The 143,073-nt window shown below is 43.8% G+C and overlaps 4 protein-coding genes and 1 long non-coding RNA gene across 15 annotated transcripts in view; 3 read left to right on the forward strand and 2 right to left on the reverse strand.

Annotated features, from left to right (window-relative positions):
- Positions 1-12,093: 12,093 nt before the first annotated feature.
- On the reverse strand, positions 12,094-39,586 carry MRPS5 (mitochondrial ribosomal protein S5). 4 transcript variants are annotated; one of them, XM_072767167.1, is made up of 13 exons: positions 38,967-39,050; positions 36,680-36,760; positions 36,183-36,407; positions 34,786-34,923; positions 31,252-31,377; positions 29,403-29,636; positions 27,507-27,541; positions 24,874-24,964; positions 21,770-21,816; positions 21,045-21,102; positions 20,674-20,736; positions 17,476-17,612; positions 12,094-14,365 (listed from the first exon to the last, which is right to left on the reverse strand). In XM_072767167.1, the coding sequence occupies exons 3-13, from the start codon at positions 36,310-36,312 to the stop codon at positions 14,141-14,143; spliced, it is 1,284 nt and encodes a 427-aa protein (XP_072623268.1). In that variant the 5' UTR covers positions 36,313-36,407; positions 36,680-36,760; positions 38,967-39,050; the 3' UTR covers positions 12,094-14,140. The 4 variants fall into 4 exon arrangements, with proteins under 4 accessions (XP_072623268.1, XP_025850121.1, XP_025850120.1 ...); XM_025994336.2 differs by lacking the exon at positions 36,183-36,407 and having other exon boundaries at positions 38,967-39,586; XM_025994335.2 differs by lacking the exons at positions 36,183-36,407; positions 38,967-39,050 and adding an exon at positions 38,539-38,962.
- An 8,524-nt stretch (positions 39,587-48,110) lies between these two features.
- ZNF514 (zinc finger protein 514) lies at positions 48,111-60,400 on the reverse strand. 7 transcript variants are annotated; one of them, XM_025994332.2, is made up of 5 exons: positions 59,774-60,400; positions 58,237-58,311; positions 53,622-53,748; positions 53,199-53,282; positions 48,111-50,645 (listed from the first exon to the last, which is right to left on the reverse strand). In XM_025994332.2, the coding sequence occupies exons 3-5, from the start codon at positions 53,740-53,742 to the stop codon at positions 49,663-49,665; spliced, it is 1,188 nt and encodes a 395-aa protein (XP_025850117.2). In that variant the 5' UTR covers positions 53,743-53,748; positions 58,237-58,311; positions 59,774-60,400; the 3' UTR covers positions 48,111-49,662. The 7 variants fall into 7 exon arrangements, with proteins under 7 accessions (XP_025850117.2, XP_072623269.1, XP_072623270.1 ...); XM_072767168.1 differs by having other exon boundaries at positions 58,237-58,325; positions 59,774-60,392; XM_072767169.1 differs by having other exon boundaries at positions 58,237-58,292; positions 59,774-59,834.
- A 5,703-nt stretch (positions 60,401-66,103) lies between these two features.
- LOC112916849 (uncharacterized) lies at positions 66,104-112,087 on the forward strand. Its single transcript, XM_072718826.1, has 15 exons — positions 66,104-66,169; positions 76,066-76,137; positions 77,223-77,349; positions 79,248-79,361; positions 79,898-80,902; positions 81,351-81,396; positions 90,679-90,763; positions 91,928-92,054; positions 93,960-94,073; positions 95,323-96,378; positions 102,889-103,185; positions 103,978-104,066; positions 107,346-107,451; positions 107,949-108,035; positions 110,674-112,087. The coding sequence occupies exons 2-15, from the start codon at positions 76,105-76,107 to the stop codon at positions 111,942-111,944; spliced, it is 4,557 nt and encodes a 1,518-aa protein (XP_072574927.1). The 5' UTR covers positions 66,104-66,169; positions 76,066-76,104; the 3' UTR covers positions 111,945-112,087.
- Positions 86,330-90,012, forward strand: LOC140600001 (uncharacterized). Its single transcript, XR_012003142.1, has 2 exons — positions 86,330-86,497; positions 88,884-90,012. It is a non-coding gene; the product is annotated as an uncharacterized lncRNA (long non-coding RNA).
- A 25,248-nt stretch (positions 112,088-137,335) lies between the features above and the next one.
- The window catches only part of PROM2 (prominin 2), a 16,563-nt gene continuing 10,825 nt past the window's right edge, over positions 137,336-143,073 (forward strand). For both annotated transcript variants that reach the window (XM_072767173.1, XM_072767172.1), the window contains exons 1-11: positions 137,336-137,746; positions 138,376-138,425; positions 138,837-139,039; positions 139,135-139,255; positions 139,540-139,603; positions 139,889-139,978; positions 140,272-140,471; positions 140,827-140,901; positions 141,682-141,745; positions 141,976-142,135; positions 142,409-142,561. In XM_072767173.1, the coding sequence (XP_072623274.1) occupies positions 137,473-137,746; positions 138,376-138,425; positions 138,837-139,039; positions 139,135-139,255; positions 139,540-139,603; positions 139,889-139,978; positions 140,272-140,471; positions 140,827-140,901; positions 141,682-141,745; positions 141,976-142,135; positions 142,409-142,561 (1,454 nt within the window). In that variant the 5' untranslated portion in view covers positions 137,336-137,472. The remainder of the gene's footprint in view (positions 137,747-138,375; positions 138,426-138,836; positions 139,040-139,134; positions 139,256-139,539; positions 139,604-139,888; positions 139,979-140,271; positions 140,472-140,826; positions 140,902-141,681; positions 141,746-141,975; positions 142,136-142,408; positions 142,562-143,073) is intronic.

Here is a 143,073-nt window from a genome sequence, read left to right on the forward strand (position 1 = left end):
AGAAAGGCCATCTGGTTACAGTACAAGGGCTGAAACAAGAAGCAGAGCATCAGCTTGGCAACCTCAGCCAGAATGTGCACATCCAGAAACCCAAATTTTGTTGCCACAAGTATTGAATTCAGGGTTACAAATGAATTTTAGTGAGTAGATGAAGTTGTGGTACAGAATCCACACTTAATGAGAAGTAACTATGTATAGTCAGAGGAATACAGGACCCAAGTTGGATACAAGACCTATGTTAAATGTATGTAGTGTCAATATTTGCTCCCAGCCTAGAGCATGTCTTTTGAAAAGCAGATTTTAATTTTATGAAGATGGTTTATCAATGCTTCTTTTTATCATTTGTGCTTTTTGTGTTTCTCAGACACATCAGTCTTTGCCTAACCCAAGTTCTTGAGATGTTCTCCTACATTACCTTCTAGGAATTGTATTGAGCTAACTTTTATATTTCGGCTTTATGATCCATTTTGAGTTAATTCTTGTGTTTAGCCTAAAGTAAGGTCAAGATTTTTTCCCCCATATGAATACCTAAGGGTTCCATTGCTGCATTTTGAAAAGACTATCCTTTTCCTCATCAGGTTATATTGGAGGCTTTATCAAAAATTAGTTGACCCTATATGTATAGGTCTATTTCTGGATTCTTTTGATGTGCCTTTGATCCATGTGTCTATCCTTTTGGCAATACCACATTTTTTGTCATCGTACCTTTATAATAAGTCTTGAAGTCAGGTATTGTATGCTCCCTTTGGTATTCTTTTTCAAAATTGTTTGACTCTTCCAATATCTTTCATATTTTCATATAAATTCCTTGTCAAATTCAGCAAAAAAGCCTGATGGGTCTATTATTGGGATTTCATTGAAACTACAACTTAATTTGGGGAAAACTGACACCTTAAGAGTATTGAGTCTTCTAATCTTTAAATGCGGTCTATTTTTATTTATTTATTTATTTATGATAGTCACACAGAGAGAGAGAGGGGCAGAGACATAGGCAGAGGGAGAAGCAGGCTCCATGCACCGGGAGCCTGACGTGGGATTCGATCCTGGGTCTCCAGGATCGCGCCCTGGGCCAAAGGCCAGGCGCTAAACCGCTGGGCCACCCAGGGATCCCAATGCGGTCTATTTTTAAATTTATTTAATCTCTTTAATTTCTCCTAGCAACGCTTTGTTTTCTAGATACATATCTTGCACATAGTGTTATTCATTTTCTTCCTTTTTGATGCTATTGCAAATGATACTAGTTTTCATTTTAATCTTAAAATATTTGGTGCTATATACAAAAATATATTTGATTTTTATGTATTGATCTTGTATGATCCTACTAAACACATTAGATTTAGAAGTTTCTCATAGATTCCTTAGGATTTTATACCTATACAATCATATCATCTGCAAATAAAGACAGTTTTACTTTTTCCTTTTCAATCTAGATGCTTCTTATTTCTTTTACACTAGCCAGGACCTCTAGTACAATGTTGAATAAATGTGAGAAGAGTGGGCATCTTTGTTTTTTTTTCCCAACCTAAGAGAATATTCTGTGTTTCACTATTAAATATGTTTGTTGCAGGTTTTTCATAGATAGTCTTTATCAGATTGAAGACATTCCTTTTATTCCTAATTTTCTCAGAGATTTTATCATGAAAGTTGCTGAATTTAGCCAAATTTTGTCAAATACTTTTTCTGTGTCTGTTGAGATAATCATATAGATTTTTTTCATTCTGTTAATATGGTAGATTGCGTTACCTGGTTTTCAAATGTTAAACCCATTTTGCATTCCTAAGATGAACTCCACTTGGTTATAGTCTATTTTTAATGTTTTTATATAACAATAATATAACAATACATGTTATTGGATTCAACTTTGTAATATTTTACCAAATATTTTTGTGTCTTTGTTCATAAGGCTTATTGGTCTTTAGTTTTCTAGCATTGTAATGTATTTGTCTGATTTTCATATTAGGGCAATGCTGACCCATAGAATGAGTTGGGAAGTTGTCCCTCCTTTTCCATTTTCTGAGTTTGCATAGGATTGTCATTGTTTTATTCTTTAAATATTTGGTTGAATTAATCTGGAGTTTTCTTTGAGGTAGCGCATATTAAAATGAAATCTAAAAGCTACTTGGGAGTTCTGAGTGCAAGGGTGGGCTTTCCTAGAGTGTTGCTGCAGGGTGATCTGGATGGGCTGTTTAGTAAAGGAATTTCTAATACCACTATCTATTAGTCTTTCCTCTTGCCTAGTCAGATTCCGCCAGAGCAGGCTAGTCCGCTTTCTGACCCAAAGGGGATAGGCTGGGGGCCTGCCCTGTGGGACCCCAAAGGGGGAACATTCTTATTTTTAGACTCCTTCAGCCCAACCTCTAACAAGAGCTCTATGGCATGAACAGTTCCCAAGCCTGTTGAGGATTCAAATGATGTTATAGATTGGATTGGTTCTAGGCTTTCCCTACTGCCTCCTCAGGATTCAGGGGGTTTTTTAGTCTGAAAAGCTAGCTACAGTCTATCTGATTTCCAGCTTCTAATTTTTTTCTTTCATTTTTCTTCTAATTTTTTTCATTTTCTTCTAATTTTTTTTCAATTTTCTTTCATTTTCTTCTAATTGTTTTTCTTAGTCCTGTTGTTGTAGGCTTATGCCTTTCAAAAACCTGTACCATCATTTGAATAGTTTCAAGAAAGCATCAAAGTAGATACATATGTTTCATCTGCCATATTTACCTCCCAAAGAACTTGATTTTCTTTTCTTTATTTTTAAGATTTATTTATTCATTTGAGAGAGTATGTGTGCACGAGGGGGGGGAGGGGCAGAGGCTGAGGGGGAATAGACTCCCCACTTAGTGGGAAGCCCCACACAAGGCCTGATCTCACTATTGTTGATATAACCCTAGAGCCATTGTTCTGGCAGCCTTCTCAACACCTTAACCCCATCGGTGACGATTTCTACTTCTCAGGGGAGTGGACAGAGAGAAAAATCAGACCCCATGTTCTCAGGCAACTTTCACCAGTGTCTGTTAGGGCCCTTATAGGAAGATAGCCTCCAGTAGCAATATCATGTAGTTCTACACACTTTCCTTGTCTGAACAGTCTTTGGATATTGGGTTTATTGTTTAGTGAAGAGTTGCACATTTGAGGTCCTGAAAGAGTATGGAGCCAAGCCAGACTATGATCCAGATTTGTGATTTCTGCTTTAAGGGATATAAACAACCATTTAGAACACCCCCACACCCATCTGCTCCTGCCCTCAGTGCCTGGTTATGGACGGCAGCCAAACCCCTCTGTGTCCACCTGTAAAATAAGGGAGCCACCAGCTCCTGAGTCCAGGACATTCAGGCTCAGAAGAAATTGTACCCTTGATAGAAAGATGGCTGGGGTGAGCAACACATTCATTATTCTCCATTTCTTGGTGTCTTGAAAGTTTATCTCTCTGAGATCAAAGGAATCAAAGTAAAGATTCACCCAGAAAGAGGAATAACTGCCGATTTCAGCAGGGCCCAACACAGTAATGATGTGATGCTCTTTGTACATCATAATTTACTGGGGATTTTGTTTTGGGGATGCATATGTGGGATTTTCACAGTTTTCTTTTCATGTACTGCATGGACTAGGGGAGCTTTAAAAAAAATACAGTAAAGGATCCAAGCCCTGGAGTTTCTGACCCAGTTGCCCCAGGATGGAAACAGGGATCTGTTTTATTTATTTATTTATTTATTTATTTATTTATTTATTTATGAGAGAGAAAGAGTGAGAGAGAACGGGGGAAGGGGCAGAGGGAGAGGGAAAGGGAGAGAATCCCAAGCGGACATTGTGCTCAGCATGAAGCCCCACATGTGGCTCGATTTCACAACCACAAGATCATAACCTGAGCCAAAACCAAGTCACACTTAACCAACTGTGCCACCCAGGTGCCCCAGGAATCTGTATTTTTAAGAAGTTGCTTAGAGGATTCTTAAGGATAGCCGGGTTTGGGAACCACCAACCAGGAAAAGACTGGAAGTTCCTGGCCTCAGCCTCATCACCACCAAGACCTAGGGATTCCTGTAGGGTCATGGAGATCACATGGATACCACAGACCTTATAGCCTGATCTATCCAAAGTGAAGCAGGAGTGTATGTGTATATGTGTGTGCACACTGCTGAAGCCAGCTCTCTCTGGGAAAGGGGGAACTCTGATTTCATAAACCTGTGGTCCCTGCCCAGAAAATCCTGGCAGTTGTATCTGAGTGTCCATCTGTAGTGCAAACACTTATATACTTTTTAGTGCTGTTTTTTAATATATGTAGATGTGTTTGTGGTACCTTCAATATAACATTATTTAAAAACACTGCTGAACTCAGAGTCTCCTTTTATAGGTTTCATTTTTCTCTATCAACAGTTACTAGAAGTGTACCTACTATTATATGTGTCTTGGGTAAGAAGCCAATCTGTGTTTTTTATTTTTTGTTTTTAAAATTTTAGTTAGGATCCTTATCCATGGAAAGACTGGGAATCCTAGGGAGAGGCCCCCTGGAACCAACAGTGTCCTTTGAGTTAACTGCAGCTGGGATGTTGCTGCCATGTCCATTGGGCAGGCAGTCACCATCCCCCACCCCGCCCACTCGAGTGACCAGCTGGCCCGGGTGCTCTCCCGGCCTTGAGTCATCCCAGTCTGTGACAGCAAGGGCTCCGTTAGAAAGGAGACTCAGGACCCAGGGGTAGACTAGGTCATCTGACTATAGAATAGTAGGGAGTGAGTGGGGAAGGCACTATGGCTGCCATCCAAGTGGACTCCTTCCCCCTTCCCTCCCCTGTTTCGGGCTGACTCTTAGATCCTAGGGGATTTCTCAGCCCCCCTAACTTTGAGTGGAAGAGTCTATATATTAATGGCCTCAAAAGCTTCTCTAAGGGCCACAGAGTCATCATGTATAAGCTCTCATCACCTAATCAACTTCTTGGCCCTTCCCAAGGTACAAAAAGCTTATAAATTCAGTGACCTGGTAAGTATCTGATTCACCGGCTTAAATCAGATGGTCACTGACACTCCCCCATGGCTCCCTGCTGAGAGGACATCAGACTTTGTTCCCGTGACCTCAAGGGCACAAAAACCCTGACAATGCCACCATCTTGAGAACACCCAGGACATCTGAGGGGTGTGTGTGTGGTAAAAGACTGCTTTATCTCGAACTATCTTGAAACGCCCTGTCCTCACAACATTTTCCCCAAACTCCATTCGGCCCAGTTGGGAAATTCTATTTAGTCCTGAGTAAATGCAGTTTCTGAGAAAAAAGCACTCCTACCTTCTCAAGGAAACCTGAGGGGTCCATTTATCTTGCTCTTGCCAAGATAGACAGGTGTACCTGCTTTTTGAAAGTTTGCGTTAGACCACATTGCTTTTACGAAAGACCTACATCGGTACCTATTTGAGCCAACTGTGAGAAACCCGAAGATGATTTTCTCTTATGAAAAAAGGCAAAAGGCAAAAATAGCCATTCAATGTTTATTTTTCAGTGAGCCATCACAGAGGTTGCCAGTGCTCTGAGCAGGAGTGGCGCCGCCCAGCTCCTTCTCTGGGAACTACATTCAGCATCTCAGCCTCCAGCTGCTGAGCTTGGAATCTGGGCTTTATGCTGATTTATTTTGTACATACATTAGCAAGTTATGTCCTAAGGTATCAGAAAAGCCTAAGAGAGATTATTTTGGGGGCCTGGGAATGCTCAAAGTTCTTTCCATATAAATTAATGGTAATCACTTCTTCAAATTATGCCATTGTGGCTTACGAATTGTTTCATAGAAATGCTCTATTTTCCAATATCAGAGAAACCTGTCATCTTATTTTGCTAAAGCTTTTGTGACAGAATGCTTAGAACTTTGCTCTTGTTCCCATTCTTAGAAGTGTTGCCATTTGTTCTTAGTGCCTCCACGCCACCCCAGTCCCACCCTGGTAAAATCCTTTCCTGCTCTAGTGCTTTGAAGTAGTTTCTTTGCAAGCTGTCTTCCTCCAGCACAACAACATAACAAGGAACTCCTTCAGGTTTTATTTCAACAGAGGGAAAGAAGGGACCGAATGGGCCCAGTGGTGGGAATGGTTTCTTGATGCTGAAGGCTACCAGCTTTGGGGTAAGGGCTGCCAGTCTGAGGGCTTCCAGGATGGCTCTGGGTAGGAGAGAAGCCCTATCCAACCCGGGGAGCAGAGGGCAAGGGCCACTGGAGGCCTGGTCACAGCCGACAGGCTGGGGGTAAACAGGAATAAAGCCACCAGGGCAGCAGGTAAGGACAGCTGGTGGGTGGAGAGAAAGCCTTGCTCCCCAGGAGAAGGCCAGAACCCAAAGGGTATTGCCACCACAATCTGTGTGGCCTCTAGAAAGGGCAGGGCAGCATCCAGGCAGGAAGAGACTGCAGGTAGCAGGGTTGCTGCTCACCAAGGTGACATCGGGAAGGGGTAACAGCTGTGGGGTCTCCTCTGAAGACCGCTATGATCCCAACACTAACAAAGGGCCTAAGTGAGGTCAAACTGCCCTTTTAAAAGATAGAAGCACCTGGGTGGCTCAGTTGGTTAAGTGTCCGACTTGATCTTAGCTTGTTGATTTCAGGGTCCTGAGTTTAAGTCCCTCATTTGGCTCCATGCTGGGTGTGGAGCCTATATTATATTTAAAGAAAAGACAGAGGAGGCATCAAGAGGTTTCCTGAGAGCCATAAAGAACATGACTCATGGGTTTGTATTTGCCTTGGAAGAATGCCCTTAAGCCATGCTGATGGCAATCTCCCCTACTCTTGATGTGTCCTCTGGCATCTGCTCCAAGAGATTTCTCCTAGGTCCTGGCCTCAGGAGGCAGAGAAAACATATGCTGGGTCTCTGTCCTGGGCCCCAAGGATGACATTCTCTGAAGAGAGTTTAACATCAGTTTTGGTGAGTTGAATCCCTATGGAATTAGGGTTCACACTTGTGCATTTTTAAGATGAAATCTTATCCTGATTATTTAGTTATATTTGCAATGTCCTTAAAGAATCTTCTGGTCGGGGCAGCCCAGGTGGCTCAGCCGTTTAGCACTGCCTTCAGCCCAGGGCCTGGTCCTGGAGACCTGGGATCAAGTCCCACGTCAGGCTCCCTGCATGGAGCCTGCTTCTCCCTCTGCCTGTGTCTCTGCCTCTGTGTGTGTGTGTGTCTCTCATGAATAAATAAATTAAAAAAAAATTTTTTAAAGAATCTTCTGGTCGATGTTTAATAGACTGAATTGAGCTGATCTCCAGGGACATGATGAGACAAAAATAATACAGCCCTGCTGTGTGGGCCCTCTATGGACACTCAGGAAGCAGGGGCAGCTTTCTTCCCAAGGAGTCACCAACTGCCAAGGAGGAACCTTTTAAGCTAAGGGCTTATACCTAGCTAGTTGCTCAGGCAGATGCCATGATTGAGTGTCCTATGGATGTGTCCATCTCCTGTGCCAGGGGACTGTGACGTCACATTGTGCCCCAGTATCAGGGTCTGTCTCCAGTGAGCCTGAGGTCGTAGTTCTCAGCCCCAGCTAATGATTACTTGGTCCATCCCCTGTTTTATAGATGCGGACACTGAGGCCTGAGGAAGCTAGAGCAGCCCCAGGCCATATGGCTGTCTTTTTGTTATTCATTCATTGAACACATGACAGGGGTTGAAGAAGCCAGTTTCCCATGACTTGAACAAGAAAAGAATTTTCTCTTCTGCTCTTTAGTCTGTAGGGTCTCTCTTTGAGACACACATCAAAGAAAGACCCTTCTGAAGCTTTTCAATGCCACCCAATCTCTGTGTCCTGCTCTGCCTGAATGTGAAGCTCATGTGTTTTCTTCTGCTGAAAATGGCATAGAGGGGATCCCTGGGTGGTGCAGCGGTTTAGCGCCTGCCTTTGGCCCAGGGCGCGATCCTGGAGACCCGGGATCGAATCCCACGTCAGGCTCCCGGTGCATGGAGCCTGCTTCTCCCTCTGCCTCTGTCTCTCTCTCTCTCTCTCTCTCTCTCTCTCTGTGACTCTCATAAATAAATAAATGAATAAATAAATAAAAATTGAAGATGGCATAGAACAGCCACAGTCGGCAAGGTTCTGTGCCTCTCCCCAACACGCCACCCCCTTGGAAGTCACTGCCTCATGCAGCTCACCCTGGCAGGGGTGGGTGCCCCCAGCTTCAATCTTTCTTGAAATCCTGGTATCTAACCCGGTTCAGGCATGGGGCTGGTGTTCCCAAAGGAAACCGCGAGGCTTCCTGCCTCACTCCCCCGTTCAGAAGCGTGGTGCGCGGCGGGGGCGTGTAGACGGGCACAGAACAGTCCCTAAGCTACCAGGGCCGGGGGGGGGGGGGGGGGGGGGGGGGGCACGGGACGGGGGCCTTCCTGGAGAAAAGAACAAAGTCTCCTTCCTGCACGTAGAGTCCAGGGGCCCAGCCCGAGGGGAAGTAGCAGGCCCGCGCCTGCCTGCCGTAGGGGGTGGGGACACTGCCGAGGCTGGAGCTGGTGCCAGCGTGACCCGGAGCCGGCGCGCCCCGTCCTGCGCAGCTCCCAGGCCGCGGCCAGGCTTTCCCACGGCCCGCGGAGGCCGCAGCCCACGTCCTGGGGCGCCGCCCGCCCACGGCGGCCCGCCCAGAGCCGGGACCCCCCACCCCGCGGTCCGCCCACCCCCCACCGGCCCCCACTCCCGGCCCCCTGCGGGTGCTCCCCTGCAGTTCCTCAGTTTGGAGGCCCCCCCTCCCGACACCGAAATGTCTGAAGGTCTGGAAGCACCGATTTCATGCTAAGAAAAAGGCAGGGGCGCACCTGGTCTTTGCTCCCAAATATGCTCAGAGGGAGGCACTTTCTGCCCAGCGTCCAGCTCTCTCACTTGCCAGTAAGTGTTGCCTTTTTCTGGAAACAGGAGGCCTTAGAAGCAGCGGCGCTGGACTGGAGAGAGGAGCGGGTCTCACCTGGGTACCTTACCTGGGTGAGGTACCAGGAGTGTGCCAAATAGAGGGTTCCCCTCCCAGGGCTGCCACTTGTCTGTTGTAGCCCATCGGCCACCGCACTCCTCTGTGGACCTGGCTCACCTGTTCCCCTCCCTCTGATACGGGTCCTGGGCTGCACGGGCAGGCTGTGTAGATTTTATAAGCAGCATTCATGTCACTCCTCATTTTTAGAAAGCTGAGACTGGGAGCTGCAGGTGCATAAAGTGACTGAGCGACGAGACTGATGTCACACAGCAGGTTGGCGGACTGAGCTATAATCCCCAGATCCCACGTGCTTCCTGCAGCTGCCCACTCCCCCACCTTGACTTACGCTTTGGGTTTGTGGACCTTAGTTTGAATGCAGTGATCTTTAGCTGAAAGAAATTTGAATATCCTCATGAGAGGAAGAGGGGCAAATATGAGTCCCTCAGGATGGTATTTGTAGTACAAATCTGAAAGTTTAACCTGAATCTTGTTGCTAGTAGGTGTTTATATTCCCGCTCCCCTGGGGATCCCACCTGTATCATTGCAAATTGGAATGATTTATCTACGTAGTAAACAAGCATTTCTAACTACAAAATATTTCTTCGACAGAGCAGAGATGCATTTCTACTAGAATCATCAATTTCTACCTTGTAGTAGGTATTGCCTCACTGGGTAAACGGAACAGGGACTATTTGGGGGAGTTCTCTCTGCCCCCTGGTGGTTGTCAGTGTAACTCCCACCCTTCCCCGCCCTCTCCTATTGTTGGTTTTAATACTTAAAAATAGAAACTACCCAATCTGAACAACAAAGAGTAAACAAACAGACTACAAACAAACAGAGTCTCAAAGACTTGTGGGAATACAACAAAAGACCTAACGTTTATGTCATCAATGTCCCAGTAGTATGTGGGTGAAGTTGAAAAAATATCCAAAGAAATAAAATAATAATACAACTCACAGAACAGGAGAAAAATTTTGCAAGTCATATATCTGATAGGAGGCTTGTATCTAGACTCTGTAAAGAACTATTCCACTCAATAAAGACACAAATAACACAATCATTTTATTTTGTTTTATTTATTTTTAAACGATTTTATTTATTCATGAGAGACACAGAGAGAGAGAGAGGCAGAGGGACACAGGCAGAGGGACAAGCAGACTCCATGCAGGGAGCCCGATGCAGGACTCCATCCTGGTACTCCGGGATCACACCCTGAGCCAAAGGCAGACACACTCAACCGCTGAGCCACCCAGGCATCCCTAACCCAATTTTTTTTAATGCGCAAAGGATCTGAATAGACATTGCTCCAAAGAATATAAACAATGGCCAATAAGCTCATCAAAAGATGCTCAACATCCTTAACCATTAGGGAAATGCAAATCAAAACCATGACGGGATGCCTGGGTGGCTCAGCAGTTGAGCGCCTGCCTTTGGCCCAGGGCGTGATCCAGAGTCTCAGAATCGAGTCCCACATCCGGCTCCCTGAATAGAGCCTGCTTCTCTCTGTGTGTCTCTGCCTCTCTCTCTGTCTCTCATGAATAAATAAAATCTTAAAAAAAAACACACACACACAATGAGATACCACTTTATATCTACTAGTATAACTATCACCAAAGATAGAATGAATGTTGGCAAAGATGTAGAGAAACCCTTATACATCACTGGTGGGAATGTAAAGTGTGAAGCCATAGTGGAAAACAGTTTAGCAGTTCCTCAGAGTTAGGCATAGAATCATGATATGACCAGCAATTCCACTCTTAGGTATATACCCCAAAGAAAACATTGGCCTACACAAAATTCCTGTCCATTGTACAAGAATGTTCATAGCAGGGACACCTGGCTGGCCTCAGTCAGAAAAGCATGCAACTCTTGATCTTGGGGTTGTGGGTTCAAGCCCCATGTTGGGTATAGAGTTTACTTAAAAAGAAAATCTTTTTAAAAATGTTCATAGTAGCATTCACAATAGCTAAAAATTAGAAAGAACTCAAATGCCTATCGACTGCTGAATAGATAAATAAAAAAGTGGTATAGCTATACAAGGAAGTATTTTTTGGCGATAAAACGAAATGGGGTACTGGATGCGTGTACATGAATGAATCTTGAAAACATTATGTGGTTCAGAAACACCAGTTACGAAAGACCATATATTGTGTGATTGCACCTAGGTGAAATGTCCAGAATAGGCAAATCCATAGAGTAGATCAGTGGTTGCCCCAGGCTGGAGAGAGGGGGTATGGGAAGGTGCTGCTAATGGTTATAGAGCATCTTGTGGTGATTAAAAGTTCTTAAATTGATTGTGGCAATGATCGCACAACTGTGTGAATAAACTAGAAATTACTAAACTGTTAAGAGAAAATTTAAAAAGAAGAAATTATAGGAGAAAAATTTCCAAGTTTGGCAAAAGACAGATAAACCTATAGATTCAAGGTGAGCAATCTCCCCCCCCCCGCCCAAAAAAAAAAAAAAACTGAAAGAAATCTATACCAAGACATATCATAATCAGACTGCAGAAAACTAAAGACAAAGAAAAGTTCTTGAAAGCAGGGAGAGAAAAACACCTTGTCTGTAAGGGGAAACCATTCAAAGGAAAACAGATTGTCATCAGAAACCAGAGAGGCCAGAAGTGGCACATTAGTCAAGTGCTGAGAGAAAGAACTGTCAGACTGACACTAACACCTGGCCTCAGGACCTACTTTGAAAGCACAAGGAGAACTATAGTTGTTTTGGTTGCGTTATTAACTTAGCTCCACATTATTTTGTTCCATACCTAATTAATTCCCTAACCTAATTAATGGTAATGTTGGTCTTGACGTATCTGATCATACCAGGTCCCAAATAGTACCTCATTGTCCAGAATGCTCACTTCCAGATTGTTACAAACCCCCAACCCCCACACCAACTCAAGGTTTCTAGAAACTCCTTACCCTCCTCTCCTGCATGTAAGCTGTCCCTAGGCTCAACAGGGCAAGGCTGCTTTGGGAATGATCCCCTGCCTTTTCATCTGATAATAAAGCTTTCTTTGCTTCAAAACCAGTGTCTCAGACATTGGCTTACTGTGCATTGAAGATACAGACAAGTTTGAGTATGGCAACAAATCTGGCAAAATTATTCTTTAGGAATGAAAAATAAAGACATTCTCATTGAAGGAAAACGAAGAATTTGTTAGCTAAAGGAAATTCTTGAAGCAGGAAGGAAATGTGTGCGATAATAGATTTATTTACTTATTATAGAAAACACATATATAGAGAAAAGAAAATAAAAAGTGTAAAAATAAATAAAATGTGTTCCTGGCACAGAAATCCTAAGACTATTGTAATTTCTGAAGTGATAAGAGCACTGGCAGCATGTTTTATACTAACAGTTGGTCTTTGACTCCCGTTCCTGACAGTTCATTAAATCCCTTGGATTTTCCTAGGTGATACCAATGTCTTTTGTTCTAATGAGGTGACTCTTGATGGGCTCCTGGCTAGGGTCTGGTCACCAGAAAGACCAAGTCATGATCAGAAGCTTGGAATTTTCAGCCTCTCCCCCCATTTTCCAGAGAGGGGAGGGGGGCTGGAAATAGACCTAATGATCCATCATGCCTATGTGGTAAAGCCGCCATAAAAATCCCAATAGCACAGGGTTCTGGGAGCTTTCAGGCTGGTGAACACATGGAGGTGCTGAGACTGGCGCACCCTTTCCCACATACCTTGCCCTAGGCATCTCTTCCATCTGGATGTTCGTCTGGATCTTTTATCATATCCTTTTATGATAAACTGGTAAATACCAAGTAAACCGTTTTCCTGTGTTCTGTGACCTACCCTGGCAAATTAATCAACCTGGTGGAGGTGTTGTGGGAACCTCTGATTTATAGCTGATCACTCAGAAGCCCACCTGACAACCCATCTGCAACTGGCATCTAAAGCAGGGCAAGGGCAATCTTGTGAGACTGAGCCCTTGACTGGTAGGATCTGACCCTACCATCAGGTAAACAATGTCAGAGATGTGTTATACTGCAGGACACCCAGACTGCCTGTGGGAGGAAAACCCGCAAAGTCTGCGGTCAGAAGCATGGGGAGTATGGCAGTGAAGGGGACAGGCTGGAGAACTAGGTGTTTCCCTACTCCAAATGGTAACAGAAAGACTCCTGGAAGGTCAGGAAAGAAGAAAAAAACAACTGAAAGAACAAAAATACGGGTAGGGGTGCCTGGCTGGCTCAGTGGGTGGAGCGTGTGACTCGACCTCGGAGTCATGAGTTAGAGCCCTATATTGGGGGTAGAGTTTATTTAAAAAATAAATAAATAGAAGTGCCTGGGTGGCTCAGTCGGTTAAGTGTCCGACTATTAACCTCAGCTCAGGTCTTGATCTGAGGGTCATGAGTTCAGGCCCTGCTTTGGGTTCCACGTTGGGCGTAAAGCCAAGTCAAAAAAAGAAAAAAGAAGAAGAAGAAGAAAATAATGAAAAATGAATAAAAATTTAAAATATGGATAAACACAACTTTTTTTTTCTTCTTGAGTCTTCCATACATGTTTGATGGTTGAAGCAAAAAGTGAAATATCTAACATGGTTCTAAATGCAGATAGAGGAAATTCTGAAACAATTACAAAAACTGGGTTTAAAGGGAGGTAAGGTTTCTACACTTCAAACAGGTAAAATATCAACACTAGTAGACAAGTGAGTGACATATACATAATGTAATACCTAGACCAACCACTAAAACAGCCACACAGGTTTAAAAAGAGAATTTCTAGAGTCAAAAACAGGGTTTGCCTGTTTTCCTTTACTTTCTAGCTGTGTGACTGTAGTAAAGTACTTAATTGCTCTGTCAAATGAAGTTAATAACATTCATTATGGACAAATCAAAGTTAATATTTGTTAGTTACAATTATTATAGCAATTATTATTTTTCATATTATTTTTTATTGGGTCAGGCTATAAGCTCTGTCTTCCTAATTCATGGACTTTTGCTAGTTTAAATGAATATTTAAAGTAGTCTTGAAAAAAAATGAAAAAAAAATAAAAAAATAAAGTAGTCTTAAAAATATGTATGTACCGTTCCTATCACAGTTCCTGGTATATACCACATGCTCAATAAATTAAAGCTATAGTTATTTATTATTTGTAAATAAAGAAAGTTATTTGTAAATAAAGAAGGTTAGCCTTTCCTTTAGAGAGTGACACTCCAAAACGTGAGGGGCTGAGTCTCTCCAGGTGCTGGACAGCACCAGCTACTACTGCAGCAGTACAGGGCCAGGGGAAGCTCAGGTGGCAGCTCTCTTCAAATTTGACCACACTGAGCGCTTCATTCCCTGTGCGGCCCTCACTTCTTCCCAGTCCAGTTTGATGTCTGGAACCTCATCCTCTAGCTCTGGTTCCTTTCTCAAGGCTCCCTGGGGGGAGGCAACCACGATGGGCAGAGGGCCACATTCTTCCCGGAATTCTACGACATGCAGACTCTTCTTATCAGCCAGTTGTTGATGGGTTTCCTGGAAAGACCAAATCGATAATGCCAGGTTAGGTTATGAGACACAACTGTAAATTAAAGGACAGGCACTTCCATGTACCACTTGGGGGATCTAACATTTCAGTCAATTCTGGGTGATGTATTTTGCAGCTAAACCATGGTGACCTAGGGAGGCTGATATCAGCTCCCAACTCTCAACTGGAATGGAGGAAGGGCCTTGGGCTCTGGTCTCTTGCTTTCCAAACCCAATTGTGTGCCATGCTGTGCCCAAAACTGAACTTGAATCTCATCAAGCCCCTAGCTCTAGCTACTATTTTACAGTACAGTATAGGGAAAGAAGATGTTAAGGACCCATGGGTATTTAGCAGCAGACTGTGAATCTACAGGGCAGACACCCAGCTCCTTTAAAAAAAAAAAAAAAGAAGAAGAAGAAGAAAACAGAAAGAGGGAAACCTACAGATTAGAAGTGACCTAAAAGACGTGGCTAGAATTTATAATGTATTGACCTTTTCTGCAATCTAACTCAAAAGAATTATGTAAAAAAAAAAAAAAAAAACCTTAAAAAAAAAAAACCTAACGAATGCATTTCTATGAACACTACCTGGGTAACTGGTGATACTGCAGTGCTATTAATTTTTAGGTATAGGGGCACCTGGGTAGCCCAGTGGTTAACCATCTTGCCTTTGGCTCAGGTCATGATCCCAGGGTTCTGGGATCAAGTCCAGCATCAGGCTCCCCAAAGGGAGCCTGCTTCTCCCTCTGCCTATGTCTCTGCTTCTCTCTGTGTATCTCTCATGAATAAATAAATAAAATCTTAAAAAAAAATTTTTTTTTTTTAGGTATAATAGTACCAGGGGGGTATTTTTTAGTCCTTATCTTTTAGAAATACATACTGAAATATTTATGAGTGATATAAAGTAATGTCTGAGACCTGGTTCAAAATGACTGGACTTCATGGGGAAGGCACTGAGAGACAAAGGCCGGCCACAAGCTCCTAACTGCTGACACTGGGTGAGAGGGCCATGGGGACTGATTACAGACAGTAGCCACAGAAGTCTAGAAAAAGGCAAATAAATCTAGTAGATGGTTTATGGTACATTAAAATACTGGGTATGTCCAACCTGTTTCCAGACTTTATGGCCATCTTGTCCTAGTCTAATTCTATATAAGTTTGAAATTAGAAAAGAGATGAGTTATTTAAAAAACAAAATAAGATAATTTAAATTGGTGAGTCTTACAATCAATAGTTTGTTGCTTAAACTGGTGACATTCCTTTTCTTTTCGAGTGGCACATGAAATAATGCAACATTTTATTTATCTGATCTCTATGCTCAGTGTGGGGCAATGCGAGGCTCGACCTCATGACCCTGAGATCATGACCTGAGCTGAAATTGAGTCAGTCGCTTAATTGACTGAGCCACCCAGGTACCCCAAATAATGCAACATTTTATAGTTGATGGAAAATTTTAGAAGAGATAAAACATGGTAATCACAGAAAATTCAAAGTACTAACATAAAACAAAAATATTACAGGGGCGCCTGGGTGGCTCAGTCTATTAAGCATCGGCCTTCAGCTTAGGTTATGATCCCGAGGTCCTGGGATCAAGTGCCACATTGGGGTCCCTGCTCATCAGAAAGCCTGTATCTTCCTCTGCCCCTCCCACCTGTGTGTGTGTGTACTTTCTCTCTTAAATAAATAAAATCTTTAAAAAACAAATGAACAAATAAAAAACATTACATAAAAGAACAAGTCTACTTGATTTAAAGTGTTTTTGAAGCATATTTTAGATAGTACCAACACACATGCGCGTGCGCGCACAAACACACACAGTTTTCAAAAAGGATCTTTTAACCAAAGCTTTTCTTCTTTTTTTTTTTTTAAATTTTTTTTATTTATTTATGATAGTCACACACACACACACACACACACACACACACACACACACACACACACAGAGGGATAGAGAGAGAGGCAGAGACATAGGCAGAGGGAGAAGCAGGCTCCATGCACCGGGAGCCCGACGTGGGATTTGATCCCGGGTCTCCAGGATCGCGCCCTGGGCCAAAGGCAGGCGCTAAACCACTGCGCCACCCAGGGATCCCTAAAGCTTTTCTTCTAAATTAATTTTCCTACTTTACACAGAGACATGTATATTCCACGAACTACTTTATTCAAAACCAGCTTTCTTGGTGTCAGGAAGACTATCAAAATGGAGTCTCTTGAACCTGGCTGTCTTTTCTGCTCATCCAGCTAAGGTCTACCCATTCCTTCAAAGAACAGGCCATCCCTCGGAGCAGGTAAGAGGGCAGCCCAGGAGGAGGGGCTTCTTTGCTGTGGAATAGATCAATTGTGCACCTAGCCCAGGCTGAGGGGGGCAGGTTGGGTGACAGCCCAGGGCTCTCATCTCTGCAGAAAAATAACTTGGCATATGAATGTTCATAGTTCCTACTGGCTCAGATGTCCATCTGAATGACCTATGCAGGTAACGTGAAAACCACCTGTGCTTCTCCCAAAGACAGTGCTCTTGAGTAGAGGCTTTACTCTAGTCCCAACTAAAAGGACTAAATTAGGAAACAGCCTTTCTCTTTCTACTTTACATTTCTATATTGTTAGAGTTGTAGAACAAGCATAAATTCTTTTCATAATAAAACACAGATTATAATTACTGGGTTTTATAAATACTTAATTTCAAAACTTTAAAACACCCATGAAGATTTTTTTAAAAAAGATTTTATTTATTTTTTTGAGAGTCACAGAGAGAAAGAAAGAAAGAGAGAAAGAGAAAGAGCACGCAAGCAGGGAGAGGAGCAGAGGGAGGAGCAGAGGGAGAAGCAGACTCCCTGCTGAGTGAGAAGCCCTATAGGGGATTGTCACCTGAGTAGAAGGCAAACGCTTAACTGACTGAGCCACTCAGGTACCCCTCCATGAAGTATCTTTTAAGGGTAATTTTCATGAACTAACTCTCCAGTTGTATTAACTAAACAGATGCAGCCACAGGCAGCAAAGAATGACCAAGTCCTCAGGCAGCATCAGGACAGCAATTCCAAGAGGCTCCCAGGACATCACAGTCTAAATGCACACAATTGAAACACAAATAAGAACTTCTGTTTCAGAGCCCAGGGAAGGATTACCTGGTGGGAGAGCCCATGGAAGAGGCCCCGTGTGAGGTTGAGCATGTTGACAGACCCAGAGACCTTGGCATACATGTCTTTGATGCCAATGAGCCGGCAGATGGTGATGATGGCCCGATGGCAGCGGAGGCCGTAGCCTAGAAAAGGAAAAACACAGTCCCCCTGCTGTCTCTCATGCAGTTTTGGGCTCTGGGTTTAGGAGGCCTTGGTTCACATTCTGGCTTCATTGCTTCCCTGGACAACTTACTTCCATAATGACACTGATTTAACTGAGAGGTTATAAAGACTGAAGAAATAATGCACATAAATTTCTTAAGCATATGGGCAAAAAAAGAGATATTATAAAGATTAAAAGAAATGCTTTAGAACATGCCCAAGTTGGCTAAGATTAGAGGCACACACCTGTTTTCACCCTCCTCAATTGCTCAGTTGCACTTAGAAGAGATACCTACTACCTCTTCCTCTCTTGGCTTTGGTAACACACCCTCTCTCCCATTCCCCCCAAACACAGCATCTTAATTTTCAGGAACTTAATGGAATTTGCTTCTCTGATCTTTCCCTTCAGTAGAATGTGGGCTCTGTGAGGGCTATGATATTATTTGTTTCTATTGCATCCCCAGACCCTAGATCAGTGCCCAGCAAATGTAGGTAGCAATGAGAGAAAGGCACCCCAAGTTTAGACTCTTATCATTTTGATTAGCCATGGAACTCCGTACACAAGTCCCTGCTTTAAGGCAGAAGAGCTACTCTAGAAATCGAATGTTACTGGCTTTCTGATTTCCAATTTTTAATGGCAATTCAATACATGTATATAAAAACTATATCTGGATACAAGCACCTCACATAGAACTGTCCCTTCTACTTGAAAGAGCCAATTAAATGTGGACCCCATAGCTATGCCAGATTATGTGAAAACTAGGGACCACAGAGGATAGCTAAAACAGACAACAATAGGGTGGTTTTTCTGTGTGTGGAGGAGTTATATACACAGAACATGTATTCATGTGTGAACAAACATAGGCATGTATAAATGTGTATATATGCACACACACCTGGAAACTGGTGCCCATGCAAGGAGGTGAAAGGCAGATCCTTGGAAGGGTCTAGAAGACAGACTAACCTGCTACTGCTCAATGGATGATCCTAGGCAAGAGCCTCTCTTGCCCTCCACACCTACTTAGCAGAGCTGATGATGAGCATCCAAGGGAAGGCATACATTCCACACAGCCCCTGGACCATACTCTACACTCCCCAAATGGTATCCAGGTAACAGTGGTCACAGTCCTGTGGTAATTATTTGGATATACTTTGGTTGTGAAGACAATCAGGCAGGCACCATGCCCAAGCTCCCTGTTTGATGAAAGCTAAATTTGCGTGTGTGTGTGTGAGTGTGTGTGTGTGTGTGTGTGTGTGTGTATACGCGTGGTGTGATATGGGAAGTGCTTGGCAGTGCTGTGTGAAGCATTAAACACCATGCTGCAGCCAAGGAAGAAGCTTCCCATGGTTAAATAAGTTTGGGAATGCCACCTTCTCTATCCCCTTTGGGAGATTCAAATTGCGCAGTAGCGGATTAAAGACTTTGACGATCATGAAGAGGTATAACCATCTTTTTTAGTTTCCATAATTGCTTTCCCACATGGTACTCTTTTTTTGGAGTTCATACCTATTAAGATCTCCTCACAGAAATAGTGATGCACAGAAATGTAGTTTAGGAACTGCCATCTCTAATGTATCATACTGTTTTAGCTTCAAGATCAGAATATTTAACCTCAATGCGCAGGGAATGGGTTCAACTATAGAGAAACTTGAAATATATAGCTTCAGGAGACAGGGAAGATTTAAAAAAGGCAACTTTGGCAATTAATTAAAATCAAAGCCATGTTTCAAAAATCTTTCAGATATAAATGTGTCTATACCAACACTGTTCAACAGAAATATGACATGTTATAAATGTAAGCCATATACGGAATTTTAAACTTTCTCATTGATATGTTTTTAAAAAAAGAAGCAAAATTAATTTTAGTAAGATCTTTTGTTAACCTAATATCCCTAAAATACTATCATTCAACATGTAACAAATTTGAGATATTTTACTTTTTTTTTCATACTGAGCCTTTCAAATCTGGTGTGCACTTGACATTTGGCAGATCTCAGCAGCCGCATTTAAAGGGCTCGCAGCTACCATGGGAATAGTGCAAGTCAAAACCTTGATGTGTAACTGCCCAACTCAATACTTTTTCTAATAATCAAATAAAGGTTTTTATGAGGCATATGATGATTATTACTTTAAAGCAGAAGGCAAGTTTTCTTGGTGCACAATTAGTACTGAATTTGATGTTTTATCTTCCTGATTTATTTCCACAGACTAGAAACTTTGACGTGGAAAATTTAGATGTTTTATCGTTTTCTGATCCAAACTTTTAAAGATATACTTAGAGTATCACTGTTACTATAGAACACAGACTAAACACAAATCAAAGTACTCAAAAATTCTATACCCAGAGTCCCTGGGCATGACTGCCCTAGCTCTGTGACTTTGAACTCTGCCTGCCGGCCTGCTCTTCCACAGGACAGGAAGGTCCACCTCGGCATCCCCATAGCTTAGCATAGCACCCAGCTCACAGAAGGTGTTCAATTGATACTTGACAATGTAAGTAAATGACTGGAACTGAAGAGACTATAAGAGTCTACCATCTAATAGCATCAATAATTCTCGAGGACAGGCAGCCCGGGTGGCTCAATGGTTTAGCGCCGCCTTCGGCCCAGAGTGAGTCTAGAGACCCAGGATCGAGTACCACATTGGGCTCCCTGCATGGAGCCTGCTTCTTCCTCTGCCTGTGTCTCTGCCTCTGTGTGTCTCTCATGAATAAATAAATAAAATCTTAAAAAAAAAAAAAAAAAAAACTCAAGGAGGAACTAATGTTCCCACTCATCCAAACCCAACGACTCACTCAGTTGCTATTTCCTATTCTGAGTGTGCTCTTACCACCTAGAATTCCCCCCGGAACATGCCTGTGTTCATGGGAGTAGGTTGACTTTTTCTCTCTCTGAGAGCATCAGCCTTCTTAAATCTAATGTAGGCCTTTCCATTTCGGTGTTTCCAAAATGCGTTCGATACATGTGATCAAAAATAGAAGACAGGATGGGATTGTGAGAATTTCTCTGCTTTAACAAATTATTAGAGTATTTTTTGTTTACCTCTGGGTTGTTTCTTCATCTTGATATGCGTCCTTTTAAATCTTAAAGAAATATCGTGGAATACTGAAGAGTAAAAACATAAATATAAGAAGGAATTAGATGTGTAGCTTTAAATATCCTTGCAAATACCACAATGCAACTAATACTACCCTAAACAGGTAGCACACATTGGCCAAGGATAAGTGACAAAACTCTGATTTCACTCATTACTAACCTTCTCAGAGGAGAAAATCTGTTTCTGTATTTTATATAATTATTTATTCCAGAACATGGTAACCAGCAGAGAAACACAAAAGTTGCCATAGAGCTATACTGCCACATTTCATGTAACAAGTGTAATCCTGCAAATTTTACAAGAGATTAGCACTCACTTGTATGGTCTTCGTATCGTTCTATATAATGCAAATAGTGAACTGCTCTGTTCTTTGCCTGAAACAAAGGAGGAAAATATTTTTCTTAAATCTATTGTTGGAATTTACATTTTCTTGGAGATTAAAAAAAAATACCTTCCATGAAATATTGTATTACCGAAAATTTCACACTTAAACAAAAATTTCATTATCTACTTCTAAAAGCTAAGGATTTGAGCAGCCTGGTGGCTCAGCAGTTTAGCGCCACCTTCGGCTCAGGGCCTAATCCTGGAGACCTGGGATTGAGTCCCACATCAGGCTCCCGGCACAGAACCTGCTTCTCCCTCTGCCTGTGTCTCTGCCTCTCTTTCTCTCTGTGTGTCTCACCAATAAATAAATAAAATCTTTAAAAAAATAAATAAAAATAAAAGCTAAGGATTTAATTTTAAAAATTTATAACATCAGTCTCACATGTAAAAAATAAAAATAATTATTTAGTATCTTTTGAACATCCTGCCAGAGTGTTCAACCTTTTCAGCTGTCTCATGCTTTTGGTAAGCAATTACCAGTCTGCTAAAGATGATGCAAAAGAAAACAGGTGCTAAGCCTACTTTTGGGGAGAGCTAAGCAACTTCTGACAGGAACCCTCAGGATAGGATTCTTATTATTATTATTATTATTATTTTGTAGTCCTAATGGTGCCTAGCACACTGATCTTTTACTATCAAAAAAAGAAATGTACATACTTTTCTGAAAGCATCCATCCGGTCAGTGGCTTTCCCAACGGCAAAACCTTAAAAAAAAAAAAAAAGAGTAAAACTATAAAAAGGGGCATAAATTTGGCACAATGTCTTTAACCACAATCCAACTGTCAGTTCCTATAATATTTCACAGCATTTCATTTATCTTCTGCTCACAGAAAACCTGTTATCCAAACAAATGATAAAATAAGAGGCTACAGAGGGGTGCCAGGCTGGCTCAGTTGGAGAAGCATGCAACTCCTAATCTCAGGGTTGTGAGTTCAAGCCTCACACTGGGTTGTAGGGATTTCTTAAATAAATAAAACTTAAAACAAACAAAAGCATGAGGCTATACAGATTCGCTTATCTGTTTTGGGACATTTTGAAAAGATTACATTTGAAAGTATCTACGAAATCCAAGGTTAGGTTTGTAACACAACCTTTTATAAATCTCTAGATAAAACTAAATATATTCAAACAAAACTAATCATGCTCTAAATTAATAAAATAAACAGTTTTGAACATTTAAAAAATAGATTAAAATAACCAGAAAGGTTGGGAAAAAATATTCATTGCTATAGAGTAAAACCACGACTTCAATGGAACTTCCAAATGCAATTCAGATTTCAATTAACCAGGAAATAAAATCAATTCTTTTTTTTTTAAGATTTTATTTATTTGTTCATGAGAGACACACACAGAGACAGAGGCAGAGACACAGGCAGAGGGAGAAGCAGGTTCTATGCAGGGAGCCTGATGTGGGACTTGATCCTGGGACTCCAGGATCACACCCTAGGCCAAAGGCAGGTGCCAAACCGTTGACCCAGGGATCCCCAAAATCAACAATTCTTAAATTTGTGAATGCTTAATCCTGTGAAATGAGATTTATCACAATTTAACAGAAATGCTGCCATTATTTGCAATCACATTATTTACTTTGAAGAATGTATTTTATTTTTAAACTATACATAGGAAAGTAATATAAAGCAATACTGCTCCAAGAGATAGATATGCCAGACATCTGACAACCTGGGACAAAAAGGGCTGTGGATTTTAGTTCCTAGTTTAAGATTTTAAAAAAATATTCATTTCATTTATTTGACAGAGAGAGTGAGAGCGAGAGCATAAGCAGAGGGAAGGGCAGGCAGAAGGAGAAGCAGGCAGCCTAATGCAGGACTCGATCCCAGGATCCTGGGATCATGACATGAACCAAAGGCAGACTGGCAGACCCTTAATTGACTGAGCCACCCAGGCACCCCTAATTCCCTGTTTAAGGGAAACAAGTTAAGCCACATATGCCTTAGAGAAAAATACAAGTGGACTTATTTATCATCTTCAAATGAAAGCTTTCTAAATAAGACACAAAACTAGAAGTGATAAAAGACTGATAAAGTTGCTACATGTGGGCTCCTGGGTGGCTCAGTCAGTTAAGTATCCAACTCTTGATTTCAACTCAGGTCATGATCTCAGGGTAGTAAAATTAAGCCCTGTGTTGGACTTTACACTGGGCATGAAGCCTGCTTAAGATTCTCTCTCTCCCTTTCCCTTTGCCCCTCCCCCTCTTGTTCTCATTCTCTCTCTCTCTCACACACACACACAAGTTGCTATATAAAAGTTTAAAACTTCTGTGGATTTAAAACTTTTGTGTAGAAAAAAATTAAAATCTAAGTCAAATATAGGATAGACAAAGGGCTAATGTCCTTATCTTAGAAAGAGCTTATATACTATTAGTAAAGAGAAGAACCATCGCCTAATAGGAAAATGGGTAAAACATGTAAACTAACAGATCTCAAAAAGGAAATAATAATGGCCAAAAAACATGTAAAATAGTGCCCAAACTCTCATCATTAAAGAAATGCAAATCAAAACTAAGAGATATGCTTGACAATCAGTGTGGTTTGACAATACCCAGGGCTGGCAGGGATGTATTGGTAGGGAAGAACATAAACTAGCACAACCTTTAGAGAAGGCAATCTGGAAATACTTACTTAACTTAAATACATTTAAAATGCATATAACTTCGAGGTAGTAATTTCACTGCAAGAAGCTTCCCCCCCTCCCCCCCAAAAAAAAGAAGCTTCCCCCATTGGTATACTTGGAAAATTACCACAAATTACATACACAAGAAGCTGTTTTTATAAATGGGGAAAAAATGGGCATAACAAACATTCACCAACAGGGGAAAGATTACAACAATCATGTTTCTCCAAATAATCGAACACTATGCAGTCAGTACAAAGAATGAGGGGAAATCTGTCTGTGCTACTACAGGAAGATCTCTGGGTATAATACTAAGCAAGGAAAGCCAGGTACAAAATTATGGATACACTCTGCTCCCTTTGTGTAAATATTTTTAAAAGGTAAATGGTGATATATAAATATAGAATTTCTGAAAGATACAAAAGTAACTGTTAAGAGTGGTTTCTTTGGGCAACATCCTGTCATATAGATGACTTGTTCTGAAAGTGTCAGTTTGGATTTAAACAGGCAGTTTTCCAGTTTTCTTTCCCTTACACATCCATGTATATACTTCAAAACCAGACGTTCACTGGGGAAATGTTACAGAAAAGTATAAAAAGAAAATTTAAATGACTCAAAACCCTATGGATGAAACATTATTAATTTTTTCAGTGTATATCCTTCTAGTCTTTTCTTCGCATGGAAAAATACTTAGGTAAAAAAACAAAAATTGGGATTATATTATACAATCTTCTGTGAAGTTTTTTTGGTTATTTTTACTTAGCATTATTCTGTAATTTTCCATTATTCTTTAATGGCCATAGACTATTACAATGTGTGGCTATAACTATGTCCCTATTGTTGAACATCCAGTGGCTTTTCCCCCTTAATTTTGTACTATTATACATAATACAGCAGTGTTAAAATATCCATTGTTCTCAAAGGAAAAGACAGAGGAAAATCGGTTTCTTCTTTTTTGTCTAAGGGATTTTATGGATTTATCACAAGATTTGTAGACCCAAACCAACCAAAAGGCTTAATCTGTACAAAGAGTCTGGACAGCAGCAAGAAGCCACGGACTCCAGAGCCGAGCCCAGACCACACGTGCCCCTGCCTCCACCACCAGCACTATGCATATCACACCCACTCACCTGCAGCTCCTCTACCATTCCCCACAGCGACCAGGACACGGACTGATTTCTTTCTTCCCTCTTTTGCTGTCATATTGAATACATTTCTTACCTAAAAGACAAAATGTTTCATATATATTACACGTTAAGAAAATTCCGGGGGCATCTGGCTGGCTTAGTTACTAGAGCATGTGACTCTTGGGGTAAGTTCAAGCCCCACTTTGGGTGTGGAGATTACTTTAAAAATTAAAAAAAGAAAAAAAGGAAAAGAAAATTCTGAAGTAAGGAACAGGAGTGATCTATTTTCACACATATACCCCCATGGTGAGTAGCTACATCAACCTCCAAATTATGAGCACCAAGAACAAACTTTCTCAAGGAAATCTCTCTGCACTATTTCTCCAGTGATAAAATGAAAATAAGACATTCCCTGCCTATTTTATAAGGTAGTTAGAAGATTGGACTGAGATAACTTTTGAAGGGATTTGAAACTCAATATATACTATTTTAATGAATTTCACAGAGGAAGAGAGTTGCTGATTAAACTTTGAAAGAGGGGCACCTGGGTGGCTCTGGTTAAGTAGCTGTCTTTGGCTCAGATAATGATCTCAGGGTCCTGGGATCCAGCCCCATAGTGGGCACCCTGCTTATTAGCAGGGAGCCTGCATCTCCCTCTCCATAGGCCTGCCACTCCCTCTGTGTTCTCTCTGTGAAATAAATAAATAAAATCTTTTAAAAAATAAAAAAATAAACTTTGAAAGAAGTTAAAACTGATTGATAACATATCCCAATTATCAGAGATGTTAAAATATGAAAAAATGTGGATCTTACAAATGAATAAAAATGCAGTACATAAAAAGAATTAGGATAGGACTGGATCTCTTTGCCAAGGATTAGGCTCACCTGATAATATAAAATTTAGAAATCCCTGATTATGATCTATAGGAAAATCTGCTTTATCTTGTGTCCTTTTTCTGTTTTTTTTTTTTTTTTTTTGGTGTATTTAAAAGGCCAGGAATTATGAAACTGTTACCTTTAACTGCTTACATGGCAAGTCCTTTCCCATAAAGTAAGGTTAAAGGAAAGGGAGCTCGAGTCCACGCCCATGAATAACCTTACAGGAACTCATCCACGTACACAAGAATTCTTCAAAGGGATTAACTTCCAAAAGGTATAAACTGGGACCCAAAGACATAAAATACTCGTGAACCTTTTTTTTTTTTTTTTAAGATCTCATTCATTTATTCATGAGAGATACAGAGAGAGAAGCAGAGATATAGGCAGTGGGAGAAGAAGGCTCCTCGCAGGGAGCTCGATGTGGGACTCAATCCCTGACTGGGATCACGCCCTGAGCCAAAGGCAGACACTCAACCGCTGAGCTACCAGCGTCCCTCGCAAACATATTTTAAATTACTGATAATTATGAAACAATATACATACTGGATCACAAAATCAGTAAGTGGTTTTCCACATGGTATTTAACCCTGACCAAGCATGTGGTACTAGCCCAAAGGGAAGCTCTTTTAAGAAGTATCCTGGGAAGAATGATTGAAATTTATCTGATAACAGCTTTCAGTTAAAGGACCTACAAACAACCTAGCAGATTATTTCCTCATCAAAAGCTAGGCATTCAGAGCACCTCCAAGCTTTCTTTCCCTGGCACATGGTTCCTCCCCTTTGCTCCCTGAACCAAGTGCCAGGTATAGCTTGTTTAGAATTCAAGGACAGGGGTGCCTGGGTGGCTTAGAGGTTGAGAGTCTGCCTTTGGCTCAGGTCATGATCCCAGGATCCTGGGATCGAGTCCCACATCGATCTCCTCATGGGGAGCCTGCTTCTACCTCTGCCTATGTCTCTGTTCTGTCTCTCATGAATAAATAAAATATTAAAAAAAAAAAAAAAGAATTCAAGCATAGATTGCTAATTCTACTTTAGCTTTAGAGGGAGGATTTTAACAGTAATCTCCAAATTCTGTTCTTTTTTTTTTTTTTTAAGATTTTATTTATTTATTTATTCATAAGAGACACAGAGAGAGAGAGAGAGAGAGAGAGAAAGGCAGAGACACCGGCAGAGGGAGAAGCAGGCTCCATGCAGGGAGCCTGACGTGGGAATTGATCCCGGGGTCTCCATGATCAGGCCCTGGGCTGAAGGCTGCATTAAACCACTGAGCCACCCAGGCTGTCCCAAACTCTGTTCTTTATACCACTGAGATCGCCTTGTCAAGAGACTGTAACTGGTAGCCCCCCAAAAGGGCAGCAGTCAGGAGAGCCAAGATGAAGTAACTGAAATAAAAATTTCATTATTTCCTTATCCAAGTCAGCTCTGTGTCTCAGAAAAAGTCATGCATCAAAGGCTTTTTCTTGGGGGCGCCTGGAGGGCACAGTCAGTGAAGTCAGTTGATTTCGGCTCAAGTCATGATTTCAGGGTTGTGAGATTGAGCCCTGCACTGGGCTCTATGCTGGGTGTGGAGCCTGCTTGAGATTCTCTACCTCTCTTTCCCACCCCTGCCTGTACCCATGTACTGTCTCTCTCAATAAAAAAAAAAAAAAAAAAAAAAAAAAAAAGACTTTTTCTCATGGTTCCTCTTGTGCTATTCCCACTCTCCCCACCCCAACTTCTCCAAAGGCTCAACTGGGTATTTAATTCAGCATGCCTACCTCAAGTATCCTGGTATCAAAATCATCATATGTTTCTGGAGAGAGAAAAGAAGCAGGCATACAGATAAATGTGTCTACACAGTTAATGCATGAAAGCATTTTTCAACACCAGCACCATCACTGATTTTCAAGAGAGAATCTCAGATCTTTTAGTGCCACTCCCAAGACCATGCCCTGGTCCTCCATCACCACCTGAGACTGCTCCAGCATTAAATTAATAAACTCAGCCACCATCTCGACTGCAGCATCCTATCCCTCCAGGTCTCTCACTCAACAATTTGTGAATAGTGTTGGTTCCTGGAACTCCCCAGCACCTCCAGACTCTTGACCACTGTTTTCCCTTCCCTCTAACCTCCTCTGGTCTTCGAAGCCTCTGCCACTCAGCTAAGACATCACAAGCAATCAATCACTTCCACCTCAACTCCTTACCCTCTTCTCTCTCTACCATACTATCCAGTCCAGAATCAATGCAATTGTCTGGCCACACCTGGCCTGTTATAAGTGATGGAGAGAAGTCAAAGCATAGTACACATGTAGACCACTAACTATTCATGGTCTCCAACTCAATCAAGTCCTCCCTGCTGCCCATTGGCCTTTAATGTCCTTTTAGGTTTCTTTCCACTCACCACAGCAGCCATTTCAAACACTCTCTGTGTTCTTTTATTTTTATTAACTTTTTCCTATAGAAAATTTCAATCATAAAAAATGAGAAGAGGGATCCCTGGGTGGCGCAGCGGTTTGGCGCCTGCCTTTGGCCCAGGGCGCGATCCTGGAGACCCGGGATCGAATCCCACATCGGGCTCCTGGTGCATGGAGCCTGCTTCTCCCTCTGCCTGTGTCTCTGCCTCTCTCTCTCTCTGTGACTATCATAAAAAAAATAAATAAATAAATAAATAAATAAATAAAAAATGAGAAGAGCAAAATTAAATCTTACATACCCATTAGCCAGCTTCAACAATAATCAACTCATAGCCAATCTTCTTTTCTCTAAACTCTAATTCCTACTCCATTGGATGCTCATCAGTGCCCCATCCTACTTTCAGCAGATGGCCCACCTCTTCCTCATAGACTAACCGAAGCCACCAGACAGATACCACTCACATCACATCCCCAGCACACACACAACAACACAGGCTCCCCTGAATCCGTAGTCACAAGTTAATCCATTTATCCAAACTGGATCTGGGCCCTCTTTAGGGATTTAGTTTAGGGATTTTTTTCTCTCCAACACATACCTTCAACCTCTCAACTGAACCATTTTGCTCCATTCTAAACACGTTCACCTGAATCTCTCCATCTCAACTTCTCCTCTCCTCTTTAAGCCAAACCTAAGAAAGTAGCCAGATTCTTATTTCTTCATCTCCTACTCATTGACAAGAGTGGATTTTTCAGATTTTACTTCTTTACATATTAGGGGTGGGGCTCAGGTAGAGGACTTTGTTTTCTAATTTGGTCTAATAAGTACTATCAATTTTAATTTCATGTATGCTTTTATAAGGCTGAATGACAACTATCTGGTTTATCTTCTGTTATCAAAACAGCATTTCCAAGCTATGTTGCTCCATAGGTACCCAATGACACTGCGTTTGGGGAACTGTATCCTACAGGTGGCTTGCATAGATCCGAAATGCATACTAGCACATTCAAGGCTCTGAGAAGTAAGGATGCCAAAAACCAGTACTTTGTATCCTGTGTGTGAAATGCTTCTTGGTCATGGGCCTCTAATGTTCCATAAAATACAACTGAGTAATAATGTGAAGTTACCTCAATGATGTTCAAATCCTTTTTTGGAAAAAGGCAATCTAAACAGATAAGTAAATAAAATCCTCTTAAGGAATTCTAGAACTACAAGTACTCTCTCTGTTACAAAGGGAAGCCACACCAGGACTCTGCTACCTCCACTGGGACCAGGGTCAGGGGGGCCAAGACTGACGCCTCCCCATGTGTTTCCGCTCCATCCTCGCTCCCTTTTAATCTTCATCTTCCTCTTCCGGTCCCACTCTTCCCTCTGCTGGATCATATCAGCCTCCACCTTTTCCTGCTCTTCCTTGCTTCTTTGGGCAATGGTCTGCATAGCTCCCTCTTTCATAAGAGGGACATTCAGACCAGGCCATAGGAAGCCATGACGTCCTAAAGGTTTAAAAACATACATTAATAAGAATTTTTAAAAATCATCCATTTCTTAAATGTTAAAATGGCAGGCAATGGGGTACAGATAATGGCACTACTGGACGGAGCTTAAGCTAACGATCACTTGGCAGGCCACGTGGCACTGTCTATTAAAATTTTAAGTGTATCTACTCCATAACTAGTAATTCCACTTCATGATGTTACCTAGAGACAAACTCCTATACATGTATGAGGCCTCAGTGTGCTTAGACAAGGAGGTCCACTGAACTGTTATTTGTAAAGGCAAAGAATGGAAACAATCTACATATACAGCAATATTGGACTGGTTAAATGAACTCTGGCATCTTCAATCCATGAAATATTCTGCACTAAACTGAAAGAATAAGGTAACTATATAGATTCTGATGCGGAACAATTTCCAACACATTATTTAGTGCAAAAAAGCAAACTATAAAACAGTACATACCATATAATTTAATTTTTTTAAAGAAAAATATATTTAAGGTACTTATGTATATAAAAACATTAAAAAACATCAGCAGAAAACATATCAAAATGAGATCCACGCCTGCCTTGGGGGCAACAACTAGAATGGGAGGAGACAAAAGGGGCATCAAGGGGACTTTATTTTTTTTAATTTTTTAAATTTTTTTTAAGATTTTATTTATTTATTCATGAGACAGAGAGAAAGAGAGAGAGGCAGAGACACAGGCAGAGGGAGAAGCAGGCTCCATGCAGGGAGCCCGACGTGGGACCTGATCCCGGGTCTCCAGGATCAGGCCCTGGACTGAAGGCGGCGCTAAACCGCTGAGCCACCCGGGCTGCCCAAGGGGACTTTAGATTTCTCTATAATCTTTGAATTTTTTACTAAGAAGGTACATATATATGATTGTTATAACTTTTAAAAATGTTAAAAAATAAAATAGATACAAGGCAAGTCATTGGAGAAAAACATTTAAATAGACAAGCAAGTGCAGCGAAAGGTGTTTTCTTTATGCCGGGAAGCCTACTACTATCAGGGATAATTTGTCAGCAACCATAACACAAAATATCAATTCAAGTACATTGCACTATTTTCACTCTTTAAAAAACACAAGTATAAACAATCATGTGTTCCAGGGATTGGCAAATTAAGGGCCAGGGACCAAACCCTGCCCCCTACTTGTTTTATGAAGTTTTGCTGGAACACAGCTATCCTGGTTTGATCACGTATTATCCAGGACTATTTCTGTGCTCCCACAGCAGAGTTGAATAGTTGGAAGAGTCCATGTGTCTCATAAAAGCTAAAAATATTTACCATCTAACCCTTTACAGAGAAAGCTTGCCAACTCTCTCAGTGAATCATAAGCTCCCCAAGGGCTAAGAGACGAACACAGAAGATGTAACACGAGGACACTTAAGTCTTGTTGAATGAATAACTAAATGAATTCCTTTCTATGGGATTTCCTTCCTCCAGAATCATGACACATTAAGTGAGCCATGTGGTTGAACTCTAAAACTGCAGACCCTAATGCCCTTCATGAGAAATGTATGAGGTTTCTAGACCATAGAAATCTCTACAAAACTGGGAGGGAAACCTTAAAAAGCATATTAACTTTTTTATAAATAAGCTTACCTTCACCAATGATCTGACCCCTATTCAAATCCTTTTTTCTCTTTTTCTTAGATCTTTTGCCTCTTCCTTTTCTTGCTCCTGCTCCAGTCTCTGCTAAAGCGCCTTTCCAAAGCTCATCTGCCGTCACTGTAATGAAACAGGTTTTGGCTTTTTTAATTACCAAGCAATGATCCATGATCCCCTACTGAATAAAAAAGGCCAGAAGAAGCCAGCCTCACTTGTATCACTGTGGTGATGAAAGCAAAACTAAATCACTGTTTGTATATATATCACATGATTACAGGCAGACAGCCCAAGAGATGATTCTACTATTTTCAAAGCATGTGGGCTCCCTCTACAAAGGACGGCCAATATTTAAATCTAATTTACCAGTAGTCTATTTCCCAGACATGTTATCAACTATGTTACATGTCTATTCCCTGCTCTCCTGCCACCATTGTAACCACAAGATAATCATCAATACCTATCCTTCTTTAACACAAGTTTATTTGCCCAACCAATCAACATTTCAATCTGAACCCATAAATCTTAATATTTTGGGTTATTTGCTCTATTCTTCTATGAATCTAAATGCCTGTGTATTCTTCAAAATAAGATGCCCAAAGTCATCTTTAACCCTAAAATCTAATCAATAGGTCAGAAAGAATGAGTACATAGGGGTCTGATAATTAATACTTGCATGGAGTGTATATATTCTTAAATCACCCTTATCTTTTACTTTATGTATAGACCCTGACACTGCTGATTTATTTCCATTTGTGAATTTCTAGGATCCCTAAATCTTTTTCTACCATACATTTCAATCAGTATTTTCCCCTTTGTTTTTGTGGAATATTCAGATTCTTTACTTTTGACGCTACTGAATTTTACTGATCTAGCTACATCATTTATTAGATTTAAGTTCTATCTTCCCAAGGACTTCCAGTCTTTCACAATCAGTCTTTCACCAACTGATTTTACAATCATAGATTCCATCCCATTACCAACTTTAATGAAGAATGAGAGCCACACAAATGCTATAGTCATCAAAACTCTAAGATACAGTTATCTACATGCCTGAAAAACTAAATATATTCTGGAAGACATATGAGCATCTTCATTCCCTCATGCTTAGAGTTTAAAAGTTCTTGCCACCTAGGTGTCTCAGTTTGCTTTAGATAAAACTGAAATTATACTACACATACAATTTTGCGTCCTTTTGTTTTCAACATATTACACTGTGAGCCGTATCTCATATTCTTACTATTATTCATGAATGTAATTTTTTAAGTTGAATTAAGCTGTTTGACAGAGATTTTACTATTTTAACATCAGAACATACTGGTCTAAGATTCTAATTAACCTGGGATGCCTGGGTGGCTCAGTGGTTGAGCATCTGCCTTTGGCTCAGGGCATGATCCTGGAGTCCTGGGATCGAGTCCCTCATCAAGCTTCCTGCATGGAACCTGCTTCTCCCTTTGCCTATGTCTCTGCCTCTCTCTGTGTCTCTCATGAATAATTAAATAAAATTAAAAAAAAATATATTCTAATTAACCTAAAATGTTATTTAGAATAAATTTATTATTTCAATTCCTTCTGTTATTTCTGGAAGATCTTAGGTAGACTAATGCATATACCGGTTAACTATCATAGTTAGGTAAAATAAATTTCATGGTTTTATACACACACACACACACACACACACACACACGAAAAATCCACCATCACATCCAATTTGATACACGGAACTACTTCTATCTTAATCATGCCTAATAAACTGCTTGCTAAATTGGATCAAAGGGATTTAAATGAGATCCTCCATGGCAGAGGGATAGATTTACAAGTATAATGTTAAATACTCTTAAGAAATCTTAACGAGTTTTGATAAATTATGTTTATTTTTTGGAGGAGATTTACAAAATCAAAAACTTTCCTACTGAAACAGCATAAACTAGCTCAATGCTAATTTCAATTGAGTTCATTTTCTTAAAGTTAACCTTAGCATGACTTGGGAGCAATAAACTCATAAAGGTTCAGAGTCCTATAACTGGAGAAGAATGTAGGCTAAGAGAGTCACAGGCAGGTGTGAAACAACAGTGCAGGGAGAGGGGTTTCAGAGGACAAGGGGCACTTCTATAACAAGAAGAGTTAGAGAAAAGGACTTTTAGGGCAGGGAAAAAACTACAGACAGTCCCTGACTTATGACAGTTTGACAGGATTTTTTAACTTTACGATGGTGCAAAAGTGATATATATTCAGCAGAAACCATACTTCGAACTTTCATTTTTGATCTGTTCCTCTCTTTTCTCTTTGCACCAAAATCCACAGATACAACAGAGTCTGTGTTACTTGTAATCCCTCTACTGTCTGGTTCTCTTTTCTGCATTGCTACACAAATGATCTAGTTACTATGAGACTTCCAATTTGAAGTGATCTGTACCTACACAATGAAATACACTAGAGCATAATACTGCACTGGAGGCATCTATGTACTGACATGGGAAAATGTATAATGCACTGACAGCTACATTAAAAAAAGTAGCCAACCAGTGTTTCAGGGTAGTAGAATTACAGGTGATTTTCTGTATTTATGTAATAATCTAAAGTGAATTGGCTTTGTAATCCTAATTTCCTTCTTTTTTAAAAAACAGAAACTTTTAAGTAATCTCTATACCCAGTGTGGGGCTCAAACTCACAACCCCAAGATCAAAAATTACATGCTCCACGAATGAGCTAACCAGGCACCCTAATTCTAATTTCTTTTAATTTGCTTAATGCTGAGTTGTGAAATCAATCTCCATTTATTACAAGCTTATTTCAGTTGAGACTTAACTATTTCAAGTACAAGTAGTGTTAGCAAAACAATGTCTACATAAAATTAACACTTCCTGATCTGCACTATCTCAACTAAAGTGCACCTGAAAACAGACTTTGAAAATATATACATATATATATTTAAAAAATATATAAGATTTATGTATATATAAAATATATACATATATACAAGGTTTATGTAAGATACTATACACACACACACACACACACACATACACACACACATATATATTAAGATTTTATTTACTTATTCATGAGAGACACACAGAGAGAGGCAGAGACACAGGCAGAGGGAGAAGCAGGCTCCCTACAGGGAGCCTGATGTGGAACTCGATCCCAGGACCCTGAGATCATGCCCTGAGTCGAAGGCAGACGTTCAACCGCTGAGCGACCCAGGGATCCCAACTTTGAATATATTCTTGTTGTGGATCTCAATTAGCAAGGATTTGGGCCACAATTCAATTACTCTTTAGGTCTCAGGCGCCCCAAGTAAGGGAATTAAAATAAACCAGTGTTTCCCAAAGTACAGTACAAATATAGCTGGCAGTATATGAGATAATTCTAGGAGGTACACTAGGGTATTTTATTTTACTAGCACATCATAAACTAATTTCTAAAGTGTTAATTCATTAAAGGAAGAAGAAAAAGAAGAAAAATTAAGATAACAAAAGATTATTTTCCTGTTTCATGAAATGGCAAGTTTGTGGCCAGTCTACGTACATTTAGTGAAGAAACTATAGGATCTGTACTGTTGACCCATCAAATTACTGGGAGAAGAAATACAGCATTGTGTCTGTAGTGCACGGGTCAAGCTGATGAAATGATGGTTGTCTCTGGTTCCTGGATATGACAAAGGGCCTGTAGGTAGATGGAATAAAACTCTTTGAGTTAGATGCTCCAAGCCTGTGGAAAAAATATTGCCAGCAGCAAATAATTAACCATTACTGATGCAAGTAAGTCACTAAAATCCTGAATTTTTAAAAGTCGTATTTTGAGGATAGTCTTTCTTTAGAGACTAAAGCAAAACTTCAGACTACAGACATAACTGCCTATCCTAGTTAGAGAAGTGACAGTTCATCCACACAACAGATGTAGCTGTCTAAAGAAAGTAGTCTGTCCTGACATGGATCACCTTGACGCTATGCAGCTATGTTGCCCTTTTGACCCCAGGATCAGCACTGTCTACTCTGGACAAATGGCGACCTCTGCTGTGTGCAACAGGCAATGTACCTGTGTGGAAAGACCTAAATGGCCTGGTTAGAAGAGCAAGGTGTTGAACAGTAGAGCACCCTACCCTTCATGTTGACAAAAACAAGGAGGGAACATGAATATACTTTATAGACTAATTTCAGAAGCATATTCAAGAAATTGGTCACAGCAGTTGCCTCTGAGGAAGAAAACTGATATATCTGTGGTTTGTAGGAAAGATTTGCTTTTTTGGGTTTTTTAGAATTTTTCTAACCATATGCATGTGTCACACAAGAAAACGCTTTTAAACAGCCATGTCTTAGAGGCTGCCATTTGACCAATCCCATGGATGGAGGTGTCTTGCAAGGGAGACGGCAGGGATGACAGCAATCAGGGACTCCAGGAAATGGGATTATTGATCACAAAAACTGTACATACTCCAGCTTTGTATTTCAATGGAGGATTTAGTCACCATGGAAGTGTGGAGGAGGGTTAAAACAGCTCTCAAGAGAATAAAGTTTATTGAAGGGCACTGGGCTTGAACAGAGAGCCAAAGTTAAAGCAGCTATTTTCGCATCTCTGAGAAGTGAGGCCAGTCTCTGGCCTTCCTCACAGAAGCCTTCTGCAGGCCCTCCATCAGCTCAGGTTGGGGACACTACTCACAGTAGAGGGCAGAGTCAGGAGTTTATGAATGAAAGAATGAATGAATCCAACTAGTAAGTGAACAAATAACGGGAAGAGCTCGGGTCATCCCACTCTTCAGGACCCCCTCAAGCAAGGCATGAAGGCATCTCAACAAGTAGGGTTAACAAGACAAAAAAAGAAAGTTATAACTAAAAGTAAAGCCTCAGCACACAGAGTTCCAGAAGGTCAAGGACACAATGAGATTTCAATTCTGCCCTAACCATAGGAAAAGGCATTTCACTGACCACAAGCACAACATTGGCTCAGCAAAGTTTGGCTTCCTTCCCTTCTGGAGAGTGACTGAACAGAGGGCCCCGCACTCTGTCCGTGTAGGAACAAAGGCCTCTGCAAAGACACGGCATTACCAGAAGGCATCACAGTATCCAGACAGCTCTGGACCCAGCCCTGCCATTTACTAGATGTGCAGTCTTGAGGGAGTCACTTAGCCTCTCAGAGACTCACTCCATCATCTGCAAAATGGAAATAAATCTCATAAAAACTGGTGAGAATTAACCAATATAACATGTTACAAGCCTGACACACAGTAATTACTCCAAAAATCACAGCTATTATTTTTTTAAAGCCTTGTACTATAACTATAATCATAAATAATTTGAAAACTATTCTAGACCTTATGCGTTTCATTATATAGAATGTGCTTTGTATATTTACATTTACACATATATAAAGTACTCTGGCATTGGATCTTGTAAGTAAAGACAGTTGGATAAATGAATCTCACCATTGTTGAGAACAGTCTTCAATGCCAAAACGGAAGCTGTTGGATAGGTGTTTAGGTAAAGCTGCCTGGACCATATGTGACCTGTAAGTTTTAAAAAATTCTTTTAAGATAGATTTCTACATTAAAAGGAACATTTTTAACACCCAAAGAACATTAATACCTATAGAATAAAAGAACCAAGAGAAGCAAATGTGTAACTTCCAGGTCCTACAACCACTTGTAGTAGGTAACACCACATATTCTCCTTCGTGCTAACATCTAACCAGTTACCAGGTCCTAGAAACTGTCCCCAAAATCTATCAGCTGCACCCTGTCCCAGGGTCTAATTATCCCTTCTTCACTGAGGCACCATCCCTCAGTCACAAAACCCAAAAATGGATCAAAGACCTAAAGGTAATAGGAAAAACTATAAAACTCTTAGAAAAAATCCTAAGAGTAAATCATCATGACCTTGAATTTGGCTATGGTTTCTTAGATATACAAAAGCATAAGAAACAAAAATAGATAAATCAGACTTCACCAAAATTTAAAACTTCTGTGCCTCAGAGGACACTATATTCAGAGAGTGAAAAGACAACACACAGATTGAAAGAAAATTTTTGCAAATCATATAGAACGTGATTTGTATCTAGAATATATAAATAACTCTAACAATTCACTAATAAAAAGACAATCCAATGTAGAAACAGGTAAAGATTTGAATAGACATTTCTCCAAGGAGTATTTACAAGTGGACAAACCACCACCAAAAAAGATGTTCAGAAGCCATTAGGGAAATGCAAATCAAAACCACCAACTGAAATCACTTCACACCCATTAGGGTGACTATAATTAAAAAGACAGATAATAACAAACGTTGACAAGAATGTAAATAAGAACCCTCATGCTCTGCTGGTGGGGATGTAAAATGCTGCAGCTACATCAGGAAACAGTCCAGCCATTCCTCAAAAAGTTAAACATGGAATTACCATTTGATCCAGTAATTCCACTCCCAGGTCTACACACAAGGGAGGCAAAAACATTACACACAAATATTTATAGCAACATCAGGCCTAATAGCCAAAAGGCTGTTATAGTATGCCTCAAAGGCATATTATAGCATGCTCAAAAATATTTGAGCCAAATATTCATCAACTGATAAATGGATAAACATGATGAGTATGTACATGCAACAGAAATTCAGCCATAAGAAGAAATGAAGTACTGATACATGCTCCAACATGAACGAATCTTGACAACCTTATGCTAAGTGAAAGAAGCCAATCACAAAAGACTACATAGTATATGAATTATACAGAACATGTAAACCATAGAGTTTAGAGGGTGCCCAGAGCTGGGGGCAATGGGGAACAAAGGGCATATTTTTGGGGTGATGAAAATGTTCTAAAAATTGATTATATGGCTATGGTTGTATAGCTTTGCGAATATACTAAAAACTATTGAATTGTACACTTTAAAAGGATAACTGTGTGGTGTTTAAATTACATCCTAATAAAGTTGCTACCAAAAAAGTCAGTAATACACTAGAAAAGGGGAGAAAAACACGCTCTGGAGCCAGGTGATATGGATACAAAAAACCTGACCCTCTCCAAATTACAAAAAAAATATATATATATATATATATATATTCGGTTTTTAGAGGTTTTGGAATTACGAATGCTGGGTTGCGGATTTACAATGAAATAGAGCTAAGAAAAAAGGGCAAGTTGCTCATGAAGCAGAGGCGGTAGACCTTCTGCTACAGAATATAGCGGAGCGCATGCACCTCCGCGGGCTGCAAACCAACAAAGCGGGGAGAGGACAACTGAACAGCAAAAGCACGGCCACTGAAAACATTTCTTTACAATAATGACACTGACCAGCCTGGGATCTAATTTTACTCGACTCCGGCCGGAGGGCGGCCTCCACCGGCCCTGAACCCCACATCGACATCATCACCAAATGAACGGCCGTCGCGCCCGCGGGACGGCGATGCTTACTTCCCGGCTCCCCGCGCCTCTGAGCCGAAGCGCGCTCCAGCCGTTTGGTGAACGGGGAAGGAGCCCTGCACGGCGTCCAGTCCACCCTCACTTTACAGGCCGGGAACCCTGCGACTCCCGAGAAGTCACAGAGGCGCGCAAGGTCGCACAGCGGCTCTGCGACGGACGGGAGCCGCGCCGGATGGGCCCAGGGGCCGCGGCCTGGCGCTTCCCTCCGCCGGCGCACCTGCGGCCCGCGGACGATGCCCGGGGACGATGCCCGCGCCCGCGCCCGCTCAGAGCCCCTCTCCCGGCACCCCGGCTCTCACCCGCCGGCACGCCGCACAGCGCAGGGAGGCGGCCCGCAGCGCGCACCGCCGCCGCCATGCTGGAGCCCGGAGCGCGCCTCCGGCAGGGCCGCCTTCTCCACCGCCTGCCGCGACTGCAACTCCCGAACGGCTGGCCGCAGCCCGTGGCTGAATTCCCGGAGGGTCGCGCCGCTGCGCAGACTGCGGTGGGGGAGTCTCTCTACCGGCAACGGGATAGAATGAGTCCGGCGCAGCGGCGGACAGCCGCGCTGGGGTCCTTGCGTTAGGACCCGGGGGCGGGGCTGGCGGCGAGTGTCCTCGGCCGGGAGGCGGAGACCGGAAGCAAGAGGCGGCGGACGCGTGCGGGTCTCGGGTCCGCCTGTACCCGCGGGAGCTGGGGCCGCGGACCGTTCGCCGCAAGTGCGAGGTACAGACCAGCCCGAGAAGGGTCTGCGGGAACCTACGAGGGGAGGGGTGGTGTCTCGAGGAGGTTTGGAGTAGGCAGACACGGAGTATAAAGCTGTTCCTACCCAACTCCGGTAAAGCTCTGAAGTCTCTTAGATTGATTAAGGACGTCAGGTACTTGGCATTTCACACGCGCGCTTACGTATTCTTGTGATTCTCAGGTTTGGTCGCATTCCTATCCCAGACCCACGCTGTGGTGTTTGCGCCCGTCCTGCTCATCGTGGCTGCGTAGCGTCTGCTCTGGGGCTGCCCGGATGACCGGCGTATGTGGACCGAGAAAAGATGCCGACTTCTTGTAAGGAGCTGGTCTTCCTGCTCAGCCAGACCTCCGATTTTCAAATTTAGCATAAAAATATTTTAACACGCAGAAAAAAACAAAAAAATAGTGACACGTTAGATTCCAAAAATTAAGGTTGACACGGTCGCTTCATCTACTCTTTTCTTTTTCTTTGCTGAATTAGACAACCTGTTTCACTCCTGTTTTATAATGCATCCCATTTTTAGTAGACTTTTAACATACCAAGTTGGCTAAATTAAAAGAGGTTGTTCACACTCAGCACTGGCAGGTATTTGGGTAAGAGGCGCTTAAACTGGATTGAAGAGGGAGAATTACTGCTCATTTAAAAAAATTAAAAACTAAAAATTAAAAAAAAAAATAAAAAAAATCATAGATGGCAGGATTCCTGCAAAGATGGTCCCAACAATTCCTTCTCTGCCTCTAACTTACGTGTTATCACTCTGATCAAGAAGTGAAGTTTATGGGGAGCCTGGGTGGCACATTGGGTTAAACATCCAACTCTTGATTTCAGCTCAGGTCATGATCTCAGGGTCTTTGTTTGTTTTTAAGATTTTATTTTATTTTTTTTAATTCATGAGAGACACAGAGAGGCAGAGACACAGGCAGAGGGAGAAGCAGGCTCCCTGTGGCGAGCCTGATACAGAACTGGATCCCAGGACCCCGGGATCACAACCTGAGCCAAAAGCAAACACTCAACCGCTGAGCCACCCAGATGTCCCTGATCTCAGGGTCTTTAGATGGAGCCCTTTGTTGTGCTCTGCACTCAGGACGGAGTCTGCTTAAGACTCCCTGTCCCTCTGCCCCTCCCTGCCTCTAAACATAAGTAAATTAATCTTCAAGAAAAAAAAAGTGAAGTTTATTCCCCCTTCCTTGATTGTCCTTATTACTTGCTTTGATCAACAGAAAGTGGTGGAAGGCCTCATCAGACTTGAAGAGGCAGAAGAGAGCATCAGTGAACTAGAAGATAGAGCAATAAAAATTATACAGTCCAAAAAGAACAGAGAGAAAATGAGAAAAATGGAGCTTCATGAACATTCCAATACACATCTAATGGGAGTCTGAGAAGGCAGAAAAAAAATATATGAAGACTGCATTGGAAAGTTAGTAGTGTTTCTAGGACTTTCAGCAAGGCCCAAAGAGGACTGGCAGCTTCCATTTTCATCCCCTCTGCATCCAGCTACCATGTAAAGAGGTGTAGTTCAGCCTAGCCAAGTTGACTTTTTTTTTTTTTTTAAGATTTTATTTATTTATTCATGAGACAGAGAGAGGCAGAGACACAGGCAGAGGGAGAAGCAGGCTCCATGCAGGGAGCCCGATGTGGGACTTGATCCCAGGACTCCAGGATCATGCCCTGGGCCGAAGGCAGGCGCTAAACCGCTGAGCCACCCAGGTATCCCCCAAGTTGACGTTTTAAAGCCATCACAGTCCATCCCATGTCAACTTGACACACATTTTACAGGAACTATTATAAAAGAACTCTATATGGCATTATCCCTTATTCAAAAACTATGTTGTCCTTAACATACATAATATTCTGGAAAGGCTGTAAGAACTAATGGCATCTTTAACTTAAAATTAGCAAAACTTGGGGTGCGTGGGTGGCTCAGTCAGTTTAGCGCCTGCCTTCAGCTCAAGTCATGATCTTAGGGTCCTGGGGTCAAGTCCCACATTGGGCTCCCTGCTCAGTGTGGAGCCTGCTTCTCGTCTCTCCTTACCTCTTCCCCTCCCCCCCCACTCATGCTCCCTCTTGCTCTCTCTCAAATAAATAAATAAACTCAATAAAATAAATGCCTCAATTTAAAAAATAGCAAAACTTGTAGAAACCCTTTGGCAACCCAGCCAAACGTAGTCCTTATGGCCAGAAACCCTTATGATTATATGGATCACTCCCTTGGAGATAGAACAGTTATTTCCCTAAAAACTGATAACTGGAAAGCGCATTTATTTAGAGGTTCCACTTCCAACACTCTACCCTGCTGCATGCAGACATGGCAAAATATTGCAGGAGAATCTTATACCCAGTCTTAGCATCAGCAGGTTAAGGCCACCTTCCCACAGCATCTTCCTAAATAGCCTCTTTATGATCTTTAGCCATGAGATTTTATCTACAGGAAGAGACATCAGAGAAAACTGGTCTTGAGGGGATCCCTGGGTGGCTCAGCGGTTTAGCGCCTGCCTTTGGCCCAGGGCGGGATCCTGGAGTCCTGGGATCGAGTCCACAACAGGCTCCCGGCATTGAGCCTGCTTCTCTCTCCTCTTGTGTCTCTGCCTCTCTCTCTCTCTCTCTCTCTCTCTCTCTCTGTCTCTTTCTCTCTATCATAAATAAATAAGTAAATCTTTTTTAAAAAAATGCTCTTGAACCTCATTGTATGGGACTTTATCAGGTACTGTCAACAAAAATACAGCAGTGAAACTTCAGGGAGTTAATTCTTCAGTATATATTTCACAACTAAAAAAGGAATTATTCAGAAAGTAGATGTAATACAACTGGAAGCCTACTCCACTAGAGGACTTCAGACAGGATTCTCCAAGACACTCTAGAAGCACCTGATCTTCAGAAGTATATCTCTAACCAAAGACTTCTGGAATAAGTAGGTGACCACAGATAATAAGTAGCTTCTGCCCAAGATGTCAGACCAAGATTTCTGTCAGTCCTGTCTTGTTTTTTTTCTGCTTGCTCATATTTTTCTTATTCCTATAGATACATGGTTTTCTGCTTGCTCATATTTTTCTCATTCCTACAGATACGTGGTTGTTATCCACCCATAATGGTCCTTTTTTCTGTTTTCTGTCCTCTTTACTATAATTAGTTCAGAACATATTCATTCTGCCATTCTTAAATTATCCTAAATGGTAAGCACTACTCTGTCTTAGCTGCTGAATATGCCATCCATTGCTAGGTCACCAGTGTGTGTGTGTTTGTGTATGAAAGCAATTCTGGTCTCATCAAATGAGACTATAGGGAATTATAGTCAATGGTTTTTCCACTTGTACCTACAGGGACAAATGATCTTAAATCAACCTGTGACTACTAGAATCCCTGTCTCCCATAAAATACTAGTTATTACACTCTAATGATCAGACCACAAGTAACTATAAATTTGAATTTGACAGCCTTTCTGAATACCTTGACCTCAGCCAAAGACTCCTCTTTGAGAATGAATTCAAAACAAGCAGCTTGGGTAGCCGGGGTGGCTCAGCAGTTTGATGCCACCTTCAGCCCAGTGCGTGGTCCTGGAGACCTGGGATCAAGTCCTGCGTCAGGCTCCCTGCATGGAGCCTGCTTCTCCCTCTGCCTGTGTCTCTGCCTCTCTCTGTGTGTCTCTCATGAATAAATGAAGAAAATCTTTGAAAAACAAAACAAGCAGCTGACACCCCCACAGGTGTCTCTGCACTCCTGATGTGCTTTCCCAGACATACCCCGCTCCCTTCATTTAAAGAAGCCCCATTCTTCCAGTTGTTAGGGCCATCTAGATCCACCCTAGACTCCTCTAAAACCCTTCGTGTAAACAACCAAGAAATACTGTCATCTCCCAATTTAAAAAAAAAAAAAAAATTCTAGCATCTGACAGTGTCTTACCACCTGTTTCCACCCTCTGGCCCAAACCACCAGCATCCCTTACTAGACACCACAAATGACCTAACTGGTCGTCTTGCATTTGCCCTCGTCTGTTTTTGTTTTTGTTTTTGTTTTTGTTTTTGGCTACTCAGCGCAGAACCCGATAAATCAGTCCATGAAGCGTTATAGTATAATGGGTCAGTTACTTATCACTTATAGGAATCCAAATAGGTAACAGAGCTAATATAAAGCTTTGGTCCCAATCTCATGTCATGAACAACGTGTTTCCCCTTGACTTTTATGTGTCCCTACTAAATTCTACCTCCTTTGCAGCCAGGACAACTGCCTTGTGTTTCTCAGACTAAAACCTAATGCAGTTTAGGAATAGTATCCTGAGATCTGTACAGAAATCCCTTGTACAGATTTCCTAACTGTAAATCACCAATGCTGGAATTTCTAACTCAGGAGCTCCATAATGAGGAGCTTGATTATTCAGGCACTCTGGTGAATTGCTAACTCATTGTTTATGTGAACCATCAGAGCAGTATTTCCAATGGAAGGAAATAAAAAAACTTTAAGAGACTTATAACTGACTCTGGCAGATGTTATTAATAATATCACCTCTTTCCCCCCAAAAATAATAATATCACCTCTTCACTACGTAGAAGATCTGTTGATCTGCCTTATTTTTACTGGCACAAGTAGTTACAGGCAATTTCACTGCTCTAAACTTTTCATTGATTAATCATGATGGTATCTGTACCATGGCTGTAATTTCTTGCTATTCTTAGATGCATGAAACAGGCATGGTAGCACAGGCTGTAGAGTGCCTTAAAACATTATTTGACTCAATGCTTTTGCACAGCTGCTCTCTTATTACATGATTGCTGTGATGATACAACAACAAAAATATCTTAAGATACAGTTTATATGAAGACAACTGAACAATCCCCAAGTTGTGAAGATCTGAATGTCTAGTGTCTCTGAATTGGCTAACCTCTCTCAAGCAAGAGAATGACCAAAGAGGAGGAGCTGAGGGACTAAATATACCAATGGACAATGGACACACCGGATAAGACAACAGAACTCTGACACATACCTCTGCCAACCAGCCTGAAAGGCAAACCACAGCCTCTACAGCAGTCAGCTCAGAACAGCCAGAACTTGGTCAATGACTGCGAGTTCTATTTTGTTTGCCCCCCACTTTCAACTTAGGACCAACCGTAGAAAGCCAAATAAGTTTTCCAAACCAATCACATAAGATGTTCCGCTCCTAGTTAACTGACCTCCAGCTTTCCCATGCCAACAACCTCCAATCAGGGCGTACCTGAAGCTTTCTTCTCATTACAAAGCATTCTTACTTTCTGTATGCCTCTGGATCTCTGCCAAATGCAGGTGATAGTAGCTGGTCCTTTGCTATAACAAGCTCTGAATAAATAGCCTTTGTGTTCTCATTTGAGTGAGCTTCACTTATTTTCACAAGTACAGAGCTTTAAAGTACAGAGCTTCATCTTACAGAGAAGGCTGATACCGGAGAGTTATGGATGTGGCCTCACACCCAATTGGCTTTGCAATATTTGGGTCTCAAGAAACAGATTCCTGGTCATCTGTCAATATACATCATACTCTTTTTCCTTAATAACAGAATCCCCCAAATTTTAACTGGGCTCTTTGCTGCCCAAAGACCAACTTCTGGCCTCCCTTGCCATCAGCTGTGGTCCTAAGTCTAAGTTCTTGCCGGTGGTCGATAAGTAGAGGAATATCTAAAGTGTAGTCTTCATGTTTATGATTTATCTGAATACTAATTGAAGAATTGAGGCTATGGAGAAAAAGGAACCCTCTTGCACTGATATTGGGAATCCAAACAGGTACAGCTGATGGGAGAACAATGGGAAAAGAATGTAGATAAAATCAAGTCCCCTTACAACGTACAGCCCATTGACAAATACTTGGATGAAAAGAAAAAATAATTGAAGAAGCATTTTCACATTGTCTTAAGTGTGTGCTGTGTCATAAAGAACTTGGCTGGTCTTTGTCCTTAGTTCCTGGAGTTAACTAACTCCTAAACCCATGTTATTTCCTCAGTGATAAGAGTATCTTTATTATTCATAGTGGGTCTCTGGGACCACACCTGATAGTTCATGCTAATGAGAACTTTTGGTTGCCCCCAGTTTATGATAATTAGGTGATTGAGGATGGGGGCTGGCCAAGTCAGAACAATTTTGTGATTAGAGGGTTGGGATTTTGAGCCATGTGATAGCCTGACCTCCAGGGAGGGAAGGGGCCCTGAAGATTGTGTTCAACTTTGGTCAACCAGCCATGACGACAGAATGAAACCCCAGTGAAAACTTTGGGCTATGAAGCTCAGGTGAACCTCTCTAGATGTCAATACTCTGCAGTTACATATTGATATGCCAGCAGGTGATGTGTTCCTGGGAAAGATGAAAGCTTCACATTTGAGATGCTCCCAGACCTCAATCTATGTGCCTCTTCCTTAGGTTGATTTTGATTTCTATCTTTTTGCTATAATAAAATTATCATAATAAATACAGCCCTTTCCTGGTTCTGAGATTTGCTCTAGAGAACTATCAAACCTGAAGGGCTGGTGGGAACTCCCAAGTTTGTAGCCAGCTGGTCAGAAGAGTAGCCTAGGGACCCTCAAATTTGTGGTTGGTATCCGAAGTGAGAGCAATCTTGTAGGGTACTGTATCTTTAACCTGTGAAGCTTGGCCTAATTCTGAGTAGTTGATATAAGTAGTCATTCTAGTGCTACAAAATAAAATAGCAATGAGTTTTTATGTATACACATACCAACCCACCCCCAAAAGATGGAACAGTGCCAATCTATATTTGAATTTGAAAAATAATTATAAGAAGCAACACTATTTTTCTAAGAAAATATTTAATTGGTAGTTTTCTAGAAGGAAAGTTTTTCATCTAGTACAAAAGTATGAAGTCAGGAGCACCTGGCTGGCTCAGTCAGAAGAGCATGTGACTCTTGATCTTGGAGTCATGAATTCAAGCCCCATGTCGGGTGTAGAGATTACTTAAATAATATTTTTTAAATGTGATATATCTGTACAGTAAAATATTTTATTTTAAAGTGTGAATTCAGGGTACCCCAGGTGGCTCAGCGGTTTAGCACTGCCTTCAGCCCAGGGAGTGATCCTGGAGACCTGGGATCGAGTCCCATGTCGGGCTCCCTGCATGGAGCCTGCTTCTCCCTCTGCCTGTGTCTCTGCCTCTCTCTGTGTGTCTCTGGTGAATAAATAAATAAATCTTAAAGTGTGAATTCAGTCAGAAGCAGTGAGTAAATGTAGGCAATACAAATTTTTCAACTTAACACATGGTTAGTAAGCACCTATTGTGTGCTCATTTGAGAGGAAGTATGAGAAATTATCTGAAGCAGCTAATGTTTCAGGAGACAAGAAAGTGGCAAGCTGATGATTCAAATAGATCAAGACAGTAATAAAAACTATCCCAAGACATCTTTCATTTTTAAAAACTTTAAGCAAACACAAGTGCTTTTACAATTGCAAGTCAGTAAGATAATGACTTCACAGTAGTGTTCAAGAGAATTCTTCCCTGGGGCATCTGGGTGGTTCAGTCAGTTCAGCGTCTGCCCTCAGCTGAGGTCATGATCCCAGGGTCGTGGGATCAAGCCCCACATCTGCTTCTGTGCTCAGCACGGAGTCTGCTTGTCTCAAGTCTACTCGTCCCTCTCCCTCAGCCCCTCCCCTGACTCGCGTTCTCTCTTAGGTAAAGCAAATCTTTAAAGAAAAAAAAAAAAGAGAATTCTTCCCTGATGAGAGGGTATTTGAACAGGGTTCTGACTGCCTATTAGGCTTTAGAGAAGTGGAGAGGGCATTCCAGGCTGGTGGAACAGGCAGGGGACTGTGAAGGCATGTTTGAGGTATGGCAAGCAAGTTCGTCTGTAATAGAGGTTGTCAGGAGCAACAGGAGGTTAAGGCAGAGTGAAGAGGGCATTATATAAATACCAAAGTGAGGAGTGGGAACTTATCTTGTGGGCAGTACAAAGACTTTCAGATGGGGAAGTCAGTGCACACTGATAAGAATAGTTACCACCACAAAGATAACAAGAGGGGGGACACCTGGGTGGCTCAGCGGTTGAGTGTCTGCCTTTGGCTCGGGGCGTGATCCCAGAGTCCCGAGACCAAGTCCCGCATCAGGCTTCCTGCATGGAGCCTGCTTCGCCCTCTGCCTGTGTCTCTCATGAATAAATAAAATCTTAAAAAAAAAAAAAAAGATAACAAGAGGGACAGATGTTAAGCAAAGACCAGCTACAAAGTTTCAGGTATCCGGGTATATAAAGTGACTTAGGTTGGGATTAGAAAAGGGCACTGGGAGAAAAGGTAAGTCAACTAAGCTATTACTAATGTAATTACATTTGGTATTTCTCTCCTGTACACCTTGGTTTTCTGGGAAGAAATTCCCATGATTTCTAGGTTCCTAGACTGGCATTTTGATTTCAGCTGTCCAGATGCCTCTTGTTTATCCTATCTGCCTGCACCCCTCTGCATTAGCCAACTTGTGGGGCCCCTAGATTCTCCCTGTCTACATGGATCACTTTGAACCGATTCCCTGAAGTCTAGGCTCAGCTTCCTCGTATGGATTTAAAATGCTTGAGGGACTGTCTTTAGTATAAACTAATATTTTTAGTCAAGACTCTTCTGCTCTATGCTAGCTCCTACTCTTGGCTTCTCCTCACAAATTTCAGATGCAACATGATATGAACTTGAGACCCAGTAAGCTTAGGGTTAACTACTACAGAAAATAAAGACACACAGATGGCTTAAAGTAACAGACAAGATAGGAAAAGTAGTTTAGCAATAGTTGGTGTATCTGTGTATTTGATATTTTATGAAAACAATTTTACTGAGGTGTTATTTACATACCATAAATTTTACCCATTTTGTGTGCACAATTCAATGATTTTGTTCAATCATCACCATAAACCAGTTTTAGGACATTTGCATTACCCCAGTAAGATTCTCTGTAACAGCTGCATTTACTCCTAGTTGCTTCTTCCAGCACCAGGCAACCACTAATCTATTTTGCCTCTGAGGATTTTGCCATTTCAGGACATTTCCTATAAATGGAACTATGCAATACATGGTGTCTGGTATCTGGCTTTAACTAAGAATAATGTTTTTGAAGCTTTTTTTTTTTTTACACATATTTTAATGATTTTAATGTTTAAAAAGATTTCATTTTATTTCAAAAATTCCAAATCTCACAGCATAAAGATTTAATAAAAATTGTTTTTTGGTCAACTTTAAAAATACCACTCCGTTGCCTCTTAGAGGTAACATTTAGTGCATGGGGTTTTGTACAGAAGACCTTAAGTCTCTCAATCTCAAAACCACAGCTGTGAACCAGAAGGAAAGAGGCCCAGCCCAGTGCATGGTATTTTCAGATGTTTTCTTAACCCTAAACCATCAGTAACAGGATGGGGAGGTGAAGCACAGTGCAGTTATAGAGAGCCTCCACCAGGTAGAAAATCACCAAATTAGTTGATTTCTCAGATTCCTTTCAGCTCTTGTTTTATGAATCTCAAGTCTGAAAGGAACTTCCCCCACATTTATTAAGTTCCCAGGGTTTCTCTTTGGAGTAAAGTCTTAGTGTATGCTGAAGCCTGAACTATACTAGTGGGTTTTCCCAGTTTCACCAAATTCAGAAAGCCACTCTAGTGCACATTCTCTGATGTACAGAGTGAATGGAACATATGCCAAAGGCTTTTCCACATGCAATACATTCCCAGGGTTTCTAGTAGGGTGAGTTCACTGATATTTATAAAGGAAAGAGATTTGGCTGAAGTCTCTCCCACATTCATCATTTCCATAGTGTTTTTCTCAAGAATAAATTGTCTGATGTTTATTAAGAGATGAGCTCTACTAGAAGGCCTTCCCACACTTATTGCTTTCAAAGGCCTTCTCTTTTGTATGTGTTCTTGGTGCTTAAAGAAGTATCACAGATGGCTTTTGTCACACTTGCAGTCTCTCTCCAGTTTGAGTTACATGATATTTATTTATTTACTTACTTACTGAATAATATGTGACTGAAGGCTATGTCATACTCATTGCACTGATAAGGTTTCTCTTGCCAGTAGAAACTGATGTTGAGTAATGTGTCCCCTGACAAAAGCCTTTCCAGATCAGTCACATCTACTTGATTTCTCACCAATATGGCTTCTCTGAAAGCCCACCTTCTCTCTTGACATCAATAGAGCTTCTCTTTAGCATGTACTGTCTGATGTTGAATAAGACATGTTTTTCAACCAAAAGTCTTCCCACATACATCACACATACAAGATCTCCCTCCAGTGTGTGTCATGTGAGTAATGTGTGCACTCCAGCTTCCTACATTCACTGAATTTATATGGCTTTTTTTCCAGCATGACTTTTCTGATGTTTAATAAGAGATGCAGTATGAGCAAAGGCTCTCCCACATTCATTACATTTGTAGGGTTTCTCTCCAGTATGAAATCTATAATGTTGAGTGAGAGATGAACTCTGGCTGAAGGCTCTCCCACATTTATTACATTGGTAAGGTTTCTCTCCAGTATGAAATCTATAATGTACGATGAGAGATGAGCTCTGGCTGAACGTTCGCCCACATTCCCTGCATTCATAGGGCTTTTCTCCAGTATGAGTTCTCTGATGTTTAATAAGGGATGAAGTATGACCAAAGGCTCTCCCACACTCATTACATTTGTAAGGTTTCTCTCCAGTATGAAATCTATAATGTAGAACAAGAGATGAACTCTGGCTGAAGGCTCTCCCACATTCACTGCATTCATAGGGCTTTTCTCCAGTATGAGTTCTCTGATGTTTAATAAGGGATGAAATATGACCAAAGGCTCTTCCACATTCACTGCATTCATAGGGCTTTTCTCCAGTGTGACATCTCTGATGGCGCCTAAGTTCTGATTGGAAATGGAAAGACTTCCCACATTCATTACATTTACAAGGTTTCTTCCCTGGATGGGTTCTTGGGGAGTTATTTCTCCCTGAAGTCTGTCTGAATTCTGTATCACATGTATAGGATCCTTCTCCCATAAGAACACTGTGTTGATTAGCAAAGACTGATCTTAAGCCTAAACTTCTCCCAAGTTCACTCCATTCATGATCTGTCCTTAGGGTAGTATATTTGTGAGTAACTGATATTTCTTTCAGATGGGTCTCCTGGTCTTTTGGATGTATCTCTAATTGGTCTTCATGACCACGGGTTGCTTTCAGTTGGCAGAAGCAGAGTTCATCTCTGATATGTTTTTCCACTGGTGCTGTCTGGAGTAAATCTTCTTTGGAAATTCCCTGACTTAGTACTGATTCCTTGACTTTAGACTTTTTCTCCCAGTCTGAGGGGGGAAAAAAAACACAAAAAAACAAAAAAAACATTTTAGCATTACTTATTCCATGTGCCCAGAGGAAGTCCTATAATGGATGTAAGATAATAAAGTTTTAAAATAATATCTGAGACATACACAGTTTCTTTCAAGAATAGTATATGTCCAAAGAAGGTTTTGAAGTTATCAAGAAGTGATAAGCAAGTGAATGGAGATTAGGAAAATCTGAAAAAACAGTGTTTGGATTCCAGTACATAAGGTAAATCCAAAGATCATAAAGATGAGAAGATGGTAGGAAGATGTTCTCCACAAAGTCCCCTCAGCACCTCAGTAATATATTGTATTACTATATATAATTGAGATAGGAAGAATAATTCTCCCCCAAAGACATCCATGCCCTAATCCCAAGAACTTGTAAATATGTTACCTTACATGATATAAGGGACTTTGCAGATGTGATTAAGGGCCCACACCTTTAGATGGGGAGATTATCCTGGATTATTCAATGGGCTCAATATAATTACATAAATCCTTAAAATCAGAGAACATTTCCTGGCTGGGTCAGAGAGATGTGGTGTGAGAAGGATTCAGCCCACCACTTCTGGCTTTGAAGGTGGAGGAAGGGCATCATGAGCCAAGGAATGTAGCAGTCTCTAGAAGCTGGAAACATTCCTCAGTCTGCAGCCAACAAGAAAACAAGGATCTCAGTTTCATAACTGCAAGAAATTGCTTCTGCCAACAATTCAAATGAGCAGAAAACAGATTCTCCCCTAGCCACTCCAGAAAGGAAAACACCTCTTACTGACATCTTATGTGAGATCCATATGAGATCCATGTCAGACTTCTGACCTATGAACTGTTAATAGACTTGTGTTGTTTAAAGTCATTGTATTAGTTTGTTTCAGCAACAGTAGAAAACTAGTACAATAATAACACTGCTGGGAAGCCTGGGTGGCTCAGCAGTTTAGTGTCTGCATTCGGCCTAGGGCATGATCCTGGAGTCCCAGGATCGAGTCCTGTGTCAGGCTCCCTGCATGGGGCCTGCTTCTCCATCTGCTGTGTCTCTGCCTCTCTCTTTCTCTCTCTCATGAATAAATAAATCTTTTTTAAAAAATAACACTTCTGAAGAGGTAAATGACTAGTGATGCCAGATTCTAAGTCAGTAGGTCTTATGTGACCCCTGGAAATCTGTATGTTTAAGAAGCTCCCTGAGAGATTCTGAAACAGCCATGTTTGTAGAGCACTGTCAAAAGACATATTTATCTTAAGACTAGATCAATAGGTCATACCCTTTTTCCCATTCTGGATCAAAAAGATCAAGAAAATATTCATGAAGCAGGGATCAGCAAGTTCCCTCTCTGTCCTCTCTACTAGGCTCCTTTAAGAGGCCCAGCCTGGGGGCGCCTGGGTGGCTCAGATGGTTAAGTGTCTGCCTTGGGCTCAGGTCATGATCTCTAGGTCCAGGAATCAAGCTCCACATCGGGCTCCCAGCTCAATGGGGAGACTCCTCCTCCCCCCACCCTGCCCCCCTTGCCATTCCCCCTGATTGTGGTCTGTTTCTCTCTCTCTCTCTCTCTCTCTCTCTCTCTCTCTCTCTCTCAAATGAATAAATAAAATCTTAAAAAAAAATAAAAATAATTCTTAAAAAATGAGGCCCAGCCTGTGTTCTCAGGATTTGAGCACTGAGATTTACCTCTGATCCAGGGCTATGATTCTACCTCAGAGATAGACATTGGCACAGACTGTCACCTTCCTCCAGTGTGCTTGAACTACACATGGCAGGTGGGTCCAGAATTCTGCTCCAAGAGGTGAGACCTGTCAAGTACTCTCAAGTCACCTAGGAATGCATGGTCTCAAAGAAATGACAACAGACAGCAGGGAGTAATCTTTGTTCCTGGAACCAGCTCTGTTGAAGCTCAGCTTAATCAAACTTGAAGGTCTTCACCTTGATCTTGACATCCACCTGTCTGTCCTTGCCTATAAATATATTTATATATTTTATATTTATATATATTTATATTTTATATTTTGGATAGACTTTCGTGTTAATGTAAAATTTTACTTTGACTTATCCAATGGAATCAATGCCTAAATGGGATTTGATTTCTAAACATATTTTGGAAAAAGTAAATTTATACTGCCTTCATTTATAATATATATATATATTAATATATAGGCCACTCAGCTGCACTGTTTGGTCTTTCACTCTCTTAACCCTGCTGATAAAGGATAGCCTGGCCATTTACAACTGTCAGTCCTTAGATTCCATCCAACATTGCCCATGTGACATCTAGTGATGCTGAGTGGCTCCAAGAACCCAGAAGGGGTGGGCAGAGATAGGTATCAAAGAAAGCATAAATGCTAGAGAAGAAAATGAACATCTCTTCTTCTGACACCAGATATAATTACAAAAGCCAAAGAGTATTTAAAATACTGCAGTGGAGGGCTCCTAACAAGTGGCCTCACCTCAAAGGAGAGCCCCATGACCCCCAGGGGCTCAGGACAACTTCTCGCCCATGGCTGGTTCTTACTATGTGTGATGCTGCTTAGGTCTCACTCACTCACCTGTTGAGATTTCTCCCTCTAACACACAGGGCTCTTTCCCTTCCTCCAACTGGGAGATCACATATGGTTTAGACACTGGAAGCCCTGACGGTAGAAAAAGAAAAGGATCATGACTGCATATGTTAAAGGCCAAGGGTTTGGCCCTAGGTCTTTCTGGGGGAGAAATACTGTAGGTGTGGAGAGTCTCCAAAGAATAGGCATTGTAAAACATTAGGAGCAGAATCATGAAACTTATTACAATTTCATATGGAACAGGACCTTTCTTAGGCATGAGGACCCCAAAGACAGTGTAAATGTCTGATTCCATAACCCCAGGGCAAAACTCAGCCAAGAAGCCTAGAAACTCCAAGTTTTTAAACACCAATGAAATAAAGATGGCAGGCCTAATGGGCAGACTTTGGGCTTTGGAGGAGCCGAGCTCACCCAGAGAGGCCAGGTTCTTGAAGTTCTCCAGCATCACTTCACTGTACAGGTCCTTCTGAGCAGGGTCCAGCTGCCCCCATTCCCACTGGGTGAATTCCACAGCTACATCCTCAAATGTCATCAGATCCTGAAACATAGAAAACACCCTTGGACCCTTAGGGAGCGCACTAACAGCCCTGAGGAGAAGAGAGGGTGGTGTCTGAGTAGAACCTTAGGATGTACAAGGGATTCCAAGAGTTCCTAGCTATCCCAATGCCCCGTTTTGGGTTTTGTCATCTCAAAAATATTTTAAGCTGCTCTAGGAATTGTATTATCCTTACTATTTGGTATTCTATCCAATGCCCACTTTTGTCAATATCATGGTGCTTAGAAATATAATTAGGACCTCAAGGGAATCTGGCCTGTAGAAACATTCTGCTTAGGTAAGGGAAATAAATGCAATCCATTTTCAACAGGTTTTACTCTCAAATTAGTTGCATTTAATTAGAATCAACTAGAAGAAACAGACATATGTTTTTCATTCTTTAAAAAAAAAATTTATCTACTTATTTGTGAGAGCATGTGAGTGAGTTGTGGGAGGGGCAGAGGGAGAGGGACAGAGAAACTCCAGTAGGCTCCTCACTGAGCTTGGAGCCTGACATGAGGCTCAATCCCAAGACCCTGAGATCATGACCTGAGTCCAAACCAAGAGTCTGATACTTAACCAACTGGGCCACCTAGGGGCCCGTTTTGCATTCTCAAATGCACTAATATCAGCAGTCTCCTGTTTTTGAAACATGTGACCTATAATTTTAATGACAATTTTACTAAGTCCAAATCAAATAATTTGGGATTTATAATTTATCACCCCCTCCCACTAGCACCGGCACACAGTTCAGCAGAAGTATATCAAGTGGCCTTATAATAAATCAGTTAAGTCTTTTGTGAGTTGGATTACCATGAATCCTCTCCCCCAAAGCCTAATCACTTTTTAATTCCTACTCATTCAGTTCCGGAATGTGCAAAACTGACAGTAAGACCCTGGATCCCAGGTCCCCATAAGGTACAACTATTCTGGGGGTCCCAGCCAGAACTATCCTGTCATCGTCTAACAGCAATTAGAACACGTCCCAGTTGACTTACACTGTATAATAATCCACATATCTGAACTAAAATGCAGATAAATGAAGGCAGTATAAATTTACTTTTTCCAAAATATGTTTAGAAATCAAATCCCATTTAGGCATTGATTCCATTGGATAAGTCAAAGTAAAATTTTACATTAACACAAAAGTCTATCCAAAATATAAAATATGGAAAACTCACTACTATTTGTTCAAAACAGTCACTGGCTCTCCCTACAGGATTGAGTTCCCAGCCCCACTGCCCTAATGGTATTCAAATAATCTGCTTTCCCAAATTGAATGTGAAACATGTAATGCAGACAAGATATAAACCTTTGTTGGTATAAGTCTTTGAGGATTTGCTGTTGTTATTACAGCATAACTAGCCTAAAGTGACTCATTAAAAAACTGGTACTCAATATAGGGTTCCACCATAACAAAAAACCCTAGAACACGTGACTTTGGCTTCAGGGCCGGGTAGTAAAGAAACTTATTGGTGAGATGGCAGCCCATGTGATTTGGTGGCGAAATGTGTGCTAAAACTGTTGTCTGCAATAACTGGAAAGATGGACAACATAAGCATGAACTTGTGATGTTTAAGAAGAGGCTAGGTCATCAGTAGTGTGAGTTGCTTGTTATTGGCAGAATTTGACAAAATACTACAAGAAAAAGAAATGAGCTCAAGAGTTTACCAGTTTGACAAAAATAAAAAAGGAAAGCAAAAGAAAGTGTCCAGAAATTTCAAGACTTGCAGAGTTAGAGATTTAACCAATTATCGTTTCCAATTGGTCAAAGGCAACATAGATAAGGCTTTTGCATGACAAAAGATTATTAAAATTCAGGGATCCCTGGGTGGCGCAGCGGTTTGGCGCCTGCCTTTGGCCCAGGGCGCGATCCTGGAGACCCAGGATCGAATCCCACGTCAGGCTCCCGGTGCATGGAGCCTGCTTCTCCCTCTGCCTGTGTCTCTGCCTCTCTCTCGCTCTCTGTGTGACTACCATAAATAAATAAAAATTAAAAAAAAAAAAAAAAAAGAAATAAAATTCAACCTAAGGGAAGAACCAAATCATGAGTGTGGTAGTCAAACCTTTTGTTTAAATCTCTGAATAATTTCAGATAGCTCCCAAGAAATCCCTTTCAGGGCAACTAAATTGCTTAGTGACTAAAAGAATGGTTGTCCCGAGATAACACCCAAGCTCCGTAATTAAGCCTAAAGAAAGGAGCATATTAAAAAAAGATCTCTGGGTTAAACTGTTGACATATAGAAATGATAGAAAACAAATAGATTAAAAGCTGATTACAGTTCAAGAGTTACACTGAAAGTCCGTGACTTGAGAAAATTCTTGGGCCATCAACCTACTCAGGCAAGATGAAAAACCTGCTTAGCCCTCAAGTGACATTATTCTCCAAAATCATTTCATTGACCAAGGAGGATACTGCAAAAGGAACTTGGAAGCAGAGCCAAGAGCTAAGGAGAACACTGGACTGAGGAGCTCCACCTAGGAAGCAGAACCAGGACTTAACCAAAAGACTTCCCAATCCTGAGATCAGTGGGGCTCACCAAGTCTACCAAGTGGAATTTCATAGTTATAAAGGACCTGAGACTGCTGGGCTCCCCCCATGCTTCCCCATTCTGAATAGGGATGCTTATTATGATTATCCCATCTCCATTGTTCCACTGTACATTGAATATATGGATTGAGGCAATTTGTCCTTTAAGCTCATTGTCTCCAGATCCAAAGGAGAAACATCCAGACCTGAAGGTGAGGCCATCACACCATCCAGGACTTTGATCTTGATGCTCCTACTAGTTAACTAGTTTTGGGTTATCTTGAGAATTTGTGTGGAGTAAGGGAAGTGAGTATTTGTAAGAAAACAGACCGTATTAGACTAATTATGTGTTCAAAATATTCACTGCCCCTCCTCTGGCACCTCTTACTATGGGAGGCTTATACTTCCCACTTCAATGATGTTAGTTAGGCTTGCCACATGACTTGCTTCAGCCAAAGGGTTGTGGGCAGAAGCAACACCTGCCCTTTCTGGGCAGAAGCCAGAACCACTTCCTGGTTCTGACATTGCACTTTTCCCTGCCACATAACATGTCCCAGCACAGGGTTGATCTTTCAGCCTTAATCCCAGAGCAAAGAGGGTTGGAGCAATCACAGCTCATCCACTACTGATATGTAACATAAAGAAGAAATACACCTTTGTTACTATGAGCCATTGAGATCTACAGGCCATTGTTATTACCACATAACTAAATTAAGCTGATAAAACTCTGAATCTCTACATTGAGGCCAAAGAGGTTTAAACTCTATTTATTACTCTACTAGTTATTTGTAAGAATTCCCTATTGGTGGGGGTTCCCCTACTGGCTAGAAGATTAAACTCAAGTGTCTATCCTTAAGCTAGAATACATGAAACTACCATATTGTGTGCTAGGAAACAACACAGGCTGGCATCCACAGCCCTCCACTTGGTTCTCCAGCCTACTACAGCCAAATTTGAATCCACTTCGGAATCAGTCACCATTACCTCCTCTACCTCCATCACAGCTGAAGCTGACAAGGACTAAGCAGTTACTATTTGCCGGAAGACTCCAGCAACAATATGAGGTAATTGCATTATTGAGTGGTTAAGATCTTAGAGCCAGACAACCTGGATCTGAAACTTGGATGCCTTTCTTATGAGTTAGATAACCATGAACAAGTTACTTTATCTCTCTGTGCCTTGATTTTCTTGGTTACCTCTCTGTGCCTAAGTTGCCACTCTTCAAAATGAGAATGTTTGAAAGATGAAATGAGGCAGTATAAGTAAGTTGTGTAGAGTAGTTCCTGATACATATTTGGTTCTGAGTACATAATGGCTATTGCTGTTTTTATCACTATCATTAATGTGATTACCATCCTCATTTTACAGTTGGCAAAAACAATGCATGGAGAAGTTAGGTGAGTCTCCCAGCCAGGAAGTAGTGAGTTAAGTCTATTTCCTCACTAATCCAGGAAGATAACATTCGAACAAGGACACAGCCTCCCCACCTATCCATACCTTCAGACCTCCTTGTCCCCTCTTCTCCATATCAAGCCTCTCCAACCTCTCCAACACAGGGTTATTCTCCTTTCACTAAACCTTGAAGGAAAGGCCTATCTGTGCCACTCCTCTCCGTCATTAACCACGGATATCCTTACTGTGACTGGGGCTGCATCCTGAGCACCAGAGTCCTCCCCTTTCTGTGGTAGTGACACATTTTCAAGGCCAAGGATCTCTCACATTACTTGGTACTCACTGCAGTGCTCATGACAGAAATAAACCACAGGATCTGACTGCATACTGAGCAGAGGGGAGAGGGTTCTGGAAAGGGACAGGGAGGCCAGCATCCACCTTGATGAGCTCAGCCTCCTGCAGAGCAGGAATTGGGGTCAGTCTGGCGAACAAAGAGGCCCCAGAGAAAAGGAGGCAAAGACATCCATAGTTCAGTAATTTGAGGTAAAATGAAGAGAACCCCAACTCACCTGGGGCCTGGCTTTCAGGAATAAACTGGTTGTTCCCTTTTCTCCTGGGTATCTCTCTGGAGGAAGAGCAGGGTCCTGAGAAGGGAGAACTAGGAAGGCGAAAGGAGCATAAGGAAGGCTAACCCTATGGCCTTTGCAGCTCCCAGACTCCCCAAGCTGGAGATCCCTGAAGAGTCCATGTGTCACCTCCGTGGCTCTGGGGACAGAGCTGGGTCAAAGGGAGCTGAGGGGCAGCCTCTAGCTATCCCACACAAGGGAGAAGTACACAACACTCCACTCCCCTGTCCAAAGGCCACAGCAGGCTGCAGGTAACTGAAGTATCACTATAGTCTGGCCGCTCCATTAGACAGTTGTTTACTGGGCATCCAACATATAGGTCCTCTACTAGGCCTTTTAAAAACATAAACATGGAGAAGACTTTCAAGGAACTTTAAATCTAGCCTGCCGTGTAAGGCAGGTTGAGAATACAAGACAAGGCCCAAGGCACAGCCAGAGAGGGATATAGACTTTAAGGAAAAGAAGTTACACCTTTCCCCTTATCCTTGGGAGCCCAGGTCAAAGGTCAATTCTTCCTGAGTTCCCAAGCACCAGTAGGTCTCTGCAAGCACACTTTGCAAGTCCCTCTATGATAGAGTTTTGTTTCATACTATTTTTAAAGCCTGAATACAAACAACTAACCCCAGCCATACCAGAGTAGTGATTATAGCTAACAAAAACAGAAGCATGGAAGTGGCAGGCAACATAGTATAATATAGGTCAGCACTTCTCAAACTTTAATGTGTGTACGGATTCCTGAGGATCTCGTTAAACAGACACTCATTCCGTGGATGTAGGGTATGGCCTGCAAGTCCGCATCTTTAAAGAGTTTCGAGATGATTCCTGTGCTGATGGTCTACAGAACACAGAGCATAAAGGAATACATGAGGGGTGGTAGTCTCTAAGATGTGGCCCAGTTCTTTTGGCCAGTCTTGCGAACTTGACACTGTGTGAAGAATGAAAAATCAAATTAAAATGCCCATTTGATGAAGGACAGGAGATTCTAAATTTACAAAGGAATGGCTTTAAACCTCCTGGGTCACCTGGTTTGCCCGGTCCCTAATACTAATGAAAGGGTGGCTAGAGGAGGTACCCCGCATGTACACTGCTAATCTCCTACGCAGCTGGGCTAGCAGAACTAGAGGAATCTCACTACTTATTGAAGCAATAAAGGAAATGATGGTGAGGCTCTAAATGGCCCCGCTGCTATCTGATCTCTGGCCAAGGGCCACTCCCTCACAGCCTCCTCTCCCACCCTCCCTGCTCTCTGGCCTTTGGAAAGTCTTCCGTGGCCATGGAAGACTGGCCTCTACCACAGTGTCTGAACACTGGGACTTCATACTCCTGGCCCTGAAAAATCAGGAAATACCACAGGGAAGGCGGCTGCAGCCTCTGCCCCATCAGTGGATTCCCCGGCCTCTCCCTAGGGTCGTCCTGCGCCTCGGCCCGCTACTAACTCCCCAGAAGGGCTTCTGGCCCTCTGCACCCTCGAGAGCCAAACCTGATGCAGTGGAGTCCATAGCTGGGGCTAAGGGGCGACGTCCTTTCATTAGGTCCAAATCTCTGTCCTGTGGCCTCAGCCCTTCGGTTCAGGGAGCAGAGAGCGAGCTGGGTGACGCCGGGCATTCCCACTGCGCGCGGAGACGGCCAGCCCACCCGCGGGGACCGGGACCAGAGCAGGGCAGCCAAAGCCGGACGCCCGGGCGGGCGGTTCCCCGCTTTCGGGCGCGCTCTCAGACCCCTCACGAGCCGGGCCCCGGCCCGCTGGCTCCGCTCCGCCGCCCGGCTCCTCGGGACCAGGCTCTGGGACCCAGTTCCCACGCGGACCCACACCCACAGTGACGACCACACCACCAGCGACCTCGGTGCCCAGTGCTCCTCCGCGGCCCTAAGACAACCGGGATTCAGGGGAGAGCCTCCCTGGGGCAAGGACCGGCCCTGCAGCTCTGTCCCGCAGCTCCAGGCCTCCACAGCCCCTGCAGGCGGGCGGGCGGAGGGGCTCTCCCAACGCCGTCACGGACTGGGGCGCCGTGCCCAGCACAGGCCTGCCCGCCCCGAGTCGCGGAGCCCACAAAGAGCAGAGCCCACGGCGGCTGGGGTACCGACCCAACACCCGTCCCGCGCCTGCGCAGACGCGCCGCGGCGCAGAGGTCAGAGAAGGGAGGGCCCGCGGGGCGGGGCGGGGCGGGGCGGGGCGAGCGCGCCTGCGCCCTGGAGCCCGAGCGACGGGTTTCGGGCGCTGGGTCCCGGTGTCCCTGGGAGCTGCTGTGCTCCCACCCCCCTCTAGGAATTGGGAGCAGCCCCTATCGTAGGCTCCATAGCGGGGTTTGGGGCTGTCCAGCCAGAAGCCACTGGAAATTTTTAAAAAGAAGCCTGGGCCCTACCCTGATTTCCAGGAGGCTCCCTGGGCATAATTCTTACCGGCTGCGCAAGAGATACTGACGGCTCATTGCTAGCTACGAAGTGCTGTTATACAGGCTGTCCCGTGCCTCTCCGCCTTTTTCCCACCGCCCCAAGTTCTCGAATAAAGGACCATGGACTCCTTCCTGCTCCAGAAATGAGTATCGTTTAGGACTTGAAAGAAATGTAGAGACGGTCTGAATATTAAAACAACGGCTCCCCGGTGGCAGTCCTCGGCCAGAGAAGGGACCTGTGGGGACTGAGAGTGGTTTATTGTAGACCCTATCTAGGGGTTCAGGGACAACCCATTAAGTCAGGGCAAAACCTCCCATCTTCCCATCTTGCTTTCAATCTCTGTGTCACTTTTTGCCGGCACTATAGTGGTACACATGGCCAGGATGGCACAGCAAGTGGCACAGCAAGCCCTCTTCCTCTGGGGTGGGGAGGGAGCTCCTGAACCTGGCGGGGGGGGGGGGGGGGGGGGGGACGGGGAGGTGGGGGAGGGGCGTCTGCCAGGAAACCATGGCTGGCCCAGGAATTTCTGTTCTCCTTTGGACTCTGGAATTAAAAAGGTGAAGAGATGGACAAATGAGAGAAAAAAAAAATTCATCTCATTGGTAGCTTAGCAGGACTAGATAGAAATAGAACTGCTTCAGATTAACTTGAGGGGTGCCACCTGTCCCTGACAGGCCTTTTGGCATTGGGCTGCTACAGAATCTGAAATTTTGGTCCTCTTAAATTTAGGACAGAGCTTGAACCAAGGCCTGTGTCACGATACACATTTGTTACCCAGGGGAGTTAATCAATAGCTTAACAGGGATGTCCCTTCTTCCATAGTGCTCTGGTGTGCCACTTGATGTCAACTACTTTCAGAGTAGGGATCCCTGGGTGGCGCAGGGGTTTGGCGCCTGCCTTTGGCCCAGGGCACGATCCTGGAGACCCGGGATCGAATCCCACGTCGGGCTACTGGTGCATGGAGCCTGCTTCTCCCTCTGCCTGTGTCTGTGCCTCTCTCTCTCTCTATCATAAATAAATTCATTCATTAATTAAAAAAACTACTTTCAGAGTAGCTCTGGTTCCCAGCAACCTGGTAAGTTTGTGCATTACCCCAACATTTCCTTTTGCTGCTCCTTTGCAATCAAACATTCCTCCCATTCCAACCTTTGTGACCACTGCTCTGTTCTGTCCCTAGAGTTTTGCCTTTTCCGGAATGTCATATAAATAGGATTATACAGTATGTAACCTTTTGAGAGTGGCTTTTATCCCTCAGCATTAAGACCTTGAGATCTGTGTTTTTATGGGGATCAAGAGTTCATCCCTTTGTACTCGAGTCCAGCTGTCCTGTAAGGAAGGCTGTCCTAAGGAACTATAGAGCACATCTATTTACATGCTATCTACCAGAACACTTGCCCACATGTAGCTGCAGAGAAACGTACTTTAAACATGAGCCCAGCTAAAATTCTATTACCATGGAAGATAGAAAAAATGGGAAACAACAAAGTTTAGGAATAATATTGATAAACTGTAGTTTACCCAGAGGAAGAACAGGTAGCAAGAACATCTCTAAATCAAATTAGCCTAAAGGAGATGGCTTACCCAATTTTAAGAACTAATTATAAAAAACAAAAATGTGAAAGGTCCTTTTGGTTTTTTTTTAAGCTTTTTATTTATTTACTCATGGGGGACACACAGAGAGAAGCAGAGACATAGGCAGAGGGAGAAGCAGGCTCCTCTAGGGGAGCCTGATGTGGGGACTTGATCCTAGAACTCCCAGACCACGCCCAGAACCACTCAGGCATTCCTGAAAGGTCCTTTTGTAAGACAGAACTGAAGCACAGATTTTTCTACAGGTCCTCTGTGTGCTCAGACATCCCTCATCACACCTCCAACTTTTCTGGGTTGGGAGCCCCATGGTAAAAACAGAAACGTGTTCACAATTAAGCCTCAGGTATATGCAGTCATTGAGGGTGGACTAAAGATGCCCAGTCGTGCCCATTTTGAAAAAAAGTATTACAAAAACAAAAACGTAGACATAGAAAGCCATTCCAATCTGGAATCAGACTTGGGTATGAAAAGAAGCAGTGTTTTTCAGGTATAGTGTGAAATTGTGCCTATTTCTCTCCCACCCTATCACCCAGCTTCTGATGATACACAGGCACTCCAGGAAAGAAAGCTAGTAGTAGTAAATAAACAATATTACTACTAAGTAGCCAAACCTCTTTGCTAGAAGAGTAACCATCTCCTCCCCCCTTAGAATGAGTGACAAAAATTACCACTAAGGGCCATGCTATTCTTCTAAGGTAGCCCCTCTAAAAAGGCCCCATGACATAAAGGGGTGATGCTTTCTTCTGTGAGAGAGAGGTAGGTAGGTGGACAGATATTGGAAGGATGTAGATCTGAACAAAGAATACCAGTTAGCAGCAGCTATGAAGAGATGCTTAGAGAAATAAGACCAAAAGGTGTCCAAGAAGAGTCTTACAACTGCAAGAGGTGGCCCTAGGAAGAGCAAAGATTGCTGGTAGAAGCAACTTAGGAGGCAATACAGGCAAGCAGAACTATGAGGCAGAGGAGTATTGGTTGAAATAGGGACACTGCAAAGCTACTAGCCAGAGTCCCTAATTACAAGCAATCCATCATTCTTTTTACATTCCACTCCATCCCTACATCTCATAGAGAAACATCCATAAAAGAGGGAAGGCTGAAATCCTATGTGGCAAGTTTGTTTTAATGGTTACAGATTCTTTGACACACAGTCATGGGTATATGGTGCCTCCCTTTGAATCTGGTCAAGCTTGTGACTGCTTCAACCAATAGTGTACAACCAATAGTGTACAAGTGACGCTACTGATTTTCAAGGCTAGGTCATAAAAGGTCAAGGGGCTTCTATTTTGCTCACTGAGGTACTCTTGGAGCACTGAGCAGCGATACACCCTGCCTGATTACCCTGAAACCATCTACTCCTGTGAGGTAGTCCAAGAACAAAGAGAAACTACAAGTAGAAACTCTGGCCCATGGTCCCAACTGAGTCCAGCCGCGGCTGCCAATTCAGGTACCAGACACAAATGGAGAAGCCTATTTGAGTCCTCCTAACTGAGGACCCAGAAATCACAAAATGGTGAAGCAGAAGCAAGCCATTGCTCCTGAGCCCTGTCCAAATTCCTGACCCACAGAATCTATTAGCATGATACACAAGTTTTAAGCTACTAAGTTTGGAGTAGTTTGTTACATAGCAGCAGATAGCCGCAACATCCTGAAGTTTGTCAGAGCTCACAGCTGGTGGGCCTAGCAGAATCTGTCTTACTCTAGACTTGGTGGGTAAATGTTGTTTCTTGGTTAGTTGGTATCCATATGTCCTTCCTCTTTTACACCAATCAGTTGAAATTCTTGGAGTACCTTGGTGATTCAGTCAGGGTCCTAGGACTGAGCCCCGTATCAGGCTCCCTTTCCCTCTGCTGCTCCCCCTGCTTATGCTCTATCAAATAAATAAATAATTTAAAAAAATAAATTCTCTTAAACTGACAGCAACATGACAGATTGGATACCTTGAATAACTCTCCTAATTGAAAACACTAAATATGCTGAAAAGTTCTAGAACACCTTTATAAACACACTGGTGATCAGGCACAGAAGTGAGGAATTTGCAGATTTAAAAAAAAAAAAATTGAGAGCTAGAACTCTGAGACGTGATCAGGGAAGCAAATCTTTTACATTGCTAAACCCTGGAGAACTTAAGTTTCCACGCTGACAGCTACTTGGGTGAGCAAAGGTTAAGAGATAAAGCCTACGGCTTCACCAAGGGTGGGGAATTCTAGAGGGAACTCATCGAGGACCCCCAAATTTCCATTCGTGGTATCAGGCTAAATAAATTAATAACAACAAAACACCACACAGGATGAACAGCAAGAAAAATATATCAGTCTCAGACATCTTACCTTTAATCAAGTCCTAATTCTGGAAGGTCCAAACCCTTACTACAGTATAAGACTGTCCCTAATCCAGCCCCCAGTTATCGTTATCAGCCCCTAAATATCCACTGGCAACTCATCTTGCTATTAATTCTCCCCACTTTTATCCTCTAGTCTTTATCATTGCAGTACTATTCTCTCTGCATTGATTGAACTTCTCTTTCTTCTTCTTTTTCAAATTTTGTTTATTTATTTGGAGGGGGACAGAGAGGCAGAGGCACAGAGAATCCCAACTTGGGCCTCCACCTCAGAACCCTGAGATCATTACCTGAACCCAAATCAGGAGTCGGAAGCTTAACCACTTGAGCCACCCAGGTACCCCTTATTTCTTCTTAATAAAGTACATATCCTTTTTTAAGTGTGCCAGTAGCGTCCTATAATTGGTCTTTTTCAAGTGTAGGAGTTATAGGCCTTTTTCAATTTTCTCAGCCATAGTTGATTGCTTCCTGGTTGTTCTTGCATGGTGTCTTAGAGGTGACATATAGAACACACTGCATTGTGCTGTAATACTTTTACATTCTGTTTTTTCCTTTGGACCATGAGTTCATTGGGGGCAGTAACTCTGTCTTACTGGTATTTGTAACAATGCTAGGCATTTTAGGTTTTTTGTGTTTTTTTTTTTTTTTTCAGTGAAAATGTGGACTTTCACTACTAGATCCGAAGTAGGATTTTATCATATTCGTGTAATCTCCAGTGTTTTCTGAAGCGCTAGCTCAGGGGTTCTTAGCTTCAGCTGCACTTTAGAATCACTTGAAGATCTTTGTAAACTCTGGTTCCTCAGACTGGACTCCAGGTATCAACATGCCCAAAGCTCTTCGGGTGATTCCGACATGCAGCCAAGGATGAGAATCCCTACGATGTCTCCGACTAGGGCCCTTCCAGCAGTACCAGGAAGACAGGCTGGTGTGCGCTCACACTGTCCGGAGTCTGTCCAGTTGAACACACGTGTATCCTGGGCGCTCCTCTTCCCGCACAAAAATGTGCGCATACCGTGCCTCAGGCCCAGCCTCGTCCTCAAAACCAAAATCTGTGTGTCTCCAGCCCAAATTTCAGAACCAAGTCCCCGAAAGTGTACAAGCTGAAGCAGAAACAAGCCTCTTTGAAGCGCCAGGGGACTCGTCCTCGGTCTTCCGGGCGGTGAAAACCAAGGCTAGGGACCGGCCCCATAGGTCAGACACATTTCCTTCCGACGGCCCTTCCATCGGAGGCCTGGAGGGGACGTGACATCACACGTAGGCGGTACACCCAGGGTCCCATAAATCTCCCAGGCATCAAACGTTCCCTCGCCCAGCTACAGCAACTGGGACACCACGAACCACCAGGTCTAAAGCGGACTCTTTCCCAGGAGCGTGCGCTTGCGCAGAACTTCATACGTCATATTGGAGCGCCCCCGCTTAGACTTCTGGGGAATGGAGTCCCTGTGAGAAGGCCAAACGTTGGGAGCGCGGACGTCAGAGCCTTTGCGCAGGCGCATTGCTTTCCCGACCTGAAGAGGCGCCGTCTTCCTGGGTCCCGAGCACTCTGTGCCGGAGGTGAGGGCTGCTGGCGTTTGTCTTCGAGATGCGGAGTGAGCGCAGCGGCCGAGAGAAGGGGACACTGAGAACTTGGGGGAGGTGCTGTAGAATGGGGGACGCGAGCGGAGGCAGCCTGCAGGAGAGAGAGAGTGTGTGTGTGTGTGTGTGTGTGTGTACACGTCCCAGCTCCGAGAAGTGCAGACAGAAAGTTGCCGCTCGCCCGCTGTGTGTGCGTGTGTTCCGTGGAGTGTGGGCACTGTTACGAGTGGTCTTTCAGTATACACTCACTATATGCTAGATCCCAACTTTCAGATTGGAAGTTTAGATTCTTCCTCCGCTCCTCTCGTCCTCGTCCCCATAATGGGTGTTTAATAAATATGAGTGGAATTGACACTAAATCTGTGGGGCAGCCCACTGCGTCTCCCTCCCTCTTTCTCAGCGTCTCAGAGTGTCTCGCTTAGCTCCCTCCCTTGGGCGTCCTTACGAGGCCCTCATTTAAGGGTAGATAACATTTTTTAGACCTCCTCGTTGAACATTTTATTTAATTTTAACCATGGCAGTTCAACTTTAAAGCTGGTTGGAATCCATTGTTGACACCGAGGGTTGTTACTTAGTTTTAGCTTTTTTTTTTTTTAATTTTTATTTATTTATGTATGATAGTCACAGAGAGAGAGAGAGAGAGGCAGAGACACAGGCAGAGGGAGAAGCAGGCTCCATGCACCGGGAGCCCGATGTGGGATTCGATCCCAGGTCTCCAGGATCGCGCCCTGGGCCAAAGGCAGGCGCTAAACCGCTGCGCCACCCAGGGATCCCCAGTTTTAGCTTATTGACAAGTTTAATTCTAGAAGTAACTACGTCTCTAAAGATATCCGTGGTTTTAAAAAAAGGGGGCGTGGGGGGATATTCCTGAATTGAGTCTGAGATGCAATCCTTTTAAGATCTTGATTTGACATATTTGGTTATTCATTAAACCAATAATTAAAGCTACCTTAATGCCTAATGTGTCTGTTTCAGCTGTCAACATCATGCACAATCTTTTCTTAGCTCAGAGGAACAAGTGGTAAAACGAATGCTTTAATATCACTCTTTAGTTGCATCCTCTTGATGAGGTTGGGCCTTTCATGTAGGAGGCAGGATTTTTTTTAAAAAGATTTTATATATTTATTCATGAGAGACAGAGGCAGAGATAAGCAGAGGGAGAAGCAGGCTCCTTCTGGGGAGGCTGATGTGGGATTTTCTGTCCTAGGACCCTGGGATCACAACCTGAGCCAAAGGCAGATGCTCAACCACTGAGCCACCCAGGTGCCCCGAGGAGGCAGGATTTGAGGAAAACAAAAACAAAACAGGAAATAAGTAGCAAAGCATTGGCAGATTTTAGAGGGAGCTGATTTTAACTGAAGTGTCAAGAAGTAGTGGGCAACAAGGGTGGAGAAAAGTACACCGGCATGAGGACACAGGATCAGGACAAAATACAATAAGCAGCATGGATTGTATAGTTCCAATCTGGAGACTGACAGGAATAAAACTATTTGGGGACAGTAATTCTAGAGGTCACATCCAGGACTAGAGAAAAGAAGGGACTAACTAGTGGCAGAGAGGCAGCTGGGAATGTAAAGTTAGTCCTTCATACCTGAAGTATGGTGTCAGTGGTAGGGAAGGATAAAAATGATAATGCAGAGTAAGGTCGGAAGGACCTGGTAACTAACTAGATTTGGAAGGAAAGAGAGTAAGGTAAAAGTTTGAGTTGGGGCATCTGGGAAGATAATAGAACATCTCACAGAAATGTACAACTAGGGAGAGGGGTTAATTGGGATTGGGGGATTTGCATAGGGGAAGATGTTTTGAGGTGCTAGCAGAATGCCTAAATCAAAATTTGCAGTCACTTGGAAATGCAAGCTGAGTTTGGAACAGGTATTGGGACTAGACTGGGAAGCATTTCTGTAGAGGTAGAAAATGGAGCACCAGGTGGATGGACTGTCTGAAGAAAAGCAAGAAGAACATTGTTATAAAGACTGAGCATTGGACAGCATCCGAGTTTCCAGGACAAGACCGGGGAAAAGAGGCACAGGGATGTGGTTTTATTGGTAGGAAGAAAGTCAGGCTGGTGCAGTATCATAGCAGCTACAGGAACCACTTAGAGAAGCAGGAACTTGTCAGAACCATCAAAAGCTGCAGAGAAATAAACAAAGAGAAAAGGACTATTGTAATTAGAGATAGAAATGCATTGGTAATTTTTGAGGATGCAGTTTTGGGGTGGCAAAAGCAGAATAATGGAGTCAGAAAGAGGAGGTGGAATTGATAGGTATGTGTTACCAAGAAGTTTGATCATGAAAAGGAGAAGCTAAAATGAAAACTTGCTAGAGACAGGCCATGGGATGCAGTGAAGATAGTTTCAGATAGATGAGGGTCATGTATGTTGGAAGATGTGGGAAAAGAAGCTACTGGCGAGGTGGAAGATGGTGGAGAAAGAAAGTATTATGCAAGGGGCAGATTCTGAGAGGCAACAGTAGTGGAAAAGGAAGTAGGACACAGAGGACACTCAGGGAAAGACCTGGAGACAGACAGTTCTGTTTCTTTGTGCTCACACTCCATGCTAACCTTGCACATAGCGGGTACTTAGAGATATTTGTTGAATAACACGATGAATGAGTGGATGCATGTGGGTTGGTGTTGGGCAGTAGAAAGGAAAGCAATTTTCATTTATTAAACAGACCATAAGATAAATCCTTTACATTAACTGCCTCATTTACTATTTATAACTACTCTGTGAAGTATGTATTAAACAACTGGAGGTCCACTTTAAGCTTAAGTAATCTGCCCACACCTTCACAGTTAATAATTAAATGCCTGTGGAATGCTTTTTTTACCACACAGACCTGTCTCCTTTGGAACTCACTCTTGTGAGTGCTCTGCCCAAATTGGAGGGTAGCCATGGAGGTTTGGAACAGCTACAGAACAAGGATGGGAACAGTAAAAGCTTTCTAGGCAAGGACTCATTTGAAGATCTAGAATAAGATTTGAAGACTTTTTTCCTCCAGAAATACTCTTGAGAGCTAGGACTAGGACAAGATAAAACATAAGTGATTCCATTTGAATTTGGTGGATTTGGGGAGCCTTGGGTATCACTCAGAGCCTCCTGAAGTGACTGCCAGGGGAGGGAAGTCAGCCTGGCAGGGAGCCCATGGATAATGAGCACCTTGGGAATATCCACTGGTTACTTAATGGTTGGGGAGCTTTTATGCTCACCACTGTTTGTAATTTGTCCAATGCTCACTTTATGAAGTCATAAACTAATAAAGCTTTGAAAATTGTCTAAGGATTTAAACATTGAGCAATTTCAACTACAATTTCAGATGTAATTCAACTGATTTGTTTGAAAAGCTCAGATGCTTTAGACAACATATTCAAATACTTTGATTCCAAAGTTATTACTACACTTACACCTACTCTAAAACAGCAACAACACATTGTAATTAATATTTTCATTATTTCTACCTTCCTAAGATTATAACATTATTTTAAGCTAATGCTAACCGGTAGCATATTACTTTATAAGCTTTATTTGTCTTCTATTTAAGAATCACAGTAACTGTATGAGATGGGTACTTTCATTATTCTAATTTTACAGATAAACTGAGAAAAGGTGAGAAACTTGCTTAAGATCATGCAGGTAGTAAGAGGCAGAGCTGGAATTCTATTTCAGGCAGTCTGCCAGAGTCTGTATATCTAATGATTATACTCTCCTGTATCTCTAAATTCTAATTTTGACATCTAACTGGGGCCCAAGAGTAATGTTTTAAGGCCCTCCTGGAAATGGAGGAATCTTGACAAGCAAAGGAAAGAATACTGTCTTAACACAGCTTGCATGCTACTGATGATATCTATTTGTTTCTATTTGTGTATATATCACCCTGCCTCTTCCTAAAAGGATTCAAATCTCAATTTCTCCTCAGGTCAAAATTTTTATTTTATAGTTATACTAAACATGTTTTTCCAGTAAGTTTTTTTTTTTTTAAGGCTTTTACCTTTTGCATAGGTTTTAAACATTTTTGCAACCTGATATTCACCCTCAAGGTAGTATTCTTTTAAAGTTCTGCTTGGCCAGTGTTCAATAACCCATTGTCCCATAAATATGTATTGATCTGGTCTTTTGGTGTTTTTGAAAACTTAACTGCACCTTATTAGTATAACTAATAAGATGAGATAGTGGGCTCCTATCTCCTAAGGGAGGAAGAATTAAGTCTGCATGGTTACTTTGCCTCTTTAGAATCTGAGGTTGATTCAGTATTGGGGCACATGCTCTTTTTTCTTCCTCACCCCAGTACTGATGTGTCTGTTTGGGGTTGTAGTTCCTGATTCTAGGATTACATGGTTTATCCCCATTCTCTAGGTTTCTTTTTTCATGTGTAGGTGAATTTATACGAGTACATATCCTAAGGATACTTTGTGAATAGTCATACAATTAAGAGGAAAAAAACCAAAGTACTTATTTATATTACTAAAGGCAGTAAACCTTGCTCTCTTTGTACTACCACTTTTAAATATATTAATTTTTCTACTTTGAGTATGGAACTCATGGTCTTTCAGAATTCAAACTATTTCATTTAGCAGTAATACTTTTTACAACTTGGCCAGTGGAAACCACAGTCATTTGATTTTCTCCTATCCAAAGATGAGGGAACAGCTCAAATTCTAAATATTCCAAACTGTATTCATTAGCTTTCCTTCCAAACCTTCTTCTTCTCTCTTTCTCATCTCCATGAATGGTACCATTGTGCACACTGTTGTTCAGTTGAGTGACCTGGAAGTCTTCCTTGCCTTTCTCATTACCTTCATCCTCCACTTGCAGCCAGTCTGTTGTCTCTTCTTCTGTCTTGACACTAGTTCCCCTTGTGTCCATTTCTGCTGGCACTACTTGTGTTCAGTTTTGCATCATTTTTCTTTTTTTAATTATGAGATTCCTCATTGGTCTGCCCCACTTCCATTCTTGCCCTCCTGTAGTCCCATTCTGCTACAGCTACCCAGAGTGGCATGGCTGCCTGTGTTGGAGGGCCCCAAGATCACCCCATGTTAAGGGAAGGACATGGAGCTCAGCCTATAGTTGCACTCATGGCTGAGATTATGACCATGATCTTGCAAGGATGCACAGCTAGGTCATAAGGGGAAGAGACAGGTAGAGTCTAGAGGAATCCTTATGGAGGCTTTCTTGTTCTCTCTTCCAGCCATGAGGGGTCATACTGAACCATCTTCTCCAGCAGTGCAACAACATGCATGTGATATTCCAGCTCACAAAAGCTCATTAGAGACTCAGAGACCAATTTTTTTTTTTTTTTAATTGAGGGCTGGTCAGGTAGGCTGCCTCTGCATAACATACCAAAATTCCAGATCCTCTAGCAGGAAAGCAAGTGTTCAGCATAAAGCACATTGTTTGCTCAAATAGTTCAGGCATAGTGGACCATCCCTCTCTCTCTTAGATAACCCTCCCAAAACTGAAGTTCCCAGACCTTAGCCAAGGGTCAATCTCACAAGTAGATCCTTCTAAGAATACCAGTCTTGGGTCTGCTATAACTTTTCTATATCCCCTTTCCTTCCTGTTATTTTTCCTGTAAAGTAAATACATACTTATAGAAACAAAAATCAGGATATAAAGAATTGTAAGAAATAAAATAAAACCACTTAATGCCACCACTCAAATTCCACTTATATTTTAGTATATATTCTTTCAGTCTTTTTTCTATATATATGTGTATACATAAATAAGTGATTTTAAGTGTGCATTCTTCACTTAATATTTGTGAATTTGTTTAGAAAAAAATTTTTTTTAAGATTTTATTTATTTATTCATGAGAGACACAGAGAGAGAGAGGCAGAGACACAGGGCAGAGGGAGAAACAGGCTCCATGCAGGGAGCCCGACATGGGACTCGATCCTGGGTCTCCAGGATCACACCCTGGGCTGAAGGCAGCGCTAAACCACTGAGCCACCCAGGCTGCCCTAGAAAAAATATTTTTAACAAACAAAACATCACAGACAAAGTTGAACTCTCCTGGTTATCTGTCCCAATCCCGTATTGGGATAACTCACAATTTAGCGCTTATTGTCCCATACAGATTTTTGTAGATACTATTTACCTATTTTTAAGGTTTTTTTAAAAAGATTTTATTTATTTATTCATAAGAGACAAAGAGAGAGAGGGAGAGAGAGAGAGAGAGAGAGAGGCAGAGACATAGAGTGAGAAGCAGGCTCCATGCAGGAAGCCCAATGTGGTGGGACTTGATCCTGGGGCTCCCGGATCACACCCTGAGCTGAAGGCAAACACTCAACTGCTGAGCCACCCAGGCATCCCAGGTTGTTGTTGTTGTTGTGGTTTTTTTTTTAATTAAAGATTTATTTATCTGAAAGAGAGAGGGGTGTGAGCTTGGTTGGGAGGGGCAGAGGAAGAGAAAGAATCTCAAGGAGACTCCCCACTGAGCACAGAGCCTGACTTGGGGCTCGATCTCACAACCCTGAGATCATGACCTGAGCTGAAATCAAGAGTCAGGAGCTTAATCAGTTGAGCCATACAGGTACCCTGATCTGTTTCTAAGTTTTATATAGATATTACACAGTAATTCTAAAACTTTCTTATTTTTGCTCAGTAATTATATTTTTGCGATTTATTATTAACATAAGGCTCTACTTCATTCATCTTATTTTTTTAATTTTTTTTTTTTTATTATCTATTTATGTAGTCATACAGAGAGAGAGAGAGAGAGAGAGGCAGAGACATAGGCAGAGGGAGAAGCAGGCTCCATGCACCGGGAGCCTGACGTGGGATTCGATCCCGGTCTCCAGGATCGTGCCCTGGGCCAAAGGCAGGCGCCAAACCGCTGCGCCACCCAGGGATCCCTACTTCATTCATCTTAATGTATAATATTCCAATACACATATTCACACACATGAAATAAAAATTTATCCTTCTGATGAACATTTAAGTCATTTGCAGTTTATCACTAGTGATTGTTTACTCAGTGATTCATAATGCCAGCTCAGTTGTATATCAGGTTTCCCTACATGCTTGGATATGTTTGGGGATTTTTTTAGTCTAGTCTATTGGTCTGTTATCTGTGTGGCTATTTTCTTTTTTTTTTTTTTTTTTTTTTTTAAAGAAATTGTCTTTTTTTTTTTTAAATTTATTTATGACAGTCACAGAGAGAGAGAGGCAGAGACACAGGCAGAGGGAGAAGCAGGCTCCATGCACCGGGAGCCCGACGTGGGAATCGATCCCGGGTCTCCAGAATCGTGCCCTGGGCCAAAGGCAGGCGCCAAACCGCTGCGCCACCCAGGGATCCCTGTGTGGCTATTTTCTTATGAAAATAAAAATCACATTATAGCATAGAGGTTAAAAACTGATTGACAGACCTGGGTTCAAATTCTACCTCAACTTCTTAAAAAGCCTTAATTTTCCTAATCTGTAAGATAGTACCTACCTTATTAATTTATGAAGGTGGAATTAAATTATCCTTTAAAAGAGTGCTTAGTTCGTGTGTCTGGGTGGCTTAGTTGATTAAGCATTTCACTCTTGATTTTGGCTCAGGTCATGATCTGAGTCGTGGGATCGAGCCCCAAGTAGGGCTCCCTGCTCAGCGGGGAGTCTGCTTGTCCCTCTTCTTCTGCCCCTCCCCCTGCTTGTGTGCTCTCTTTCTTAAATAAATAATTTTTTTTTTAAAAAGTGCTTAGCGCAGTGCCTGGTAAATAGCAAATGCTCAATAAATGCTAGTTATCATTAACATGATGTTAAACGGTATTACAGTGCATGTATGGGCTAGGCCATAAATTATTTACTCATATCTCCTGTTCTAGAAACTTAGGATATTTCAAATTTTTCCTGTACTGTAAGGATTAGTAAGATAATAAATGTAAATGTAGCACTCAATAAAGGTTAGTGTTAATGATGACTAAGGATGGATATATATATATCCTCACTTATTTCCTTAGGACAAATTCCTAGTAGAAATTTACTGAGCCAAAGAATATGTGTATTCCAAGCCCCTTTATACAGATTGCAATGATCTTTCTAAAACACAAATCTGATGATAACACTTCCATATTTAAATCCCTCAGTGATCTCCATGCCTGTGGTCCCTCTTCCGTGTATGGGACCATACAAAGCTGTCTTTGATCTAGCTGGTCTCTGTCTACTTCCCCACAGCACTGCTCACAGTCTAGACCTCTGCCATTCTAAACTAGTTACAGTTGTTAATCTTTTCCATGTAACGACCTGCCTCCTCGTTTTTGAAAAACTTGGTGTATTTTTCCTGCCTAGTATGTTCCACCTCCTCCCCCAAATCAAAACTTACCTTACAGGGACAACTAGGTAGCTCAGCCGTTGAGCATCTGCCTTTGGCTCAGGTCATGACCCCGGAGTCCTGGGATTGAGTCCCGCTCTGCAGAGAGCCTGCTTCTCCCTCTCCCTATGTCTCTGCCTCTCTCTGTGTGTCTCTCATAAATAAATAAATAAATAAATAAATAAATAAATAAATAAATAAATAAATAAAATCTTTAAAAAAATTAAAAACTTAGCTTACATCCCACTTCCTCCAAGAAACATACAACCTCCTATCTGGGTGAGCAAGCCTCTGATGGGCTCTCATAGTCTGTTGCGGGTATCTCTTTATAGTACGTATCATGTGACATGTTATTTGGGTTACTTGTTTTTCCTCTGTTCTAAGCTATAAGCTTTTGGAGGGCAAGGACAGTGTCCTATGGTTTTTGTGTTTGTTATAAATCATTGGTGCTAAAAACATGTTGGTTGGATAGTTGAATAAATATATCCCCCTTGACTGCAGGAGAGTAATCAGTGAGCCACCTCTTTTCCTTATTCTTCCTGGAACCACATTTCCCTTCCCATTCATGAATCCCAGAAATGCTTGATTTAACTGTGTTTAATTAGACTCTTGACTGTGAGAAACTGAGACCTACTCAGCTAACTCAGTTGAGTAAAGGAGGTTTAATAATAGGATTCACACAAAGCCTAAGAGCGTTAGAGTGTTAATGGAAATCAAAGAAAAATAAGGCTAGTCTAAATGCAGATTGGAGCCCAGGGTGGTACTGCATGAATTAAAGGACTCAATGCCACTAAAAACTCTCAGGGCTTTGCTCTAGTGCTTCACTACTAATGTGACCAGGCTCTTCTTCCCCCTGCCTGTGACTAGTCTGTGTCATGCCTCCCACATGTTGTTCATGGGTTTTGTTTCCTTTGGCTCCCCTGATCCTCATAGAGGATCCTCCATCATAATATCTTTTCCACTCATCACCCACCTGTTGTACCGACATTTCTTAGTTCACATTCACCTTCTCAAGCTAGATCACATTTCAGTCTACTGGCCAGCCTGTGCATTGCCTTCCTGTGGCCTAAGTTAGTGTGGCTCCGGGAGGAGACACAGCATCATGTGGAAAAAAACGTAGCTTCTCTGTTAGTACAGGGTTGCAAATGGGGTATTTTTTCTTTAAAGAGGCTATGGGTATTTACTTGACATGTCTTATCCATATAGTCATTTGTAAAATTTCTTAGGTTTTTCATCTGGTAACCATCAGGGCAATATTGAATGTGAGTTCATAAATCAGAATAAGCTTAATATGTTCTTGATTCCCAGGAACAGAACTTTTCCTCTGGGATCATGGTAAAACATGCTATTCAGGATCCTGCTGTGTCCTGAATAGCAATATCTGTGGCCTTTCACTCCAGTTGTGGGTTGGGTTGGGGTTGCTCCCGTGCTTGCTTTGCTTTGCCTTCCCTTTTTGTAGGGTATTAAGAAAGAATGAGTATATAACTCACATATTTGGAGAGTTCTTGTTTTATGGTTCAGAAAACTACAAACCAAGGCTGGTCTTTCTCATACCGTCATTCTCATCCCACACCTCTTCCTCATTAGGACTCTGCCCTTTTCTACAAGGAGAGCACATAGGAGGGAATGGCTGCTGTGTCTCCGACTGCCAGATGCCAGGTGAGGTAGACTTTGTGTTTCTGAAATATTCTGTTAGTCTCCAGAATATAACCACTTTTCTCTCTTTATGCTGGAGTTTCTTCAATCAAACCTAACCAGGTGAATGAAGGACTCCATAGAGAATGTGTCTTTCCCATTTGATTTGTGGAATCCTTCAGTGACCTTTTCTTGCCTTGAATGTGTGCCCATCACCTTGTCACCAGGCACACAGCTACTGTGGCCTTTGCTCTGAGAGATTTTGCCTAAAAAATGGTGGTACAGGTGGGCTCGGATGGCTTAGGGAACAGTTCTAGTCCTGACTTCCCTTCAGTGCATCCATCTGAGAGCAGACCCCAAGTATTCCAGGAACTGTTGGGTTAGGCTGGAGAATATGACACTTGCTATAGAGCACCTCAGTGAAATAGTAGAGTCCTGAAGAGAAATGAATGTGGGTGGAGACATGTGGCTTGCCTCATTCTTGCCCAGGGACACAGAGTCTTGAATTCTATGCTCTGGCTTAGAACTTCAGCAAGCACACTGGAGATTCATCTGGAGTTTTAGGATTGGGAAAAGATGCAATCTTATACAGTCACAAAGCATTAGCATGAAATGAGGGGATCATAACAATCTCATCAATACCATCATTTTAAGGATTTGTAAAAAAAAAAAAAAAAAAAACCAGATAATTGGTGGAATTTGAATAAGGTTATAGATTACAGTATAATATCAGTGCTATTTTCTTGACTTTTATAATTATACTGTGATTATACAAGAGAATATCCTTGTTCAGATAGAAGCAAATGTGGAAAACGTTAACATTTGGGGAAGCTGAATGAAGGGTACATAGGCATTCTTTGTTCCATTCTTGCAAATTTTCTGTAAGTATGAAAAAGAGCCCCTAAAACTCACAGGCTCAGCTGTGACTAGAAGAGTTAACGCCAAGAACTTCATGCCTCAGAGAATTATGCCACTTTCCCCCAGTGCTTCAAAGCTCTATTTCAAAACCCTCTCTCCACAACCTCAGGGCTGTCATCTTTAGGACTGTTTTATCTGGTCCATGTAAAGAGAAGGGCTGTGAGTAAGGGGCATTGTGATTGTGTTTCCAGGAATCAGTGACATTCGAGGATGTGGCCGTGATTTTTACAGATGAAGAGTGGAGGCATCTGGTCCCTATTCAGAGGGACCTCTACAAGGAGGTGATGCTGGAAAACTATAGGAGCATTGTCTCATTGGGTAAGGAGAGCTTTCCATAAGAAGTTAAATTCTGTACTGTGTTAAGGGGGGGGGGGGTGAGGAGCCAATAAAGGATACCTCTTTTCCCACCTGAGTTCTGAAGCACTGGAAGACAAGATAGAAGAGTAGAGGAGGGATGCCTGGGTGGCTCAGTGATTGAGCTTCTGCCTTTGGCTCAGGGCATGATCCCAGGGTCCTGGTCCTATATCAGGACTTGATCCCAGGGATACACAGGGAACCTGCTTCTCCCTCTGCCTATGTCTCTGACTCTCTCTCTGTGTCTCTCATGAATAAATAATTTTTTTTTAAAGGAAGAATAGAAGGATATGGCTTAGGTGTACAACAACTGTGGGCTTCTCAATCCTGAACCCCAGCATTGGACAGACTTGCTTCCTGAGCCATAGGCCCGTGGAGCCATATTGTACAACCGTGGCCTTTCTTGCTCAGCAGCCTGTCCCTACAATACAGTTTGTCCTTCCTCCAGAGTGGGAGAGGGGAGGGCAAACATTAGAAACTGAGTTACATATGCCCAGTTCCTCCCCTAGCTCATCAGTCAGGTAACTTACTCAGCAGCAGCCAGAGGACTAAGGGTACCATCTTGTTAGAGAAAATTTCTCCTCAGAGAAGCAGGGAGGGAGAAATATTTCCCTTTAAAAAGAGGGCTGTACGGGTATAGAAATGCAGGGCTATAACTGAGAGTAGGTCACTAGAAATGTGTTTGATTTTGAATATTTGGGAAAGAGAAATATTTTCTAGTTGGGCCCAAGGATCACCTGTTTGTACGCTGATTATCTGCTGACAAATCAGCCACATGCATTGCCTCCCTGTGGCTTCTTGTTTCTGATTCTAGGAATTCTATTTTCCCCAATATTTCATCCCACCAAAGCCTGTGACAAAGGCTCAGCAATCTCCCTTAATGCTCCCTGAACATTCTATACTGTTTTTCCAATTTGGCCTATTTAAATTCTTGACCTGCTTGGTATAAAATCTATAGTGTGATTCCTTTGACTGTCAGCTGCTGCTTCTTTTACACTACTTCTAGGATGGGTTCTATTTCTTTAAACAATCAAATATGGATAGATTCACTGTAGAAATTTGTCTCAAGGAAATCATAGGATTAGCAGCCCCTGATATACAAAAGTGTTCATCACATGATTGTTTGTTAATAGCAAAAACAAGTAAAAACAGTCTGAATGTCTGTCAGCAGGAGATTAAGATTATTCCATACAATTAATATCATGTAGCCATTAAAGTGGTGAGGTAGATCTGTACTAATTGAAATAAAAAATATTTTCCGTTTATTATTATGTGAAAAAAATCAAGTTTACACATCAGCATTATTTTATAGCCCAGATTTTAACAGAATGTATGTATAGATATTTTTCAGTTTCAAAATTAATAGAAAAAATGCATACAAAGTACAAAAGGTGATTTTTCTTTTTATTTCTACTTACCTTTAATTTTCCTACAATGAACATGACCTACTTGTTTAAATAAAAGCTTAACATTGAAGGGTAAACCAACAAATAAAATTATACATTTTTATTCAAGATGATCTGTTTTCACTCTTACTTCCCTGAGCCAAGGATTCTTTCCCCCCATTCCACCAGTGCAAAAGCCAGGACATCCCATTCTCTTCAGTGGGGAGGATAAACACATTAATTCATATGATTTTATCAATGTTCTGACCAAGTGCTACTTGTTCCTTTTTAGAGCCTCAGTCTTGATCTCCATTCTGAGCTCCCTGCATTCTTTTGCATTACTTTGTACTCTGCACTCCTGGTGTGTGCCCCCTGCCTTTCCATTTTCTCTCAGAAAAATGTAGAGGCTGGGTTTAAACTTTGGGATAATTGAGTATTTTCATCCCATACCTGGCTTGTTTCTTTCTCCCTGAGCAGGACTTCCAGTTCCTCGTCCTGAAGTCATTTTTCAGTTGAAGAGAGGGGATGAGCCTTGGATAGTTGATCTTCATGGATCCGAGGAGAGAGAATGTCCAGAGAATATCTCTCTAGGTAATTTTGTGTGAACAGGGCAGGGCAGAATTTTGTTTTGTGGTTGTCATTTGGGTGTGTGGGAGGGAAGATTGGGTACCATGTTTTTCTCACACTCACATCTTCTGCTCTAGAGTTTATTCTCTGTCACCCACCAGCTTTCCTTTTTTTTCTCCATACCTGAAAGTGTTACTCATCTTTATCCACCAAATGTTTATTATTCTCTCTGATATGTCATGTTGCAAAAAAAGAAAAAAAAAGATCTCTCATGTTGCCCATTCACACTTTGATATTCCTCTTCCCCACTATCACCCCCCAACACTTAGCATATGCTTCTAATTATCCTGGCCATACTTTCAATGGAAAGTCTTCTCTCTTCTGAGCTGTCCACTATCAGCTCTGTTCTAGACTGTTCCCAGCATGTATAACCACCTGTGGGAGCAAGCGGGTCAGTCACCATGCACTACTTTTCAGATTTATTGTAACATGTCTTCTTTCTGCTGTAGTATTTTCTAGCCCAGGAGAGAAACTACATCTATATTTTCTGTCCGTTCCAGACTGGGAGACTAAGCCTGAGATTCACGGTACTTCAGATAAAGAAAAATCAGAAGGCACAGTGAGGGGGAAGCTTGAAGGAGAAGTTCCTGTGTGCCCTAAATTTGAAGTTCATGCACTAGAGAGTGAGTTGGAAGCAGGGAAGGAGAGCTCTGCAGTGCAGACTTGCAAGAAGTCCCTTTCCCAGAAGGAAAACTTGCAACAAGAGTCCACCCCTCTCAAGAAAAGTCTTACTAAAGGGAGAGACCAGGAATGCAGCAACTGTGGGAAGACCTTTTTTGACCACTCATCCCTTATCCGCCACCAGAGGACTCACACAGGTGAGAAGCCCTATGACTGTCATGAGTGTGGGAAAGCCTTCAGTCACAGGAGCAGTCTCAGTAGACATCTGATGTCACACACTGGGGAGAGCCCCTATGAATGCAACGCATGTGGGAAGGCTTTTTTCGACCGGTCGTCCCTAACTGTCCATCAGCGAATTCATACTGGAGAGAAGCCCTTTAAATGCAGTGAATGTGGAAAAGCCTTCTTTGACCGTTCGTCCCTTACTCGACACCAGAGAATCCACACTGGGGAAAGCCCTTACGAATGTAATCAATGTGGGAAAGCCTTTAGCCAGAAAAGTATTCTTACTCGCCATCAGCTCATCCACACTGGCAGGAAGCCTTATGAATGTAATGAGTGTGGGAAAGCCTTCTATGGTGTCTCATCACTGAATAGGCATCAGAAAGCTCACACTGGAGAGCCTCGCTATCAGTGCAGTGAGTGTGGGAAAGCTTTCTTTGACCGCTCATCCCTTACACAGCATCAGAAGATTCACACTGGAGACAAGCCATATGAGTGCACCGAATGTGGAAAAGCCTTTAGCCAGAGATGCCGGCTTACACGACATCAGAGAGTGCATACGGGAGAGAAACCCTTTGAATGCAGCGTGTGTGGGAAAGTGTTCAGTTCTAAATCGTCCGTTATTCAACATCAACGGCGTTATGCCAAACAAGGAATAGACTGAGTGGGGCGAAACCTTTAGTCAAAGGACCTCCCTAGAAACTCAAGATAGGTCTTCCCCATCATAAGCAAATCCATCATGTGAGCATTCTTCCTATTCTGGCTTCTACTCTCCTTTTGCATCTCTGCTACCACAATGTGAATAAACGTTCTCCACCTACCATGTTATAGAACTGATGTGGGATGCCAGAAATTAGGATGTGACTCTGAGGGGTCGACACTTTGCAGAAGTTTGTCAGACAACAAGATAAACATTAGGAGGTGATCCTCAGACATGCCTCTTGTCTGAGGCCCGAGGTACCATTGCACTTTAATGACTGGAGGCTCGAAGAGGAGGGAAGGCAAAATTAGAGCAGCACTATTGTTTCCAGAAAAGTTCTTTTTATAGCTGCATCCCTTTTTCCAGGGGCTCTTTTGGGCACCACTTGTTCTTTGTGTCCCACCTTTTAGGTCCCTACTACTACTACTACTACTACTACTACTACTACTACTGCTAGCTAACTAGCACCTATTGAGCGCTTATTATGGGGTAAGCACTCAGCAGAGAGTTTGGCAAAGAATAGATTGTTTGGTTCTCTCACCAACCCTATGAAGTAGAAGTACGTACTGTTACCATCCTTGTTTTACAGACGAGCAAACTGAAGTTTAGATGTGTTAAATAATTTGCCCAAAGTGACACAGCTAGTAAAAGGTGAAGCCAGTCCTTGAATACAAGTCTACCTTCAAAGTCTTTTCTCTTAACCTTTATGCTGTATGATTTGTTTAATAATTTATGTACATGTATGATCTCCTCAACTAGATTGTAAGAACTCAGAGGCATGACTTATGTGTCTTTGTAGCTCACACAGTGCCTTGCACATAATAGGTGCTCAATAAATATTTATCTGCATTCATGACTTTTCTACTTAACAAGCTCTCTTTAAATAAAACACCTCTTAGATGTATATCCTTTCTCTGAATTTGCAGTCTAGCCTACACCTTTATCCTCTCAGGCTCCCATTACTGTGACAGTCATTTCCTTTTTTTTTTTCTTTTTTCTTTTTTTTTTTTAAGATTTTATTTATTCATGAGAGACACAGAGAGAGAGTCAGAGACACAGGCAGAGGGAGGAGCAGGCTCCATGCAGGGAGCCAGATGTAGGACTCGATCCCAGGTCTCCAGGATCAGGCCCTGGGCTGAAGGCGGTGCTAAACCACTGAGCCACCGGGCTGCCCGTGACAGTCATTTCCTAATTGGAATTCTTCCCTCTTCATTATTGAACAGGGGTATGCTAAGCTACGGTGCCATAATAAGTAACCCCCCAACTGAAGATTCATGTCTCCCATAAAATCTGATGTGAGTCAATCTATCGTACTCCATCCTTATCATTTAGAACATGTTGCCTCTAAGGTTATCATGAAAGAGAAAGCTAGAAGATATTTTAGGATATTTTTAAGGGCCATCATGTCTGTCCACATCTCACAAACCAGAACCCAGCACCAGAGGCTAGGAAAGCAAACAAGCAATATTTGGTTAACATCAACAACTCTGTCACAAATTACATTTTGCACATTACTAACATTTTGCACATTACTGTTAGACCAGTCTTTCTAAATAATCCCTTCCTGCTCATCATTGCCTTACCCAAGACCTAAAATAGCTCCCTATTTAATGAAAGCTTCTCTGAATATTTCAGGTCTGCCTTGCTGTGATTCCACCTCATTGAACTTTTAAGTTCTGACCTTCAAACCTCTTCTATACCCTGGGCTCAGCCCTATGTTTTTATTTTATTAAAGGTCAAGCACTAGGCAGCTTTGACTCTAGGCATCTGCATTCCCTACCCAGTTGCTTGAGGTGAAGCCTGGAAGAGGACTTGATTCTGAAAGGCTGTCTGGAACTTAGCTCACCCTGCATAAATCCCAGTGGACCAAGATGCATTTCTCCTGGGAGTTAAGAGTCAGATTCAAGGAGCTGGATTGCCAAACAGACCTCTCCCCAGCCTACTAACGACTTTTCTTAAAGCAGATGAGTGGCAGGGAAGACTTTTCACATGTGGACTCTTGAAGCAACTTGAGGAAAAACACTTCAGAAAGTGCAGAATCTATCAGAGTGGATAATATCTGGTCTTATTTAATAAGTTAAGTAGGAAATAAAAGGGACTATGACAAACTTTTGACTGGTGATTCTGAGAGTTCTGAATCTTTAATTTATTCCCTTTTTAAAGGTAAATTGAGGATCAAGTATTGCCCTAAGCTATTTTGCCATTGTCAGCACGAGGAGACTAGAACAAATTCAGAATACTGATGGACTTTGGAGCATGGTGATAAATGAAACAGAATGGGGACATAAATTCTATAGTTTCCCTTTGTTCCCTTTTTAAATTTGGTGATCTACAAAGCACTTTTTAAAAAAATTTAAAAAAATTTTTTAACTGTTTATTTATGATAGTCACAGAGAGAGAGAGAGAGAGAGAGAGGCAGAGACATAGGCAGAGGGAGAAGCAGGCTCCATGCACCGGGAGCCTGACGTGGGATTCGATCCCGGGTCTCCAGGATCGCGCCCTGGGCCAAAGGCAGGCGCTAAACCCCTGCGCCACCCAGGGATCCCCAAAGCACTTTTTTAAAATGTGAAGTACTGTTCCACCTCTTACTAAAAATTCTAAGGGAAGGGCCATTTTACATTTTAACTGGTATCTTTCAATAGGGCATATAGTACCAGAGAACTTCAATTTTGAGATTTTAGCTTCACCAAATGATCATTAGTAGTAGTATCAAATCTTGGAATCAGGAATTGGTCAAACTGGAAGTATGCCATATTTTTAAAATTGAAAATGAAACTGGTGGAATTAGTTTTAATATTTCATCCAATAAATGTTTGAATTTAATTCAAATATTTAAAATTTTCACTCCATGTTATTTAAACATGTAATCAATATTTAAATTATTGAAACATCCTTTTTAATTTTTTTAAATTTTATTTATTCATGAGAAACACACAGAGGCAGAGACATAGAGCAAGAAGCAGGCTCCCCGTGGGGAGCCCAATGTGGGACTCAATCCAGGACCCCAGGATCGAGACCAGCCAAAGGCAGATGCTCAACCACTGAGCCATCCAGGCACCCCCCTACATCCTTTTTAAAAAAACTAAATCTTCAACCACTTTGTATTTAGAGCACATCTCAAATTCAGACTAGCCACATTTCAAGTGCTCACCTGTGACCAGAGGCTACTGTATCAAACACAGATTTGGATAGCCATCAGGAGATTAGATACTAGAAGTTAACTATCTCTGATATTACAGAAAATCTAATGAAGTGAAGTCACTGTGGCTAGTTCTGTGCTTTGCCTTGTTTCTATTTTGGAAGATAGCTATAAAGTGCTCTTTGATATGTAGCCACTGATCTAGTTAACACATTCTTTTCTATACCCATTAAGTTGATCCACCAATAGCAGTGTAAATTTAACTTCACTGAACATACTAGCAATTTACTTTTATTGGTCTGCCACTGAGATATTTATTTTGTTTGCATTATACCATAATTTGATAAAGCAAGATTTAAATAATTAAAATACTGAAGTTACTCATTACACTAATGACAGTATCTGTTAAAAAGAGAAGGAGTAAAAGCCAAGATACAATATGTAATCAAGTTGGTCACTGCCTTGGGCAACTGAGGCTCAATCCCACTGGGACCTGGGGAGTCTTGTTGAATAAGCCTCAGAATTGTCTGCTTTGAAGTGGGGAGCATTTGTCTACTGGCTCCCATCCCCCATTGGTTAAGTGTTGCTGCATGAACACCAAGGGTTTCTGTAGTCATTCCCTGTGGCATAATCAAACACTAACACTAGGGAGGAAAGTGACAAGTATGGGGTACAACTGAAGCAAGGGCTTATCTGATTACGTTTGTGCAAAAGATGGCTGAGGTAAAATTTAGGCCAAGAGAATATAAGGTAGTGCACCCAAGGTGTTTGGTATGAGGGTAGAGAGTGAGTTCATTTGAAATTGAGCTTGAAATGCTTGTGAAATATCCAGACATACATATCTGAAATATCCAGAATGTTCTGTGGGCAGACTGAAGCTGAAGAGTGATCTCAGATATATGGATGGTATCTGAGACCATAGGAGTGGTGGGAAATAGCTTATGAAGGTGTGTGTAGGAAGAGACTAGGATATAGGATAGGTCCTTTTTTTTTTAAATTTTTTAAAATTTATTTATGATAGTCACAGAGAGAGAGAGAGAGAGAGAGGCAGAGACACAGGCGGAGGGAGAAGCAGGCTCCATGCACCCAGGGATCCCCTAGGATAGGTCCTTGAAGAACACTGAGATTTAACAGGAATGAAGAGAGGAAGAGCCCATAAAAGGAGAATGAATAGAAGACAGGGAGGTAAGAGAAACATTAGGTGAGAACAGGGTCAAAGGAAAGACTTTGAAGAAATAGAATAGGGATCCCTGGGTGGTGCAGCGGTTTGGCGCCTGCCTTTGGCCCGGGGCGTGATCCTGGAAACCCGGGATCGAATCCCACGTCGGGCTCCCGGTGCATGGAGCCTGCTTCTCCCTCTGCCTGTGCCTGTGTCTCTGCCTCTCTCTCTCTCTGCCCACAGTCACACACACACACACACACAAAAAGATGGCATCTACATTCTGATGGCCCAAGAACTGCCTCTCGCAAGGTGGTCCAAATATCCAACAAAAAAGCTCCCCCAGGAGAAACAGGTTGACCTCTATGCCGTCATCAAATTCCCCGTGACTATGGTGTCAGGCATGAAGAAATATTAACTGATATAATTGCAAAACCCAAGTGTAGCCCTTGTTTATTGTTATAATTGGAAAGGGCAGTAGAATGGACATTTTTTTTAAAAAGGCAAATTTGTATACCTAATCACGGGCAAATATGGTAAGTGAGGGAGAAGATGAGGTAGCAGATGCCTGAGGAGCACAGGCTGAACCAGATAGAAAGCTGCCTAAGAAGAGAGGGACCCGCAGTAGGGAGTCGGCCTAGGGCAGGTGAACAGGCCCAGGAGACAGCTTTGGTTCTTCACTCCTCTGCTTCCCTTCATTTAAAAAAATGAAAAAAAATTTCTTAATCAACTTATTCACGAGAGACACAGAGAGAGTAGCAGAGACACAGGCACAGGCAGAGGGAGAAGCAGGCTCCACGCAGGGACCCCGACGTGGGACTCAATCCCGGGTCTCCAGGATCACCCCCTGGGCCAAAGGCGGCGCTAAACCTCTGGGCCACCCGGGCTGCCCTCCCTTCATTTTCACTACAAATGTCTCCTAGCCCTTTTGCACTTGATCTTAGCCGAAAGGCCGAGAAGCGATCCCTACCACCTTTTGAGTGACGCATTCAAGAGCCGGATTGGTACCTCAGGGGGCGGGACCTCCGAGAAGGGGCTGGGCCTCAGGGTTTCCGCTGCGCCCGCGGCCTTCTGGGAGTCGTAGTTTCCGAGGGCACTTCGCGCAGGCGCTCTGTGGTCCTTGCGCCTTGTGGGGCCGCTGCGAGCCGGCTGGCACCCACGGTGAGGACCACGGGTCGGGCGTGGTGAGAGCGGCGGCCGAGGGAGGGAGGTGTTGAAGGCAGGGCAGACAAGGAAGGAGGGATGCGAGGCGCAGTGAGGTGAGGGTGGAATCGAAGTGGGGGTGTTTCGAACTATCCCTGGCTCCGCCCCGAACTATCCTTGACCTTGATCCGACCTCCTGCGGGGCAGGGATGGAGGCGCCCGCTGCATTCCCTGCGGGACTCCGGGTGATGACGTGGCTGCGAGGTGAAGTGAGATGTCGGTAGCCTGGTCCCGGAGCGTGAAATGACGTGCTCTGGGGTGCGCAGGGCCGCGCTCCGCAGGGCGTGTTCCCCGGCAGAATGGCGCATCTCCTCCCCTCTCCGTCCTTCCGAAGCCGTGCGGTCCTCCCCCTGCCTCCCCGGGCTAGGGGTTCAGTACACCAGGATTGAACTGACTCCGCTGAAACCTGCTGGTCCATCTTTCCCGGAAAGCACTCAGTGGCTCATTTCTCTGTTCCCTGGGCCAGGTCCAGGGGTTTCAACCTCTTCCACCAGGCTTGTTGGAGCCGCCCAGCGGCGCTCCCTCTTCTGAGTGCTGCTTTCCAACACCAACCAGACTTCGTGCAAAACTTGGTATTTCAATTAATCAGATATTTCTTGAGTACTATATGGAAGTAGCTTTCTTAGTTTGAAGAAAGCAAGATTTGATTCCCAAGATTTACCGCCTACTTGGAAGGATAAAGATACAAAGATACTTATATACTGGGTGATTGAATCAGAAATCTGAGAGTTCAAAGAAGATAAAGTCCCCGACTCTTTGTTTCATGATGTGGGTCCATTTGGTTGTAGATTGGAAAAGAGTTTCTAGGCTTGGCTGGAAACATCCTTAGCTTATTTTAATGACACTGGTGGGCATCTTAAGGTTAATATCCCCTTTTGGTTCTGAGTCATATAGGATGCCCTGTCTGCTCTATACTCCCAGGACTCCAAAGAGCACTTAAGAGGTGAGGTCTGGTAGCAGAACATGAACAATGAAACCTCAGGTGAGGAAGATGGAAGCTTGCCTTTGCTAACTGTCTTAGGTCTTCTTGGGTTGCAAATTACCAAAGCCCTGCACAAACTAGTAGGGGGATTCATTTTGAGGATACTTGGTTAGGTCACAGAGCCCCAAAGAAAAGACTACAGGTGTGTAAACTGGAACTGGGGACGGAACAAATTCAAGACTCTCTCTTAATCCCTTGCTTCTGCTTCTGTATGTATTTAAGTTTTATATTTCCCTGTCACTGGTGACTGGCCTTTTTGGCTCTCAGATTGTATGACAAAATGTGACTCTCGAGGTCTCCCAAGTTTTCATGCCCTCAGGTGGAGCCTCATGAGAAGAGGTGGACTTCTTTTTCTTGGTTCCACTTCTAAAATTTCATGGGAAGGACTAGTTGGTTCAGATGCCCATCAGTTTAGGCCAGGAAATAGAGTCAGTTATTATTGTATGGATGTGGGTAAAGCAATTTCCTTGAAAAGTGTGAAGTGTTGGCAGAGTTCAAGAGACAGAACAATAGCTGCAGCTTGTTGCCTGTCACTCACCTTGAAATATGACTACATATTCCTTCTCTAAGAACTACTCTCCTTTGTGCTCCTTGGAAATGGCTGAGTGGGCAAGAGGTGGAAACATGATCTAAGGTCATTGATCTCTCAATGGCTAGCAACCAATATGGTCTTGAGAATTCTAAGCAGGAGACACAGAAGCATTGGCCAGTTAATTGTGGGTGTGAGATCCATAAGCCCTGGAGGGCTGGGAGTTAAAGACCTCATTGAACCTTCTCTGTATAGAGGAGAATGTTCTAAAAACATTCTCTTGGGGGATGAAGAGATATAAGACCCATCTAGCCCTTGATGGCTTTAGAGAGCACTCTTTGTTCTAGCACCATTCTCCTTTGTGGTCACCTCCTAGCACATGTCAGATGGCCTGCATACATAGAAATTATAAGCATAATCTTGCTCTTGGCCATTCTAAATGTCCACTGTGGCACATCCAGGTTCTCTATGTAGAGATCTTAAGAGCAAGAGAGAAAGATGTGCAGGACCATCATTATCCTTCAGTATCCAGCAGAGTATACAAGTCTATTAATGAAAATAATAAAATCTAATTGGTAGTGGATCACAACCATAATTAGAATCCAGAAGATGGTGCCAAATGTGACTTATCCTACTGGATTGTGTGGATTGTATTACATAGATCAGCCTCAGACGAGCGCTGATAGGTCCCTTTACCCTCTTTCTTTTTCTACTCTTCTGCCCTCCCTAGTGGTACTGACTCCATCTTGCAACAGCCTTTGTAATAAAACCCTGACAGGATGCTGTTCTAGCATTCTCCGTTGGCAACCTTGGGGAGACCATTGTTCCTGGCTCCTCTCCTGGAAGGGTTTTTCAGACTTCTCTGAATAAAATTTCTGTTAGATGAAGGGATCTTTCTCATGAGAATATTATTACCTCTTATGTCTTCCAGGTACTGTTATATCACAGATTGTCTCCCTATCAGGCCCAGAGATGAGTACGACTAGAGACTCTTCATCCTATTCCAGATGTATAGTTACTCTGTGGAGTCTGCCTTCACTTTCTGATATTTGAGTGCTGACAGCTTTTTCCCCTTGTGTCCCACACCTGGACAAGCTGATAAGGAAGCCTGAATGCTCTCTTCCTGGGCATTGGCAAGAGATTCACATCACACAGACCCCTTCCTGTGGGCATGTGGGAATGCTCATTCTGGCCCTAACCACAATAAAAACCCAGTCTCCTTTCCTCACTCAAGCCATTTGGGACCTGCTTAAGGGGGCTTGCCCTGATCTCTCCAAGAGACCTCAGTTATGTAAGTAATAAACCCTTTCATACACTTGGTCTGTGTTTGTGTGTATGGCATCATCATTCTCAGTATTGGAACCAAAATTTGGGTGGGGCCTGTCTGCCTCTGCCGGTGACAATACCCTCTTGGACACCCTAGCTCTCTAGCTAATCCTTTATTTCCCATGGTCTTCTGTGATGCCAGCCAGTGCTGTAGGGGCAGTGGTCAATCAGGCCATCCTGGTTGATCCTGCTGCCCTTCTTCTCTTGCTAGAGAAGCAAATGTATTCAGACATGGACTCACCATTGAATAGCTAGGTGTCGTTCTGTGCATAGCCTCCTAGTTCTGTAGAAACAAAAAATGACTGACAGGGGTGCTTGGCTCAGTTGGAAGAATGTACAACTCTTGAGTGTAGGGTTGTGAGTTCAGGCCCCATATTGATGTGGAAATAAATAAATAAACTAAAAAATGGCTCTAACAACAACAACAACAACAAAATGAACCTAAATAAACTGGCTGGAATTTCTAGCATCTGGTGTCTGACTCCGTTTTTGGGTTGAATGAGATTCAGTCACTTTATTGAACCTGTACTTGGGACCTTTGGCAATCAGGAAGGAGTTAGGACAGGAAGCCAGTGTTCTTTAGATCCTGGTAGGGGCCACAAATGTCATGAGTCCTAGATGCTGTTTAATTATAGTATCCTTATAATGCCCCTTGTACCCTAAAAATAACACCTGAGCTGTCTTGAAAGTATTTCTCATCCTTAGAACTAAATAAAACTTGACTAATACAGTAATACAGTAACTTGCTTTTATTTTTTTATTCCTGCTCGTATAGTAGCCTCATAGTAGCCTTACAAAAAAAAGTTAGTATAAACAATCTCCTGGTTATCTTGAATTTGAAAGTCAAATTGAGTTATTTATTAAGTGGCTTATTTATGTCAAAATACTACGGAACACAATCCTTATAGATTTATTAAATGGGGTAAAAATCAACTTCATTGTAAACTATTTGATTTTTTATTAGGTTTCTGATGTGGGTTCTGTTCCCAGGAAGCTGCTAACTCAGGAACAGAGTTGTGGCAATATCCATAATTTCCATCCCCTGGGAAAGGGTGAATTTACTTCTAGACTTGCTTTGCTCTTTGTAGAGTATTGAGAGTGAGGGCTGTTTCATACCTAATTGATATGTAGAGATTTTTTTTAAAAGATTTTATTTATTTATTCATGAGAGACACACACACACAGAGAGAGAGAGGCAGAGACACAGGCAGAGGGAGAAACAGGCTCCATGCAGGGAGCCCAATGTGGGACTCGATCCCGGGACTCCAGGATCACGCCCTGGGCCAAAGGCAGGCACCAAACCGCAGAGCCACCCAGGGATCCCCCAATATGTAGAGATTTTTAGTCTGGGTCAGACAACTACAAAATGGGATTGGTCTCTTTTATGTTTCCTTCTCTAGCTTAGCCAACTCTGGCCTGGGCCTTTTCCAAGAGAACATAGAAGAGGAGAGAATGGCAGCTGTGCCCCTAACAGCCAGATGGCAGGTGAGTTGGCCTTCTCTTCAGTCCAGAGCTTCTTTGCCATCCTTGGAGATTGGTCCTGTTATGGTAGAAGTTGGGCTCTGTAGAGATGACTAGTACTTTTTCTATCTTCAGATTCTCTTCTTTCTCACCATACAACACAACTGTAGGGATCTTCTGAATGGCCCTTCATAAAGCCTTGGTGACCGGCCCCATCATGTGTTTTGTAATGATTGGGGAGCAGAGGATTGGGGCATCTATGCCCTTAGCAATGAGCTCAGGGAGTGCTTAGAGAACTTTCATGAGAATATAAAAATTCTGAATCATCTAGTCTGGTATATTCTATTCTTTTCAAAGAGATACCATATTTTTTATCTTTTTTCTCCAGTTTTAGTTCTTAAATGTATCTTCTGCTCCTCATATACTTATCAGAGATCTTTCCTTGACTTAAGGATCAGTTGTTCAGGCTGAGATCTCATGGATCTATGAATATTAGAGCAGGAAGGGAATTTAAAGATCATCTAATTATTTAATTTTATAATTAAAAAAAATTGAGGCTAATAACAGTATCCCTGAAGTTTAGAGGCTCTGCCATGGATACGATGACATGAGGTCATCACCAAGAGTTTCATGCCTCAGGTCACAGACCTATAGTTCTTTTTATTTTTATTTTTTTAAGATTTTGTTTATTTGAGAGAGAGAGGGAAAAAAAATTAATCACAAGCCGTGGGGAGGGCAGAGGGAGAGAAAGAAGCAGGCTCCAAGGTCTCCAGTCTCCAGTCTCCAGAGGGAGAGAAAGAAGCCTGACTTGGGCTCTAATCCCAGGACCCAGAGATCATGACCTGAGCCTAAGGCAGACTAACTGACTGAGCCACCCAGGTACCTCATCTTTTTTTTTTTTTTTTTTTAAATTAGTCTGCACACCCAGTGTGCAGCCCAACATGGGGCTTGAACTCATAATCCTGAGATCAAGACCTGAGATGAGATGAAGAGCCAGACACCTAACTGACTGAGCCACTCAGGTGCCCCTAGGACCTGTACCTCTTATGTAAAATATCCAGTGCCCTTACATCATTAAAACCATTTCTTTTCTATTCCATGTGTCTTCCGGTGCTGTATTCTTTTGTCTTCCTTGGTGAGACATAAAATAAGACATATAGATGAGTAAGAACATGTTTGTCTTTTCAGAAGTCTCTTAAATTTAAGGATGTGGCTGTGAAGTTTTCAAAGGATGAGTGGAAGCAACTGGTCCCTGCTCAGAGGGCTCTTTACAGGGAAGTGATGCTGGAGAACTATCAGGATTTTGTTTCTTTGGGTAAGCATGACTTTCTGCAGTTACTCAGAATCTGCCATTGTGTGTGTGTGTGTGTGTGTGTGTGTGTGTGTGTGTGTGTAAAGAAGATGGCCCTTCTTTTCTTATGGGGGCAGACTTGTACACCTTTGGATAGATCCCCAGGAAGGGTATGAATCGTTTGTGAGTTCATTTGCCTTTTATTGTTTGTATTTAACTAATGACTGTCAACACTCAGTAAATGGCCATTTTGATCTGGATAGAGTCTGTAGGATAAGTGAAGTTTGGTCTGAGACCCTAGCTTTAAGCAAAAATTTTTATTATATAAAATGGAAAATGCCCCTTTCCTGGGAATTGCCATAAGACAAAATTAGATAAATGTTTCTCTGTTTTTATCTAAAATTGTGAAACAAAAAAAAATAAATAAATAAAAATAAAAATAAAATTGTGAAACAATGGAAACAACACAGGCACTTGGTAATAGTTATCTAGGTAAATGAATCATTATATATCCATAATGGACTACAGTATAGTATGGGCCTTGACCATGAATGATATTTATAGAGTTAGAAAGATACTAATGATATATTATTAAATAATAAAAGCAGGATATGAAATGATTGGAACCTGAGTACATTTACAACGTATATCTGTATGCATAGAAAAAGTCTGGAAAACTACAAAGGAGACATTTTTTTTTTTAATTTTTTTTTTAATTTTTATTTATTTATGATAGTCACAGAGAGAGAGAGAGGCAGAGACACAGGCAGAGGGAGAAGCAGGCTCCATGCACCGGGAGCCCGACATGGGACTCGATCCTGGGTCTCCAGGATCGTGCCCTGGGCCAAAGGCAGGTGCCAAACCACTGCACCACCCAGGGATCCCCAAAGGAGACATTTTTAAAGACACAGTGATGAACATCAAATTTAGTATAATGGTTACCTCATGGGGGGGAAAGGGAGGGGATTAGGGAGGGGCTTCAATTTACTGTTAATGTTTATTTTTTAAGTCAGATGGTGGTTTGTAGATATTTGAGTCTTTATGCCTTTTGTATGTCTTAAACATTTAATAATGCATTTAAAAACTAAACATAGAAAATTTATGTTATTATATAAATTTATTTATATATGACATTTATAAATGACACTACTTTAGGGATGCCTGGGTAGCTCAGTGGTTGAGCACCTGCCTTTGGCTCAGGGTGTGAGGCCGGGGTTCTGGGATCAAGTACCACATTGGGCTCCCCATAGGAAGCCTTCTCCCTCTGCCTATGTCTCCGCCCCTTTCTCTGTGTCTCTCATGAATAAATAAATAAATATTTTTTAAAAATAAAAATAAATATCACTACTTTAAATCATTAAAAGTCAAAGGTATTATAATTTATCTTTTTAAAGATTTCTAAAAAATTATTAATGTTTTCAGTTTTAAATGTTTAATATTAACTGCATCTAAATTGAATAATATTTCTTAAACTGTTCCAGTTTGATTTATAGTTGCATCAAATTCAGTATAATTGCACAGAAGTATAATTAAGGGATACAAATCTATTATTATTTTTAAAAACCACAAAAGAAAATGGGGTAGCTTCTTTACCTTCGTCCCTTGAGATGCAGAACCTTCTCCATATTTCACTTCTCTAAGCTAAGAATTTTCCTTCAACTTACAAGAACACTAGTTCCATTTGAGGAGGTTCCTAGATCAGAGAAGAATTCATGAACTACTTCAATAGATCTAATTTGGATTTTCTAGAAAGTCAGTATTGACTTCCCTTCAGAGAAGGAGAATTAGCATCTTATGTTAGAAATGAGCATATGTTTTTTGGATACTTCCATCTTCCTCCCTAGAGAGAAAGGGGATTTTATTACACCCTGGGAGGGTTGTGAATTTCTATCCCAAACAGCCATTTCTCATTTTGTCCTTTGGGAGCAGGACTTCTAGTTCCTAAACCTGATGTGATTTTCCAGTTGAAGAGAGGTGAAGAGCCATGGAATTTTGATTTTCAGGAAGATGAAGAAAGAGAAGTCCCAGCAAACACTTTTCTAGGTATGTGTGAACTGGGCAGATGGGATTTTGCTGGACAGTTCACTTAGAGACCACACCTTGGGATGGTCATAGGCCTGTGGAGATGGTCACTGCCGTACTGGGCCTTGGTCTGGAGAACTTATGCCCAGATAGCCACGTGGCTTTCTTGTCACCTTTTTCAGGTTTTTGCTCAAATATGCTGTCTTCTCAGTCAGGCCTGCCCTGACAACCCTGTCTGTAAATTGAACTCTCTCCACCTCTTTCCTCCTCCCCAGCCCTGTGCTACCTAGCTCTCTTCTCAGGGCTGTCTTCCTAACATACTATATTTTTACTTCTTTATTTTGTTTAGTGTTTGTCCATACCTACCCTGATTAAAATGTAAACTCCATCAGAGGTTTTATGTTGTTTACTACTGGATCCCCAATGTTTAGAACAGTACCTGGTACATGGCACATTCTCAGGTATTTGTCAGATGAATGAACAGGTAGCAAGATCCTACCTGTTGGAGGTTTTCGTTGGGGGAAGTAAGACAGAGGGTTGAGAACCTTATTTGTATTTAACTCTGATAACACTTTTTAATCTTTCCTAGTTACCTTTTACCATATATCTCTTTCCTCTTCCTTTAAAAACCATTGTCATTTACAGTTTACTTTCTCAGGTCCTGGCAGGTCTTCCTATTTAAACTCTCTGCTGTTTAAACTCATTGACATGTAATAAACTGCCTAATCATTTCTTTGTGTATCTCCTGTTTTTCTGCATGTCTCCTTCCCTGAAATGCTCTTCTTTTGGCTGTTTGCATGGTTAACATATCTCTCAGAGCTCAGCTTAAATGACACTTCTAGATGGCCATTCTTGAGTTTTCACTCTAAAGAAGACCCCACTGCAACTTCCATTCACTGGACTTACCACCATCTATTATATTTTGTTTGTTTACTCTTTGTCTTCTGTCGTGTAGAATATAAGCATCAAGGGGGCAGGGACCATGTCTCTCTTGTTCAGTAGCGTCCCAGAGACTTCTACTGTGCCTAGCACTTTGTAGGCACCTAATAAACATCTAATAATGAATAACGAAAACTTGTTTAGTGGCCTAAGTGTGCACCTTCCACTTCTCTTCTCTGTTACTCTGCCATTTTTCTGTGATGTTTTTCTTTCGAGGGGTTACCAATAAACCAGGCAGGATCTTGTATTCATTCTATTCTTAACACAGATAATGTTCTCTTTTTTATTCACATTAAGACCCAGTTATATCTGTAATTTCTATTTGTTTTAGACCAGAATGCTAGACTTGAGAGCCAGAACTCAACTCAAAGGCAGGATGTTTCTAAAAAAGCAAAGTCACAAAAGACATTAACGGAAAAACTCAGAAAAGGTGGTCCTCTGGGTCCTGTACTTGGCCCAGAAAACCTCGAGGGCACCAGGAAAGAACATCTTTCAGGGAAGACTTTGAAGAAATCCTCCCCCAAGGAGAAGGACTCGCAAAGATCCACTCCTGCCAAGAAAACCAACAAGAAGGGGAAAAACTTTGAATGTACTGTATGTGGGAAGACCTTATATAACCACTTATCCCTCACTCGTCATCAAAGGACACACACTGGCGAGAAGCCCTATAACTGTCAAGAATGTGGGAAAGCCTTCAGCTATAGGAGTAGCCTTAAGAAACACCTGATGTCTCACACTGGGAAGAGTCCCTTTGAGTGCAATGAATGTGAGAAAACTTTCTATGATCGGCTGACCCTTACTGAACACCAGCGAACTCATACCGGAGAGAAGCCCTTTAAATGTCACGAATGTGGCAAGGCTTTCTTTGTCCGCTCATCTTTTACTCGCCATCAGAGAATTCATACTGGAGAAAGTCCTTACAAGTGTACAGAATGTGGGAAATCCTTTACCCAGAAAAGCATCCTCGCTCGTCACAAGCTCACTCACACTGGAGAGCGGCCTTATGAATGCAAGGGGTGTGGCAAAGCCCTGTTTGACCGCTCCTCCCTCATTCGCCACCGGAGAGCCCACACAGGAGAGACTCCTTTTGAATGTAATGAATGTGGGAAGGTTTTCTTTGACCGCTCATCCCTTAATCAGCATCAGAAAATTCATAATGGAGACAAGCCCTATAAATGCAATGAATGTGGGAAAGCTTTCCTTCAGAAGAGACCACTTACACAGCATCAGAGAGTACACACTGGGGAGAAGCCCTATGAATGCAGTGTGTGTGGGAAGGTGTTCAGTTGCAAGTCCTCTATCGTCCAACATCAGCGACGTTATGCCAGGCAGGCTTCAGAGTATCATAGAGGTGCTTCAGGCCAGCAAGGGACTCCCATAGAGACTTAAGATGCTTTTGCTCAAGATAATGAAGATTTTTGTTTGAGTACCTTCTAACTACTGCTTATTCTCATGCCTCCATTTGGTATTAGAGTCTCAATAAATAGTCTCAATGGACCATGCCATAGACTTCCCCTGGGATGCCTCATACTTAATATAATACTCTGAGGATCCCCAGATTGGTCAGAAGCTCTCCAATCAATATGTTTTGTAAGTGTTTGAAGGGGACCCTAAGATAAGCATCATGTATTTGTATTTATTTATTTATTTATTTATTTATTTATTTACTTATAATTATTTTTTTATTTCTAGATTGCACAATAAGAACAGGAACTATTTCGTATCTGTCCACTGTTGTGTCCCCCGTGTGGTGCCTGCCACTTATTACATATTTTCTCAATGAATGAATACCTGTCTAGTCATAAGAACTTGAGTCCCCAATCAAAAGCACTTTCTAGAACTAGAAACTTGAATAAGAAAATTAACATTAAGCTAATATGTATGTAGGACTCTAAATACCTTCACTATAATTGTGCTATTAGCTCTTAATCCACTCTTCTTGGACGTTTCTAGAGCCCTAGTTTGGGTATGCTCTGTTCTTCACTCAGGATCCTTAGTTTCCCTGAGCTTTGTCTCTTCTGCCCTCTAACCTGAACTTTGACCTCTAGTAGACTAACCTATTACCCTTGTTTTGAGGTTAGTGGTTGCGTTTTTGTGTTATATTTGTTGAATCTCATTAATAACTAAAATTCCTTATCCTGGCTCTGCCATTCCATCTATACCGTGAACACAACACCTTCCCTTTCTCATGTTTTCACATAAAACTGTTGAAGGGAAAAATATTCACACTGAAAGTTCAAAGTCCAAATGCAAGCCAGCTGTAGCCACGACAGCTGGGTAGGGTTCCAGGCTGAAGAAGTCAGCCACAGCGAAACCAGGAGATGGGGCTATATCTCAAAGAATATCTCAAAGCCAAAGTTAATACCATAGCTCATCCTTCGGTGCAAAAGCAGCAGACATGAGGATGTAACTGAGAGCCAGGCCACCACATCCTATTAGACATGATATCCTCCTTGCCAGAGCATCAGTATCTGTGAAACCAAAATGCATACTGTCCTATCTACAACTACACAGAGGAGATATAGATTGGCTTCCTCACACCTACATCTTGAGAATTCCTTCAGTAATAAAGCAGTAATTCCACAAAGCAGCCTAAAGAACATGAGTACCTAGATGAGGAGGAAGAAAGGTTCCTCACTTCTAGGTGTTTTTTTTTTTTTTTTTAAAGCACAGTTATTTTAATTTCTTGTACCATATTGGTATTATAATGGATGAAGGTAGAGAATTAGCGTGGCATACTCTTCTTTTATCTTGTTAATGGACAGGGATCTGGAACCTTGGGCAGGAAAAATGGAGTTAGAGTACAGACCTGTAGCAGAGACCACAAAAAAAATCAGTCCCTGTGATAATCAAAGATCTGACCCCTTGTATGATGCCCAGCCTATCGAACATGCCATAGGTATCATGTAAAGATGTAGCTTCCTTTCCATCACACATGCGTATAAAACCCGTGCAAAGTCTGCAGAAGAGGCAATTGACTATCCCAGGATCAGTAGTTCAACTTATTAAGCCAATTTAAAGAACCTCATGATTAAGTAACTTGCAAAAGCCAGTGTTGAGACTAAGCATTGACTAATGCTTACTGTGGCAGAAGCTATTAGTTGCCTAACTTGTAGTCATACTTCTTTTCTTTCTTAGTAAGAAATCCAAGTCTCTGAGTAACAGAGTACTCAACTATATTGCGCAGCCTCTCTTATAGTGAGGTATGGCTAGTCAGGCTAATGAAATACCGATATATCAAATGTCAAGCCAATAGTATGTTGATATATCAAATAGTAGGCAAATGATATGTTGGTACAATTGGAATTTGTTCAATAGGACTTTTGGAAAGTTGCCTTAAAAGGGAGGGCCAGGGCAGATCTGGTGGCTCAGCAGTTTAGCACCACCTTCAGTGCAGGGCGTGATCCTGGAGACCCGGGATCAAGTCCCACATCAGGCTCCCTGCATGGAGCCTGCTTCTCCCTCTCTCTACCTGTCTCTGCCTCTGTCTTTCACTTTCTCTCTCTGTGTCTCTCATGAATAAATAAAAAATCTTAAAAAGGGGGGGGGGCAGCTAAGAAACCTCCTTTTGCCTTTGCCCTTCCCTTTTCTACCTGGGATGTGGATTTAGTGGCTGGAATTCCAGCAGCCATTTTGTGACTTTGAGGATTTTTTTTTTTTTTTTTTTTTGTGGTGACTTTGAGGATCTAAGCCATGCCTGAAGAATAGGAAAGGAGAAAAATAGAAGACCTCTGATTCCTTGATGATCTTATGGAGATTCCACACCAGCTCTGGACTGCCTATTTCTGATCTTGCATGAGAGAATAAACCCTTATATATTTAATCACTGTATTCACAGCCAAATGAAATTCCTATTAGAGTTGATGGACAAAGAGAAGCAGAAGGAATTTATCTAATCAAGTTCCTCCTGTTTCAGGTTGCTTCATCCAGCCATTTAGGGAGGCCAAATCCCATAGCCCATTGTGTGACACTTCAGCAAGCCTGGAAGTGGTGCAAGGAACCAGAAACTTGAGCTGTGCAGTTGTTTGGCCTGTGGCAAGCAAGGGGGAGAGACTGCCCCTCCCAGGCAGTTAACTGCTCAGCTTTGATTGAAGATGGTGCAGTCAAATGTGAATGGGTTCATAGGTTCAGGCAGCTGAGGTGGAACAAAGCACTAAGGGTATGTGCAGAGGCCCAAAGGTAAAACATGACTTGACTAGGCATATACTCATGCCCAATTTATTGCCTTTGCTGTTTATTTCACTCCAAGTTTGATTGCCTGTCTCAAGTATGCCTTCCTTTCTCCCTATTTGAGACCTGTAGCACCTCTCTCTTCTGTTGAATCTCATGTCCTTGAGACCTCCATGTGTTTGCCATCCAAATCCTACCTTCACATTTTCAGTTTTGCTTTCTTCCATGATGACTAACAGATTCCTTGTTTATCTCTCCACCTATCAACTTCAGCCTCAAAGTAAATGGCCTTTCAAGGCACTGTAGCTTCTTTAGGAATGCAAAGACACTTTCCTTTTTTTTTTTTTTTTTTTAAGATTTTATTTATTTATTCATGAGAGACACACAGAGAGAGGGGCAGAGACACAGGCAGAGGGAGAAGCAGGTTCCATGCAGGGAGCCCAATGTGGGACTTGATTCTGGGACTCCTGGATCACGTCCTGGGCAGAAGGCAGGTGCTATACCGCTGAGTGACCCAGGCGTCCCTAAAGATGCTTTCTTGGTGGGATGTTGTGGCAAACACGAAGACAGACTAGAAGAAAACAGAAACCCTCACTAAATTTAGGAAAACCCTTAAGAGACAATGGGGACTCATTGGGGACCAGTGGATTTTTATCTTAAAGGGCTCCAACTCCACTCTACTGTGGAACACCAATTTATGTGCTGGTAGTGTTCAGGGCTACATTATTTCTAAAATAGAGCCTCTGTAAATAAACGTAGGGTTATGAAGGAAGTCCAAGTTTTCCAAAAGCACACAAATGAAAACCGAGAAAAGCAATTAGAGCAATATTAGTTTTAGGCGTTTACATCTTCTCTACAAGTATAGAGAAGAGTATACTCAATTATTGATCATCTAAGTAGCAGTAAATACTCTAGGATACTCCTCCCATAGAGCTTAATCTGTGATGTACATGTGTTGGAGACACCCAATAAGCAAAATTAATGATATGTTAGAGATAAGTGCTATGGAAAAAAATTAAGTGGTCAGCAAAGGCTTCACAAAGAAAGGCTTCGAGGAAGTCCAAGAGCAAGCCATGTGGATACCTGGAGGGTATCTACCCAGGATGTCTGGGTAGCCAGAGGAACAAGCACAGAGGCTCCATTTTGGAAGCATGCTTCTTTCTATTGAAAAATGACAGGCCAGTGTGGCTGCAGTAGAACAAATGAAGGGAAAGTGGTAGAAGATGAGATCAGAGAGTTTGTGTGTGTGTGGATAGTGTGAATAGGATGTACAGGGCAAGAGTAGGAGTGAGACCCATTAGCAGGCATTTGCAGTGATCCGGAAAGAGAGGTTGGGTGCTTAGACCAGGGAGGCAGCAGTAGAGGTGGTGAGACGTGGTCAGATTTTGCATATATTTTGAAAGTACAGCCAGCAGGATTTGTAGAGGAACTAGATGTGAGTTGCAAGATAAAGAGAAGAATGATGACTCCAAGGTGTTTGAGCAACCAGAAGGATGATCTGCCATTTACTGAAGTAGGGAAAACTGCAGGATAAAGAATTATGGCATTGGGGAAGGAAGGGCATCAAAATTTCAGTTTTAAACATCCAATATAGGAGATACTTATTAAACATCCAAGTAAAGAGGTTGAGGAGAGAGCTCAAGTTCAGAGAAGAAGCCCATGTTAGAGATACATATTTGGAGTTGATCACATTTGGATGCTATTTAGAACATCTAGACTGAACAATATTTTAAGAAGTGTTCACAGAAAAAGAAGAGTGGCCCAAGGATTGAAGCACAGGACATTCCAACATTTAGTTGATTCCCAATTGAACAGCTTCAGTATCCCTTGGGAACTTGTTAGAGATGGAAATTCTCAGGTCCCACCGCAGAATCCTAAATAAGGGTAGAATTCAACACTGTGTTTTAAGAAGCCTTCCAGGTGATTCTGATCATTGGTAGTTTGAGAATCACTAGGTTAGAAGCTGGGGAGAAGAGAGTAGAGGCTGGGAATGACCAGGAGGAAAAACAGTTTTTCCAGGAGGAGGGAGTAGTCAGTTTTATTAACTGCTGGTGATAGGTAAAGTGAGAGCAAGACAGAACTGACCATTGGTTTGATAACAAAAGAAGGAGGATTTCTGTGATGGGGTTGGTTAACAAAAGGAAGGTATTCCCACGTGTTCAGACAAGTCAACTAGTGGTGCCTTTGTTTTAAATTTATTTGAGAGAGAGACAGAGCATGAACAGGGGGAGGAGGCAGAGGGAGAAGAAGAAGCAGACTCCCTTCTGAGTGGGGAGCTTGATGTGGGGCTGGATCCCAGGAACTTGAAATCATGACCTGAGCCAAAGGCAGACTCTTAACCCACTGAGCCACCAGGCACACCTGGTGGTGCCTTTCATATGCAAGTTTTTCAAATAAACTACCTACTCCGTGGCTCTTGCTAATGGAGGGGAGGAGGTGGGGGGGGGGGAGGCTCCTCCCACCTGTCCTTTGAGCTGGTATGGCTGTGTTCTCTATTACATGCCCTCTCTCCTCTCAGCCCTAGCTAATCGGACCAAAAGCAGCCAACCTTATAAACCAGTTAGGAAATAAGTGTAACTATCTGTATAGCAGAAACCCAGTGTAATAGTAACTTATATAAAATAGAAGTTTACATCTCTCACATTAAAGTTCAAGCTCTGTTCCACCAAATTGTCAGGGGCTCAGTTCCTTCTACGATTTTGGTTTGTCATTCCTTGGTTGTTAACCTTACCCATGTAGTTCATGAAAAGTTGTGTTCTGGCCAGCATGGAGGAGCCTTCCTTGTCCCTTTTAAGAATCACTTTACTCTCATTTCTCTGGCCAGAGGTAGGGCTCATAAGAAATGTAAGCTTTACTCTAGGAAGGTTTAGGTCTACCTAAAAGTTGAAAATGCTATTAGAGAAAGGACAAATGGACATTGTGACTTATACCCAAACAGGGGCAGTTAGGCTAACTTGACTTTCTTTCTTGGGAATTTGAACTAGAGACAAAACTGGCTATTTTATTGAGGGAAGATTCTTGAGAACGTGCACCATCCTGAAGATACACCCAACCCCAGCTGGCAGCTCCTCGAACTTCTCTGGAGCCTTGGGAGACTTTCATGTTCCAGTCGCCTTGAGGTCAGCGGTACCAGTTATTAACTAATAACTTCTTGGGGACCTGTGTCTGGGTTGAGGTGATGTCCAGGACTGAGATTCCACTTTTCATTATTCTGAGATGCAGCCTGGAAAACTACTATAACCTCTGTCCCCGCCACAATGGAAGGCGCAGAAGGGAAGCGATGGGGGCGGGGTGAGCATCCTTTGGGATGCAGGCGCCTCCCCTCCGAGGGAGCACCGCAGGTAAGGAGGGCATCCTGGGTAGGTGGGGGGTGCCGCCCAGCCCCCGGCCCGTCAGCCTCAGGGCAGTGAATGTCCCAGGCGAGTCGGAGTTTAGCGCGGCCGCGTACATCTTCTGGGCCGGGCCCAGCGTCGGCATCGAGGAAGGGGCGGCCTTTCGAGCAACCAGCAAGGGGTGTTCTGAGGGGCTCAACGCTCTTGAAGACCCAGTAACCGGGCGGCGTCGCGGGATCGTCAGCCCCGGGTGGGGAGGGCCACCTGGCCAGCGTCCCGCGGAGTCCTCTGGGAAGCGGCGTCCGGTGACGTGAGCCGCGCCCCGCGGAGGGTTCTGGGAGCTGTAGTTCAGCCTCGAGTTCGGGCCGGCGCAACTTGGCCCGGCTGACTCCTAGGTACCTTTGTCGCCAGGCCGGCGCTTGCTGCGCGTCGTGCGGGAGGTCGAGCCCCGTGTCGAGGAGGGCTGGGCGCGGGTCCTTCCAAGTCTGAGCGGCCGGAAGAAGGGCGGCGGGAGGACCCCCGGGTGGCGCCAGGCTGCTCTACGAGGGTCGCGCGCGCGTTCCCGGGCCTCCCGCGTGCAGCCGAGCGGTGGACCCCCGGGGTTCCGCGCGCGTTCGCTGCACCCTTCTCGCGCCGCAGTCGTCACCCGCGCGGGCCGGGGGAGGGAGTCGCCATGGAGCCTGGGGGCAGAGGTGAGAATTTCGGAGGGATGCGGCCGCAGAACCTGCTGGAGAGAAAAAAAGGGGAAAGGCTGCCCTCTGGCTGGGGCAGGCTCTGGAAGGAGAAGCATCACGTCTCTGAGACGACAGCCCTTTCTAACTGGTTGGTCTCAGGTTGGGATTTTGAGGTACAGCCCTGCTGGTCTTTAGGATGATGTATGCCTCCCTTGCCCCCCAAAATCACCAAATCCAGCAATTAGGCTTTTGATAATGACTTCGTTTTGTCTGCACAGGAACCCCGTCACGTGGTGGAAGGAGATTGCTATACCCATTTGGCAGGTGGGGAAAGTGAGGATTCCAGAAGTCACAATTTGTTTAGAATTCTGGAGTTTTTCCCCTATAAGACCCATCGCTTTTCTAAGATTGGAGTATTGTATATGAAAAGCCGGTGTTCAAAAAGAATTTAACTAGTCTTCTTTCATCCTGTGAGCGTGGAATAGAACAAGAATGAATCATTACGTGAGGCACAGATGGACACACAGAGACACTTTGAATATTACTTTGACTCTCACTCAGATGAGAGATAGAAATATGTATTTATGTGCCCAGATTTTCGTAGCAGAGTCCTACTAGAGTTTAAGGGCAGAGGAGGATAGGAGGAATGGGAAGCAACGATCATACTTGTCTTGATTCAGGGATGTTGTGGGATTGTCCCCTGATTTCCTGTGTTGACTTTTCTTAGGTGACAAGTAGCTGCGTATGGCAGTTTCTGCAAGTTTACTGCAAGGCAAGAGTAATCATCATGGCTCCTGTCTCCACTTGTAGGGATACTTTCTGAGGACTCAGACCGTCTCTATGCTGGAAACCCAAAAGAAAATGGCATGACCACTGTGCTGCTGACCCCCACACCCCAGGTAAGTTTAATTTCTTCTTTGTTTCCTTTTTGTTCTCAGAACAGAAATTTGGTTTCTTCCATAGTTATGGAGTTGCTCAGCTCTGATTCCTAGACCACTGATAAAATGATGAGTGATGAACTGACAGTAAATGCTCCTTACAGAAATTTCCCTCCAATATTACTTTGGATTCACTTAGTGCTCAATTCACTCTTACTAGCTCTTCAGTGCTGTCATTGGTCTCATAGTCAGATGCAACATAATAAAAGCCAGTTTCCCTGCCTCACAGAATTTACTGAAGAAATAAGATAGAGATAAGGAGAATATTTAATCAGCAAGAAGATATATATATATAAAGATGCAGAAATAACTGGTACAGACAAGTCATAAAAGGCCTTGGAGGGCAGCCCCGGTGGCTCAGTGGTTTAGCACCACCTTCAGTCCAGGGCATAATCCTGGAGACTCGGGATCAAGTCCCATGTCAGGCTCCCTGCATGGAACCTGCTCCTCCCTCTGCTTGTGTCTTTGCCCCCCCCCACCCCCCCGTGTCTCTCATGAATAAATAAATAAAATCTTTAAAAAAAAAAAAAAGAAAAGAAAAGGCCTTGGAAAAGGCTTTCTATCCTCTAGAGTATTTGGGGAAAAAAATACTGGGATAAAAGCTGTACTTTGGAAAGTAAGAGAGAGTAGATAATTAGAGAATAGAATACAGGATTATTCTAAGAGAGAGAAACTTAGTTTTTGGCAAAAAGCAAGTTGGAGGTCTTCAAGGGGTATGTGTGTCACTGTAGGGCGAGCTGGAATGTGGTAAGGGAACCTTAGGTGTGTTGTAGCCAGAGTGCAGGAAAACCTACACAAGATCGTATTCCAAAGGTAAATAAAGCCCCAGGGAAGTGTAGAGGCCCAGCAAGATGAAAAATTCCTTTCTCTGATTGAAGGGAAATTAGTCAAGATGCTTCTGTAGGATCTGTCCTTAGACTCTAGGGGAATGGCATACTCTCTAGTAAAGGCAATGGGACTATTTGACACCTTCAGACCTGCCTCACAGTGCATAGGTTTGAAACGCTGGGGGTTCTGATTGGAAGTTGTAGATCTCTTTCAGAGGAAAGGGGAGAGAAAGTCAGTAGCCTCCACTGGACAGTTTCTGGTTGGTCTTTCTGTGTCTTCCAGGCCTAGCACATGCACACTGAGCAGCAGCTCCATAAACAAGTTTGATTGCTGGGGTTTTCTCAGGGAACTAAAGTCTGAAAGGAACTGCCAGTCTGTTACTAAAAGCATTATTTGTAAAGAGAGGAGACTGTACATATTGCATTGCTGTGTTGATTACTCCTGAGGCATATGGTCTTAAGGGACCATGAACTTAAATAAAAAGGGTAGTGATTTCATACTTCAAGTATTAAAATGAAGTGTTAACGTATGTGGAATTTAAGATACAAAACAGGAGCATAGGGGAAGGGAGGGAAAAATAAAACAATACAAAATTAGAGAGGGAGACAAACTGTAAGAGACTCTTAATCCTAGGAAACAAACTGAGGGTTGCTGGAGGAGAGGAGGATGGAGTAACGGGGTGATGGACATTAAGGAGGGCATGTGATATAATGAGTACTGGGTATTGTATAAGGCTGATGACTCCCTAAACTCTACCTCTGAACTAATAATATATGTTAACTAATTGAATTTAAATTAATAAAAGATCCAACATAAAAAAATATTTAATTATTTTGAGCAGGGAATTTTCCAAGTAGGTAGTTCTCTTAACTTTATTTTATTATGTGAATTGTTTTACCATTTGGAGGGCTGTATCATAAACACTAGAATGCTGACTACAAATAGAATGACCCAGGATATTCATACGTATGTTCAGGGAGCAATGGCAAAAGTGGAGACTCAAAGAGAAACTAGACTGTTTATTTGCTAGCATCTTGGGGATTGGTCTGTTTTAATGTATCACAATTTATGTTGTACAGTACTTTTTTTGTATAGAATTAGAAAAATTGTTAGACATCTGTCTTATCAGCTAGACATCTGTCTTATCAGCAGTAATTAGATTCAGCTACAGATTCAGAGGAGCATTACCCACTCTGCTCCCTTGCCTTGCATTTTAGTAGATAATCTGAACTTTGTACCTGTCACATAGACCCAGGTTAGGCTTGTACCCCTGCAATAACTGATAGCCTTCTCTTCCCTTCCCCACATCTATTCTCATGCACACTTTTACAGAACACCCTGTTTAAACTTATTCCTACTAATTCTTTTTCTCATGTTCATTCATCTGTTTGAGAAATACTTAACAGTGTTCCTGCTCTGTGCCAGATAACTAGGGTTGCTTCAGTGAGCAGAATTAGACCTAGCCTCTGCTGTCATGATGCTTACCATATAATAGGAGAGATGGGCATTAATCACAAAGTCCCTTCAGTGTATGCACAACCCAAGAGAAATGGAACATGGTGCTATAACTCAGAGAGCCAGGAAAGGTTTTCCTGAGGAGGTAACACCTGAGCTGAGATCTGAAGTGTGAGTCAGATTAAAAAAGCTAAAAGGATGGGGCAAAGGGAGAGCATTCAGGAACAGAAAGCAGCATGTATAAAGGGGTAAAAGGGAATGTGGCACAAACTTCAAGCAGCAGAAAGGCAGCCACCCATTGGAACGCAGGGAATGTGGAAGGAAGAGTGTATGGTATAGGGTAGAGAGGAGAGGGAATAGCAGGTGAAGAGAGGGGTGGGTGTCAGGCTGATCAGGGCCATTATGAGAAAGCAAGAACACTCTGGGAACTTTTATAATTTGGGCTTGAGATACTGTTTTATAAATAAATCTACATTTGGTGACATGTACAGCAAACATCTTAATTTTTCATTTATATGGAACTGCTTTTATTCTCAAAGGAATACTAGAGAGAAAAATATTTCATATTTCTTGAACTCCTTATATTTTAAAACCATACCACAAAGAAAATAGTTCATAATTATATTTTCTCCCTTCCCCATGTCTAAAAGGTAAGTATTTTTGTAGTTCTATAATTTAATTTATTAATATATAAACTAGTAACTTGGTACCTTCATGTTTTATAGTGAAGGTTCCTTCCTACTTGCAGGTTACATGCAGTTCTCATGCATGGAGGCAAGAAGCGAGTCTGGCTACAGATATGCCAGAGAATCTTACTGTTGGAAGGGACGGTAGAGGTCATTTTGTCTAATGTCCTCCTGTCCTTCCTGTCTTCCTTCTCTTATGCTCTCAGTTTGAGTCCTTCTCAGAGGCTCCTGGAAGATCCCTTGGTGAGCACTGGTGTGTTTGGTTTTTCAGGAGTCATTGGTGATCAGGGACATGGCTGAGGCTCTCACCCAGTGGGGGCAGCTGAACCCTCCTCAGGGAGATGTGCCTAAGAAGCATAGGAATCTGGTCTTGCTGGGTAAGGATGGCTTCCTCCCCTCCTTTGAACTTACCCAGTGTGATACTTTTGCTTTCTCAGTTCCTGGGAGCTCTGAGAATCAAAGATTCTTAATCACTTTGTAAGTCCTGAGACACGCAATGTCTACTTTTGTTTCTGGATAAATACCTAACTCTCCCAGAGTTAGAGACAGACACCTTTTGAGTGTATTTTTCTAGGCGGCAACATCCTTATTCTCTACTCCCTGACTAAGGATGTTGAGACAAAGTTCTAGTGAAGACACCTCTTGAGAAATGGGTGCTTATTGTTTAAATAGAGAGAGGTAATAAACAAGTGACTTAGTTATTCTGCTCAAATAGACCCCATATCTATGTTCCTACCTGCTTCTGAGCACTTCTGAGGGAGAAATCTAGAATCGACCTCTCTCTTTCTTTCTCTTATACTGTCTTCCCTAATGACCAAGGAAATAACCCTGAATAAGCTCTTTACCAAACTAATTTTTCTTTTCCCATGAACAGGGCTTCCAATTTCCAAGCCTGATGTAATCTCTAAGTTGGAGTGTGGGGAGGAACTACAGAGAGAAGTCTCAAAAGCAACTCATTCAGGTGAGTGATGATGTAAAACCCAGGTGGTCAGTAGGCATCAAATGGGTCAAAACATCTTTGAAGTGCTTGTGGAGGAGCCTTTCCAGATTTCACAAGACCTATGGAAAATTTAAAGTGAAGTCCCTTTCTCCCGTGTCACACTCCAGCTCTGTGGATGATTATCTGTTATAAATTCATACTTTAAAAAAATTTTTTTAGAAAGTAAATACTTTCTACCCTTTCAAACCAGTTCTTTTTTCCAAATAAGGTAAAATGAAATCAACATTTCAGTATTTGTTAATAATATGCTTGGGTGTTAGGCTCTAAAACCAGGCTTTTTCATATATGTTATTTTATCTCTGTAGGATAATGTGACTTTTTGTCTCAGACCAATGACTAAAAATTGGTCTCTGAATTTCCCCTGCCTTCCTCTTTATCTAAGCAGAGGTAGCATAGAATAGTGGTTGAATGCAGACTTTGGAACCAGTCTGTGTTCAAAGCCAATCTCAACTACATCCTAGCTCTGTGAGCTTTAACCAGTGAATGTTCCTCTCTGTGACTTAAATTCCCCAACTGTAAAATGGGGATAATGATAGCACTTAACTCATGGGGTTGCTGTGAAGATCAAATTAAATAATCCGAGAGAAATGCTTAGAATGGTATCTGGCCAAATGCTAAGCAAGTGGTAACTATTGATTAGGTCCTGGTAACTTCTTTTGAAAGATATTATAAATTTGACCTGATCATTTCTATCAAACTGGTTAGACTACCTGCTAATTATACTTTCCTTAGTCTTAACGTTGTCTAAATGAGGCAGCATACCACTACTAGATTCCCCACTCTGCCAGTCTGTAGTCCTCTACCTGCTTTCAAGGCTTTTGTTACTACCTGCCTAACCACTTCACTTTATTCTCCAGCTTGAACCCTTAACACCAGATAGGTAGTCTCTTACTTTCCTTCATTAACTGTGTGTTCTCCATGAATTTTGGGGAATTTAATTCCTCCATTCCCCTTAGCTGAAAGTCTTTTGCCTTTAACTTCTTTCTACCCATTTCCCCTTTAAAATCTGAGGCACTTCCCTGATTATGATAGGTAGTTGAGAACGTTATATTGTACTGATTTATTTCATGTAGAGTCATGGTTAGAATGGATGATTTTTTTATTAAGCTTTTATATATTTGAGAGAGAAAAAGCATGAGTGAGGGTGAAGGGTAGAGGGAGAAGGACAAGCAGACTCCTTGCTAAGCAGGGAACCCAATGTGGGGCTCCATCCCAGGACCCTGGGATCATGACATGAGCTGAAGACAGACACTTAACTGACTGAGCTACCCAGGTGCTCCTGGAATGGGTATTAAAGAATGTTTAAGTTTGGAAATATTTAAACATTTTTTAGCATTTTTAGCTTTTCTCCCAAAATTCTCACTAGGAAACCTAGGATTTAGGACAGGTATCCTGACAGGTTGGGAACCAATCTGAGCATATAGGGACTTGACCTTCTTCTCCCTATATGCTGCTCTTTTGTTTTAAAACTTCGTTCTGTTTAACTCTTTAAAGTTTGTTAGGTATGGGGGAATCAGAGGTGATCAGTTGCTTCCTTTTTTTATATTTTATTTTTTATCCTTTTTAAAGATTTATTTATTTGAGAGAGAGAGAGAGAGCAGAAGTTCAAGGGGCAGAGGAGAGGGAGAGAGAATCCCAAGCAGACTCCATGCTCAGACCAATGTACTCAATCAGAGTACAGAGCCTGAGAGCCTGGAGCTCAGTCTCAACAACCCTGAGACCATGACCTGAGCCAAAAGCAAGAGTCAGATGCTTAACTGACTGAGCTACCCAGATTACTCACTCACAAAGCTTCTTAATCACTAAGCTTTATGATGATGTGAATTTTCTGATCTGCTCTACTCTGAATACTAGCTTAGAGAATACGTGTCTCGAGATGCCTGGGTGGCTCAGTGGTTGTGCATCTGCCTTCAGCACAGGTCATAATCCCAGAGTCCTGGGATTGAATCTCTCATCAGGCGCCTTGTATGGAGCCTGCTTCTCCTGTCTCTGCCTCTCTCTGTGTTTCTCATGAATAAATTAAAATAATAAAAAAAAAAAAGAATCTGTGTCTCATCTTGAGACAATGGAACCAATAGAAATTTTCATTTAAGAGTGATGGTTTTGAAGGTGAGTCTGTTAGCAGTGATTGGGAAACCCTGAGATAGGGAAAGACTGATGGCAAGGAGCTCAACTAACAGTGGTCATTCTCAAGACCTGAAGTGCAGAGGCTCCAGTGAGGGGGCAAGAGTGGGCCATCCCTGAAAGGCTACCTTTTTCTGTCTCTGCAGGTTTTTAAATCTCATCTGCCATTTTCCCTCATGACCTCTGCTTAGTCTTATTCTCTGTTATTCTTCCTCATCTCCTACCCTCCTGCATAGAAGAGTGTTGAGTGCCTGCTCACTCTTCCCCTTTTGTGCAGTTGCACTTCTTTGCCAACTCATCTTTCTTTTCTCAAGTTCTCTCAAGATTGCAAAGCTGTTTTTGAGAGCTTTCAAGTTCCTGTGTTCCTTATAAGCATTTTTCATTTGTTTGGTTTTCATTATTTTCTTACCACAGCAATTATTTTTCTACATGTCCCATGTAGGACATGATACATGTGTACTTTTGTTTCTTTTAGACTGGGAGACAAGACCAGAAAGCCAAGAGCTAACTCCAGAGCAGGATATTTCTGAAGAAGAATCAGCCCCTGCGGTGTTAATAGAAAGATTTCCAAAGGAAAGTTCCAGTGAATGTGAGGATTCTTTAGAGAGTCAGCAGGAAAACCATGAAAAGCATTTAATACAGGAGGTTGTCACTCAGAAGAAATCTTCTAGGGAGAGAAGTTACCAGTGTGATGAATTTGGGAGAAGTTTTAGTCAGAGGTCATTACTTACTCAGCAGCAAGGAGAGAGACTACATAACTGCGATTTGTTTAAAAAGAACTTAAAACAAAATTCAGATCTAATGAAGCACGAGAAAATTTGTGCAGAGAAGAAACCTTGGAAATGTAATGAGTGTGAGAAAGCCTTTAGTTACTACTCTGCTTTTGTCTTGCATCAGAGAATTCACACAGGAGAAAAGCCCTACGAATGTAACGAATGTGGTAAAGCTTTTAGCCAGAGCATACATCTTACTCTACACCAGAGAATTCATACCGGAGAGAAACCCTACGAATGTCATGAATGTGGAAAAGCCTTCAGTCACCGCTCTGCCCTTATTCGGCATCATATCATCCATACTGGAGAGAAGCCCTATGAATGCAATGAATGTGGGAAGGCCTTTAATCAGAGCTCATACCTCACTCAACATCAGCGAATTCATACTGGAGAGAAACCTTATGAGTGTAATGAATGTGGGAAGGCCTTTAGCCAAAGCACATTCCTTACCCAGCATCAGGTCATTCACACTGGAGAGAAACCCTATAAGTGTAATGAATGTGGGAAAGCCTTTAGTGATCGATCAGGCCTTATTCAGCACCAGAGAACTCATACTGGGGAGAGGCCTTATGAGTGTAATGAGTGTGGGAAAGCCTTTGGCTACTGTTCAGCCCTGACTCAACACCAGAGAACTCACACTGGGGAGAAACCCTATAAATGCAATGATTGTGCCAAAGCCTTCAGTGACCGCTCAGCCCTTATTCGTCATCAGAGAACACACACTGGAGAGAAACCATACAAGTGTAAGGACTGTGGAAAAGCTTTCAGCCAGAGCTCATCTCTTACAAAGCATCAGAAAACTCACACTGGAGAAAAGCCCTATAAGTGTAAGGAATGTGGAAAAGCTTTCAGCCAGAGTTCATCCCTTTCTCAACATCAGAAAACTCATGCTGGAGGGAAAACCAAAGAATATGGAAAAGCCTTTAGTGAGCATTCAGCATTTGGCCAGCAAAAGAGAATTCATACTGGATAAAGGCTATGTAAATGTGGTACATTCAGAACATATTTATTTAACAATCACTAAGCGTGTGAGGGCTACAAAAGAATTTCAGAATGTGTTACTAAAAAAGATATTAGTTGAGAAGTCATTGCCGATACAGGACATAGCTTACTTAGAATGTGAAGGAGGGGTTTTACATTTTTTCAGTGCAGCAGAGGACTTTGAATTTCCCTGGGGAAAGAGGAAGATTATTTCCAGCACCCTAAAGTATATGAAAGCTTCCAAATCCTTGTGAGAGAAATAGGGTGTGTGATGATGGAAAGAAGACATCTTGTCTGGGTTGGGTAGTCTCTTAATGCTAAGGAAATGAAGGTTGAAAGAAATGAGGGGTTCTTGAGGGAAATTGCAGAGGCAGAAATAAAAGATTGAGAATTCATGATGAGTTTGTCCAGGGTTGGGAGTGGAGGTGGAAGGGAAGGTGTCCTTAGTCTTAAGTCCAAGATGCTTAGGAGATAGGTGGAAAGGACCAAGAAAAAGAACTGGGAGAGTGAACTCAAGAGATGTTGATTGAGATAACTGCTCAAATGAGTGCTCCCAACTAGGGAAAATAGTAGACTTTTTAGTTGGTCAGGTACAAAGTCTCCACCCTGAAGCCAAGGAATGTTGGCCTGGCAGTCTGCTTCTGCACTTTTTGTCTTGGAGACCTTGCTTACTGATTCCCAGCCTGCTAAGAATCCTGTTTAACTCCAGGGGTCAAGACTGACAGCCTACAAAGAGAACGCATAGAAGAGACCTTTGATGTTCTCAGTCTCATTTTAAGCTAGGTTACCTGAAAATGTGCTTATTTATAAAGATTTTACCTCAAATCGTATATAGTTTGTACTTAGATTTATTCATAACCACAGTAAAATTAAGTTGTAGACCTGAGTTGACACCACACATTGGATTGTGAAAGATGTGAAAAGACTTTGAAATACTTACTTTTCACCATCTTTCTCTTGGGTAGAGGCACATGACAGCCTTGTATATATATATTTTTTTCATTGAGACTTCAAAGGTTGTTGTTGCACACATTTTGTGGATCATGTTTTTAGTTTTCACAAGTTTGACGATGTGTCTGGATATGGATTTCTTTGAGTTTATCCTGTTTTCTCAGCTTCTTCAATCTGTAGGTTTATGTGTTTTGCCATATTTGGGCAATTTTTAGCCATTATTTCTTTGAACATATTCTCCAGCCCTCACTCCTTTCCTTCCAGGACTTTGATGACACACATGTTAGATCTTTGAATGTAATTCTTGAGGCTCGCTGCTTCTATTTTTTTCTAGTATATATTATTTTTTTTATCTCAATCTGCTCAGGCTATCATAACAAAATAATGTAGAATGGGTGGCTCAAACAAAAAATAATTTCTCCCAATTTTAGGGGCATAGAAGTTTAAGATCAAGATGTCAGCTTTGGCCTCTGGTGAGGGTGCCCTTCCTGGGTTGCAAAAGGCCACCTTCTTGCTATGTCCTCCTGGCCTTTCTTTCTTTTTTTTTTTTTTTTTTGGTGTTTGCATGTGGAAAGAGCTCTCTCTTCTATTTCCTATAAAGCTGCCAGTCCTATCTGGTAGGACCCCACCCTCATGATCTCATTTAACCTTAATTACCTTTGTGAAACCCTGTGTCCAAATACAATCACATTGAGAGCACTTCAACATATGAATTTGGGGGGCACACAGTTCAGCCCATAGCGTTCTGCCCCTGACTCTCCCAAATTCATGTTCATGCAAAACCCTTTTGGTCCATCCCAACAACCCCTCAAATCTGAACTCATCCCAGCATTGAGTCTGAAGTCTTACCTAAATATCACATAAATCAGATATGAATGAGGCTTGAGGTAGAATTTATCCTGAGGCAAAATTCTTGTTCAGCTGTGAACCTGTGAAACCAGATAAGTTATATGCTTCCATAATATGACTGTGGGACAGGCATTTGATAGATACTCTCATTCCAAAAGGGAGAAAGAGGAAAGAAGGAGTGAGGGGTCTCAAGCAAGTCCAAAACCCAGCAAGACAAATTCCATTAAATCTTAAGTCTTGAGAATGATTCTGTTTGGCTTGATGCCCCACATTACAGACCCACTGAGGCAGTGATGTCATCTTTTTGACTCACTGGTACAGCAATCTCACCACCAAGGCTCTGCTGGGCAGCCCTGCCTCCAGAACTTTGGATGGAGGTCAACCAGCCTATTGAAACTGAGGTGATATCCCCACCTTTTGAAACAGGAGGCAGCCTGATGATCCTGACATTGACATTGACTTTGTTGAAGCATAGAGCACATTTGTATCTGAGTAGCTTTATTGTACAGTCCTGTAGGATATAAGAAGTCTGACAGTCTTCCTCCATTAGTTTTTCTGTCCCTTGAGTCCCCACTGGCATGTTTCTGCTGGTGTAATCCCATTTTTATTCCTGGCTTCTGTGGAGATGGCTGAACTTAATCATACCCATGAGTCACATCCATGATCTCTTTTTCAGGTGGTGGTTAAGCCACACCTTTAGTGTTCTTTATAGAACAAGCTTTCTCATCCTTTGCAATATGGGTGGACAGAATTTTCCAAATCTCCCAAGTTCTGGGTTATGTTTGTTTGTTTTTCTTAACAATTCCTTCTTCAATTTCTCTAACACCTCTCTCATTTTGTTATAAGCAGTAAGGAGGGCCCAAGCTGCACCTTCATCACTTTGCTTGGAAATCTCCCATGTTAAATGTCCACACTTTCTTTGCTCACAAGTTCTACCTTCCACAAAACACTAGAACACCATTCAGTCAAGTTCTTTGCCACTTTACAACAGGGTTGCCTTCCTTCCAGTTTCCAAACTTGTTCCTCATTTCTGTCTGAGAACTCATCAGAATGGTCTTTGACATCCGTATTTATAGCGTGCACCTCAAAAGTCTGCCAGCCTCTACCCAAAAGGTTCTTCCACAATTTTAGGTATTGGTTAGAGCAACGCCCTTCTTCTAGGTACCAAAATCTGTTCATCTGCTTGAAGGCACCATAACAAAATACTATAGACTGGGGGACTGAAACAACAGAAGTTAATTGCTCACCATTCTAGAGGCTGGGAAGGCCAAGATCAAGGTGCTAGCTGTCTTGGTTTCTGGTAAGAGGATTCTCTTCCTGCTTGTAGATGGCCACGTTCTTGCTGTGTCCTCACAATCTGTCCTCAGTGCATGTGTGTGGAGAGAATTCTCTCTTCCTCTTCTTACAAGGCTACCAAACCTATCAGTTTAAGACCCAATACTTATGACCTCATTAAACCTTAATTACCTTCTAAAATCTCTCTCACTAAATACAGTCATGATGGTTAGGGCTTCCTTTCCTTTTTAATATTTTACTTATTTATTCATGAGAGATAGAGAGGCAGAGACACAGGCAGAGGGAGAAGCAGGCTCCATGCAGGGAACCAACCCAACGTGGGACTCGATCCCGGGTCTCCAGGATCAGGCCCTAGACTGAAGGTGGCGCTAAACAGCTGAACTACCAGGGCTTCCCCAAGATGGTAAGGGCTTCCAACATGAATTGGCAGTGGTTAGGAGATGGTTGACACAATTCCATCCACGGTAATTTTCTCTCTGTCACTCAAAGTTGGGTATTTTATATTGTTCTGTCTTCAGCTTCACTGACTCTTTCCTTTGCCCCTTCCATTCTGATGTTGACTCCATCGGGTTTTATTTCAGTTATATTTTCAGTTGCATTTGGTTCTCTGTATTCTATTTACTGGAACTATTTTTAAAATTTGCATCAAGCATGTTTGTCATTGCTCATTGAGGCATTTTTATGATGGCTATTTTAAAATCTTTATCAGTTAATTCTAACATCTGTGTCATTTCAGTGTTGGCCTCCATAGGTTTTCTCATTCAGGTTGAGATTTTCCTGGTTCGGTTTGTGATGGTGATTTTCAGTTGAAATCTGAGCATTTTGAGTATTAATGTTATGAGATTCTATGTCCAATTAAAGCTTCTGTGTGGCAGGCCTCCTCTAATACTGTTCTGTGGAGAAAGGATTGAGGGAATACTGCTTATTGCTGTAAGTTGGTGTTGGAAGTGCAAGTTCATCATTGGCCTCAACCAACACCTGGATAAAGGTCCTCACTACTGCCAGGAAGGAGTTACAGGTGGGAGTTACAATTCCTCACCAGGTCTCTACTGACATCACACCATCAAGGAAGGAGAGAGATGTCCCTGGGTAGGATTGGAAGCCTACTCTCCACATGGTCTCCAATGATACTGACAATGTGGGATGGGGAAAGAGTTGGTTTGGAAAATTCTGTCCCTGACTTGACCCTCTCTGATGCCACTGTGGTGTGGGGGTGGAGCACTGAGGAGCCTTATTATGGACTGGTGAGCGTAGAATGTAGGCTCCCCACTTGGTCTTTGACTGGAGTAGATTGGGTATTGTCTAAAAATTTTCTGTCTTGCTAGGCCACTTCTTTCCTCATTCTTTGTCCAAAAAGAATAGACTTTCTTGGGCCTTTTTTGTTTTGTTTGGTCTGAGCCCATTGGCATTTCTCAGTTGCTAGCTTCTTCAGAATCCAGTCTGGGATAGATGAGGCAAAAGGAAACACAAGGAACTCGGTGCTGTGTTGTTCTTTAGGTCCTGAGGTCCCCAGCCAGTCTGTACTCTCTCCACCTTTCAGAATCTTATGTTGTTTTATACAGAATGTCCATAATTTTTAGCTGTACTTTGAGAAATAGGGAAAAGCACTACTACATATTTCCCATGACATCCTTTCATTTGACACCAAAATAGCAGGTCAAGTTGTCAAAGTTTTGTGGCATACATAGGTCATTTGCAACCAGTTAGGATTAAGTACCAAGAGAAATGCTCACATGTTCCTCAAATTTAAGTTGCCAAGTTGGTAGGTAGAAACTACCAGGCTGCAAGGTTCATCTAGCTTTTAAGGAACTATAGTGTTTAAGTTGAGGAAATGCCAGTATTTAATTGTAGATTACAAATTTCAGCAGGAAAGATAGATGTGATTAAGAATATAAACATATAAACTATAGTGTTAATTTTTTTAATTTTTAAATTTAAATTTAAAATTTTAATTTTAATTTTTAAATTTAAATTTTAAATTTACATCTGTCTTTGTTCCAAGAGCATGTGAAAACCACTGGAGAACTGAATTCAGGGTTTTGGTGTGTGCTTTTTTTCTATTATGTATTATCTATATTTAGATATCTGTTTATTTTAATTTCATGTATAACACAGGATATCATAGAGAACCAATAAAATAAAAAATGAAAATAATTAGGATTTGGGACAAATCACTTCATCCTTTTAAATCCATTTCCTCATTTATATATATATTTTTAAGTGTAATACCTCCTTCAGAGTGGCTAGATTATGTAGATAATGGATGCAAAGTGGTTTGCAAACTATCAAGTGCTATATAACTATTAAGTATTGTTGATATAGTCCTTTATGAGCTGTTCATCATGTATGCTTTATGATGGTGTAGTCCAGTAAAAATGGTGAATATAATGGAATGTGTCTTTTTGTGTTTTTTTTTTTAAATAAGTTTTCTTGGACAGAAGTAAAATCTGCATCTTGAGATGATCTTATGGTTTTGTTTAATCTCTTAATGTGGATTTTCTAATGTCAAAGAACCCTTGCATCCTTCAGATCATCTAATTTAGTGGTTTTTCCCACTTCTGGAAGAGTTTATTAGGGTTCTCCAGAAACACACAACTGATAGGAATATATATATATATATAACAATGATATTTATTGGATAAACAATGATATTTATTATAAGAGATGGACTCATACATTTATAGAGACTAAAGTACCATGACCCTGTTGTCTACAAGCTGGGGACCCAGAAAAGCTGGTAGTGTAATTCCACCCCAGGTCCAAAAGCCTGAGAACCAAGAACACCTAGGGCAGAAGACCAACGTCTGAGTTCAGCAGTAAGGCAGGGAACCCAATTCAACCCTTTGCCTTTTTGCTCTATTTAAGTCCATAGCATATTGGGTGATCCCCACCCACACTGAGGAGGGCACTCTGATTTTCTCAGTCCCTCAATTCAATCTTTTCTGGAAAACACCTTCACAGACCCAGAAATAATTTTTAACTAGATATTTGGACATTCTTGACCCTGTCAAATTGATGCATAAAATTAACCATCGCACTAATACATTTTTACCAGTTAGTCTTATACTTCTATTTGCCTTTCCCCTCTTCTTTCTTGTTTTCTTTCAGATTGATTAATAAGTTTTATTTTTTCCTTTATAGGTTTGAAATGTATATACTCTTTCTATTTTTTCATGGTTATTGGTAACATTTTAACAAGCTAAATTATATAAAAATATGTTTCACTGAAACTCTAAAATTAATCAATTTCATTATTGTTCCTACAAAGACATTAAAGACTTTAGAATGTTTTAACTGCAATCACTACTGTATCGGCTAGTTATTGCTGCATTGCACACCAGTCTAAAATTTAGTGGATTTCTTTTTAAGATTTTATTTATTTATTTGAGAGAGAGAGAGAGCGCATGAGTGGGGCAGGACTGGGGGGTGGTGCAGAGGGAGAGGGAGAAGCAGATTCCTCCCTGAATGCAGGTCTCCATGTGAGGCTCAGGACCCCAGGACCTTGAGATCATGACGTGAGTAGAAGACACTTAACAGCCACCCAGGCACCCCTAAAATTTAGTGGTTTAAAACAACAGCTATATATGATTCCTCATGAATCTGCAGGTCAGCTAGATGGTGCTACTGATCTGATCTCAGCCGGGATCGGTCAGGTGTCTATAGTCAGGAGGTTTGGCTGTGGCTAGCTGGCAGAGGATGGCCTTGAATGGGATGGCTCTGCTCTTCTCTTTCCTCTTCCAGTGCACTAGCTCAGACATGCTCTCCTGGTGGCAGAGGTCCGAGAGAAGAAAGCATGCAAGGCCATTTGAAGCCTCAGCTCAAAACTAGTGCACCCAGACTTTCGTCACATTCCATCAGCCGAAGCACGTCACAAGGCCAGCCTTGATTCAGGAGGTGGGGAAAGAGACTCCACCTCTGCATTAAAGGAGCTGTACAATCACATCACAGAGGGTGTGGACACAGGGAGGGGCAAAGAACTGGGTCAGCATTTGGAATACATACATCACACTCCTCCCCTTCCCCCCACCTTAAGTATTGTAAAGCGCTAACATTGTCATTTTTTAGATTAACCCACATGTTTATCTCTATTCTTGCATTCCAGAAGACCTTCCTTCTGGAGGCACTTCCTTTCTTCCTGAATGACAGCTTTTAGAGGTTACTCTGGTGAGGATCTGCTGATTGCAAAATGTCAGTTTTTGTTGACTGGTGTCTTTTATTTTTCCCTAATCCCTGATGTATATTTTCACCAGGTAAAGAGTTCTAGACTAGCTGTTATTTTTCTCTCAGAACTTTAAAGATACTGTTCTACTTTAATCTGGCTTGGTTTTTCATGGTTTCATAACCATGAGTTATGAGCTTAAATTTTACTGACCTCACTATGTGGGAATATTGAAAAATGTATTGTGGGGTGTTTCTCCAGAAAAGAATTGAGCAACTCTTTTGTCAACGGAGATTTCCTGGACCATGCAGGAAATACTACCTAAAATGCCAAACCCTCCTGGAATAAGTCTGTAATTATGATTTACTGGGGGGAAATTACCCTATCCCCCAACTTCCATCACCAAGTATGGGGAGTGCTCAGATAAGTGTCCCTGTGAACTCCCCTTTTTGGTGGTTAGATTTATTTTCTGCCCCCTTTTCATGAAGGGTCTCAATCATATGTGGTGTCCTGGACTGAACTAACCACCCTGCTCTGGGCCAAGTCCTTGCCTCCCGGCCTCCAGTGGCTCTGGAATCCCAAGCTCCAGGTTGTCAAGATTGGCATGCAAGACAGGAAATTTCTGATTTCTTTTGTCTAGAAATTGAAGTATTTTAAGGGGAAGTGGGTGGCTCAGTCAGTTAAGCATCCGACTCTTGGTTTCAGCTCAGGTCAGGATGTCAGGATGGTGAGCTTGAGCCCTACATTGGGCTCCACGTTCAGCCGAGAGTCTGCTTGGGGATTCTCTCCCTGTCCTTTGACTCTCCCTCCTGCTCGCTCACACTCTCTGGCTCTCTCTCAAATAAATAAAATGTGTGTGCATTTTTTTTTTAAAGAAATGGCAGTATTTTATTAACTTGATTAATTTTACAATGAGACAATTGTTGCCACAATAACTGATACAGCAGGAAGGGAGCTCAGGATCCTGCCTCCCTCCCTTCCTTCTCCTTTTTCTTTTCCTCTAAGGCACTTGCTTTATCTTTGTCTGTATACATTTTCCTTTGCTAAACTGTTTGAAACTAAATTGCCCACATTGTGGTGTTTCACCTTGATATCATATGTTTTGTAAGAGTATCTAACAGCTTGTACTTGCTCACCCTGTATGAGCAAGTACATTCTCCAACATAAGCACAATGCCATCATTCAAGGAATATAACATTTATTCAATAATATTCAATAATATCATCTAACATACAGCCAGTTTTAACTTACCCACACTTATTCCAAAATGTCATTTACAGCCCCACTGCCCAGTTTCCAATCAATGTTGGCATGTTGCACGTTTGTCCTGCCTCTTTAGTCTTCTTCGGGATGGTCTTTCTACCTCTCTTTCATACCAGTAACATTTTGAGAAGCCCAGGCCAGTTGTTTTTGTCAAATGTCCCACAATCTGTGTTTTTTTTTTTTATTACTTTCGCATGATTAGATTCATATTAAGCATATTTGGCAAGAAATCTACATAGACATTGTGTAATGCTCAAGTCACACCAAGAGACTCAAGATGCCATTTTGTACTGTTATTCCTAATGCTTAATTTGATTACGTTGTTTACATCCGATGCAGTGCAAATTCCTTCATTGTAATTAATAGTCTCTTCTTTTGGACTTAATAAATTATCTATGAATACTTAGTTTCCCAACAACAACCTTCACCCAGTGTTTTTGGACTCCTTGATGATCCATGCCTGAATCAATTATTAGTGCTTACAAAATAGTATTTTTATAATCCTACCATTCCTTCTACATCAAGTAGCTGGCAAAAAGAAGAGCTTTCCATCACCATCTCCCACTCTGTTTTTGTGGTATCACTATGGGTTCATAGACTTCTTTTTCTAATTTTATTTTAATTGAGGTTAAACATTCCTAAAGTGTATAAATCTTCAATATGCAATCTGATGAATTTTTACATATGCACAGACCCACTAACCACCAACAAGCTTTAGGTCAGGATACAGAACGTTTCCATTATCCCAAAGACTCCTCCTTGTCTCTTTCCAGTCAATCCACCCCACCCCACCTTATCTTCCCAGTCTCTCACCTTCCTGTCCCCCAAGGTAAGTACTGTTTTGGTTTCTATTTTCTTTAACTAGTTTTACCCATTCTTGATCATCATTTTAAAAATTCATAGAGTATGTACTTTTTTTGATCTGCCTTCCTCACTCCCCATTTTGTGTAATTCAATCATCTTGTGCGTGTCAGTAATTTGTCCTTTTTCGTTGATGGTATAGTATTCCACTGTATGAATATACGGCAGCTTGTTTATCCATCCTACTGTTGATGGATATTTGAGTTGTTTCCAGTTTGGGCCTATTATAACTGTTATGCACATTCCTGGTAGGCATATGTTTTTCTCCAGAATATATATATTCCTGGGTCATGGAACACACATCTGTTTAGAAGATAATGTCAAAAGGTTTCCAAGACTTTAGCAATTTACAACACCTCTATCAGCAAAGTATGAGAGTTCCAGTTTTCAATGCCTTGTAACTTTAGTCTTTTAGATTTTAACTGCCTGGTTCATGTGTAGTAATCTCTCGTGGTGGTTTTAATTTTCATTTTTCTGTTAACTAATGATATTGATCACTCTTTGGAATGCTAGGTGATATTTGAATATCCTTTTAAAAAGTGACTAGTTAAGTCTTTTATCCATTTAAAAGGATTCTTTTTGATTCATTTGTGGGAGTTCTTGATATGTTCTTGGCACAAGTCCTTTGTTAGATATCTGTACTGAGAATTTGATCTCCCGTCATTTTGTGATGATGAAAGGGAGAAAGTGGGGGCCCTTCATGCTGGCCCCTCCATCCTTTCCTTTGAGTATGTCCTTTTTTGAGAGAGAGAGAAAGAGAGGGAGTGCTTGTATGGTGCAAAGGGGGGGAGGGGCAGAGGGAGGGGGAGAGAGAGAGAGAATCTTAAGCAGACTCCATGCTTAGCTCAGATGCAGGTAATGGGCTCGATCTCACGACCCTGAGATCATGACCTGAGCTGAAATCAAGAGTTGGAAGCCTAACCAACTGAGCCACCCAGGCACCCCTAATATGTGGTGAGTTTTATGGAAACTAATGCTGACATAATAGTTTATATGAAGGTTTATTCTCCTGTTTTGCTGCTCATGTAGAATTGGACTCCTCCGAACTTTAGAAATGAAACACTGCAGGCAGGAAGGGAAAAATTCTACCACCGCATTGCAAAATAATTTGGCAGTTGCTTCTAAAGATAAACATACACCTACCCATTGACCCAGAAAGCTGACTCCTGAATATTTGCCCAAGATATGAAAATATTTGTTCACAAAAACACTTACACAGAATTTTCCTAATACATAGTACTATTCTTGTAGCCAACACTGGAAACAGCCCAGATGTCTGTCAGCAGCTTAAGAGAAAGACAAGGTATGGCATAATCACACAATGGCCTACTACTCCACAATAAGCAGAACAAGCTCCTGATGTATGGATGAATTTCAAAAACATCATGTGGAATGAAAGAAGTCAGAACACTACAGTACAGATACGTGATTCTGTATACGTGATACTTGGAACTCTAGAAAATATAAAACCGATCTTAAGTGACAAATTAGAAGAGTCACTGCCTCTTAGAGGAGGACTGCCGGGGAGGGGCAGGGAAATTTTCTAGGGTGATGAAAACACTCCTTACCTCAACTGGGGTATGGATTGCACACATGCGTATCTGTTTATCAAAATGGTACAGCTAGGGGCACTCGGGTGGCTCAGGTGTCTCTGCCTCTCTCTCTGTGTCTCTCATGAATAAATAAATAAAATCTTTTTTAAAAGGTAGTTAAAGGACACCTGGTTAGCTCAGCGTTTTAGCGCCTGTCTTCTGTCCAGGGCGTGATCCTGGAGTCCCGGGATCGAGTCCCACATCGGGCTCCTTCCATGGAGCCTGATTCTCCCTTTGCCTGTGTCTCTGCCTCTCTCTCTGTGTTTCTCATGAATAAATAAATACAATCTTATTTTAAAAATGTATGTATATAAAATTGTCTAAAGTGTGTGTGTGTGTGTGTGTGTGTGTGTGTGTGTGTATCATTCATGTCTCTGGGCTTAAAAAGAAAAAGGAATGGAAGGAAATGCTAATTTCCTGGAAAAGACTTAGATTTAGCTGAGTAGATTGCATTAATTTAACTTCAGGGGAACAGTTGGTGAAAGAGGGGAATAGGGCATCTGGGTAGTGCTGCCCAGCTTCAGGACACTGCTGTCCAAAGAGCTCTGGCCTCTGCTTGGTGCTTTTTGGGATTTATTGGCCTTCTAAGAACTGCCCTGTAGTTCTCTTTGGCTTCATCAGGTGGCAGTGTTGCACCAGCCAGGCAGGTGCCTAGGAGGGGTCAGATCTTAGTGATACCCAGGCTCTCTGGGACCACTAAAGAGAACTGGTTTCCTTATGTGATCATCATCATCCACTTTTAAACAGATGATACTACTCATCTTGATTTCCTATTTCATTCTCCAGCCTCAGCTGAAAACAGCTTTTATCTTTTTTCCAAAAATCAGTATCTAGGGAGCAGATGTACCACCATGGCAGGTAATCAAGAGAATATACTTAAGGCCCTGTTGAAACCTGGGCTATAGAAGAGCTCCCCAAATACTGCGATGTAATCTTCCGGGTGGCTGACCTGTGGCATAGCCCCCTTGGAAGAGTTAGGAAAGTCTACATGATTTCCCTCCAAAGCTTCCTCCTTCATGGGCCACGCGACCGTGATTCTCAATGTGTTAATGAGCCCCAGGCTCCACTGATAATTACTAACATTTGTTGAGCATTTGCCACATAGGCAAGAACTCTTTTAAGTGCTGAACATTCATGATATCATTTCCGCCTTAGTGAGTAGGGACTATTAACACACCAATTTCCAAGTGAAGAGACAGATGAGAAGATGTTCTGTGATGTCCCAGTCCTAGTAAAAATGGAGCTGGGTGTGACCATGGCAGTGGGTCACCAGGGCTACACTAAGGAAGTGGACCTGGGCTCTCCTGGTCTGGCAGCCGAGTGAAACCATAGGAGACGTGTTTTGGCTGACATTTCCAGGATGGTATTTTGCTTGTCATCTCTTCAAAACTCCAGAGTGACCTCACCAATTCATTGTTTGTGGGTCTTAGTACATCCATGGATTTGCTGACATTTGATCCAGGACTTCCAGCTTGTTTGCTTCAAAAGAGAATAAGATGGCTGGTCTCTTTAGAAGCCTTGTCTGTTGGAAAAACAACGAGAGAAATAATTTCTCATCATTGCTTAGCACATCTTTGTACCCTGGTCCTTTCAATAGCCCCTACTAATTTCGGTTGGCTCCTTTTTTAAGTGAACAGAGTTGGAGAGATAGCCCTTCATTCATCTGTGCTTCCAGCATGGTGGTAGATATATAAAGGGGACTCAGTGAATGTGGATTGAATGAATGGTCTTTTGAATTCTTGGCAAAATGCACCTGAAATTATTTTTAGCTCTAATTTCAGTTTGCCTCTTTATGTGGGATGTTCTATTCTCTATTGGACTAATTGTTTTTGGGAAAATGCACTTTCCTACAGGGACAACTTCAAGTCACATTCAGAGCCTCTGGTTTTAATTTTTGGAAGCACTCCTTTCTCCAGGGTTTCTCATAAGGACTCCAATTTATAAAACTTTGTTTCAGCTTTACACATGCACATACACACAGATTTTAAGTATTTCCCTTCCTTTTCAATACACACATTTCCTCAGCTCCGGACAGGCTGCTCTAGCCGATACCTGTGGCCATCCTGTGCTCCTGCAGCCTGGACAGGATAGGAAGCCCACAACACTGGCTTGTCATCCAGTCTCCCATTGCGTCAGGCATGGAAAGTTGTTGCCATAGAAATGACCAGAGGCCTCAGGATGGGGGAGCAGATCCTGACTGTGGTAGGGCGATGACTCTGACCCCTCTTGTCAGTTGGGAAGAAGAAGCACCTTATGGAAGGTGCCCTGGAGAAGGTGTAGAGGGAGTCTTTGGGACCCCCCAAAATAGAGGCTTTGAGTTGAGGTTCCCTCTAGCTGTGCATGGAGGTGATACCTGAGACTGCTTGCCTGAGTGCCTTCTGGGTGGTTTGGTTCCAAGCAAGGCCTTCACACACAAAATCTAGGGAGTGTCCTATTGAGCCTGACTTGAATTCTTCCAGTGATGTCTCACTTCTCAGAAACTCAGGTCCAGTGGAGAAGTGAAAACAGAAACATAATTATACTACCAGAGGAGAGGTATGGCGACACGTACCCCACCCAGCCTTGGACCTACCCCCCACCCAGTATTGAGGTGGCCCCAGTGGGTGGCACAGGTGGAGGCTTAGCCACAGAGAACCACAGGAGGGCACATGAGTCCAGACAGAACACATTCAATAGCAGAGGGATAGAAGCATGACAGACTGGCATGTTGGGGTGGAAACAACTTCAAGGTGGCTGTGTCTGGGGACGGAGGGTATGGCAGATGTCACTGGAGAGAACAGTTGGTTGTGGGAGGATTGGCCAGTGAAGACGCTAGAAGGTGCCCGGTCCATATGGTGGCTGTATTTAGTTAGGATATTTAGATAGGATAGGTTACGTTTCAGGAACAGAGTAACTACAGATCTCAGTGCGTAATCCAACAAGGAGTTATTTTTCACTCTGAGCCATGTGTGGTGCTGGCCAGGGTTCGAGTGTATGTGGGGGTGGGAGGGTGAGGGGTGTTGGGTTTGGCAGCTCAGCTAAGGCCCAGGGATCCAGGCTGCGGGCAGCCACCATCCTGTAATGTCACCATCCCGCTTCGCAGCTCCAGGGAGCAGAGAGCAGAGAGTCCTGGACCTCACACCTGCTCTGCCATGCTTTAGCCAGGGGGTAACTCATTTTCCTTTGCCTTACAGCCAGGTGCTCAGGATTAGCCACATGGCCCCAACCCAACTGCGAGGGACGCTGGGAAAGGCAGTCTTCCTCAGCCCGGGGAGAGGAGGCTGAAGCGGGGCGCAGTGAACACAAAACCCGGTCTTTGGCACAGCATTTAGCAAACGTGAGGGACAGGACTTTATTAGGGGGCACGAGAGGCCCTGAGGTATTTTAAGTAGAGGAGTGTGATGATTGGGGGTGTCACGTGAGCCTCCACATTGGCGGCGGTGTTGCTCTGGGACAGGCAGTCCACCCCCCTCGGTGGGCGTGGGGGTGCCGAGGCCCGGGGCTGCTCTGCAGCGAGGCAGCTGCACAATCTCAAGGATTTTGCTGCCAGACAGAACCAGAAGAGGGGATTCCAGCTGTGCCCACTCACTGACTGGAAGCAAAATCCATTTCTCTCTGCAAGTTTCTGGGGTGTTCGGGGCTACCTGAGGTCTACCCAAGAAGAGCTACTTGAGTCTTCTTGTCAGAACTGCAGTTCTGGAAAAATGTGGAGTCCTGGAGCCTGGAGCGTCTGCCTCCAGCACACATGCCCGGATCCTGCTGTTTCTGGGGCTTTCCAGAGCTGCCTTCTCCTTCCTGCTGCGTGGCTCTGCCTTCCAGCCCTTGACTGCTGCTGTGGGCTGAGATTTGCATTCACCTGCCTGGGAAGAGGGTGGGGGGTATCTGCACTCCCCTGCGTCTCACTTTGACTCTAATTCCTGCTGTGCTCAGCTGCAGCCCAAACTTCTGGCCACCCGCCGGTCTGCCAACTCACTGATTCACACTGACTTTGAAGTAAGTCTGCAACTGGGCTCTGTGCTCCCTGCCTGGCCCCTGGCTGGGTCTAGGTCCTTGGTTCCAGCTTCTTCCCTCAGGGCTTCCCCTCCTGGCTCCATCCTGTGGACACCCACAATCCCTATACAGGTTACTTCTGAAGGGACTGACCTGCATTTGGGCCCAGTTCCTTCTTCACCCAGGTGTACCCCTGGCCTGGCCATCGAGGGGAGTCTGCTTCCTCAGATGGCAGTAATTTATCCTATGAGTCACCCCACTGGGCAGTGGCACTCCAGTAGCCCCTCCATCAAAGACATGATGTTCTCCGTCTCCTGAGTTTCATTCTCTGACCCTCTGTTTATATTTTCTTCAGTCCTCTATAATTTGGTCTTAGAATACTTTTATTGCTTTGGGACTAGGAGAGTAGAACATACATGAATCGGGCAGGTAGACATAATGCATTCCCTCGTAGGTTAAAAGTTCTTTCTGAACTGTGCTCTGAGAAAAAAGACACCTGTAGTCACATGCATTTGAGGTACCCAGGGTGGCAGTAACAGCTGGATCAACCCAATGTCCTCCTTCCCTTCTCCCTAAGCCACAGAACTCTGGCTTCCTTCCAGGAGGCAAATCGCCCAGCCCAAAGAGCATGCTTCCCAGCCTCCCTAGAGCTATGTGTGGCCTTATGATCAAGCCCTGGCCAATGAAATGTACATTGAAGGTCTAGGAGTGACTTCTGGGAAGGCTGCTTCAAAGAAGGTGCCTCAGGCAGATGGAATATCAACCCCTCCTGACCATACCCAGCCTAGAATGTGAATGTGATGGCTGGATCTCCAGCTGGATCTCCAGCCACCATCTGTTCCATGAAGCAATCACAAGGTCAAAAAGTACTTTAGGGTAATGCAGTAGACAAAACACAGAAGGAGCCTGTGTTATTATTGTTTCATGGAACTTGCAGGTTAGCCCTGGATGGCCAGCCTCCAATCTCATTTCATGAGAGAATACCCACTGTTATTTTGGATTTTCTGACCTATTCAATTGAATATAATCTGAACAGATACACCTAACATAGGAAAAAACTAATTAGGAAATTCAAGAAAGTGGGAAGCTCTACAATAAGGAAACCTATCCTAGACAGCATTCCCAGAATGACCCTTGAAGTTTCTTGTCTCTTGGTTGTTTAGTCAAATGATATTCTCGATGTTGCTGTGATAGGATTTTGCAGATGTAATTAAGGTTACTAATCAGCTGGCTTTCAGATGGACAGCCTATCCGGGAACATCCAGGTGGGCCCCATGTGAGTCCCTGATCCCAGACTAGGAAGCAGAAGAGCCAGGCCAGAGAGTAGAGAGACAGGTGGGAGAGGCCAGAGAAAAGCAACACATAGGGAGTCAGAGGGATTCCAAGTGTGAGAAGGACCGGATGCACCGTTGCTGGCTGAGACATGGAGGGGTCCCACTGCGGGGAGCTGAAAGCAGCTTCTAGGAGCTGAGGATGGCCCTTGGCTGACAGCCAGCAAGGAAACGTGGCCCCAGTTTGAGGCACTGCTCTGCTATCCTCTCCATTTGGAAGTCCATGTTCCCCTGTCATCTGCACCGAGAAGGACAGCTTACAATCTTGAAGGCCCTGCTCCATTGTCAACCACCTTAGATATCACTGCTCTGATGTGCTTTGCACCTGGGGGCGGTCTTCCTGTCCCCTCTGCATGTGGAAGGCAGGGAGCCACTCTGGGACACCTCCAGAGGCAGTGCTCCACTACTCATTGTTTGTGTGTGTTTTTTTTTTAAGATTTTATTTTATTTTGCTCAAAGATTTTATTTATTCATGAGAGACAGAGAGAGGGGCGGGGGGCAGAGACACAGGCAGAGGGAGAAGCAGGCTCCATGCCAGGAGCCCGACGTGGGACTCGATCCTGGGTCTCCAGGATCAGGCCCCGGGGCCGAAGGTGGTGCTAAACCACTGAGCCTCCCGGGCTGCCTGCTCCACTACTCATTGTATTTGGACATCACTGCGGCTGGCTCGCTCTCCTTGCTTCACTGGACTGCCTTCTCCGCTTGGCAATGCATTTCGAAGGCACGGCTACAGTGTCCTGGACATTTGGAGGCGCTGCTCTACTGCCTTTGCATTTCAGTGGCACAGCTCTGCTGTCTACTTCATTTTATTGCTCTGCCTCCTTTGTCATCTTGACTTGGAAGTCCTTCCCTCACTGTCCTCATTGGAAGAACCAGCTGGAGCAAGGTGGGAATGTCACTGCTCCAGTCACTGACCCCATCTGTTTTCCCGCCGGCATGTTAGCCCATTCTTCAGAGCTCTGATGTTGCCTCACTGGGGACCCAGGGTACCCCAGAGGCTGCCTACACCCTGTCAGGGAGTTCTCGACACCTTCAAACATCCTGGGGACAGGTGTGAGTCCCCAGATCCCAGCTACTCACAACTCACTAAAGGCTTCCCAAAAGGTGTTTCTGGGGTTTTTCTGGGACCCAGGCTCCTCCCTGTGACCTCCTGCTTCCTGCTCCTTATACCTCGAGAACAGCTGAGGGACCCACCTTCTCCCTACACCTCCTTCTCATGCACAGCTCCCCCAGACCTGTATTGATCCAGTCCCCCAAAGCCTGGACAGAGGCCCCTGCCTATGGTGGATGGGAAAGGTGGGGGTGGGGATGGCCACAGGCAGGAATGGAATCCTGACTCCCTATTCCATGCCCCTGCAAGAAACTTTGGAGTGCATGAGGTGGGGGTGCCCCTGCCCTTCAGAATAAAGTCTGCTTTCCTGGAGGGGGGCTGGGTCTGCCCGTGGCAATGGCTCTCAGTCCACCTGGCCCATCAGAGCCTGTGGAGAGCTCACAAAACCTGCAAATACCAGAAACCTGACCCTGGAGAGTCATGTTTAGTGGGGTACAACCCAGGCATCTGCAGTTAATTTTGTGGGGAGCTGAATTAAGACTCACCCAACTGCCAGCTGCATGGAAGGCCTTCATCTCTGCCCTTGCCCTGTTCTTCTTACTGGCTGAGCATTTGTGCTCAAATGGCAGTTCCCTTACAGCCCCCCAAAAACCTGTTCTCCAACCTGAAGGTTTGGGGACTTGCATCTGAGCAGAAAGAGGTCTCCTGCAGGAGTGAAGAGTTTTGCTATTGTTCCTGTTCCTTGAAAGCTGGCTTTTCTTTGGGCAAGAGTAGGTGATTCAGGAGCCTCTCCCACAGTTTTTTTTTTTTTAATTTTTATTTATTTATGATAGTCACAGAGAGAGAGAGAGAGGCAGAGACACAGGCAGAGGGAGAAGCAGGCTCCATGCACCGGGAGCCCGACGTGGGATTCGATCCCGGGTCTCCAGGATCGCGCCCTGGGCCAAAGGCAGGCGCCAAACCGCTGCGCCACCCAGGGATCCCCCTCTCCCACAGTTTTATGATTCTTCCTTGTGTCTTAAGGACAGAGAACAGAGACTGATGTTTAACTCCCACCCATAGGGCACTCCTAGGAGAGTATGTCTACATTTAATGTTCCGTGATACCTGTGTTGTTTTGTTTTATTTTTAAGATCATTCATTCATTCATTCATTCATTCATTCATTCATTCATTCATTCATGAGAGACACAGAGAGAGGCAGACACATCGGCTGAGGGAGAAGCAGGCTCCCTCCGGGGAGCCTGATGTGGGGCTCGATCCCAGGACCCTGGGATCATGACTTGAGCCACCCAGGTGCCCCAATACCTGTGTTTCAATTAGCAATACTTGTACACTGGATAAATGTACTTTATGACACTTGTCATGAGATTTGGCCTTCTCTAATGAAATGGGGGTAAGGGTAGCATTCTCTTTGTAGGTCACCCAGAGAGCAGAGATCTTCCCTTTCAAAGAAGCCCAGAAAAGCAACTCTCCAATTCCTTCCTGCATACAGCGTCCTCCTCCTGGTGGAATGCCACTGGGGGGATACTACTGAGGGGCCTCCTGTGGGGTGCAGGAGTGCCTGGGACCTGAGTGTCAAGGTGTTCCTATGTCCTCTTCCATGGCCCAGGGGGACCCTACACACTTCCAGCTCCATCCTCATTCTGAGCGATGCACTAGCTACATGAGAAAGGGAAACAGAGCCCTGAGAAGGCGAGTCTGGGTTCATCTCGTCCTTCAGTGGCTGTGACCTAGAGTTGGTGGCCAGATTTGTAGAGGCTCAGAGAATACAGGTGGGAAGTGGTGGGAGAAGACAGGCAGGCCAGGTCCGTTGGCTGCTTTTAGTATGAAAGACCAGAAGCCAGTGGGGGCTTTTCCCTGCCTGTCCTGTCCCTCCTCCTGACTCTCAGATAGTCCTGTCCTGGACTCAGGTGGCTTCCTATGGCTTGGTACTCTGGCCCTGTCTCATCTGGTCGTGGCTGTCCAGAGAGGGCATTAACGTTCCAGAGCACGGCTCAGCAGCCCAGGACAATGCCACTGGGCCTCTGCAGGGGGACCTTTGACCTCTCGAGCTGTCTAGCATTACAAAGTCGTCTTAGGTATCTGGCCTCATTATTGACTCATGCATGCTAACTTGTGGTCAGCTGATCCATTATGGTCTTTTTGTCTCCACAAACAGTTATGAATCTAGGAATCTGTTTGTGAATTGGTCATATCATTTCTTCTGCTTCCTTTTCATGCTGCAAGCTTGAACCCACCATTCCAGTGGATCAAGATTCTTTTGAATCCTGATTCCATCATCAGGATCCCGTACCTCACCTCTTGGTTTCATGTAGTTGGTGCTGAGCAAGAGGGACAGGTTCTGACCTAGAGCAGCCAACACACCACCTGAAACCCTCATAGACTCTACTTTGTTTATCGACCCTCTGTGACACCATGTACTTCAGTCTTCTGGTTTTGGCTGGGTGGGCTTGTCTTTCTGGTCTAGCTCCCCTCTTCCAGGCCTGCAATCTTGAGAGCCTCTGCTGCCACATCCTGTGTCCTCCCAGAGAAATCTCAAGGGGACAAAGGGTGGAGCCACTTTTTCCTAGCTGCAATCTAAGCTCTCTCTACTTCAGACTTTTGCCATGGAACTCCTGGGCATCTGGGCAGGACGTGCCCAAGAGGTCAAGACTCGGGTCAGACAGAGCTCCTGAGGGTCTGGCCGGTGAGCACCCAGGAGGAAGAAATGGATACGTGGCACCTCCAAAGAGGGAATATCAATAACCTTTCCTTGCAGTTAATGTGGTGACGGGAAGAGACTGAACTGCAGAAGATGTGACAATAGGATGTACAAGAAGATGTTGCAGCAGCTCACCTCCAACATGTGTCTGCTTTCTCAGGCAGGCTGTAGAGGGGGCAAGGCCCCTGGATCACATGAGGCTCCAAATTGCCCCAAGGTTCTGCAAACCAGACTCAGTCTTCTCAAAGGGCCATGGCTACAAGTGCCACGGGTTGAGGAGGAAGGAAATGTCAGTGTCAGATGTGGCCTGGGCCCTGACCTTGGAAAGAAGGGGTAGCCCAGGAAGCTATAGGTAATGAGGAAGAGGGAGCTGGGTAGCCTTGAGGAGGTATGGCTCAGGCCAGAAGATGCTGTCTCCCTAATTGACACAGAGACCAAGATGAGAGACTTGAGAACAGGATGACCCTCTGGTCTCAAGGAGACTCACCTGGCCATGCAGAGAGTACACAGCCTACTCAGGGGGCCAGGGCTGGAAGGACTGAAGTCTTTAGTTGACCCAGATCCTTCCTATGACAAGTCCTTCTGGAAGATCTATGAGTAGTGGGCTGCTTCTTTTAGCATAACAGAGTGCAGCCATCTCCATATGCCCGGGCCTCTGCCATCCTGACTATGACCACTTCTGCCTGTGTCCTGACGTACTTGCTGCCCAGGCAGCCATGTTGAAAGCTGCACCTGGCTTGCAGTGGTTACCACAGGGATACTAGAGCACTTTGCTGAAAACCCCACATGCTTCCTGTACCCTCTCTTTGGGCTGAGACCCATCCTTCATGCTTAGCGAAACTCATGAAGAAGTTCCCAGGGACATGCCATTCACCAAAGAGTATCCTCCCTTTCCCATCCCACCCCACTCCTTCCTTGTCTGCTTCACTCATCACCACATGCACACAATTTCAGCTTGGGGTCTCTCCCATCTATTCCTTATTTATTTATTTATTTATTTGAATTTTAAGTAGGCTGCACGCCCCACATAGGGCTTGAACTCATGACCCTGATATCAAGAGTCACACGCTCTACTGACTAAGCCAGCCAGGCGCCACATCTCCCATCTATTCTTGAATCACATTCACTTTCAGACCCTCTGGCTGAGACAGAATATTCTATTTTTAAATTGAAATCTGCTTTCTACCTAGGGAAACATTTATGGAGAATACTTTGTGTGCCAGGTTCTGTGTTTTGGGCTGGGGGCAGGGAGATGTGAGGATGAATACAATACAACTTCTATGTTGGGAAGATAGAGTCACGACCAGGATGTATGGACCAACCCGAAGGACCCCCCAACTGACCCTGGGGAAGGGACCCAGGAGCCTTCCAGAGAGGATGACCATTGAGCTAAGTCTTGAAGGATGAACAGAAATGAGGTAGGTATAAGCAGAGGATGAGATACAGCAGGGGAGCAGGCCGGCAGGGACAGGACAGGGTGGATAGAAGATGAGAGCAGAGCACCGTGGGACCGTCAGGGGGTGCTTGGAAGACAAATTAAGGAATTCACCTTCATCCTGAGGCTGGAGAAGGAGCCACTTGAGAATCTGAAGCCAGAGTCACATGGTCTGATCTGCATTTTCAATGGTCCTTTCTGGAGAAAATCTCAGGAGGTGATATTGGAAGGATGCAGTTGAGAGTGGCTGGATGCAAGAATGGGGGACCAAGAGTCAAGGATGGTTTTGTGGCTTGGCATACATGGTAGTAGAAATTCTCCAAAATATTCCCATAAAGTTACACCTTCTTCCATTCTCATGGAATTCTTACCCCAAAGCTTTTCAGAATGATACACATTAGGTGGCATACGTGTTTGGTGGCTTCTTGGAATAAGGTTCTACTCCTGGAAAAAAAAAAAAAAAAAAAAAAAGGTTCTACTCCTGGGACGGTGGCCACCATCTTTTGGATGTTGCCTCCTGTTTAGAGGACTGTCCTTACACACCCATACCCATGGTGCTGGGCTCAGCACTGTCACTGTAGCATGAAAGATTGTCATCGTGGGCTAGACTATGGTGGTCTAGGAGATACTGCCTCACATGTGCACCATGAGCTTCTCTGTGCTAGGTTTCAGAATGTGGCCCGCAGTGCTGTGGGCTCTGGTGACAGTAGATCTGGAGACAACAGGTAGACTCAGATCGGCAGGACAGCCCTCTCTGTCCTGTTGGATGCAGAGAGGTGGTCTGCAGAGGGTCCTGGCTAACACACAGTGGGGAGAGGCCTCAGCCCAGACAGAGCAGTAGGTGCTCGATGGGTTTCCTGTTCCAAGTCCTGAGCCCTCCTGAGGCCCAGCTCCACCTCCCAGGCTTGGACTCCTCAATTGCCCTGTTACTCTATAATAAATTCTCACTTTTCAAATCCTTCAGCAGCCTAACTGGGTGTCTGAATCTTGCCATCACAAGAATGTTGACTGAGACAATGTGTTCCAGCCTTGACTGTCTGTCCCCTTGGGTTGGTTTATAACCCATTCCCAGGACACAGCATGAACACCTGAGCCAGAAAGAAGTGGAACCAGCCTGCTCCTTTCCTGTTTCCTTAAGAACTTCGAGCCAATCCCTGCTCTCTATTTCCAGCAGGTGGCACATGAGGCAGCTGGCCAGCCACACCGGGTGTCCTGGGCCCTATATTCTGAAGGGCAGATCCCCTCCTTGCTCAGGGCTCCCCCTCTACACTCCCCACACTGACCTCAGGGTCATGGAGTTTGGAGACCATTACACTTTTGAGGACTGTGAGTCAGGGGCAGGAAAGTGGCCCAAGATAACCAGAGACAGCTCATTCCAGATCAACCAAAAAATTTCCATGGAGGGCAGAGGGTCCCAGTGGGTCACAGGAAGAAGGGACATGCAGGTGTGTCAGAAAGGTGTGGCTAAAAGGAGGGGACAGGACAGGACCACCCTTGAACTCCTCTCCATACTTTTAGAAGTCCAGCAGCTCTGCTGCCCCCCAGCCCCACACCTTTGGAGGCTGAGGCTGAGGCTGAGGCAGGGGGATCCCTGCTGCCGATCCGGCCCAGCCCACCCAGCCCCAACACAGCCACTTGTCTTGCCCCACTGCCTCCAAGGAATTCAACTGTAGCAGCAGGTTCATGGCTTCTCCCTGGTGCCCAGAGCTGCCCCCCCCAGCCCCTCTTGCTCTCCAAGGGGGTGGGGGGGGAGGGGACAAGTCTGTCCCATCTGATGATAGATTGTTCTTTCAGGATCCTGCTCAGGAAAGAGATTCCTGGCCTCATCACTGACTCAGGAAAGTCTCTTCTTAGGAGCCTCACTTTGTCCACCTGTCAAATGGTCAAATTCAGTATCTTTATCCACCGTCCTGCCCCTTAGGCCATAAAAGAGTTTGGTATGTTTTGTTTCTTCTTGGGAGAAATCTTACCTTCAAAGTACAGTGCTTTTATTATAGACACTTACGAAAACAATAGCAGTAGCGACTCATGGCTTAATTACAATAGTTGGTAAGAGGGAGAGAGTGGGAGGCTGCACAGGGTGGGGGCAGGGCTGCTTGTTTCCTGACCTGGGAAACTGGGGCCTAAGCTCCCCTGCCACCAGTGCGCTCAAGTCAGGGAATACCAGAAAACCCTACATGGACTTCACTGCACCACGGGTGGGTTATAGCAAGATAGGAAAGGGTCTTTTCTGGGGCAGGACTGACATTAGGCAGTGCTCACTGGGTGGGGGCGGAGGTGGGGGTGGAGGAGTATTAGGGGAGGAAGGGGGTAAGTTCTTCCTAACAGCTCACACTGGAGGAGAGAGTAGAGAATGGAGGAGACCAGCTCTTCCTCTTGGCAGCCTCCAGGGGGCCATGGTGCCCCTAGGCAGGTGCTGGGCTCAGGTGAATGGAATGGAGAGGATGAGGGATGGCCACAGCTCACAGCTGGCCTTCAGCTGTCTGGCACAGTCTCAGAGCAGAGCGGTCAGGGGACCCCCTCCACGGGCTGGGGCTGGGCCTCCAAAGGCAGTGCTGGTCCTGGACCCTCCCTGGACCCAAGGAGCCAGTGCCCCCAGCCCATTCTGCCTTGCAGCCCTGATCCTCATCTCTGAGTCACCCTTTGATGAGGTTCCGTTTCCTGTCTGCACCCCGTTATTAACTGGACTATTCCTTCTCTGACTGTACTCTTGTCCTGGCTCAGAGGAAACTGAGGACAGCCAGAGGAGGGGTGAGGATTCTGCTGCAGGCTCAGCCCTGACTCAAATTTAGGTTACTTCTTTCCCTGCTCACCCCATCCCCCATGAGCAGCCCTGAATCTCTATGCCCCTCCCTCACCCCTGCCAACCAGGAACATAGCTTGGGGGTGGGGGGTCACAGACCCAGCCCCTCCCTCCAGGGCTGCCATGGAAACTCATAAACTTCTACTACTTCTGTGAACATGAGTAACACATGTTTATTGCACAGAAAATAGGAAGTACAGATGAGCAGGAAAGAATTAAAAACGGCCACGATCCTACCGGAGACAGTGTTTTATACCTTCAGTCCACGTGCTGTGTCATAAGCAGCTGTTTGCACTTCTTAAAGCATTGTGACTATCTTTCAGGTCAAAAGAGCCGTTTCAACATCATTTTCTTTATTGATTTTCCTGCGTGTCCTCTGAGATGCTCGTTTCACCATTTTCTTGGTGGTGGTGGCCGTCAGGATAGTTTCCCTATTGTGAATAATGTTGCCAGAAACATCCCCCAACCATTTAGCAATATTTCCCCACAACCTGCTCAGCCACAGGCACCCTCTGGGTGCCGGGCACACAGCCATTACAAAGCAGAGACATGTGTAGACACATCTCTGGCCCTCTGCTTGATTAGCTCTTTCAGCTGATGACTGGATGGGGCATTGCTGGGCCAAAGGGCACACCTTTGCCGGGATTCACCCTCCCCAAGGATGTGCCTGTCCCAGGGGTGCCACTGAGAGCCACTCTGGGCAAAGCCTGGTGGCCTCTCGGCTCCAGATTGGTGTGGCGGCGGGCGCAGGCCTGACCGAAGAGACAGAGCAGGCCCCAGAGGCGGCTGGGGAGGAGCCCGGTTCCTGGGTGGGTGCCGCGTTCTCGCCACCCCTTGGGCCAGGGCTTCGCTGGGTGGCTGTTTTCCCAGCCTCCGATTGGGCTGTTGGGTCTGGGTATGGAATATAATATCTGAAATCGGGCCACCCTGAACAACCCAGACTGCTGAGGCCTCTCCCCTAGCCGGCTCCCAGGCGGCCCTCCGGGGGCTCTGGGGTGCGCAGAGGGCGCCCCGGCTCCCACCCCGGCCGCCAGGGCGGTCCCGGCCAGGCCCTGCCCCTCGCCCCCACCTCAGGCCTCCGCCCCTGCCCTTCCAGCGCTGCGGGCGGGCGCCCAGGCGGCTCGGGAGCCCAAACCCGTCGGGCCGGTTTTGAGAGCCACGGACGCGGGCCGGGGAAGGATGCACGGCCTGCCCCGCGCTCCGTCCGCACCGCCGGCCGCCTGAGCGCGTCCTGCCTGCCCCGCGGCCCCGCGGCCCCATGGCGCGCGCGCCCGGCCTCCTGGCGCCCCTGCTGGGGCTGGGGCTGGGGCTGGGGCTGGGGCTGGGGCTGGGGCTGGGGCTGGGGCTGGGCCCGCCGGGGCCGGGGGCCGCGGACTGCGGGTCCCTCGGCGGCGCAGAGCGCCTGGCGTTCGCCCCGGCGGCCGGGGTCCACCGGCTGGCCCCTCGCGTCCGCCCGCCGGGGCCCCTGAGCCCCCTGTACGGCACCGTGCGGCGCTTCCTCTCCGCGGTGCAGCTCAACCCCTTCCCCGCAGGTGAGTGCGCCCCTCCCTTGGTGGGTCTGGGAGCTAGCGGGTCCCCCTGCACCGCGGGGCTCGCCTCCCCTGCCCGCGGCCCGGGCCTTCCCCACCCGGCTTCCTCCCCAGGAGCCCCCCAGGCCCAAGGGCATCACCTGGAGACCTTCCTGCGTGACCTTGGGCAAGCCCTTTTTCCTCCCTGAGCCTCAGTCTCTCTGCCCTCAAGTGGAAGAACGTACATTAGAAGGTCTCCCAGACCTGGCTAGGATTTTCTCTGGGTCTGGTGGTACTAGGGGTTGGGAGGACCAGCAGGGGCTACAGCCCTGTCCCTCTCAACCTGTCCCCTGCCTCTTGAAGGAAAGGGCTGCTAGGCCAGTCCCCTTTTCAGCTTTTAACCAGGCTGGTGGCTTCTCCACTGCAGAACTTAGCTGTAGGGCCGCCGAGGAAGGGTCCGCCAGGCCTCCTCTCAGCCACTCCCTGCGGTGGCAGCAGGAAGCCTGGGCATGATGGCACAGGGCTTGTCCTAGGGTGCCATGGTGGTGGGAGGAGCCCTTCCAGAGAGCCCACCTTCTCTCCTGGCAGTGGGGTAGACACAGGGGCAGGGCAGGTGCTGTCCTCAACCCCCATCAGCTTGACTCTTTCCTCAGAGTTGGTAAAGACTTTGCTGAATGAGCCGTCCTCTGTGAAGGTGGATGAGGTGAGCCCTTGGGGGCCGGTGATGGGCAGAGGGAGCTCAGGGATGAGCATGAGGGACAGAAGTAGAAAGGCCTCCTCAGCTCAACCCATGGCCCACATTGCTGGGAGGCCCCAGGGTGGGGTCTCGGGCATCCCTTCCTCCTTCCCATGTACACTGCCAATGGCACACTAATTTCAGGCCGAAGCCCTGCCACTAACCAGTGGTGGGTGGGCAAACCTGGACCTCAGTCTCCTCATTTACAAGATGATAAATAACAAGGACACCGTACCCCTTGCATGGGTTCAAGCAGATGTGTGCAAAGTGCCCACTGTTTGTGCGTGCCCTCCCCTTCGGGTTTCCCTGTGGCGTCAGGCAGGAAGCAGCTGCGGCCTGAGGGTCAGGACAGCCCCTCAGGCCCGCTGCCTTGCCCAGGTGGTGCGTTATGAGGCGGGCTACGTGGTGTGCGCTGTGATTGCCGGCCTCTACCTGCTGGTGGTGCCGATTGCCGGACTGTGTTTCTGTTGCTGCCGCTGCCACCGGCGCTGTGGGGGCCGAGTGAAGACGGAGCACAAGGCCATGGCCTGTGAGCGAGGCACCCTCATGGCCTTCCTGCTGCTGACCACCCTCCTGCTACTGTGAGGGGCCCTCGGGTCAGGCGGGAGGTGTGGGCTGAGGCTGGCGGTGCCTGTGGGCATCCAGCAAGCCCCTGCCTCCTCCCCCACGCCTGCAGGATTGGTGTGGTCTGTGCCTTTGTCACCAACCAGCACACGCATGAGCAGATGGGCCATGGTGTTGAGGCTGTGCCTGAGATTCTGCTCAGCCTCCAGGGCCTGGTCTCCAATGTCCCCCAGGTAAGTATGGAGTAACCCCTCACACACCCCCCCGGAGTCTGCCTGAGCACCAGCCTCAGGTAGAACTGAATAGTGTGGGGCCTGCAAATTAGAAAGGGTTTCCCTTTCAACACCTGACTGCCCCCTGCTGGAGAGTTGCTGTAACACATAAATGCACGGTGGGCATCTTCAGGATGGCCTCCCAGCTGTGTGTGGGTGGCATCCCGGGAGAGCTGGGGAAGGGACAAGAGGGGGGCTGTCAGGTGACAAGGGGAGAGCAGCCTCATGACCCTGTGTTTACCTAGGAGCTGCAGGCCGTGGCAGAGCAGTTCTCCCTTCCCCAGAAGCGAGTCTTGGAGGAACTGGATGGTGAGAGTTATAGCTGGCTGACATGCTGGGCAGCCCCTGGGTCCCCTGCTCAGGCCTACCTTGGGCGGCCCTCTCTTCCCTTCATCCTGGGCTCCACCTGGGCACACCTTCACAGAGGTAGGGATTGGGCCCGGCTGGGGAGCACAGAAGTGCTGTGCTGAGGACCAAGAAGCCAGCACCTACCCTGCAGAGCCCAGTGCGGGGCCCAGGGAGGCTGGATGGATGGGTAAAGAGAGCCCCTAGGCTCCTGGGGGCCAGCCCTGCAGAATATCCTGTGCTCTCCAGGTGTCGGCATGAGCATTGGGAGCACGATCCATACCCAGCTCAAGAGCACCATGTATGAAGTGCTGGCCTCAGTGAGCAGCCTGGGACAGGGTGAGTGGGACTGCTGTCCTGGGTGGGCATCTCTTGGTGGCAGGCCCTACCCTCACTCAGCCCTGGATTTCTTATGCCACTGCAGCAAGCCCCTCCCATGACTTCCTGGTGGCTTTATCCCAGGATCCTCAACCTGGTTTAACATGCCCTGGGGCAGTTTCCATTATAACTACCGGGATTAATGACCCACATTCCTTTGGTTGCCAGGAGAGGGAGGTGTTCTATCTCCCTCAAGGCCTGTGAGGTCTCCTGGGAACCATGGAGACACCTCGGTCCAGAAGGGGGTCTCTCAGCCCTGCAGGTCTCTATGGATCACCTGCAAGCCATGAACACCACCTTGGTGGAGCTGAGGAAGGGCCAGCAGGACCTGGAGCCAGCTGTCTACGAGCGCCGGGAGCGCCTCCTCACCCTGCTGCAGGAGCCCAGCTGTCAGGGTTGCATGGAGGCCCGGAGCCGAGCCCAGGCCCTGGAGCTGGGAGCTGACTTCAGCCAGGTGACTGCCTGTCCAAGTGAAGGGCGTTGCTCTGCCTGCTGCCCCAGGAGTCCCTGGACGTTTCCTGAGGCAGACTCCTGATCCCTTTCCTCGAGCAGCTCCTCCCTTCTCTGCACACCAAGGGTTAATGATAGCCATCCTGGCACTGGAGCCAGAGCTCTCTTGGGCCATGTGCCATGCTGTGCTTTGAGCTTCATGCCTGTTAGTTCCTTGCATTCTCCTTGCCACCTAGAGAAGTGTTCCCCATTTTGTAGGTGAGGACAATGAGGGTTCCTACCATCCTCCCTCAGGGCTCCTCCTTAAGCCTCTCCATAGACTTTGTCATTAGGCCTGGTCTCCAATGCCCCCATTTTAGGTATCCCCTGTGGACGATGTCCTGCATCGGCTGAAGGGTGTCCCAGAGGCCAATTTCTCCAGTATGGTCCAGGAGGTGAGTGCCTGCCCATTCCACCTGACTTCCCCATGACCTGGTAGTTCACAAGTGAGGGTACCTCATTTTCTGCCTTGGGGGGTGGGAACCCAGTTGAACCTAAGACTTGGGTCAGGTCAGGGCCTTACCTACTGCATGGCTCCCTGGACTAAGAGACTCATGATGCTGGTTCTTAAGTGCACGCAGTCTGGTGGGGGAGGCAGGCCTGGAACTCAGAAGGCAGAGCTGGGCCCCTCAAGGTGGTGGGAGCTGGGGTGGCAGGGGAGCAAGCACACAAGCTGAGCCCTAGAGGTGCAGATGGGCTGTGGGGGAAGGTACAGTGTGAGTCAGCACCTATAACCCAGGGCCTGGAAAGTGCCAGAGTTGGGGAAATGGTGAGTCACCTGTGCCGGGTGGCTGGAGCCACAGGTTCCGGGAGGAAGGGAATCTAAGCTGAGGTTGGAGGAGCTGGTTGGAGCTGGACTTCAGGGAGCTAGGCCTGGCATCATGTACAGGGTGGATGGAAGAGAAGAGGATGGCTGAAAGGCTGCCGCAAGCAAGAGGGGTGGGGAGAATGGGGGAGGCTTCTAGGAGCAATGTTTTGAGGAGCTGAGTCAGGCTGGGCTGAGGGAGCAGAGAAGAGGCCATCCACCAAAAGAATAAAGGGACGTCCGTTTCCTGACTTCCTGATCTGGGAGCACTAGGACGGATGTCCTCCCTCTCAGCCTGGTGATGTCAGGGGTCCCTCAGGCTGGGACAGCAGGTGGAAAGCAAGAGGCACCTGCCCTTTTGTTCCGGCAGGAAAACAGCACCTTCAACGCCCTCCCACTCCTGGCAGCCTTGCAGACAGCCAATGTGGTCAAAGGTGAGGCCCTGGTCAGGGGCCAGGTGGCTGCTGAGTGTGCCACCCCCACCAAAGAGGCTTGTGGAGACGGGAGTGGGGCAGTGGGGGTGGGGACGGAAGCTGAAGGCTGTCCTCCATCTGGGCCTGGTCAGAGAGCGGGTCCTCTCTGTGGGTCCCAGATGTTCCTCCTGTCTATCCATCTTCTCCCCGGGTGACTTTTCCATCCCATAAGTCTCTGCTGCTTTGGGCAGAGCTGAAGAAGGTGGTGGCCCAGAAGCCTGAAGGCCTGAGGACACTGGCTGAAGAGTTCCCAGGCTGGGAGGCAGCCTCTCGCTGGAGCCGGACACTGGAGGAAGTGGAACAGAGTAGCCGCCCCTACCTGAAGGAAGTGGAGAGATACGAGAAATACAGGTGCCCAGGAACCCATGGGGGTGGGGGTGGGATAGGCAGCCCAGCCTCCCAGCCACACTGGGCCTGATTTTGAGCCCTCATCAACCCCCGGCTATACTCAGCATCTGCCTCTACCTCAGCCAAGACCCCTTTCTTCTTGGGCTTCTGTCTCCACCTTGGCTATGTGCCCTTGGGACCCCATGGGAGCATTGGGCCTCCATCTAGCTACTGGGTCCTATGCCAGCCCATCCTGGTGCCTTCCTTCTCAGTGACACCACACCCTCTCTCTGGCAGGTGGATTTGGGGCTGCGTGTTGTGCTCCGCAGTCCTACTTGTGGTGGTCTGTAACCTGCTGGGCCTCAACCTGGGCGTCTGGGGGCTGTCTGCTAGGAAGGACCCCAGCCGCTCAGAAGCCAAGGGCGAGGCTGGATCCCGCTTCCTCATGATGTAAGATGGGCTGGGGAGAGGGAAAGGGTCTCTTCCTCTGGGCCAGCCAGGTTCCTCTCATGCCCATATGTGGAGCATGGGAGCATATAGCTCCCAGTGTGGCTACAGAAGCAAGTCCTGGGAATCAAGAGGCTAAGCTCTACTTCTGGCTCTGGCACTGACTCCCTGGGTGACTCTGGGCAGATTACCAACCCATCTGGGTCTCCACATCCTCATCTGTGTAAAAGGATTGGATCAGAGCAGGAATGACAAATAAGAAGCACTTCACCCTTCCAGACCAGGGGCGATTATAGTAATCAATGGGCACTCTCCCGCTAGGCCAGACATAGCCTCAGAATCCTTCTTAATCCAGCATCTAGATAGCATTACCAATAGGACGCCAAGCCAGAAATAGAATCTGTTTGCCATCTCTGGACTAGATGGCTTCTAAGACCATCTAAGGCTGCCACATTCAGTTGTATAGGCTGGTGACTGCATAATGTGCCTGACCAAGGGGGCGAGTGGAGGCTGAA

Source organism: Vulpes vulpes, chromosome 8 (genome assembly GCF_048418805.1).
Source record: "Vulpes vulpes isolate BD-2025 chromosome 8, VulVul3, whole genome shotgun sequence".
Taxonomy (NCBI): Eukaryota; Metazoa; Chordata; class Mammalia; order Carnivora; family Canidae; genus Vulpes; species Vulpes vulpes.

Excerpts from the sequence above, each read along its gene's own strand:
- ZNF514 (XM_072767168.1), bottom strand. The coding sequence starts at position 59,822 with ATGAAAGGACGTCGCCCCTTAGCCCCAGCTATGGACTCCACTGCATCA. Across the intron at positions 53,749-58,236 it reads TCCTGAAAGCCAGGCCCCAG|GATCTGATGACATTTGAGGA; the intron begins GTGAGTTGGGGT and ends TCTATGTTTCAG. Across the intron at positions 53,283-53,621 it reads CAAGAACCTGGCCTCTCTGG|GGCTTCCAGTGTCTAAACCA; the intron begins GTGAGCTCGGCT and ends TTCTACCGTCAG.
- LOC112916849 (XM_072718826.1), top strand. The coding sequence starts at position 76,105 with ATGGCTGCTGTGTCTCCGACTGCCAGATGCCAG. Across the intron at positions 80,903-81,350 it reads TGCCAAACAAGGAATAGACT|GTCCCTACTACTACTACTAC; the intron begins GAGTGGGGCGAA and ends CCCACCTTTTAG. Across the intron at positions 92,055-93,959 it reads TCAGGATTTTGTTTCTTTGG|GACTTCTAGTTCCTAAACCT; the intron begins GTAAGCATGACT and ends CTTTGGGAGCAG.
- MRPS5 (XM_025994335.2), bottom strand. The coding sequence starts at position 38,614 with ATGATGTCGATGTGGGGTTCAGGGCCGGTGGAGGCCGCCCTCCGGCCG. Across the intron at positions 24,965-27,506 it reads TTGATACCAGGATACTTGAG|GTAAGAAATGTATTCAATAT; the intron begins GTAGGCATGCTG and ends TTTGTCTTTTAG. Across the intron at positions 20,737-21,044 it reads ACGATACGAAGACCATACAA|TATTCCACGATATTTCTTTA; the intron begins GTGAGTGCTAAT and ends TTTACTCTTCAG.